Here is a 103,894-nt window from a genome sequence, read left to right as displayed (position 1 = left end):
AAACCTGCCCTGTCCCTGCCTCTCCCAGTGCTGCAACCTCTGGAGTTTAAAAAAAAAAAATCATGAGACTGATGCGATGATTTTTTTAAGGTTATATAATGTTTTTTTCCATCAATCAGCACCTCTTACCCATCCCCCCTTCATGTGTGTATGTGTGTGTGACCATTACAGTTGCTCTGAAGTGACTTTGGCCTCTGCAGCAGAAGCTCTGGCTGGGAGCCCCCAGTGAGCTCTAAGGACACAGATCTGTACAAAACGCTCCCTGCTGCTGTTGCTTCTCCCCAACTCCCCAAACCCTGATTGATTCATGCTGTGTTCCCCTCCCCAGCGAAACCCGATCCTCCCAGTTACCGAACCGGTCTGCTCCCCTTGCACTCCCCAACCAAACCCGAACGCCGACTGACTGAGCCCAATCTGCTTCCCTTCCCCATCAAATCCAATTCCTTCTCTGATCGAACTCAGTCTGCTTCCCTTCCCCTCCCCAGCCAAATCTGATCCTCCCAGACAGTGACCAAACCCTGTCTGCATTGTCTGCTCCCCTTGCACCCCTGAGCCAAACCTGAACCCCCACTGACTGAATCCGGTCTGCTTCCCTTCCCTTCCCTATCAAACCCGATGCCCTCTCTGACCGAACCCAGTCTACTTCCCTTCCCCACCAAACCCAATCCCCCAGTCTGATGGAGTATCTGCCATTCTAATTTTATAAAAACAACAAGGAGTCCGGTGGCACCTTAAAGACTAACAGATTTATTTGGGCATAAGCTTTTGTGGTAAAAAACCCACTTCTTCAGCTGCATGGAGTGAAAGTTACAGATGCAGGCATTATTCTACTGACACATGAAGAGAAGGGAGTTACCTCACAAGTGGAGAACCAGTGCTGACAGGGCCAATTCGATCAGGGTGGATGTGGTCCATTCCCAATAACAGATGAGGAGGTGTCAATTCCAGGAGAGGCAAAGCTGTTTCTGTAATGAGCCAGCCACTCCTAGTCCCTATTCAAGCCCAAATTAATGGGGTTAAATTTGCAAATGAATTTCAGTTCTGCTGTTTCTCTTGGAAGTCTGTTTCTGGAGTTTTTTTGTTCAAGAACAGTGACTTTTACATCTGTTATAGAATGTCCAGGGAGGTTGAAGTGTTCACCTACTGCCTTTTGTATCAAGTATCAGAGGGGTAGCTGTGTTAGTCTGGATCTGTAAAAGCAGCAAAGAATCCTGTGGCACCTTATAGACTAACAGACGTGGACTTGCATCCGACGAAGTGGGTATTCACCCACAAAAGCTCATGCTGCAAAACGTCTGTTAGTCTATAAGGTGCCACAGGATTCTTTGTGGCTTTTGTATGTTACCATTCCTGAGGTCCGATTTGTGTCCATTTATTCTTTTACGTAGGGACTATCCGGTTTGGCCAATGTACCTGGCAGAGGGGCATTGCTGGCACGGGATGGCATATATTACATTAGTAGATGTGCAGGTGAATGAGTCCTTGATGGTGTGGCTGATGTGGTTGGGTCCTCTGATGGTGTCGCTAGAGTAGATCTGGGGACAGAGAAAAGGCAACGAGGTTTGCTACAGGGATTGGTTCCTGGGTTAGTGTTTCTGTGGTGTTGTGTGTAGTTGCTGGCGGACTCTTGTTGGTTTTGTGGATACAAACTAACACAGCTACCCCCTGATACTTGACACCATGCAAGGCTCTAATTTTATACATTTTATTAAATAACAATAATTGGACATTCTAAAGGTAGAATAAAGTGTAGTAGACTTTGTTATGAAAGAATGAAGGACGGACATGACTGTGTAATGTATGTGATTGATTTTAAGATCCATGCTATGTTGTGCAAAGTGAAAACAGTAACAATGTCAACAGTCAGGTTATTCATTTATTTTTATTAAATATGTAGACTAAATAATGAAAGTAATAAATTTTCACGTCGAACGTGTATTAATTCTAATGAACAATGCCACATTATGCAGTATTCATTTTTGGAAGTTAATAATAAGCAATGGTCTGGGGGGAGGGGACGGGGGAAGGGGGGCGCAAGATGGAAGTTTTGCCTAGGGCACAAAATATCCTTGCACCGGCCCTGCTCAGCAGGGATCTTACACTTCCCACCGCAAGCTGCTCCAGTCTCCTTCTGGCTGCTGTGCAATCTACACAGGAAAGGAGAAAGGAGGAAAGGGAAAGCAGCTATTACTGTGTAAATGTACCTATCTGTATTGATTCACAATCAAAGGCCTTCACTGGCTTTTTAAATGGCAGAAAAGCAATTCACTGGGAGCGTGGTTCTTATCATATACATCCTCCCTCCCTACAGTCTGTGATCTGCAGCCAGCGTCTTGACTGGCGGTGGCGCCCCCAAATCTTGGCGCCCTAGGCGGCTGCCTAAGGGTATGGATACACTTACAGCTGTACAGCGCTGGGAGTTACAGCTGTCTTCGTACAGCTATGTAGGGAAAGCGCTGGTGTGTGGCCACACTCACAGCTACCAGCACTGCAGTGTGGCCACATTTGCAGCATTTGCAGCGCTGTTGGGAGTGGTGCATTATGGGCAGCTATCCCAGCGTTCAAGTGGCAACAACGTGCTTTTCAAAAGAGGGGGGTGGGGTGGAGTGTGACAGGGAGTGGGGGGGAGAGAGAGAGAGAGTGTATTTTTGGAGCCGACAGTGTGTGTCAGCTCCCTGCCTTGCAAAATCTGAACATTTCCTCGACCCCTCATTCATTCTTAACTGCAAATAGCCTGCAGACCAGATAAGCAGCTGCTCCAACGGACTCCCTTTCTCCCCCTCCCCCCTGCTGTTTCTCTCCTCAAGCAAACACTAGCTGTAGACATTCATCCCCCTGCCTGCCTCATTCACAGCAAACAAGAGCTGTGTTTGTTTTTTAGATAAGCAGCTCCCAGAGCCCCAAGTTCACAACAAAACAAAGAGAGGCATTATAACAAAACAAACAGAGTAATTTAGTTAAAAGCATTCTGGGATATCTCCTAATACTCTGGAGGCCAATAACAGCGCTGGTGTGTGGCCACACTTGACGAGCAGCGCTGCATCACCAGTGCTGCACTCGTTATACCCCAAGCAGACCAGGTGTACAGCCAGTGCTTCAGCCAGGGAGTTGCAGCGCTGGATGTACCTTGCAGGTGTGGACAGTTACTAAGTTGCAGTGCTGTAAAGCCTCCACCAGCGCTGCAACTCTCCAGTGTAGCCAAGCCCTAGTTTGCCTAGTGGTTGCACTGGACCTGCTAAGGAAGAATGGTCAGGCTTGGCAGAATTCATTGAGATATATAGAGAGAGATGGTGGTGGGGCAAGGCCAGATGGCTACAGTAAAGTAGTGAGGAACAGGTATGTTAGACCCAGGCTAAATAAATCCCTGGTAACATGGTAACCAAATGGCAGTTGCTCCAGGTTAATGAAGACACCTGGGGACAATTAAGATCCTTCTAGAAGGCAGTGGAGATAACTACATTGATTTGGACACCTGAAACTAATCAAGGGCTGGTTGGAACTAGTTAAAAGCCTCCCAGTTAGTCAGTGAGCTGTGCTGTGCGGGGAATGAAGCTGTATGAATCTCTATCAGGTGTAAGGAAGAAGGCCCTGAGGTAACTGCGAAGGAGATATTGAGTGGGGGTTGCTGTGGGGAAGTGGCCCAGGGAATTGTACATGTCCTATTTCCAAAAAGTCAGCTACCATAGCTGCTAATTGTAGGGTCCCTGTGCTGGAGCCTGGAGTAGAGGGTGGGCCTGGGATCTCCCCTCTCCTCCCTGATTAATCATTGAGACTGGGAGACAACAGAGACTGTGTGAGGGCAGGTTGTTTCTCCTCACCTCTGTTGTTGGCTTATGACAAAAATGGCTCAGTAAGCTGTAACCCTTGCCTCTAGAGAGAGGAGGGCTACGTGGAAAGTCACAGGGAGCCTCTGAGACTAGCAAAAATCTGCCAGGAAATGCAGGACCAATGGAGTCAAGGACAGAATTTTGTCACAATATATAATAACAAATTGTATTGCAGCTAGTTTTAAGCATTTTTTTCAATATTCATTGAGTTAAATTTTCACAATTGCACAAAACTCTGGGCTTTAGCATTTCTTTCCAATTGTTCTCAACTTCAGTTTTCACAGTGGTGGGAAATTATAGGGGGGATATGTCAATAGCGAGTCAGACCACAATGATTTAATGTCAGCAGACACAGATTCAAAATGTTGAAGCTTTATAACCATGAAAACACAGATGGTCGCGTCACCTGTCAAAAGATGTAGAGTTACTGTCCTTCAATTGAATGCGAATAAGTTCTCAAGCAGCCTTGTTCTTACATTATGTAAGCGGCGGAATGGTCCTGCTATTGTGGGGAACTTTCCTGGCTTCTGTGCTACCCCAGTGAAGTGGGCTAGCGAAAGGCTCAGAGTCCTCGCTCCCACTTCCTTTACCCAGAGGCCTCCCTGCCCTTGAGGACTCTCCTGTCTGGCAGAGTTCTTGTAGCCAGAATAAGGCTGGGCCCAGGATTCCTGGGGGGCTTGACCCCCAACCCTGCTGTGGTCACCTAGGACAGGGGCTAGGGTGTCCCCACTCCGGGGTACCCTCTCTGCACTGGGCACCTCCCTGACCCACTGATTATTCCATACAATTTAAAGCAAATACAATCTGTTTACTTATTAATTTAAAGAGACGAATAAGAATAAATGGGAAAGGTTACAGGAAAACACATCACCCTGCTCTGTGGCAGGGAACATCACAAACAATGTCTCTGGACATCAAAGCACTTTGCGGTCTGTTCCTTGTAGGTCCCAGGCCTCCTTCTCAGGCCCTGGCTGTGCTGCAGGGATGCTGCCGGTTAGACACTTGCAATGGCGGTGACCACACACCTCCGGGCTTTGGTGGTGGGACCCTTCTTTCCAGTGCCAGCCCCCCGGTCACGTTAGGATCCCCCTCCCAGCCTGGCCTGCATGGACTCTTGACTGGAGCGTCTTTCTGCGTTGGGCCCTTTTACCAGGGTTCCCCCCTTGGCTGGCCCTAATTGCTCACCACACCTGGCTCTCTGGCTGCAGCTCTGCTCCCAGCATAGGTGCCAAGTTATATGGGCTCCAGGTGCCCCAGCCCCAGGAATATTCAAGGCTGGGGGCTGTGCTCCACCAATATCTGGAACTGGATTTCTCCCCTGGCCCTGCCTGGAGCAGGCACCGGCCCCTGCCACTACCACCACTCCCAGCCCCGGAGCATCCCCGCCCACCCAGTAGCATAGTGGGGTGGAAGGGAGGAAGCAGCTGCTCCCCTCTGAGCACATTTTCCAAAATCAGCACCTTTCCAGGAAGCCAGCACTGGGCTCTGGACTTGGAGTCCAGACCGGGTTTTGCGTGTGGCCTCTAGCTGGCTCTGGGCTCTGCACCACTGTCCTGCAGCCCCAGCCCTGCTTGCTGGCTCGGGGGCTGCAGGCAGCGTGGGCTGGTTGCTGGGCTCCCCGGGAGAGGAGGACGAGGCGCCCACCTGCTCACAGCTGCCCAGTTCCCTGAGCCGGGGTGGGCTCTGCCGGCAGGGGACTGAGGAGCAGCAGCCCCATTGGCCCCGGCAGGGCCGGCTCTAGGTTTTTTGCTGCCCCAAGCAAAAACATTTTTGGCTGCCCCCCACTCCCCCACCCCACACACTTTTTTTGGTTTTTACACATGTTTTCACTTTTCAGTTTTGATTTGACTATTTAAAATTTTTAAAAAATGAAAACAGAGAATTTGTAGTTAGTGAAAAGAAAACAGTTTCCTACTAGTGTAATTATAACATTTAATTTTAACAAAAACACAATTACAAACAATTTGAGTTCAACTATACACTGTAATGAAAAACGTTAGTGTCTTCCAGTTTCTCATAAAAGAATTTATATGAACTGAATTTTTCTGGTTTTTTTTACTTGCATAGTCTTTTAATAAGTCAGTGAAATCTAAATTTTTTGCAATAGTACTTTCAATTGAAATTAATGCAAGTCCTGACATACGATTTTGAGACATGGTGGACCTCAAATAATTTTTTAGTAATTTCAGTTTTGAGAAACTGCGCTCACCAGAAGCCACTGATACTGGTAATGTTAAAAGAATGCGTAATGCTATAGCAGTGTTTGGAGTGAAAAAATCATTTCTGGCTATAAATTCTAATACTTTTAGAGGAGAAGTTTTAGGACTTATTAGCTCAGCTAAAGCTATTAATTCATCATACAATTCTACTGCATCAACGTCAGCAGAGTTATCAGTACTGAGCGCTAAATGTAGGTCTTGGCACTGCTTCATGAGGTCTTCTTTGGAAAACTGATTTTTAATATTTCCAATATCATATAAAAATTCAAAAGTTTCACAATGACCATGCAACTGACAAAATCTTTCTTCAATGGAAGTGTAATCGGTCGGTCGGGGCTCGACCCTCCAGCGGGCAGGAGGGGAGCTGCACCGACTCACTTCTGTTCGCCTGCTAGCCTTTAGGAGTCACTGAGAACAACGTTAGATCGCGGGGCCCTCTGGGGCCGGCGCTAGGCAAAGAGCAGTACAAATAGGCCCAGGCCCTCGGGAGTGGGGGCTGGGCAAACGGTAATTCAAATAGGCCCAGGCCCTCTGGAGCAGGGGCTGGGCAAACAGTAACTCAAATAGGCCCAGGCCCTCTGGAGCAGGGGCTGGGCAAACGGCAATTCAAATGGACCCAGGCCCTCTGGAGCAGGGGCTGGGCAAACAGTAATTCAAATAGGCCCAGGCCCTCTGGAGCAGGGCAGGGCAACAGCAGTACAAATAAGCCCTGGCCCTCTGGAGCAGGGCAAGGCAACAGCAGTACAAATAAGCCCTGGCCCTCTGGAGCAGGGGCTGGGCAAACAGTAGTTCAAGTAGGCCCAGGCCCTCTGGAGCAGGGGCTGGGCAAACAGTACAAGTTCAGAGGCTCAGGTCCTTGTGACAAGAGCTGAGCAGCAACCAAGTCAATAGGCCCAAGCCCTAGATCCGGGCGGGGCAGCAAACAATAGCTCAGGGGGGCGCAGATCCTCGCAGCAGGAGCTGAGCAGCCCCCAGCAAGTGCAGGCTTCTAGGCCTCAGCGCTGAGGTGAGGGGGGAGACTGCCACCCGTGCATGGGGTGGCAGGGGGGGACACAGGCCCACCCACTCCACTGTGTCCCAGCCCGGGGCCCTAGCAGCGGCGTGGATCCGCTGCAGTCAGTGGGGATCCTGGCCGCAACACACTGACATGGGCACATCAGTGCCTTCAGCCAGACAGGGGTCGGCTGCCCCCGGGCTACACTCCATCTCCCCCTCAGGGCCTACCTCGTCAGCCGCACCTGGTTCCGGCCAGTCCGTCTGCATCGGCTCCGGTGGAGGGCTTGGCGGCAGGTCCGGCAGCTCCTCCGGGAAGTTAGGCCAGGACTCCTCGGGCGGCTCCTCTGGGTAACAGCAAGGCCGAGGGGGCTCCTCGTCGTAGCTTGCGCTCGGCAACCCTGGGGGCTCCTTGTTGTAGCGGCTGCTAGGCACTCCTGGGGGCTCCTCCCAGTGCCGGCTCCGGGTAGGCTCCGGTGGCTCTTCCTCGTAATGGGCGCGGGGAAGCTCCGGCCAGGCAGGGCAGCTACCTTGGGCCGAGGAGGGCTCCCACCCGGGAGCTCCCGCAGGCACGTCTGCTCTCGGTGGTGGCTGGCTCCTGACTGAGCTTGGGCACGCTCCTTTTCTACTTCCTGCCCCGCCCCTTGACTTCCGGGGGGCGGGGACTGGGGGCGGAAGTTCCACCCACTGCGGTGTTGGCAGGGCAGCTCCCTCTACCGGGCAGGAGGGGAGCCACACCGACTCACTACAGGAAGTTATAGCTACATCCAAAATACAATAGAAACATTCAACTTTAAACCTTTCGTTTGGATCGAGAATAGGATCATCATGAGCCTCATAACAAAACTTTCTTGTTTTTTTCCGAGGACGAATGAATTGTTGAGGTGAAAATGTCGGTTCAAAATCAAGATCCTCTGCTATTGCTGCTGCTTCTTTGACAGTTTCTTCAAATCCTTCATCTGAACGGTATTTTTTAAATATTCCAGCGTTTTATTCAAAATCATCTTTGCCTCGGATATGTCTATGGTTATGTTCTGCATAACTTTGCTGGTCAAATTAATTTGATTTAGAATATTGTGCTAAATAACCGTGCAACAAGAAAATTGAAACTGCATCATCTTCTGAGCCAATGTTTCAGCTTCATGTCGAAATGAAGGATCATATGACAAGTCCTGGCTTATTTCGAATAGTGCATCATAAATCTCTCCTGATGAATATCGGAATGATCTACTAGCGTCTATCCTGCTTTCCCATTTAGTTTGACTTAGAGGTTTAAGTGTGAGTTTTTGTTCAAGATGCTTCTTCAAGACTGCCCAATGGTATGTGGAAGCACTAAAAAAGTTGTAAATTGCTTGCACTGTGATAAAATATGAAATGGCATCTTTAGATGATTTGGCAGCATCACTGACAACCAGATTGAGCGAATGCACATGGCAAGGAATGAAAAAAGCTCGATTGTTTAAATTCAATATTCTTTGCTGTACACCTGCATGTCGTCCTCGCATGTTTGAGCCGTTATCGTACCCTTGGCCGCGCATATTTTCTAAAGGTATTCCACAGTGTTCCAATCTCTGCAGAATTACATCTGTGAGTGCTTTCCCAGTAGTTTCGTTCACTGGTATAAATTCTAGAAAGTGTTCACAAATTTTCACTTCTGCATTTTCATCAATTTTCAGAAATCGTAAAACTATTGACATTTGCTTGGTTTTGCTCAGATCTTGAGTACAATCAACTATAATTGAGTAATATTTGGCATGTTTCAAATTCGATAAAATTTCATTACGCACTCCATTAGAAATTAATTCTATTATCTCATTTTGTGTATTTTTACCCAAATAATGGGTGTGAATCTCTCCATCTTTCACTCTTCGTACATGCTCAGCCATAACATTATCAAATTTTGCCAATAACTCAACCAATTTTAAGAAATTTCCATTGTTATTCTCGTATAAAATATCTGAGGATCCACGGAATGCGAGGCACTGTTCGGCTAGGAAATTAACGATTGCTAGTAAACGTTCCAACACCGCTTGCCAACGTAGAATTTCTGAATTTAGCTGATATTGCTGTACCGCATCGATTGTTGTACCGGAACGTAATCTGTTTGACAGCTCAATCCAATTTGTCAATGAGTGTAAATGATTTTTTGATTTTTCATGTTCATTCAAATGCTGATGCAAATTTCGCCAGTCATTAAAACCTGCAGTTGCCAGAAGAATGTCCGAGATACAGAAGAGTTTGCAGCAAAAACAAAAAACTACATCTTTGGTCTGTGAATACACTAACCACGATCTATTAATCTGTTCCCCATTTTTCATTTTTTTTCTTCATTCTGGATGGCATAAATCGATGATTCGACTCATTAAATGGATATTCAAATGTAGGATCTAGTTTTGAAGGACCTTTTTCACAATAATAATTTGGATTGTATCAGTAATTATTGTCGGCCATGTACTTGGATCTGATCCTATGTCAGTCTCTCCACCTTCCAATAATTGTTCTTCCATTTTTGTTTTGGATAACACTTGTTCATTTCTGGACTCTTCAGCTGAAGTAGTAAATCATTGGATGGACTGTGATTGTTCGCCTTTATCAGTTAGCAAAGATAACCTTTGGTCAGATTGTTGTTCATAATAATAATCACCTTCAGTGCATTGCTTAGAGCTTTCTCCCTGATTGTCAACTTTTTAAAAATACTTTTTTGAAGTATGAGATAGTTTTTCTAATTATTTTTGCCGTTTCTCTTTGTTGCCGGTAAGCAGCACCGGAAAGTCGTTTTCGTTTTTGTCCCGGCATTTTAGCCCTATAACCAGTGGCACTGACGCAAAATGGAAGTTAGCGCAAATGGCACCGATAGGGCAGCACAGTACACACACGTAATCGTGATCTGAGTGACCGTGTCACAATGTGACATTTTTCACGTCACGCTCCTGTTGCACTATTGTACTTGCCGCAGGTAAGGTGCTAGTCATTGGCGCGAGAGAGCTCCCCACGAACTCGGATACACACTGGACCCAGCCCTGCTGGTGTTTTCTCAGCGCTGAGGCTGCCCAGCTGGGAGCCCGAGGGGCATGCAATGGAGAGAGCTCTGGGGCTGGAGGAGCCAAGGAAGAAGTGCTGGGCTTGCTGGACAGATGCTGCACCTCTCTGCCAGGCCGCTCGCCCCCTGCAGAGGGGGAAGCCGAAGGAGACTCCAGGCACCAGCACCCTGAGGCCGCCCAGCTTGGAGCCCGAGGGGCATGCAATGGAGTGAGCTCTGGGGCTGGAGGAGTCAAGGAAAAGGTGCTGGGCTTGCTGGACAGATGCTGCACCTCTCTGCCAGGTCACTCGTCCCCTGCAGGAAGGGAGGCAGAAGGACACTCCAGGCACTGGAGTGCTGTGAGGGGCTAGGGAGATAAGCAGCAGCCTCTGGGGCTCCAGCAGGCGGACGCTCCCCAGGGGTCCCTGAGACCCTCCCACCCGGCCCAACTCTTACCTTGCTGTGGATTGGGTTGAGGTAGATTCATGTCCCGTCACCGCCACTCCCAGGGCCCCGGGGGTTGGGGCTGCTGCTGGATCCGTCCTTGATCTTCGCCGTGGCACGAGCTGGGCTCAGCCCGGGCTGCCGCTCTTTTCCTCTCTCCCCTCCCCTGGCAGGAGGCGGCACAGAGGGGAGGAGGAGGCGGGGACAAGTCCAAGAGGAGCGGCCCGCCGTCACGCCATGTTCTCCCCGTCCTCTGCTGTCCAGGCAGAGCCATGCTACTGGTTCCCGTCTGGAGGGTGGGGGGGTGGCCGCTGCCCGCGGGAGAGTGGCGCGAAAAAGCTGAGGAGCGGCCCCTCCTCTGCAGCCGGGGAAGGGCCGCGCTACCAGCTCCGCCTGAGGAGCGGGGGGGTGGCCGCTCAGGGCTGGGGCAGAGGATTAGGGTGCGGGGGGATGAGGGGTTCATGATGTGGGGGCGCTCTGGGCTGGGGCAGCGGATTTGGGGGCGGGGGGAGGAGGGGTTCATGATGTGGGGGCGCTCAGGGCGGGGGCAGAGGATTCGGGTGCAGGGGGGATGAGGGCTCTGGCTGGGGCTGAGGATTAGGGTGCAGGGGATGAGGGCTCTGGCTGGGGCTGAGGATTAGGGTGCAGGGGGATGAGGGGTTCATGCTGTGGAGGTGCTCAGGGCTGGGGCTGAGGATTAGGGTGCAGGGGGGATGAGGGCTCTGGCTGGGGCTGAGGATTAGGTGCAGGGGATGAGGGGTTCATGATGTGGGGTGCTCAGGGCTGGGGCTGAGGATTAGAGTGCAGGGGAATGAGGGCTCTGGCTGGGGCTGAGGGTTTGGGGTTGGAGAGGCTCAGGGTAAGGGCGGCCTGCCTTGCCAGTACGGGCGGAGGGCAGGCACTCGGAGCCGGCGGCAGCCGACAGCAAATCTGCTGGGAGCCTTCCGGGCAGCAGGCAGGGGAGAGGCGCGCTGCGTTCTGTCAGGCAGGGACGCAACACAACGCGGCGGAGGGGGGGGACGACACGTGGAGGGGGGGTGGCAGGCGGGGGCTGGGACCTGCTCCAGGCAGGGTCGAGGGGGGAGACCTGCGGTGGCCGGGGCCGATCCAGGCAGGACCGGGGGCGGGCGGGAAGAGACCCAGCTCCAACTATTGCTGGAGCAGGGCGCCCAGCCCTGAATATTGCTGGGGCCCGGGCCCCACACAAATATATAACCTGCCGCCCATGGCGGCAGGGGGAGGCCCGCAGGGGCCGGGACCCAATCTAGGCAGGGCCGGGGGAGAGACCAAGCTCCAACTATTGCTGGAGCAGGGCACCCAGCCCTGAATATTCCTGGAGCCCGGGCACCGCACACAGATATAACCTGCCGCCTATGGCCCCATCCCCAGTGAGGCTATGGTGAGGGGTGGCAGCAGGGGAGGCCACACGTGATGGCCACCTCCCCCCCCCGGTACCCACCATAGGGGAGGCGAGTGGGCTTTCTGGACCTGAGAGGGACCCTAGGAGCATGTGCAGTGACTGGGGATGGGGGAGAAGAGGGGTCCCTCCCCTGGAGCTTGCTGCTGCCAGGGAGAGTGGAGGGGAGTCCTCTCTGGCCCTTGCCCTGGGGCAGCCTGTCTGCACCCCAAGTTCCTTATCCCCAGCCCTGCCCCAGAGTCCTCACCTGACGGGAAAAACACCCAACTTAAATTTGGTGGTCAGTTTAGAGTATCATAGAATATCAGGGTTGGAAGGGGCCTCAGGAGGTCATCTAGTCCAACCCCCTGCTCAAAGCAGGACCAATTCCCAACTAAATCATCCCAGCCCGGGCTTTGTCAAGCCGGGCCTTAAAAACCTCTAAGGAAGGAGATTCCACCACCTCCCTAGGTAACCCATTCCAGTTCTTCACAACCCTCCAAGTGAAAACATTTTTCTTAATATCCAACCTAAACCTCCCACACTGCAACCTGAGACCATTACTCCTTGTTCTCTCATCTGCTACCACTGAGAACAGTCTAGATCCATCCTCTTTGGAACCCCCTTTCAGGCAGTTGAAAGCAGCTATCAAATCCTCCCTCATTCTTCTCTTCTGCAGACTAAACAATCCCAGTTCCCTCAGCCTTTCCTCAGAAGTCATATGCTCCAGCCCCCTAATCATTTTTGTTGCCCTCCGCTGGACTCTCTCTAATTTATCCACATCCTTCTTGTAGTGTGGGGCCCAAAACTGGACACAGTACTCCAAATGAGGCCTCGCCAGTGCTGAGTAGAGGGGAATGATCACATCCCTCGATCTGCTGGAAATGCCCCTACTTATACAACCCAAAATGCCATTAGCCTTCTTGGCAACAAGGGCACACTGTTGACTCATATTCAGCTTTTCGTCCACCGTAACCCCTAGGTCCTTTTCTGCAGAACTGCTGCCCAGCCATTCGGTCCCTAGTCTGTAGCAGTGCATGGGATTCTTCCGTCCTAAATGCAGGACTCTACACTTGTCCTTGTTGAACCTCATCAGGTTTCTTTTGGCCCAATCCTCTAATTTGCCTAGGTCCCTCTGTATCCTATCACTACCCTCCAGCGTATCTACCACTCCTCCCAGTTTATTGTCATCTGCAAAATTGCTGAGAGTGCAATCCATGCCATCCTCCAGATCATTAATGAAGATATTGAACAAAACCGGCCCCAGGACCGACCCTTGGGGCACTCTGCTTGAAACCGGCTGCCAACTAGACATGGAGCCGTTGATCACTACCCATTGAGCCTGACAATCTAGCCAGCTTTCTATCCACCTTACAGTCCATTCATCCAGCCCATACTTCTTTAACTTGCCATCAAGAATATTGTGGGAGACTGTATCAAAAGCTTTGCTAAAGTCAAGGAATAACACATCCACTGCTTTCCCCTCATCCACAGAGCCAGTTATTTCCTCATAGAAGGCAATTAGGTTAGTCAGGCATGACTTACCCTTGGTGAATCCATGCTGACTGTTCCTGATCACTTTCCTCTCCTCTAAGTGCTTCAGAATTGATTCCTTGAGGACCTGTTCCATGATTTTTCCAGGGACTGAGGTGAGGCTGACTGGCCTGTAGTTCCCCGGATCCTCCTCCTTCCCTTTTTTAAAGATGGGCACTACATTAGCCTTTTTCCAGTCATTCGGGTCCTCCCCCATTTGCCATGAGTTTTCAAAGATAATGGCAAATGGCTCTGCAATCACAACCGCCAACTCCTTTAGCACCCTCGGATGCAGCGCATCCAGCCTCATAGACTTGTGCTCGTCCAGTTTCTAAATAGTCCTGAAAGACTTCTTTCTCCACAGAGGGCTGGTCACCTTCTCCCCATACTGTGCTGCCTAGTGCAGCAGTCTGGGAGCTGACCTTGTTTGTGAAGACAGAGGCAAAAAAATCGAGTACATTAGCTTTTTCCACATCCTCTGTCACTAGGTTGCCTCCCTCATTCAGTAAAGGGCCCACACTTTCCTTGACTTTCTTCCTGTTGCTAACATACTTGAAGAAACCCTTCTTGTTACTCTTAACATCTCTTGCTAGCTGCAACTCCAAGTGTGATTTGGCCTTCCTGATTTCACTCCTGCATGCTTGATCAATATTTTTATAATCCTCCCTGGTCATTTGTCCAATCTTCCACTTCTTGTAAGCTTCTTTTTTGCATTTAAGATCAGCAAGGATTTCACTCTTAAGCCAAGCTGGTCGCCTGCCATATTTACTATTCTTTCTACACATCGGGATGTTTTTTTCCTGCAACCTCAATAAGGATTCTTTAAAATACAGCCAGCTCTCCTGGACTCCTTTCCCCCTCATGTTTATTCTCCCAGGGGATCCTGCCCATCAGTTCCCTGAGGGAGTCAAAGTCTGCTTTTCTGAAGTCCAGGGTCTGTATTCTGCTGCTTTCCTTTCTTCCTTGTGTCAGGATCCTGAACTCGACCATCTCATGGTCACTGCCTCCCAGGTTCCCATCCACTTTTGGCTCCCCTACTAACTAGTATCATTGTGTTTAGCACAGTACTTGATTATTTTACACCCTTTAAAGTATATAACTAGTTGTATACAGGTGTTATGAAGTGGGAATGTTCTTAATGTTTTCTCTGAATACTGTGTGGGTGCCTCAGTTTCCCCTATGCATTTCTTAACAATTTAGATGGTGGGATACGGGGGTGTGATTGTTGTAGAGCCCTAGAGGGCCAGTGTGATGCCATCTGCACAGAGAATGACCGACACCCTGTCTCCGGGCACCTGATGGCCTGGGCCGCACTCCTGCAACGTGCCAACTGAAGGTGTTGGAGAACAAAGAGTTCATGTGGCCTCCTAATGCCTGGAAAAGAGACAAAGGCCAGAGGAGGGAGTGTCGGTGCCTGTGCGGACTTCCGGAAAGTGCATGATGTGGAAGGGGATGCTGGGATGCTTTGGAGCTACTCCATACAAAGCCAGTCAGGACTCTGGGGGAGCCTCCTCTCTCTGAGCAGACTGTCTCCAGGGCAAGAAGCTTACACCTTCCTGGGTCTGACCTCAGAGCATTCAGCCCTTTCACACCGTGCGCTTTCCGCAGCGAGTGTGCCCAGGCAGTTCCTGGGGCAGCCAGAGGTCCCTGCACCCCAACTCTGCAGTCAGACGTGACTCTCAGCCAGAAGGTTTATTAGATGACAGGATCACAGTCTAGAATAGAGCTTGTAGGTATAGAAAACAGGATCCCTCAGTCAGGTCCATCTTGGGGATGGGGAGCCCAGAGCCAAGTTCTGGGCCTCTCCCCATTTCTCCAGCCAGCTCCAAACTGACACTCCCTCCTCTGGCCTTTGTGTCTCTTCCGGACAAGGAGGCCACCTGATCTCTTTGTCTCCAACACCTTCAGTTGGCACCTTGCAGGGGAAGCTGAGGCACCCACACAGTATTCAGAAAAAACATTAAGAACATTCCCACAAAATATAATACCGTATATTGAAGCAGGCAAGTGCTGCTTCTGACTTTCCACTTTTAATTGACCCTTGTAATTTTGTGGCGTTGACGCATTGTAGATTCATTTTATCCCAGCAACAAATTCTTGATTTGTAGGACCACTAATAATCAACAATAGATTTTTCTGATAGTGACATTGTGCAATAAAGAGAAACTTAAATGTTTACGGCTTCCAGTCCATGTTTACACTATTTAATGAAATATATATATCGGCTTACAGGGCAGGAGTGCGGGGGAGGCACCACCATGTTGGGCACCACCAAAAACTGTACAAACCTGCTGCCTATGCTGTCACCTCCTGTTTCCTTATCTGTGCTCTTCAAACAGAAATCTGTAACCCTAGCGCTGGGATCTGCTCTGGCTCCCAGTATATTTCTGGTGCAATTTAAAGTATCTGGTTTTTGACACATGAAGCACTAAATGGTTTAGGACCAGGCTACCACCTCTCTCCTCATGTGCTACAATGGTGGTGGGGAGCAGCTGGGATGCTCAGTCTTACAGTCCTGCTAGTTTTAGTGGGAGAAGAATGGTGGTGGGAAGCTTTCAGTGAAGGACCTTCAGCTTTGTAACATCCCATTGGGCTAGTACATCTAGAGTCCATTCTCTGTTAGGAAGGGAATGGCTGGGAGAGGATGTAATTGAGATAAGGTGTGTTGGGGAGTTATTAGTCCTGAAGGCTTAGGGAGGCAGGAAGCCGTTTTTAAAACAAACCAAACAAAACCAACCAATCAACCAAACTGCTACTGGTCCATTCACCTTTGTGTTTGCAACTAAAGAGAGAGTTATGGGCTCTTTTTATCAATATAAAACCTAATCATTTTAATGCTTTAGGTTTGTATTACTCCGCAGTAAAAGAGTGTCCATCCAATGAGCTGGGCCTTCTTGGCAATCTTTACAAAATACACGTATGAACAGACTGACTGCGAATTACCCCTAGGTCAGATCAAATAGTCCAGCACCAACAGAAACCACAGCTAAAAAACACAACAAGTAAGGCCCTGTTCCCACTCTGTGCTTACATTTACACACTGGGATTACTTCCATTGACTTCACTGGGACTGCTCACACTGCATAAAGTTCAGCCCATTTGTAAGGCACTGCAGGCCTGGGGCTTAAACAAAAACGTCTAGGAGTCAGCAGAGGCCGTGAGGATTCCTACCTGGTTCCAACTTGTGAACATAAACAGTTATAAAATAAATAATAAAGCCAGGCAGAGAGGAGCCAAATCCAGAGCTCTGGCAGAATGAGAGAACCGTCATCTTCACTGAAACGTCATCTACAACAGGAAGAGTAAAGAGAACACAACAGTATAACTTCATGAGTAGGCTGCAATGATTAGGACAAGCGAGATATTAGAGTTTGAGGACTAGAAGAGTGCAAAGGACCCATTAAATAAAAATAGGGATAAATGCATTGTTATGTGAACTCATTTGCATATTATGCAGTGACAGCAGTCATCTCATAGTCTGCACCAAAAAGACCAGATCAGTGTAAAATTATATTAATGTCCCGTGACCCCCTGCAAAAACAAGAGAGAGAGAGAGAGAGAGAGAATGAACGAACTCCCCTGAATATGAATTAAGAGAATTAAGGGCAGGATTCTGAAAATCACTGAGCACTGACCTAACTGTGCCCCACTCAGGCCCGGCTCTAACATTTCTGCCGCCCCAAGCAAAAACAAAGAGTGCCGCCTCCCCACTCCCTGGAGTGTCGCACCACCCAAGTCCCCTGCCATTCCTGAGCACCGCACTGCGCCGCCCAAGTCCCTGCCCCCCCCCGAGTTTCGCGCTGCCCAAGTCCTCCACCCCTCCGAGTGTCGAGTCGCCCCGCCCAAGTCCCCCACCTCCCCGAGCGCCGCACTGCCCCACCTAAGTCCCTGCCCCGACCCCCAGTGCCGCGTCGCGCCACCCAAGTGAGAGGGGAAGGGGTAAACTCGGGGAAGAATGGAGAACATGAGGGGGATGGTCTGTGACAGGGATCAAAGGAGAGTGGAAGAGACACAGAGAAATAAACAGGGATGGGAAATGAGGGCTAGAAAAATGGTTAGTGATAATGAACAGTATGAACGAGAAGGGAGAAGAAAAGGGAACACAAGAGGGACAGAGATTTATACAACATCACTGAAGGTGAGACTGTAACTCAAGGGTGGCCGACCTGAGCCTAAGAAGGAGCCTGAATTTACCAAAGTACCTTGCCAAGGAGCCACAGTAATACCTCAGCAGCCCTCCATAAGCTCCCCCCCTCACCCCCGGCGTTTCCCACCCATTGGTGGACCCGCCGATCGGCGCCTCAATCTCCCTTCCCTCGCCTCCTGCTCTCCATGATCAGCTGTTTTGCGGTGTGCAGGAGGCTCTGAGGGGGGAAGGTGGGAGGAGTGAGGGCATGGGACGGGCTGGGGGCCGTAGGGTGGAGTGGAATGAGGTCAGAGCCTGGGGCACAGCCGGGGTTAAAGCAGTGAGCACCCCCCCGGCACATTGGAAAGTTGGCATCTGTAGTTCCAGCCCCGGAGTCGGCGCCTATGCAAAGAGCCGAATATTAACTTCTGAAGAGCTGCATGCGCTCCGGAGCCACAGGTTGGCCACCCCTGCTGCACCTAGTTAATTTCAGAATACTCAAGAAGTGAGTATTCACCCAGGAAAGCCTCAGAAGTTTGGACTGTGCTTTGTCTGAACACCCCTCAGAACTGTTCGCCGAGGGTGGCCCTCCTAGGAGAACAAGACGCCGGACACTGTGACTTGGAGGGTCAGTAAGTTTGGCTGCCCCAAGACAGAAAGTGGCATTTGAGAGTTGGGGCTTGTGGCTTCAGCCCCATGGAAGGGGCCTGCCTGGGATCTGGGCTTCCTCCCTGTGGGGAGGGGATCTTGGGGCTTCAGCCCCACGAAAGGCACCTGTTGTGGCTCAGGGCTTCAGCCCTGTGGGGAGGGGGTCTTGGCGCTTCAGCCCTGTGGGGTGGAGGGTCTTCAACCCCATGGGAGTCCAAACTTCTGAAGACCCCAATGGCAGAACAGGTCTATTTGAGGATGTGCCAATTCTCTGCGGCAGTCAGGGGCGTCTCCAGGCCCCAGCACGCCATGCACGTGCTTGGGGTGACATGCCGCAGGGGGCGCTCTGCCGGTCGCCGGGAGGGCGGCAGGCAGGCAGGCAGCCTTCGGTGGCAGGCCTGCGGAGGGTCCGCTGGTCCCACGGCTTCAGGCGTCATGCCGCGGGGGGCGCTCTGATGGTAGCCGGTCCCACGGCTCCGGTGTACCTCCTGCAGGCGTGCCTGCGGAGGGTCCTCCGGTCCCACAGCTCCACTGAAGCTGCGGGACCAGCAGACCCTCTGCAGGCACGCCTGCGAGAGGTCCACCAGATCCGTGGGACCGGTGACCGTCAGAGCGCCCCCCGCGGCATGATGCCGTGCTTGGGGCGGCGAAATGTCTAAAGCCGCCCCTGGCGGCAGTAAAGGCAGATGAGGACTGCTGCAGGACAGAGACCTCTGGTTGTTTCGGACGTCTCTGCTACCGGATCCAGGGCTCCTTCCTCTCAAGTTTCATGAGGTTGCCACCTGCACACTGGCTCCCCCACATTAAGAGATGTAGGCTTCTGCCAAGGGTGTTAACATCTTTTCCCCGTGGCAGACATCATGTTTGTATTGAGAGATAGCTGCCACTACCCAGGGCCGGTGCTACCATTAAGGTGAACTAGGCAGTTGCCTTGGTGCCAAGATTTGGGGACACCAAAAAGCAGTGCCCCCAATTTTTTTTTACAGCGCTTCTCCCTGAGCACACGGTCACTGCTCCACTTCTCCTGCCTCCCAGGCTTGCAGCGCCAATCAGCTGTTTGGCGCCACAAGCCTAGGAGGGGAGGAGAATTAGAGCAGGGGCGGCGTGCTCAGGGAGGCGGCGGAGCAGAGGTGAGCTGGAGTGGGGAGGTGCCACACAACCACCCAGAGGGGGAACCGCCACATGGGGGGGAGGGGCGCCTCAGGGTGGAGGGAAGCGGGGAGCTGCCGCAGGGCTGGGCGGGGGGCACAAGGTGGAAGTTTCACCTAGGGTGGGAAACTTCCTTGCACCGGCCCTGCTGCTGCCGCCTTTAGATAAATAATGACAGAGTGATGGGAACACCACCTTCTCTGCCCCAGTAGACAGATGTTTGAATGGGACCCAATCTGGTTGGTAAGCTGCAGGATCAGGCACCACTCACAAGATTGGCAGCTGGCTGATTTTCTAGGTGCCTGAGCTCCTTTGTGAATCCTTCACAAGCGTGTTTGGGCCTGCAGAGCTACATCTGGCTGCCCCAGGGCTATTCACCGTAACCACTTCCTGGTCTTTCAAAGGCCCTGGCTACATGACACGGTTTTGCCAACATACGGCAGTTTACATCAACCTTACTATGCAGGTGTACACACTGCAATGCTCCTCCCGCTGCGTCGACTCGCATGTTACGCCAGCGTAATAACCCCCCCTCAAGGAGAGGCATGGAGCTTAGGGTGACGTAGTTAGAGCGACACAATGTCAGTGTGAACTCTGTGTTGTTTGCATTTCCCTACGTGGCCTCCACGAGGTGTCAATCCCAGAATCCCGCCCTGGTTGCCATTCTGAACCCTGCTGCCTGGCAGCCAGGTACCCAGGTGAACACCCCTTCCCTGTAAAAGCCCCAGGAAGGTGTGAACTTGCTCTTCCTGTGTGCTCAGTGTGGAGCTCACATAGCAACTGCCCAGCTGAGCAGGCCGGCTCCACGCAGCAAATGGCTCCTGCCTGGAGTCTGCAGGAGATGGTGGATCTCATGGGTCTGTGGGGAGAGGAGGCTGTGCCGGCCCAGCTCCGATCCAGCCACCGGAACTTGTGCAGGGATGGAGGGGAAGGGCTGTGATATGGACACACGGCAGGGCCGTGTAAAACCCAAAGAGCTGCAGCAGGCAGAGCAGGAGGTAAATAGTTGCCCCTGGTGCGGAACGACAGACCTGTCACTTCTACAAGGAGGAGGCTGGGGTCAGGGTGATGGTGAATCGCCCCCACATTGAGCTCCTCTTGCAGCCTTGTGCACATAACGCACAGCACAGTGCTCTAGAGCACTGCAGGATCCTGCTTTCTGACCCAGATGGCTGGCTCATGGATTACCAGGGCAGTTGAAACGTGACTGGAAACCTAGTAGGATGCCCATGGAATGATGGGGCTGAGAAACCTGCATCATGTGACATTGTACCTGCCCCATGAGGCATTGCAAACCCTTCCCAAAGCACCCTGCAGCCAGTTGCACAGTGGGACAGCTACCCACAATGAACTGCTCTTGGTGCCATTGCAAGAGCTCCTGCTGTGGATGTGCTCTGCTGACACACGAAGCATGGTGTGGACATGCAACAGCGGTTTAATTACAGCAGTGACTGTACAATGATGTAACTTAAATCAACTTTGAACTTTGTAGTGCCAACATAGCCTAAGATGGCTCTTCAGATGGATAAATTGTCAAGCTGCTGTTGAAAAAAACTTCCTGATATTTGAGAGTTCTATCTGAGATCATGAGTGAGGTTTAATTTAACTTAGAAATTGCTGTCAACCCCCACACGGAGCCAGCCGAGGCTACTCTGTCACGCAGAACCAGTGCACGGCCAATTCAAATGTTTTTTGTCATCCGGGAAAGCTTTTGACTGCAAAATGAAATAGTTCCCCATGCCACGTTTCTGTAATTAAAAAATGCCATTAGTGGAACTGCTTACACAAGGGCAGTGTGCCATGGCAGAGAACAAATGGAATTTTACATGATGCATCTCCATCAAATTGAAGTGATAAAACTGGAACAAAATTCCAAAGGCCAAAATATTCCATGTAGCCACTGCATTAGGGCTATGGCAGGGCCCCTCCATGCCAATCAAACAAGCTGAGTCTGAGTTGTAGGTGGTGTTGGAAAGCGTGAAGAACTCAATAGAACAAAGGACGTGTTTCTACCTATGTCAGCTATTTCGCTTATCAGTTTTGTTTGGCTCCCCAAGTATATGTTGGCTCCCCAAGTATATGCAGCTGTGTTCCCATGTAAGTCTCCAAAGTATTTAGTACAAAGGGTCAACAGATGTATCTTGTGTCCCCTTTAGAATGATAAATGTATCCTCAACAGATGTATCTTGTTTCCCCCTCAAAATGATATATGTATCCGGTGTACCCAATTATCCCCTAACAGATACATTTACAGGTTCTATAGGTCAGCAAAATGACGTAGAAGGATGTAGGCTAAGTTGTTTGTTACTGGTTATAAAAGGAGCCCTGTTCGGCCTTGTAATGTGTGTCTCTCTTCTGGCACTAGCTGATGCGAGCACCCGCTCAGCTGACTGATCAATAAAGGGTGTGGTACTCGTCTTCCTGTCTTCCGTGCCTCCTTGGTGTAATTAGGTAAGCTCCGGGGGGAAATAAGCCCTCTTGGCTAACAGTGGGATGACATGAGCTGCATCCTGCTCTTCTTGAAGATCCTGGTTCATTGCATGGGCTGACCTGGAGCATGAGAGGAGGAAGAGCAGGAAAGACCCTGTTCTTCCCTGCAACCTTTTGGGCAAGGTGCATCCCTGGGATGCCAAGGGAGGGAGTCAAGTATCAGAGGGGTAGCCATGTTAGTCTGGTTCTGTAGAAGCAGCAAAGAATCCTGTGGCACCTTATAGACTAACAGACGTTTTGCAGCATGAGCTTTCGTGGGTGAATACCCACTTCTTCGAATGCAAGAGAGTGAGTGTGATTGTGACTGGCCTTTGTGGATGGTGAGGAAAGGGAAGAGGAGGCTTGCAGCACCCTCTCTGCATATCCACACAGCTGCCAGCTACCTGATGTGCAGAAGTGAGTGACCCAAATTACACAAGCCCATTATCTGAACCGATGTTCGAACAAGATGGCCTGGGAAGTCAATAGAACACTCATGGGTCATGGCATTTTCTAAGCCTGCCGACTGTGATACAGTAGTGAGACACAGACTGACTTTTCCTCCAGATACACCTTCCTTCACCACCTTCTGGTCCCTGTCCTTCCCAGCTCTGTGCACTGCAGCGATGGATTCTCAGAGATAATTCTCCCACTGTGCAATTCCGGGAGAAAGCCCTTTGAGGGTATGTCTGCACAGCAGCTGGCAGGTACAATTCCCGGCCTGGATGTTCATACCTGTGCTAGCTCCCTCTTTCTTCTTCCCCTCCTCCTTTGCAGTGACAAAATGGACAGCGATAAGCCCCCTGTCAAGCCTCACACATGGCTGGGACTCCCCCTGACATCCCTCAGTGGCTGCTCCCCTGCCAGCCTGGGAACTGGGACTCCACTGCAGCCCCCACCCCAAGCCTGGGGAGGGTGAGGAACCTTAAGAAGAGCAGAGGTGAAGCTGAGAGGGCTAAACAGCAGCCAGGAGGCTGCCGGGGGGCTGAAGTGAGGAGGGTGGGGTGGGGGCTGATGGGCTGGGGGTTGTATTAATGGTGGGTTCTGAGCTGATGGGCCAGTGCTGGGAGGGTGAACTGAGGATGGTGGGAGTGATGGAAAGGTGGGGTGCTGAACTGATGGGGTTGTGATGATGGGGGCTGAGGGACTGAACTGAGGGGGGCTGAATTCAGGGGTTGGTGGGGACAGAACTGATGGAGCACTGAGGGAACAGGATTAATTGCTGGGCAGGGTGAGAGCTCCTGCAGCAGGGGCCTTACCCAGTATGTGTAGGAGAGAACACTAAGTGTCACACACTCTGAGGTTTTGCTGAGGGGGGGGCTGTCCATCAAAGACAAAGGGACTGATCTAAAAAAAATATTTTTTTTATATTTAATGATTTATTGGGCCAATCTCATGATTTTTAGGGGGTTCAACTCATGCATTTTTATCTCTTATAGTAACTTTCTTTAAACAGGGGACTCAGGGAATTTATAGACCAGTCAGCCTAAACTTTCATACTTGGAAAGACACTGGAGCACATAATTTCTATTGTCCTCGCTGGCCATATGGGTGAATGCATACAACACCTTCCCTGTCAGCAATGGAGACACTGTAACATGGCCTCATGTCCCACCCTATTGAATGCACAACTCATTTCAAAAGCATTTTAAAATAAAGCCGTATCTTCCCTAGCCTAAAAGAATACAGAATTTTAACTGGTAACTGATGGAGAAAGCAGCTGTGGATAATCATTAATATTAATATTATATTAATAACATTAATAATATCTATGTAAATACTTTTTAGAAACTTACTGCAGACCTGAGTAAATTTCACTTTCCCCCACTTCCACAAATATGTTGACACAATTGTAGTTTTTCCTCCTTTTTTAGCAGTGAGGGGAGGTTACTCTAACTTTAAAATATGTGGGATAAGACTAATTCAGATAAATTTCACAGCAATAGATACATTTCACCCAGCTGATAAGCAATAGTAAAAAGAGGCGTGGATAAAAATAATTTCTCAGTCTTAATATCTGTATTCTTAATACAGAGAAATAGTATCTGAGAATGGGAAGCATCTAATACTATTATATATTTATTTTGTTCTTTATTTGTTAGGCCAGTGAGATATGGATATTGGTCATTTTCATTATCCCATTTCTGAATAGAAAACTTTTGTATGAAGTTGGAGCCTATTAAAGGAGAGATTTTGTTTGATTTTGTTTTTGTTTTGAGTTTTAAATTTGAGTTTAAAAAAAGTTGCGTACAGGACTAAACCCCAGGAACTGAACACCAAAAGTTTATATGAAAAATAATATCTATGTAAATACTTTTTAGAAACTTACTGCAGACCTGAGTAAATTTCACTTTCCCCCACTTCCACAAATATGTTGACACAATTGTAGTTTTTCCTCCTTTTTTAGCAGTGAGGGGAGGTTACTCTAACTTTAAAATATGTGGGATAAGACTAATTCAGATAAATTTCACAGCAATAGATACATTTCACCCAGCTGATAAGCAATAGTAAAAAGAGGCGTGGATAAAAATAATTTCTCAGTCTTAATATCTGTATTCTTAATACAGAGAAATAGTATCTGAGAATGGGAAGCATCTAATACTATTATATATTTATTTTGTTCTTTATTTGTTAGGCCAGTGAGATATGGATATTGGTCATTTTCATTATCCCATTTCTGAATAGAAAACTTTTGTATGAAGTTGGAGCCTATTAAAGGAGAGATTTTGTTTGATTTTGTTTTTGTTTTGAGTTTTAAATTTGAGTTTAAAAAAAGTTGCGTACAGGACTAAACCCCAGGAACTGAACACCAAAAGTTTATATGAAAAATGTTCTAATAAACAAAATGTAGGATTTGTAGGGAAATGATCTCTCAAAATTTATTTTAGTGCAGACACTCTATCGTAATACAGACTGTTACATAGAAGAAAAGCCCTGTGTTCAGTGGCACGGCTACTATCTGTATGTGTGGTACATTTCTACTTTATCCCCCACTTACTAGAGGAAAAATTACTCAGGGATATTTCTTTTTAAATTCATTATTCCTCTGCATTGTATGGTTATTAGCAGAGGCAGGTCAGAGCAGTGCAGCTTGCACTTGAAGGGTAAGATAATATTCTTTCTTTATTATTAATTATTATTTTCTTGGTTTTCAGAATGGCAGAAATACAACCAATGGCCTTGGACTAACTCTTAAGAAAGCTGTCTCTTTCACAGATAACTTTATATTGCAGTGGGCAGTTTCACTGAGCCCTCAGTTATTGAAACAAACAGTCAATAGGTAACTACTAAGTAAATCTGAGAAAACTCCGAAATCCAGAGTTAAAGATACACTAAACTCACAGGGTTATTATAAGCCAGGGTTCGACTTGCAACACCAAGACACATTTGAATGCAAAGAAATGCACAATTAAATGATCCCAAACAATGAACTCTCTTCCTGTTGCTCCACCTAAGCTTTCCTGTTGCTTGGACCAAGCTTTTGGTTGCTGGGACAGGTTCCAAAAAAAAAACCCAAAAAACCTTACCCCATAAAACTCTCTTGCGACTCTGCTCCAACCAGCTGTGTGAGAAGCAGACGACTGGGCAGAAATCTCAGTTGTGGTCCATAAGAGGAATATTGAGTTGTTTTTGTCTCTTCATGCCAATAACATCATGTGATTTCTTGCTATTCCCCTCCTTTTCCTCTAGCATTGAGCCTCAGTCAGTGCACAGAGAGGGGGAAGGATTCAAACATTCATTAGAAGCCACTAGAATTACCCCGGATGCTCAGATGAAACAATCTATACTTGAGAATAAGCTACTTTATTTAAAAGGCTTCTGCTGGATTCAATGTAACTCAAAGGAAAGGGGTAGTCAGGAGCTCCCCAGAGACCCTGGAGCTGTGGTGACATTTGTTACATAGAAACAAGGTAGGGGAATAATTTTTTTTTATCCTTTGACCTGGGTGTATGCAAAGTGTGAATGAACTGTATCCTGACAGCTAGTGATGAGCTAGGGATGGGTGTGTGTGTGTGAATCTTCAGGACCAGGCTGTATTTACATGAACACACCCACTCTGCCCAGGTACCTAGCAGACCGAGGTGTGTAATGTTGCCCAAGTGATCAGTTTTGGCTGGTGTTGGGTTACAAATCACTTGAGTATTGAATGCAGGGGTCATGGGATGTTATTATCCTGGTTGTGTGAGAAAAGGGCAGTAGAACTGTGCTGAGCTGGTCCTGATTGAGGGAGGGTCACCCTTAACTCAACTGAACCCGCTAAGCAAGGGACTCAGATGCCAAATCTGTGTGGAGGTGGGGGTTGGTGTCTTTGTTTGGTAGTGTGGGTGCTGCTTAAGAATGATAGGCCTTTTTTTAAAAGACATAAAGGTTCTTAGGCTCCATAGAGAGTCTTTTGTTTTGTTAAGTGACCACAAAAGTTGAAATCACTGATAACCAGGTCTACAGGATGATGTCTCTGGTGAAAGATGCTGTGCAGCCAGCACTAGTGGTGAGGTTTCCCTGCTAACAGCTGAAATCACTGACAGCTGTGCTAAGTGGTGGGACCATAGGACATCCCAGTGGGTGCTATGGAGTGGCTGGAGGAGCAAGTGACATTTTTTTCTCCTTTGTGACATTATTGATATAAATTGGGACCATATAGAACATGGGTTGCAACCAAGGTCCTGCAGTGGCACCAAATCTTAGGTAAAGGGGGTCATATAAGGTGTCTAAGACCAGGTTATGGGTTGCTGGTTATAATTATGCTGTCTGTATGTCTGTATTATTTTTAGTTGAAGTTATGAATGTTGGCTCTATGCTGTTGAGATGAATCAATTGAGATGAGCTTCAAAAAGTTTTTTTTTTCCTCCTGCTGACGATAGCTCATCTCAATTGATTAGACTCTTCCTGTTGGTATGCATACTTCCACCTTTTCATTTTCTCTGTATGTATAAATATCTCCTGTCTGTGTGTTCCATTCTATGCATCCGAAGAAGTGAGCTGCAGCTCACGAAAGCTCATGCTAAAATAAATTTGTTAGTCTTTAAGGTGCCACAAGTACTCCTGTTCTTTTTGTCAATGCTTAGACACTGCAGAGTCTCTCTGAGGTGCTACTTTACTGTTACAGCCAGTAAACTTAATGCTGTGAAAGATTATACATACAATCCCTCCCTCAAACTCTGCCTCACATTTTGAGTATTTAAAAGAGTCTTCTATCGGTTTCTATGTCAATATAAAGTCACTGCAGTTCCTTTCTCTTATATAATGTGCTGAGGTGCTAAACTCCATCCTAGAGCCCACACATCCGCACCCCCTCCTGCACCCCAATCCCCTGCCCCAGGTCAGAGCCTGCACTCCTCACCCAAACTCCCTGCCATAGCTTGCATCCCAAACCCCTCCCACAGCAAAACTGCGTTGGACCTGTTCTGGATGCCACCAAAATATATACAAACGTGCTGCCTCTTGTGCTACTTTATTGCTACAGGAGACTTGATGCAGTGAAATAATTTACCTACATTCCCTCAAACTCTGTGTCACACATTTTGAGTATTTAAAATAGTCTCTTATCACTATATGTCTACGTGAAATCTCACAACAGTTCACAAATTTGTTTTATCTGCTGCTGTGATTCCCTGAATTGTGCTCTCTTCTCGTAATCCATTTTAATTATAGTTTTGCTCCTTTAAAATGTTATTTCTATTACTCTTATTACTCTGAACACTTTGTCATTTATCGGTATAATCACTGTGCAATGCATGTCATTGTGCTGTTTATTTTGTATTTTAATAGCTAATGCTCATCAAAAAAAATGTAAGTAAGTAATTGTTATTGGTTTTAGCAATTCCATCTGTTTCTATTATAGCACTTGCTATGGTTTTTGTACTTTGATTTGTAATTTGGAGTTTTTAATTCTACTGCTTTTACTTTTTATAGCACAAGTTTATTTTGTTGGCCCTAACCCTGATTTTTACAGTACATTCAGTAAGTAATTCATTTCCTCTGTTACTGTGTTTCACTCAACCCTGGGCCCAATCCAGTTTTTAGTGAAGTTAGAGGGAGATTTGTAACAAAGTAACTTCCTGTATTTAGAATATAGGAAGAAACATACAGCTGCAAACTCAACTGCAATCAGTGTAGTTTCCTGGCCTGCTTGTAGTCAGTAGTTTTTTACCTGACTCTGGGGTTGAGTCCTTTTGCTTCTGATGTTTTAAAGGAAAAAAAGTCCAGTTTTGTCCAGAATCAATGGAAACAAATTACAGCCTTTAATCATTTTGAGATCAGTGGGAATTAAGCATGTGCCTAAAGTGAAGCACCCTTTGAAATGTATTGCTGAATAGGGATGGACTTAATTACTGAATCTGGGCCAGAATCTTTAATGCAATTGGACAATGAGGGCATTTCACCACTTTTAGCTTCATATTGGTCTTCTGTATGGATGTCAAGTGATCCACAACAACCACTGAGTGATCAGTTTGTACACACTGCATAAATTTATCCTGTGATAAATTAATGTTGCCTCCTATCTTTGTGGCCACAGAGCTGTAGAAGGGTGGCCAGTAGGGGTGATTTTATTGTCCTAGGTTTAGGAAAGATTTGATGGCATAATGGCAAGAGAGGCCCATATTAGAAATTGTGAGACAGGTTATTCCCTGTGTGAAAAACCATCAGTGGGGAGAATTCATGAGGGTATCTCTGGACATGATTAAAAAAGGGGGAATTATTTTTCATCAAAAAAATTGCATGATTTTTGTTTGATTGATTTGAAATGTTTATGGATCTTTCCTTTTTTAAAAAAAAATAGCTTGAAATAATTTGAAAAAAAAATGAATGGACACAAGCACTTTAATTTTGGGGCAGTGGGTTTTGGGACTTTCTCATTTTCTTGCTCTCACTCTCATGTTGTTTTATTTGTTTTTGTTTTTTTAAAAAAGAAATGATGCAGGAGAAACATAATAGTAATAAATCTTTTCATTCCTTTTAGTTTGAGCTTGTCATTTGAAATCTACTCAAAATAAAATTCATTTTGAAATATTTTTTTAAAATCAAATCACAAGAAAGTGTTTGTGGTTATTTCTGCATTGTTCTGAATGGCATTTTTTCATGTATTGTTTAAAGAAATATATTGAAATATATTCAAGTGGTGTCAATTCTTTCATAATTTTATCGAGAGTCTTGAAATATTTTATATTTTCCATAAAACCCCACCTGTTCTTGTCCTGTGATTATGAGAGCATTTCAGTTTTAATTTTTAAAGAAAGTTTCTAGCCCTTGTGACTGCAGAAAAAAAGCTTGAGACAATGATCTGAGTGTGACCTAAAATCTCAGATACCAAAAGGCAACTTTAAAAAGTCCCCACATGTATTTTTTTGTCCATGTGGAAGAACAGAGCTCCATGAGTGAGGGGATCTCCTACATGGGCAGAGATCTGGATTTTGTTACATGTTTGTACAGTGCCTTGCTCAATGGGGTCCTGATCAGCGACTGGTGCCTACATGCTATGGCAATAAAAACAAAATATCATAACATGATCTGGTCCTATCTATTTCCCACCTGCTGCATTTCATATACAGCGTATTCAACTTTACCTATTACACTGGCTTATTGTTTCCCATGAGGGAAAATCTGTGTCTTAGAGGGGGGGTTATGGGATTGTTGTGAAGAAAACATTCTAAAGCTGTCGTTTTAATTACAAAACTGAAATCTCCTAACACCTACTATTTTAGGGTCAGATTATTAAAACTTCTCAGTCTTGGTCTAACCTTGCTGCCTTGTTAGTCATTTCAAGTTTTCCCATTGACTTCAGTGGGGCACCATTAGGCCAGTGCTCAGTGATTTTCAAAATCCTGCTCTTAATTCTCATTTAGAGGAATTCATTCTCTCTCACTCTCTTTCGGGTCATGGGACATTAATATTTTACACTGATCTGCTCTTTTTTGTGCAGACTATGGGATGACTGCTGTCACTGCATAATATGCAAATGAGTTCACATAATGCATTTATCCCTATTTAGAGAGAGAGAGGGTATGTCTACACTACAAGAGTAGTTCGAATCAACTTAAGTCAAATTTGTAGAATCGACCTTACAAAGTCGAATTTGTGTGTCCACAGTAAGGACACTAATTCGACTTTGTGAGTCCACACTAATGGGGCAAGCGTCAAAATTGGAAGCGGTGCACTGTGGGAAGCTATCCCACAGTTCCCGCACTCCCTGCTGCCCATTGGAATTCTGGGATTTCCCCCCAATGCCTGCTGGGGGGAGAACTGTGTCGAGGGTGGTCTTGGGTAACTGTCAGCAATCAACCGTCACTCCTGCCGGCGGGAAATCAGTTCACGCACTTTTCCTGTTAGTGACAGCGCGGACGCCAAAGCACTCCACTGCGATCATGGAGCCCGCTGCGATCATCGCTGCACTTATGGCCGTTGTCAAATCCTCACACCTTATCGTACACCTCTTCCACAGTCAGATGCTAAGAAATCGGGCGAGGAGGCTCCGGCAGCGCGGTGAGGACATGAAGTCTCAGAGTGGCACAGACCTCTCAGAAAGCACGGTACGCCGCACCGTGGAGATCATGGTGGCAATGGGTCATGTTCATGCTATGGGACGGCGATTCTGGGCCCGGGAAACAAGCACGGACTGGTGGGACCGCATAGTGCTGCAGGTCTGGGATGAATCACAGTGGCTGCGAAACTTCAGGATGTGTAAGGGCACTTTCCTTGAACTGTGTGACTTGCTGTCCCCTGCCCTGAAGCGCAAAGACACCTGCATGCGAGCAGCCCTGAGTGTGCAGAAGCGAGTGGCCATAGCCCTCTGGAAACTTGCAACGCCAGACAGCTACCGGTCAGTAGCGAACCACTTTGCCTTGGGCAAATCTACCGTGGGGCTTGCTGTGATGCAAGTAGCCAACGCAATCGTTGAGCTCCTGCTCTCAAAGGTAGTGACCCTGGGAAACGTCCAGATCGTCATAGATGGCTTAGCCGCGATGGGATTCCCAAACCTCGGTGGGGCTATAGATGGGACTCACATCCCTATCCTGGGACCAGCCCACCAGGCCAGCCAGTATATTAACCGAAAGGGCTACTTTTCAATGGTGCTGCAAGCAGTGGTGGACCATAGGGGACACTTTACCACCATCAACGTCGGGTGGTCGGGCAAGGTTCATGACGCGTGTGTTTTCAGGAACTCTGGTCTCTTTAGACGCCTGCAGGAAGGTAGTTTCTTCCCGGACCACAAAATAACTGTTGGGGATGTGGAGATGCCTATAGTGATCCTCAGGGACCCAGCCTACCTGCTAATGCCCTGGCTCATGAAGCCCTATACAGGCGCCTTGAACAGCGACAAGGAACTCTTCAACTACCGGCTGAGCGAGTGCAGAATGGTGGTGGAGTGTGCTTGCGGACATCTCAAGGGGAGATGGTGAAGCTTACTGACTCGCTCGGATCTCAGCGAAACCAATATCCCCATTGTTATTGCAGCTTGCTGTGTGCTCCACAATCTCTGTGAGAGCAAGGGGGAGACCTTTATGGCGGGATGGGAGGTTGAGGCAAATCGCCTGGCTGCTGATTACGCTCAGCCAGACACCCGTGCAATTAGAAGAGCCCAGCAGGAAGCGTTGTGCATCCGGGAGGCTTTGAAAGCTAGGTTCCTCAGGGAGCAGGGTAACCTGTGACTGTTCAGTTTCTTTACAGAGAAGCTGAACCTGCCCCTGCTTCAGTTACTGTTGACTTTCTTCTGTGGTTAGATACCCCATTCACCACGTTTTCCCCCTTCCAACACACGTTTAAAAATAAAGTTAATGGAATATTGTTAATTAGCAACGTTTTCTTTACTAATGAATTTGCGTTAAACGGTTGAAACAGGGACGCAGACTGTGCTGTGTAGGGTGCGCAGTGATGTACAGACCGCTTCTACACTCGAGGAATGACAGGCTCCTGCCCCTAGAGCGGTCTGCACTGCCGGACTGGTTGTTTCAACGAAGCCTGCCATCCCTCCTTTTCGGGACTCTGTGTGCGGGGGCTATGTGGCCTTGTGGCGGGGGAGGACTGGGGGGAGGACGTTTACAGGTGGGTGTGAAGGAAGGGGTGAGGGGTGCAGGCTCTGGGCTGTGGGTGGGGGCCTAGGAAGGGGTGAGGGGTGTGTGGGAAGGGGGAGGAGGTGTAGGGGGATGAGGGCTCTGGCTGGGGCTGAGGGTTTGGGGCATTGGAGAGGCTCAGGGCTATGGTGGAAGGGCAGGGTAAGGGCAGCCTGCCTTGTCATTTGTGTGTGGCAGGTGGTAGGACCCTGGGGCACCAGACAGCATTTCTGCGGGGAGCTGCTCTACTGTCAGGCAGGTACGCAGCGCAGCGGGGCGGGGGGAGACCCGTGGGGGCCAGGGCCCGATCCAGGCAGGGCCGGGGGAGAGACCCAGCTCCAAATATAGCTGGAGCAGGGCACCTGCCGCCTATGCACAGAACATGAAAAACACCTCCCAGACTGACCAGGGTGCCTAGTGACTGCACTGTGTGTGTGACCTGCTGTAGATCCTGCCCCCGTGTCTGTACCCAGGTAATGGTGACCGTCCTATGCAGTTACCAAACCCCTCCCCCCCTTCACACAAAGTCTTCTGTAAAGAAACATGACGGAAACAGTAATGAACAGCAAACTATTTTTAATAATCAACTACACAGTGAGGGAACGAAACTGGGATTTGGGCTTGGGTGATCCAGGAAGGGAAGGACTTCTCAAAATTTAGCGAATGAGAGCTTTTTGGTACTTGAGCACTCTGCTGGGGTGGAGTGACAGATTTCACGGCCCCTGGCGCACCTCCTTCTTGTTATTTTGGGTGAGAGGGGTATTGGACTTTGTGGCGGGGGAGGGCGGTTGCAGATACAGTGCAGGGGGGCTCTGTCGTCCTCCTGCCTGTGGTCCTGCAGAACATCCACAAGGCGCCTGAGCATGTCCGTTTGCTCCCTCATTAGTCCAAGCAGCGTTTGAGTCGCCTGCTGGTCCTCCAGACACCATCTGTCCTCCCGTTCGCTGTGTGAGCGCTGCTGCTGAGAGAGGTTCTCCCTCCACTGGCTCTGCTGGGCCGCCTCGGCTCAGGAGCAGCCCATAAGTTCTGCGAACATCTCGTCCCGTGTCTTTTTCTTGCGCCGCCTAATCTGCGCCAGCCTCTGTGAGGGGCATGCTGGAGCAGGTCGGGATACAGTTGCAGCTGTGTGATGGGAAAAAGGGATTGACTTCCTTATAAAGATACATTTCTGCAAAGAAGAAACATAGTCTAGTCAGTCTCTGTGAACAAGACCATGCACAGCACTCACTCAGGGAAAGTTCGAATTTTCGGAATTCGCTTTAATTGCCTGGGGGATTGCACTGCAGACCAGACAAGCAGAGCAGGACAGCAGAATCTGTGGAGCAGCCAGGCATGGTAAGCCAAAAACTTTTGGCTGCTTAAAAGTCAATGTATACCACTGTCCTCTTGCTACAGGCAATCCTGAAAACATAAACTCTGCACCTGTTGCACGCCACCCCCCCCCCCCGCGTCTGTTCCCTGGGAAAGATCCCTGTATGCTGCCACTCTGCAGCCTCCACCACGAGGCTATAAAGTGACGCTCATTGTTATGCAAAGGAACAGTGAAGCACTCCCAATACTAATAGTACACAAATTACTGTAATTAAATGCAGGAGTCTCCGAGCGAGATCACCCTGAGGAGGGTCACTGAGGCAGATAGAGAGCACATGCTGCGTGAAAGCCAGCACAAACCAGGGGCCTATGCGGCCATACTTGTGGAGGCAATGCTCCCGGAGTACCTAATGATAGGCTGGCGTGGAAAAGTGTGCTACCACGGAGCACCCAATAAGGCAGCTCTCCCCAGGAACCTCATGCGGAGGCTTTTCGATTACCTGCAGGAGAACTTCTCGGAAATCTCCCAAGAGGATTTCTGTTCCATCCCCATATATATTGACCTTCTTTTCAACTAGTAACTATTCCTGCTCCATTAAAACTAAATATTAACATGTTTAAAGCACTTACCGACTGATCCTTCCCCTGATTCAGGGTCCGGGGTAACGGCTGAGGAGGGTTGGTAGGGGTAACGGCTGGGGAGGGTTGGTAGGGGATCTCAGTGAGGGTGATGAAGAGATCCTGGCTGTCGGGGAAATCAGCGTTGTAAGCGCTGTTGACTGCCTCGTCCTCCTCATCTTCCCCATCCGCGAACATCGCCGAGGAACTGGCTGTCGACACTATCCCATCCTCAGAGTCCACGCACACTGGTGGGGCAGTGGTGGCAGACCCACTGAGGATGGCATGCAGTGCCTCGTAGAACCGGCATGTCTGGGGCTGGGCTCCGGAGCGTCCGTTTGCCGCTCTGATTTTTTGGTAGCCTTGTCTCAGCTCCTTGACTTTCACGCAGCACTGCATTGTATCCTGGCTGTATCCTCTGAGTGCCATGGCTTTGGAGACCTTCTCGTAGGTCTTTGCATTCCATTTGTTGGAGCGCAGCTCCGAAAGCACAGACTCATCACCCCACACAGCAATGAGATCCAAGACTTCCTGGTCAGTCCATGCTGGGGCCCTCTTTCTAGTCTGAGATTGCCTGGACTCCTCTGCTGGAGAGCTCTGCATTGTTGCCAGTGCTGCTGAGCTCGCCACGACATCCACACAGGAAATGAGATTCAAACTGGCCAGACAGGAAAAGGAATTCAAATTTCCACGGGGCTTTTCCTGTGTGGCTGGTCAGAGCATCCAACCTCGGACTGCTGTCCAGAGCGTCAACAGAGTGGTGCACTGTGGGATAGCTCCCGGAGCTACTAAGGTCGATTTGCATCCACACCTAGCCTAATTCGACATAGCCATGTCGAATTTAGTGCTACTCCCCTCGTCGGGGAGGAGTACAGAAGTCGAACTAAAGAGCCCTCTGTGTCGAATTAAATAGCTTCGTGGTGTGGACAGGTGCACGGTTAATTTGAATTAACGTTGCTAAATTCGAATTAAAGTCCTAGTGTGGACCAGGCCAGAGATACCTATCTCATAGAACTGGAAGGGACCTTGAAAGGTCATTGAGTCCAGTCTGCTGCCTTCACTAGCAGGACCAATTTTTGTCTCAGATCCCTAAGTGGCCCCCTCAAGGATTGAATTCACAACCCTGGCTTTAGCAGGCCAATGCTCAAACCACTGAGCGATCCCTCTCCCCCTATTTAATGGGTCCTTTGCAATCTTCTATTCCTTGAACTCTAATATCCCGCTTGTCCTAATCACTGCAGCCTACTTATGAAGTTATACTGTTTTTGTGTTCTCTTTACTCTTCTTGTTGTAGATGACGTTTCAGTGAAGATGATGATTCTCTCATTCTGGCAGAGCTCCAGATTCAGCTCCTCTCTGCCTGGTGCTATTATTTTTTTTATAACTGTTTATGTTCACAAGTTGGAACCAGGTAGGAATCCTCACGGCCTCTATGGCTTCCTAGAGGTTTTTGTTTATGCCCCAGGCCTGCAGTGCCTTACAAATGGGCTGAACTTTATGCACTGTGAGCAGTCCCAGTGAAGTCAATGGAAGTAATCCCAGTGTGTAAATGTAAGCACAGAGTGGGAACAGGGCCTTACTTGTTGTTTTTTAGCTGTGGTTTCTGTTGGTGCTGGACTATTTGATCTGACCTAGGGGTAATTGTCAGTCTGTTCATACATGTATTTTGTAAAGATTGCCAAGAAGGCCCAGCTTATTGGATGGACACTCTTTTACTGTGGTGTAATACAAACCTAAAGCATTAAAATGATTAGGTTTTATATTTATAAAGAGAGCCCATCACTCTCTCTTTAGTTGCAATTACAAAGGTAAATGGACCAATAGCAGTTTGGTTTGTTTTTGTTTGGTTTGTTTTAAAAATACCTTCCTACCTCCCAGGGCCGGCTCTACCATTTTTGCTGCCCCAAGCGAAAAAACAAAAACAAAAAAAAACACCCGGACTATGCCACCGCGAGAATGGATGGAATAAATCCCCTTATAGCATGTGCCACCCCAGGCACGTGCTTCCTCCACTGGTGCCTGGAGTCAGCCCTGCTGTCTCCCAAAGCCTTCAGGACTAATAACTCCCCAACACACCTTATCTCAATTACATCCTCTTCCAGCCATTCCCTTCCTAACAGAGAATGGACTCTAGATGTACCAGACCAATGGGGTGTTACAGAGCTGAAGATCCTTCACTGAAAGCTTCTCACCACCATTCTTCTCCCACTAAATCCAATGGGATTATAAGACTGAGCATCCCAGCTGCTCTCCACCACCATCAGGAAAGAGGTGGTAGTCTGGTCCTAAACCATTTAGTGCTTCATGTGTCAAAAACCAGACACCTTGAATTGCACCAGAAATATACTGGGAGCCAGAGCAGATCCCAGCGTGAGGGTCACAGATTTCTGTTTGAAGAGCACAGATAAGGAAACAGGAGGTGACAGTCTGCAGAAGCTGCCAACTAGTCCTCAGGTGATAACGGGATTCCCACACTGCAAACCTGAGCACCAAAAGCTGGCAAGGGCCTGAGATGCTGATCCAAATCCCATTGAAATCACTGGGATTCTTTCCATTGACATTAGCAGGATTGGGATCAGATCCCCAGCCACTTAAAATTTCCTCCACTTTCTTTCCCTAGTTTACCAGGCCTAATCCTACTTTCTATGCAGAACACGCTACTACCAGGGGCAGAAGAATTAAGGGGGTAGATGTAAAATATTTTTTCTCTTTGAATTACTTTTTGTTTGTGTCCTGGTCAGGGCTGGATTTAAGGACAGGTGACTGCCTGGGGTGCTGGACATGGGGGGTGCCAGGCGCCAGGTGCTGTTTTTGTTGTTAACGATAAAAGGAAAAATAGAATGTTTGAAGTAAAATGCCCCTAAATCTGGCCCTGTTACCATTCTAAGTGTCACCTGCTGTAACACTATTTAATACTGGTCCACCCAATGTTGGTGCACAGTTCAATTTCTTGATGTTAGTACATTTCAGTTATTCTTAAAATTAAAAAGTTTCTATAAGATTTACAGATCCTAGCATGCAAATTTATCATCTTATGTGACAGAGATAAATTGTGCACCAAAGTCATGAAATGAGCTACAAATGTGATTAAAAAGGTATTCAATGGTTTAATAAATGGAAGAATGTGTGTCAAAGATGTGTCATTTGGTGTAGGGCTGGCCCTGGTCCTGGTACCTCTAACACCACAGTGTACGATGATTAGCCCTGAGCACGCTGTCACTGACACTGTCAACGATCACGTTTTGTTACCCTGCTCCCCAAGATGAGCACTGAGAATGTCAGCATTTATTTATATTTATATGAATAACAATTACACAAATACATTTTTTTTAAAAAATCCATATGTAAATTCAGAACACAGAGTGTTCATTCACAGAGCACTTCTCCCTGCTGTTCTAGTGATCAGCATTTGGTGCTGTCATTGCCATCGTCTGGATTCACTTCCCAGTCAGGGAAGGTTAGTGCTTTGCCATAGGGAAATTCTATGGCCTATGTTATGCAGGTCAGATCAGGTGATCACAATTCTCCCATCTGGCCTTTAAATCTATGAAATAGATCCATGGAATATAAAATACATAAAACAGGACCTGTCTTGTGTGTACCACTAATTAAAGGTACATGATTTTCTCTCTGCATTTGTTTTCTTTATCTCCGAGTACATTCCACAGCACAGTTTAAAGTGATTAGACCAGACCACCTTGTCACTGCCATTGTGGGTGAAGAGATTGTGTTACCCTGTCACTGGTCCCCCAGGATGAGCGCTGAGAACATGGAGGTGATGTGGTTCCATTCCCAGCTCTCCCTAATGTTTTCCCCAGGAGTTGAAATTAAGGGGGGTGTTTGAATTTACTAGGGGGGGAGGTTCAGAGCTGATGAGTAATGAGAGTGTGAGGGTGAAGGTGGGCTGTATGGCACCATAGTGAAAACTGAAAAATGTTGCATGACCATTTTATTAGAATTAACGCATGTTTTAAAATCATCACACAAATGAAAGTTGGCTACTCAAGCCTTATAAGAAGCACTACATCTACATCCTTCTTGGTTTCTTGTTATAATTTAGCACAACTCTGTTAATGAACTTCTTGAATGCAATGTGTTCATCTTTGGTGGCTTCTCATGTGTCTGGTACTTCCATTCCTTCAACTGATATGCTCATTAGTTCATTCACATGATCAGGCAGAAGGCGACTTCTTTCAGAACACAAAATTCTATTCAATGAAAAAGAACGTTCAGCTGCAGCTGTTGTGACTGGGAGTAGCAAGAGATGAATTCCTACTTCTTTCATCCCAGGAAACATAGCACAAAGATCAGGTCGAGCCACTAGTGATGATAAAAAAGAAGTTGAAGTCAAATCTTCATTCATTTGTCGTATGAAATTCCACACTGTGTTCAAATTCTCTATTCTGTCCTGAGCACATGGCAGCCCCATTGCTGGTAGTGCCTCACTCCACTCAACTGTTGGTGTTTTATAGGACAGGGATCTGTAAACGCTACGTAGAGGTTGAGTAGAATCTAGAACTCACTGTTGTAGATTTTTAAGAATCAAGTCTGAGTACTTTTTCAGTTGTCTTAATAAACACTTCTTGTCCTCTTCACTTAAAGATTCAGTATAAATGCCTTCATTAGTCAACTTCTGGACTGAAGTCTTTGCTTCTTCCAGTACTTTTTCAATGGGTAGCTCTCTGATTGAGCCATATGTAAGCAGAGTCAGGATGAGCTCTACCCTGACATCTGGTGGTGAATTATGGGGAGTGTGGAAAGGAATTTCAGGTATTTTGCATTGGCACACCCACCCCAGCCCACAGCAGCCTGGGATGGTTATTTTTACAGCTGTGGGATCCCCAATTTCTTTGTTATTGGGGCAGGAGGAATAAAGTGTTGTCACCCTGATTAAGTAAATGAGGAACTGTGAGACTGCGTTATGGCAGAGATGGCTCACTATCCATTAAGTAGCACTTGCTAGACAAGGGACATGGGTGCCAAAACCAAGTGACTGGAGAGAGGTTGGGGACTGGTGTGTGTATCTGGTGGTATGGGCCCCCTTTTGAGGACCTGGAACACCCCTTGCACATCCTCCTCTCCCCCACTGTTGAAGAGCAGAGCTAATTTTGAATCCTTTGGGAGTCCATCTAGAGGCTGCTGACCTGAATTCATGTTGGGCCAATAATGCACCAGTACTGGGGCTCCCCTACTACAAGCTGAAATCACTAGAAGAGCTAAGCTTACTGAGCTGGGATCACTGAGTGCTGTGTTAACTAGTGGGGGAGCCTGAAGATCTATCACTAAGCGGCTGGCAGAGCAGAGCAGTTTGCAGTGTGTTGGAGCAGCCCATGGAACCGTGAGCAGTGTGGAGTGGTTTGCGGTGATGGCTGACGCAGTTCACGGGTTGGCTGGAGAAGCGGCACAGCTGGTGGAGTGGAGCCAGTCATGGTGAAGGCTGCAGCAGAACTCCACGGAGAGGCGAAGCAGTCGGCTCTGGCTCATGTAAGGTGCCCCTTAACACCCTGTGTGCCCCCCCATTTCCACCCAGGCTGGGGGAGTAAAACTGCAGATAAACTTTTGATCTCTGGGGTGGCACTGACCAGAGACAGAGACTTTTGGGTTGTTGGACTTTGGGGTGATTGGACTTAAGACCCTGAAGGGGAAAGGACATTGCCAAACATACTTGGAGGTGGATTTTTTGCTTATAGTTTGTGTATAGTCCTGTTTGTGGTGTCTCTCCAACGTGATGCCGCATTGTTTCCTTCTTTTATTAAAAGGATTTTGCTACACTCGGACTCTGTGCTTGCGAGTGGGGAAGTATTGCCTCCTAGAGGCGCCCAGGGGGGTGGTATGTAATTGTCCCAGGTCACTGGGTGGGGGCTCGAGCCGGTTTTGCATTGTGTTATTGAAACGGAACCCCTGGATACTGAACCTGGTCCTTGTTGCTGCCAACTCAGAGGGGCAGAAGGGTTACATTTTTGGGGGCTCCTCCGGGATCCCTGTGTCAGTACTCCTTGCCAGCACCTGTTGAGTGTTCCACTGTATTGGGAAACAATTGTGTTTATATTTTGAGGAAATTGCTCTTTGTATAATGGTTAATATGTCGGGTTTGTCGGGCCCCAGTCCTGCAGCCTCTAGCTCAGGGGCAGCAGCCGCAGCCAATGATTGGGCAAAAGCACTGGGGCATATATTGGAAAAAATTGTGCTGGCCCATGCTACATCAAATTCTTGTCATAAGTTGGGCTATTTGCTGGGGAAGAGGAGTTTGAACCCTGGTTGGAGCATACCACTGAAATGCTGCAGGAGTGGGCCGTACCCGATGTAGAAAAGCGAAGATGTCTAATAGAGAGCCTTGGTGGCCCAGCATTAGATGTAATTCACACCCTGAAGCTCATTGACCCTGGGGTCAGTGTGAAGGACTGCCTAGAGGCCCTTGATAATATCTTTGGGAGCATAGAGGGCCCTGAAGACAGTTACTGTAAATTCCTTAATTCCTGACAGCAAAGGGGTGAGAAAATTTCAGCCTATATACAGAGGCTGGAGAGACTGCTTCAGAGAGCTGTTATGAGGGGAGCCGTGACTGCTGAGCAGATGGATCAGACCAGACTGGCTCAAGTTGTAAGAGGGACTCGGTATCAGAACCCGATCCTACTTCATCTCCGACTAAGAGAACGGCAGGAACATCCCCCAAGTTACTCCCAGCTGATAAAGGAGGTAAGGGAAGAGGTAGACACAGATGCCTTAATATGCCCTGACCCTAAAGGGACCTCTGATGTGACTGTGCTGATAGGGACTAACTCCAGCCTCTTCAAGGTGCTTGCGGATTACTGCAGACGACAGGCTGGGGACCAGTACCTGAGTACTCTGATGATCCATACGCTTTGTGCTGAAGCCTATAGGAAGATTGAGAGCACTAAAAAAGAGACATCTGAGCTACCGATTGGGGCACTGAAGTACATGGGCACAACCCCCTTAGTAGTGCCTGCAAGGACGGAGCAAGAACTGCTTGTCGTGAGTACCAGGCTGAAAGTTAGTAAAGGGGCAATAGCAATGATAGAGCAGCCGGTTGAAGGAGAGCTCCCGGAAGGAGTACTGGTCCCCAATGGAGTCATAACCCTACTTGCTGCAGCCCAGGAAAAGGTGACTATACTGATTGCTAATGAAACAAGTCGAGATGTTGTTGTGAAGCAAGGACAAAAGATAGCAGACCTGTTCGAGCCTGAATCAATTGTAAAACCCCAGTGCGAGACTCAAGTTCCAACAATAGACCCAGCAAAGTTTGACTTTGGAGATTCACTATTGTCTGAGGAGTGGAAAGATCACCTGAGGAGGAAACTTTGTGAAAGATCCAAGGTGTTCTCATTGCATGAGTGGGATGTGGGATGTGCAAAAGGAATAGAGCACAATATCAGACTACATGACTCTTGACCTTTCCGAGAGAGATCTAGGAGGCGTGCTCTCTCCGAGATGAAAGATGTGCGACAACATCTTCAAGAGCTGGCTGCAAATGGCATCATTACAGAGTCCCGCAGCTCATACACCTCACCCATTGTGGTGGTCCGTAAAAAGAATGGGAAAATCCGGATGTGTATTGACTACCGCACCCCAAACCACCATACTGTGGTTGACCAGTACACAATGCCTCGAGTCCAAGATGCCTTAGACTGTTTGCTGGGAAGCCAGTGGTTCTCTGTGTTGGATCTTCGGAGTGGATACTACCAGATCCCTCTGGGTGAAGAAGATAAGGAGAAGACAGCCTTCATCTGCCCATTAGGGTTTTATCAGTTCGAACGCATGCCCCAAGGGATTTCTGGAGCACCTGCCACATTTCAACGTCTTATGGAGAAAGTTGTGGGAGACATGAATTTAATGCAAGTGTTAGTTTATTTGGATGACCTGATTGTGTTTGGAAGAACTTTGGAGGAATATGAAGAAAGACTTCTTAAAGTGCTTGATAGGTTGGAGGATTATGGTTTGAAGCTTTCAATTGACAAATGCCAGTTCTGCAGGACCTCGGTGAAGTATGTGGGTCACATCGTGTCCCAAGAGGGTGTGAGTACTGATCCTGATAAAATAGAAGCACTCACTACATGGCCCCATCCAAGCAACTACAGAGAACTCAAGACCTTCCTTGGGTTTAGTGGCTACTACTGCAGATTTGTGAAAAACTATGCTACAATTGTAAAACCCCTCAATGATCTTACCAGGGGATATCAGTCCAGCAAGAACAAATCTAAGACCAAGAATAAGGGGTCTTCCGTGCTGAGACACTATGGCCCCTTCGAACCCTTTGGGCCACGGTGGGATGAGAGATGTGAAAGGGCTTTTTGAGAAATCATTACTTGCCTAACTCATGCCCCAGTCCTAGTCTTTGCTGACCCAAGCAAGGCATTTATCCTGCATACTGATGCCAGTTTGGAGGGTCTGGGAGCAGTACTGTACCAGGAGGTGGAAGGCAAATGTAAACCTGTAGCCTTTGCCAGGCAAGGACTGTCTGACAGTGAAAGCTGCTATCGCACCCACAAGCTGGAGTTCTTGGCCTTGAAATAGGCTATCACTGAGAAATTTCGAGACTACTTGTATGGTGCTCAGTTCCAGGTGTGGACAGACAACAACCCACTGACGTGTTAACAAGTGCTAAACTGGATGCTACAGGGCAAAGATGGGTGGCCGCTTTGGCTAGCTATGACTTCAGCATTCAATACCGACCAGGGAGAAGCAATGTAGATGCAGATGCATTGTCCAGGTGTCCACAGGCACCAGGAGTTGCTGTGATACCCACGGATGGAGTGAGAGCTATTTGCAGTGTGAGTCGCCGAGAGCCGGAGGCCCATGAGAGCCTTCATGGATGTGTTGCTGAAGCTTTGGGCCTTCCCCCTGAATGCGTGCCTTCTGCTTCAGTGAACTATATTGCTTTGGACCAATCTCCCTTGCCCATGCTCAATGCGGCTGACTGGCAGGAAGCCCAGCTGCAAGATATTGACATTCATGATACACTACTTGCCAAAAGGGAGGGGCGAGGCCCAGCTGCGCTTGTCCCACCTAACCCGGAGGGCAAACTACTATTGAGAGAACGGACCAAATTAAAACTGATTCAGGGAGTGCTACACCACGTCACCACAGACCCTCTACAAAAGCAACGGAATCAACTAGTGCTGCCAAAAGAGTACAGAGCCCTGGCCATGAGGGCCCTGCATGATGACTTTGGACATTTAGGGATGGAGAGGACCCTGGAACTTATCCGCAGTAGGTTCTATTGGCCCCGGATGGCTGAAGATGTTCGCAGGAAAAGTGAGACCTGCGCTCGATGTGTTCAAAGGAAAACTCTGCCCACGAGGGCTGCATATCTGAAGAACATCACCAGCAACAAACCTCTGGAGCTGGTATGCATTGATTTCTTGTCTTTAGAAGTAGACAAGAGGAATACTGGGAACATTCTAGTAGTGACCGACCATTATACGCAATATGCACAGGCATATCCCACACGTGATCAGAGGGCCACCACTGTCGCTCGAGTACTATGGGAAAAATATTTCTCACTTTATGGATTCCCAGCCCGGATACACTCGGATCAGGGACGAGACTTTGAGAGTCACCTTCTGAAAGAGGTGCTGAGGATAGCAGGAATTAAAAAGTCGAGGACAACGCCTTATCACCCGCAAGGTGATCCTCAGCCAGAGAGGTTCAATCGAACCCTATTAGATATGTTAGGGACTTTGCGGCCAGAATAGAAGGCAACCTGGAGCCAACATGTTTCATTTTTGGTGCACGCCTACAACGCCACAAAGAACGATGCTACGGGAGTCACCCCGTATCTCTTGATGTTAGGGCGAGAACCAAAATTACCCATAGACCTGTGCTTTGGTGTATCAGAGGATGGCGATAGCTATGAAACTCCAGCAATATGTATCCTGACTATGAGAAAAGCTGTGGGATGCTTATCACTTAGCTACATCTACAGCTCAGAAGAACGCAGACTGCAACAAACATCGATATGATGCTAGGATACATCTGCAAGAGCTCCAGCCAGGCGACAGAGTCTTACTGCGAAATTTGGGTATTGCTGGCAAACACAAGATAGCTGACAGATGGAAGGCAATACCTTACTTGGTGATGGAAAAGCTAGGAGACCTGCCGGTCTACAAGATCAAACCTGAAGAGGGTCCAGGGCAGACAAAGACTGTGCATAGAAACCTTTTGCTCCCTGTGGGGGAATTGGTGGGCAGCCCTTATGAGATGGGCCACAACAGGGCAACTGGGCAGAACGAAGGTGCTGTACCAAAGCCGCCTTCCCATGTGGACAGCCGGCCCCCTGCAGCTAACCTACCCCTACTCAGCACATCTGAGAGTGAGTCTGAGGAGGAAGTCACAACCATGGTGTATCCTGGATGAGGACAAGATTTCAGTCTCGATCAGCTGAATCAAAAGAGAGCACCTCCTCTTCCCCCCTAAACCCTATGGCAGAAGTATTTAGGCCTATTCCTGACACTCCTGAGCCACTGGTGGGACCCCCATGTGATGACACACACAGGCTATTGGACAGTGGCGACATACAGGTGGAGGATGTCCTGAACACCTTCGACCCTCTACTGTTAGAACTAGAAATGCAGGGGCCTATGGCAGTATCTGAGAGGACCTCACAGGAAACCTCCCCATCCGTCACTCCAGAGGATGTCCCCCCTACCACAGCAACAGAGATTCTCAATAGGTGAGACAGGGTAATAAGACCAGTGAAACGGTTAACTTACGATGCACCTGGGGTGACTAATGAGGTGCTAATACATTTAGCACACAGGTTTGTGGAAGCTAAAGTGGGCTATCTGAGGCCCTTTGGAGGGGACCAGTGAGTTGGTATAGTAGGGAATATGATTTGTCGGGACGACAAATTGTCGGCTGGGGGGAGGATATAAGAAGAGTCAGGATGAGCTCTACCCTGACATTTGGTGGTGAATTATGGGGAGTGTGGAAAGGAATTTCAGGTATTTGCATTGGCATTTCAGTTATTTGCATTGGCACCCGCCACCCCACCTAGCATAGCCCACAGCAGCCTGGGATGGTTATTTTGACAGCTTTGGGATCCCCAATTTCTTTGTTACTGGGGCAGGAGGAATAAAGTGTTATCACCCTGATTATGTGAATGAGGAACTGTGAGTCTGTGTTATGACAGAGATGTCTCACTATCCATTAAGTAGCACTTGCTAGACAAGGGACATGGGTGCCAAAACCCAGTGAAAGGAGAGAGGTTGGAGACTGGTATGTATACCTTATGGTATGGGCCCCTTTTGAGGGTCTGGAACACCCCTTGCACATCCTCCTCTCCCCACTGTTGAAGAGCAGAGCTAATTTTGATTCCATTAGGAGTCTATCTAGAGGCTGCTGAGCTGAATTCACATTGGGCAGTGGGCACCAGCACTGAGGCTCCCCTACTACAGAGCTGAAATCACTAAAAAAGCTAAACTTACTGAGCTGAGATCACTGAGTGCTGTGTTAACTAGTGGGAGAGCCTGAAGATCTATCGCCAAGCAGCTGGCAGAGCGGTGCAGTTTGCAGCATGTTGGAGCAGCGCATGGAACAGTGAGCAGTGTGGAGCGGTCTGCGGGGATGGCTGGAGCGACTCACGGGTCGGCTGGAGGAGTGGCATAGCTGGTGTAGTGGAGCAGGTTGTGGTGAAGGCTGCAGCAAAAGTCCACGGAGAGGTGGAGCAGTTGGCCCTGGCCCACGTAAGGTGCCCCTTAACACCCTGTGTGTGCCCCCCCCATTTCCACCCATGCTGGAGGGGTAAAACGCTGCAGATAAACTTTTGAACTCTGGGGTGGCGCTGACCAGAGACTTTTGGGTTGTTGGACTTTGGGGTGATTGGACTTAAGACCCTAAAGGGGAAAGGACATTGCCAAATGTACTTGGAGGTGGGTTTTTGTTGCTTATGGTTTGTGTTATAATCCTGTTTGTGGTGTTTCTTCAACGTGATGCCGCATTGTTTCCCTCCTTTATTAAAAGGATTTTGCTACACTCAGATTCCATGCTTGCGAATGGGGAAGTATTGCCTCCTAGAGGTGCCCGGGGGGATGGTATGTAATTGTCCCAGGTCACTGGGTGGGTGCTCGAGCCAGTTTTGCATTGTGTTATTGAAACAGAACCCCTGGATACTGAACCTGGCCCTTGTTGCTGCCAACTCAGAGAGGCAGAAGGGTTACAGTTACTTACTGTAAATAAAACATTACAAACAATTCTTTGTGTTTGTTCCACTTTACTGTCCCAGCTGTACGGGGCAGAGCCATGGGATTTGCTTCCTAACTTTGTTGTGTCCCCCCAACCCCCACAGGGAATATCGTGCTTCTAGGAGGATAAGTTTTTACTGGGATGTGTTGCTCTCCAGCCTGTGCTCTGTCTCTGTCCTGTACACGCCCATGTCAATCAGGAATTGCTCAGCTGTGCTCTGAGGAGAGGTGACTGGTTACACAGGGTGCACTCCATGAAGGGACTTGGTGTTGAAATGCTGAGCGTCACAGGTCCTAGTTTGCAGGCAACCAGAAAATCACATTCTGCAAAGCTGAGTCAGGTGCCTGAACTCCCTAGACAATGCATCACAGGCACCTTACAATGTGATTCGCAAAAGCCATTCACTGGGCAGGGAGCCTAGGTTGACACTCAGAGCCTGTCTACACTGGTGCTTTTCACCACTCAAAGTGTGCGGGGGGGAGTTTTCATATCCCTGAGCCAGCAAGTTACTGTGCTGTCAATTGCCAATGTAGACAAGCCATTTAACACACACAGAGACTCTGCACACGTCCAACTCACCATTGCTCTTTTACTTAACCAGATAAAGTACAAGAGAGTTCAGATCACGTAGCACAAAATGACCAAGCTAACTGAAGTGCCCCTCACTAGCTCACCCTTCCCTTGGGAGTCCTAGGGGCCATCTGGGCTCAGGAAAAGCAGGCAGGGCCACCAACCTCATGAGGCTGCTGCATGCTGGGAGAGTTTGTTCTCTCCTTCTGAGTTAGAGACAAAGAGCAAGAGCCAGGTAGGGACTCAGGTATTACAAAGCTGAATGTCACCAGGTCTAAACTGCAGCTGCCTAGAAAGTCACTGGAATGACACCGTGAGCCACAAAGCATGAGTGCTGGGGAGATGTAAGTGCTTTAGAATGGGTGACACCAGTAGTTTCCCCAGGAATTGAAATTAGGGGGGGTGTTCGAATTTACAAGGGGGGTGTCAGGGCCAATGAAATCTATAAAAGAGCTATGAATAAAGTAAATGTTTTGTTAGGATAATGCAAATTTAACATAAGGATAATGCAAGTTACACATAACAGGTCTAGATTTCTAAAAAGTATATAATTTTTTTTAAAAATGTATTTAATTTAAATTGACTTATGAGAAGTAAACCATCATGGGATAAGAGGGAAGTCCTCTCATGGATCAGTAACTGGTTAAAATATGGGAAACAAAGGGTAGGAATAAATTATCAGTTTTCAGAATGGAGAGAGATAAATAGTGGTATCCCAGAGGGGTCGGTACTGGGACCATTCTTGTTCAACATACTCATAAATGATCTGGAAAAATGGGTAAACAGTGACGTGACAAAATTTTCAGATGATACAAAACTATTCAAGATAGTTAAGTCCCAGGCAAACTGCGAAGTGTTACAAAGGGATCTCACAAAACTAGGTGACTGGGCAATAAAATGGCAGATGAAATTCAATGTTGATAAATGCAAAGTAATGCACACTGGAAAACAATCTCAACTATACATACAAAATGAATGCTTCTGAATTAGCTGTTACCACTCAAGAAAGAGATCTTGGAGTCATCGCGGATAGTTCTCTGAAAACATCCACTCAATGTGCAGCGGCAGCCAAAAAAGCAAACAGAATGTTGGGAATCATTAAGAAAGGGATAGATAATAAGACAGAAAATAGCATATTGCCTCTATATAAATCTATGGTATGTGTATACCTTGAATACTGTGTGCAGATCTGGTCACACCATCCCAAAAGAGATATATTGGAAATGGAAAAGGTACAGAGATGGGCAACTGAAATGATTAGGGGTATGAAACAGGAGAAGAAATTAAAATGACTGGGAATTTTCAGTTTAGAAAAGAGACGACGAAGGGGGGGTACGATAGAGGTCAATCAGCACAGGCTAAGTACAGTTCTACTGACCTTTACTCATACAATAAGAACAACATTTCATTTCCCACCCCCACCCCCCGCATTCAAGTGATTTGTAACCCAACCCCAGCCAAAACCGATCACTTGGGCAACACAGCTCTGTTTGCTGGATACCTAGGTAGATGAGGTGTGAATGTAAATACAATCTGGTCCTAAAGCCTTTCCCTCCAGCCTCCAGCTCATCACTAGCTGTCAGGGAGAGCTCATTTAGACTTTGCTTACAAATCATCATTTGAAATTATTAAATTGGCCAACATCACCGAAATGAATGCACTGACATTGTCATAAAAAACAGCTGTATAAGAAAGCTAGTCTGGGTTCATACTTTTGAAATCTATTACACTTTTTCAGATATATATATGTATTTTATCATACACTGTATCTGCTTTTAAAGTGTGTATTAATGTTTCAATTTCAATTCAAATTTCCAGTCACTAAATTGGCATGTTTCAGAGTAGCAGCGGTGTTAGTCTGTATCTGCAAAAAGAACAGGAGTACTTGTGGCAAATTAGAGACTAACATTTATTTGAGCATAAGCTTTTGTGGGCTACAGCCCACTTCATCGGATGCATAGAATGGAACATATAGTGAGGAGATATATATAGACACACAGAGAACATGAAAAGGTGGGAGTTGCCCAACCAACTCTAAGAGGCTAATTAAGATGAGCTATTCTCAGCAGGAGAAAAAACAATGTTTGTAGTGATAATCAAGATGACCCATTTAAGATAGTTTGACAAGAAGGTGTGAGGATACTTAACATGGGGAAATAGATTCAATGTGTGTAATGGCTCAGCCATTCCCAGTCTCTACTTAAGCCTAAATTGATTGTATCTAGTTTGCATATTAATTCAAGTTCAGCTGTTTCTCGTTGGAGTTTGTTTTTGAAGCTTTTCTGTTGCAGAATTGCCACCTTTAAATCTGTTACTGAATGGCCAGAGAGGTTGAAGTGTTCTCCTACTGGTGTTTGAATGTTATAATTCTTGATGTCTGATTTGCGTCCCATTTATTCTTTTGCATAGAGACTGTCCGGTTTGGCCAATGTACATGGCAGAGAGGCATTGCTGGCACATGATGGCATATATCACATTGGTAGATGTGCAGGTGAATGAGCCCCTGGTGACATGGCTGATGTGATTAGGTCCTATTATGGTGTCACTTGAATAGAAATGTGGACAGAGTTGGCAACGGCTTTGTTGCAAGGATAGGTTCCTGGGTTAGTGTTTTTCTTGTGTGGTTGCTGGTGAGTATTTGCTTCAGGTTGGGGGGGCGGGGGCTGTCTGTAAGCAAGGACAGGTCTGTCTCCCAAGATCTGTGAGAGTGAGGGATCATCTTTCAGGATAGGTTGTAGATCTTTGATGATGCGCTGGAGAGGTTTTAGTTGAGGGATGAAGGTAACGGCTAGTGGCATTCTGTTATTTTCTATGTTGGGCCTGTCTTGTAGTAGGTGACTTCTGGGTACCCTTCTGGCTCTGTCAATCTGTTTTTTCACTTCAGCAGGTGGGTATTGTAGTTTTAAGAATGCTTGATAAAGATCTTGTAGGTGTTTGTCTCTGTCTGAGGGATTGGAGAAAATGTGGTTGTATCTTAGAGCTTGGCTGTAGACAATGGATCATGTGGTGTGTCCTGGATGGAAGCTGGAGGCATGTAGGTAAGTACAGTGGTCAGTAGGTTTCCAGTATAGGGTGGTGTTTATGTAACCATCGCTTATCAGCACAGTAGTGTCAATTAAATGGATCGCTTGTGTGGATTGGTCTAGGCTGAGGTTGATGGTGGGATGGAAATTGTTGAAATCATGGTGGAGTTCCTCAAGGGCTTCTTTTCCATGGGTCCAGATGATGAAGATCTCATCAGTGTAGAGTAAGGGCATTAGGAGATGAGAGTTAAGGAAGCGTTGTTCTAAGTCAGCCATAAAAAATGTTGGCATGCTATGGTCCATGAGGGTACTCATAGCAGTGCTGCTGACCTGAAGGTATATATTGTCCCCAGATGTGAAATAGTTGTGGGTGAGGACAAAATCGCAAAGTTCAAAGGTTGGCATGTAACTAGTTCACAAAACTGGGGGGGGGGCGGTGTTGGGGAAATTCAGGGGGGGTGTAGGGAAATCACTGCCCGGGCCTCTCTGGACCTCTGAGAGGGCCTGGGCATTGGGGAGGAGCTGCTCCAGGCCAAAGACTATGAAGAAGGAGGTTGTTTTGTAAAGTAAGTTACAAGCTCTTGCAAATCTAATTTTATGAGGAGTCTTTCTCTGTGCTCCATGTTACTTATAACATTGTTTATGGGACTGAATCATTTTGCCTCTGATATGTTGAAAGAAAAGAAATGGGTAAAAAAATACAAATGAGAATCTCTCTTTCTGACACGCACGCTTTCTAATTCCTTAAATCTTTTTTTCTCCATTGGTAGAATTTCTAGCAACTTTTACACCAATCTAACTTTTTTGTTTTAACATGGATTTGGTAGGGATGGGGAAAAATCGGACTTGTAAAGAAATCACATTTTCAACTTTAATTGAATGGCTGTTCTAACTTCATAATATGAAAGAGTTCACTTAACAATGTATTTATTTACTGTGCCCTCTTTAATGTTTGACTTTAATGATTTAATGTTTGTCAGTATTATACTCACAATGATAATTTTTTTCCCCTCCTTCTTCCTGTTTTCTAGATCAAGTTACAGTTAAGAAGATGAAGGTTCTCTCATTCTGCCACAGCTCCAGAGCCTGCTTCCCTCTCCCTGGGTTTATTATTTTCTTCTTTACTTGTTATGTTTACAGGATGGAATCAGGTAGGAATCTGCCCTGTGTCTGCTGTTCCTTAAAGGATTTATTTAGGCCCCTGAAGTGTCTTAACAACATGCTCCACTCAAAGTCAATGGAACTACTCACAGTGTGTGAATTTAATCAAACAGCAAGATTAGCACCTTCATTATTCAGTCTTTGACCTGATTGCGTTGCTCCTGCTGGGTTATTTTATTTGCTCCTGGGATAGTGCCCAGGTTTGTTTCTTCACATAAGTATTTTTAAAAGATTGTCAAAGATGCCCAAAGCATTGGGTGGACACTTACTAAAGAGTTTAATAATCACAATAATAAATACAATAAAATAACTTAGTGGGTTTCAGGTGTAAAATAGATCAGAGCCCTAATTTGAAACTAATGTGCACAAAAACATAAGATGAACCAGAATATATTGATGTCATGTGACTTCTTTAATTGGGCCTGTTAGCTAATACATATATTTTAGGTGTAGTATACACCATATTATTAAGCAGTATGTGCACGGTAGTCCTATAATATACATTAGAGAGAGAGAGAGAGAGAGAGAGAGTTGGGAAGTTGAGTTAACTGAATGTATGATGCTTTTCCCACAATTCTGTTCACCAATATCTAATATCCCACAACTCTTTACAAATCTGAAGTTAGTGTTCACAATAGAAAATAGGAAGCCTATCAAAGTGTCCTAGCACTGGTTGGGATGTACCTCAACATTAATCAGGTTTGGAATGTGGTATCAAAAAATGGTGGGTTGGATCTTACATGACGATTAAAGTGCTTTTTCACTTGTAAACAGCTGTGGTATAAGTTGGTTTGGGGTGTATTTTTCTAGAACACCTTTTGTGTAAAGTGAGTAGGCTGCAAGATAATACCTGCTTCCTGGGAGGAAGATGTATATGTCTCCTTTATGTAGTACATTGTTTTGTCTTTAGACAATAATGTTCACTAAGTTTGGTTATTTGGTCTCTTGAGCATGTGAAGTATTGAACCACACTTGTCCAAAAATTAGCTCTAGCAATATGACCATGTCTCAGGAACACCTTGGTGAAAGAACACCAAATATGGCCCATCAACCCTACCTTATTCCTGCCGAGGCCCAGAAAATGTCATGGCAACGTCAGTAAGCGTGTCAATTTGAGAACACTCAGGAAAATGGGCTGTTAAATAACAAGCTTGTCTCAGCTACACATCAAAAATGTCCATTACCATTTCTCTGCCTCAGGCCTGGTCTACACTAGGACTTTAATTCGAATTTATCAGCATTAATTCGAACTAACCGCTCAACCGTCCACACCAGGAAGCCATTTAATTTGAACTAGAGGGCTCTTTAGTTCGAATTTGGTACTCCACCCCGGCAGGTGGAGTAACGCTAAATTCGACATGGCTAGCTCGAATTAGGCTTGGTGTGGATGCTAATCGAACTTAGTAGCTCCGGGAGCTATCCCACACTGCACCACTCTGTTGACGCTCTGGACAGCAGTCCGAGCTTGGATTCTCTGCCCAGCCACACAGGAAATGACCCGCGAAAATTTGAATTCATTTTCCTGTCTGGGCAGTTTGAATCTGACGTCCTGGTTGCACATCGGGGCGAGCTCCGCAGCACCTGCAATGATGCAGAGCTCTCCAGCAGAGGAGTTCATGTTATCTGTGAATAGAAAGAGGGACCCAGCATAGACTGACTGGGAACTCTTCGATCTGATCGGTGTGTGGGGCGAGGAGTCTGTGCTTTCGGAGCTGCGCTCCAAAACAGGGAATGCGAAGACCTACGAGAAGGTCTCCAAAGCCATGAGAGACAGAGGATACAGCCGGGATGCAACGCAGCGCCGCGTGAAAATCAAGGACCCCAGACAAGGCTACCAAAAAATCAAAGCGGCAAATGGATGCTACGGAGCCTGCCAGCACTGCCCCACCAGTGACCGTGGACTCTGATGATGGGGCAGTGTCGACGGACAGTTCCTTGACGATGTTCACGGACGGGGAAGATGAGGAAGGGTTTGTGGAGGACGAGGCAGGCGACAGCGCTTACAATGCTGGTTTCCCGGAGAGCCAGGATCTCTTCATCACCGTCACGGAGATCCCCTACCAACCCTCCCCGGCCATGAACCCGGATCCTGAATCAGGGGAAGGAGCAGTCGGTAAGTGCTTTAACCATGTTAACTTTTATTATTAATGTAACAGGAATCTTAAGTGTGTGAAAAGGAGGTCTCTCTATATATGGGGATAGAACAGAAATCCTCCAGGGAGATCTCCACAAAGCTCTCCTGGGGTTACTCGAAAAGCATCAGCAGGAGGTTCCTGGGGAGAGCTGCCTTATTGGGTGCTCCATGGTAGCACACTTTTCCGCGCGAGGCTTTCATTAATTACTCATGGAGCACTGCCTCCCCGAGCACGGCTGCATCGGGCCCTGGTTCGTGGTAGCTTTCACGCAGCATGCGCTCTCTATCTCCTTCAGTGACCGTCCTCAGGGTGATCTCGCTCTGAGACTCCTGCATCTATTTAGGGTAATTACTGTAATTTTACACCTGGTCCAAAGTATGTTTAAAAAATCTCCAGACAGATGGCATAGCAGAGACTCAGCACGCAGCTGCATGACGAGCGTAACGGAAAGCCAAAGAATATCATGGACGCTCATGGAGGGAGGGGGGAATGAGGACGCATGGTATCCCACAGTTCCTGCTGTCTCCGCTAAGGATTTGCATTCTTGGCTGAGCTCCAAATGCTTCTAGGGTCCAACACAGTGTCCGCGGTGGCTCAGGGCATAGCTCGGCAATTTACGCACCCCACCCCCACACCCAGAAGTGAAAGGGGAAACGGTCCTGTGTTGACTCTGTTAGATGTCACCGTATCCGTAATGAATGCTGCAGATACATGCGATGCTGCAGCACTGAACAATGACATCCTCACTCCCCCGCCCCCGCCATGGGTGGCTGACGGTGCAGTATGACTGATATCCATCGTCATCATCAGCCCATTGGCATATGGGGCAGTGCAAAAGGACTGGTAACCATGCGCACTAGCATCGGTCAGGTCAATCAAGGGCGCCTGGCCCTAATTTTTGATGGCTGATGGTGCAATATGGCTGGTAACAGTCCTCATCATTGCAACAGGGGGCTGAGCTCCATCAGCCCCCACCCTTCATTGTAAATAAAAGATTCAATTGCCCCTGGACTAGCAGAGGGATGATGGGCTCCTTCACCCACAGTCCTTAATGTCCTGCCTGGACTATCATTGCAGCTGGAGGCTTCCTTCCAGTCATTTCTCACAAACAAGTCACTGTGTCTTATTCCTGCATTCTTTATTACTTCATCACACAAGTGGGGGGACAATGGTATGGTAGCCCAGGAAGGCTGGGGTAAGAATGGAATGAACAGGTGTTGTTGTTGCAGGAGCACCCCCTGTGAATAGCATACAGCTCATAATTTCTGCAGGATCTGACACAGAGCAGCTGTGCTCTCTGGTTCTATGATACAGTGGTTCTCTAGTACACTTGCCCATAATCTAGGCAGGACTGATTCTATTTTTAGATACCAAAAAGGAGGGATTGACTCAGGGAGTCATTCCCAGTTTTTGCTTTTGCGCCCCTGGCTGCTCAGCCAGGGGCACTTATGACAGCAGCAAATGTTGCAGTGCAAAAGGACAGGTAACTATGCCCATCTTATTACCATCTTATTACCAATTTATGGTATGGTTGATGGTACAATATGGCTGGTAACCATCTCTGCTGTCATGCAAAAGCAAAAGCATGCTACTGTGTAGCGCTGCTGGCCCGCCTCTGTCAGCGGCATCTAGTACACATACGGTGACATACACAAAAGGCAAAACAGTGTCCATGGTTGCCACGCTATGGCGTATGCCAGGGCAATTCTGGGAAAACGGGCTTGAAATGATTGTCTGCCGTTGCTTTCCCGGAGGAAGGAATGACTGGCGACATTTACCCAGAATCCACCGCGAAAATGATTTGTGCCCCAGCAGGCACAGGGGTCTCAACCCAGAATTCACAGAGACAGCCTAGACTCAGTTAATTGTTCGCCAAAATGTATCTTTGCAAGGAATTCACTCCCTGTTTCCCATCTCACAGCTTCCACTGTCTCCAGACCTGCCACAGCATCCCCCTCGCAGAGGCTGGCAAAGATTAGGCGGCGAAAGAAAAAGACAAGGGACAAGATGTTCGAGGAACGTATGGGCTGCTACCTAGCAGAGGCGGACCAGCAGAGCCAGTGGAGGGAGACAGTCTCTCTGTGCCAGCGCTCACACAGCGAACGGGAGGAGAGGTGGTGTGAGGAAGACAAGCAGGCGACTGAAACGCTGCTTGGACTAGTGAGGGAGCAAACGGACATGCTCAGGCGCCTTGTGGATGTTCTGCAGGACCGCAGGAGGACAGAGACACCCTGCAGTGTATCTGCAACCGCACTCCCCTGCCACAAAGTCCCATACCCCCCTCAACGAAAGTAATCAGGAGGAGGGGCGGCCGGGAACGTGAATACTGTCACTGCACCACAGCACAGTGCTCAAGTACCCAAAAGCTCTCATACCCTACCTTTGCCGAAGTCCTTCGCTTCCACACTCACAGTAGTCCCAATCCCAGTCCCATCCCCTAACTGTCTACTTAATTAATAAAAATGCTTTGCTGTTAATTACTGTTTCCGTTATGTTTTTTCAAAGAAGACTGTGTTTGAATGGGGGGCGTGGGGAAGGGGGTTGTTAATTGCATAGGACAGTCACCTTTCCCAGGGTACAGACATGGGGGCAGGATCAGCAGCGGGTCACACACACGGTGCAGTCAGTAGGCACCCTGGTCGGTTTTTGGAGGTGGTTTCCAGGATCTGTGTGGGCGGGGGAGATGTGACTTTGCAGCGGGGAGGCGGTTACAGATCTTATACAGCGGTCCTTGTCCTGGACCGCTGAGTCACGCAGCTGAGGAATCTGTATCCGTCCTCCTCCACCACAAGGTCACATATCCGCCCGCACACAGAATTCCATAAAGAGGGATGGCAGGCTCCGTTGAAAGAAGCATTCCAGCACTGCGGACCGCTCTAGGAGCAGGAGCCTGTCATTCCTTGAGTTTAGAGGCGGTCTTTACATCACCGCACACCCTACCCAGCACAGCCTGCGTCCCAGTTTCAACCCTTTCACGAAAAGTCATGAATAAAGAAACCTTTGTTAAGTAATAATGGGACATGTATTTTATTTTTACACGTGTGCTGGAAGTGGGGGTAACGGGGTGAACGGGGTATGTAACCGAAGAGGAGAGTCAACAGTAACTGGGTAAAGAAACAGGGGCAGGTTCAGCTTCTCTGTAAAGAAACTGAACAGTCACAGGTCACGCTGCTCGCTGGTATTTGAAGAGTTCCTTGTCGCTGTCCCAGGATCATGTATAGGGCTTCATGAGCAAGTGCATTAGCGGGTAGGCTGGGTCCCCAAGGATGACTATAGGCATTTGCACATCCACAACAGTTATTTCGTGGTCCGGTAAGAAACTACCTTCCTGCAGGCGTCTGAGCAGCCCACAGTTCCTGAAAACACACGCATCATGAACCTTGCCCGGCCACCCGACGTTGATGTTTGTAAAACGTCCCCTATGGTCCCCCAGTGCTTGCAGCACCATTGAAAAGTAGCCCAATTTCTCAGCAGCTGACTGTGGAAGAGGTGGACGATAAAGTGCGAGGAGGAGAAAACGGCGATGATCGCAGCGGGCTCCATGCTTGCAGTGCTGTGGCGTCCGCGCTGTCACTGACCAGAAAAGTGCACGAACAGATTGCCCGCAGGTGCTTTCAAGGAGGGAGGGAGGGAGTTTGTGATTGATGGTTCAATGACGACAGTTACCCAAAACCACCCTCGACACATTTCTCCCCCCAGCAGGCATTGGGGGCTCTACCCAGCATTCCAATGGGCAGCAGGGACTGCGGGAACTGTGGGATAGCTTCCCACAGTGCACCGCTTCCAAAGTCGACGCTGGCCCCGTGAATGTGGACTCAGAAATTCGAATTTGTGTATTTAGTATGGATACACAAATTCGACTTCATAAGGTCGAATCCACAAATTCGAACTAAGTTGATTCGAAATAGTCTTGTAGTGTAGACAAGGCCTCAGTTTCTCTGATGTGTGACTGTGACATGGACTGAATACACCTGTCTTCAGCTTCCCACCCCAGGTCAGCACTGTGTGCCTCTGCCAGGCACTGAGCCTACCAATTCTTAGCTCCCCACTGTGTCCAGTGCTCTGTGCCTGGGCCATGTGCTAAACTTGTCTGTTACCAGCTCCACGCCCCATCTCAGTGCTGTGTGCCTGTGCCATACACTGAGGCTGAGTGTTCTTATAACAGAGCCCCAGTCCCGCTGCCCATGAGCGCTGCTCTCTTTTAAACATTCAGGCTGAAATGTTCCATGCTGGTGTCTGTCCCTGGCTGAAATTTTTGGAAAGTTTGTCTGAAATGGAACCTCTTGGCTGTGTCCTTCATATCAAATTGCCATTTGCCTCTGACCTGCTTTTTTTTGTTGTTACTTTCATGGTACATTTTTCCAGCAAAGTTCACAGTGATTGGACCCTCTGACCCTGTCACTGCCATCCTGGGTCAGGAAACTGTGTTACCCTGTCACCTGTCCCCCAGCATGAGTGCTGCAAACATGGAGGTGAGATGGTTCCGATCTGAGTTTGCATCCTTTGTGCACCTGTATCGTGATGGGAAGGATCAGTATGAGCGGCAGATGCCAGACTATTTGGGAAGGACAGAGCTTTTGAAAGCCGGACTCACAGATGGGATTGTTCCCCTGAGGATTCTCAATATCAGACGTGCTGATGAAGGACGATACCTCTGTTATGTTCAAGATGGTACTTTTTATGAAGAAACTGTATTGGAACTGCAGGTAGCAGGTCAGTAGCTCCTATCAGTTTTAGCTGTGTGTGGTCTGCAGGCTTTATTCTTTCCTATTACAACCGTGACTCCCTGCATGTGAAATATTTCACAACAACACAGTGTATCTAACTTTCAGCAAACAGCCACTTTCATACCAGGAAAATATGCTGGAAACTTTCCCAACATGTTATTAAAAACATTTTCAGGATGGCCAAGGCACTTTCTCACCCAATCTTGACTGGCCCCAAAGAGGTCTTTAGTCAAGAGAGGAAAGACTTCATAACACATATGGCCTTCCAGTTGCTCTGCGTCATTTCTAGGATGTGTGGCTAAGATGGGACTGACAGACTTTTATGACCATCTTATTGGTTCACTGTTGGTTGTTCCTCACAGGTGTAGTTAAAATCAAATGCAGTATTCTTATTTGCTAAGACTGTATAATGGTGATGGTGGTGGTGGGTGTGATGGGTTCCCCTGGGGTACCATTTGGAACTGGGGTAAAGCTGAGCCCCCTGTCTCACCAGTCTGGGTTCCCTCTTGCACCGTGATGTTGTGACAAGCTGCAAAACCCTCCACACTTGCACTCACATCAACATCCACAGGCAGGGACCACACCCATCTTTGTGCATGAATGCATCTGGCCAGGCACTCATGAACCAACAATAGCGAAGCTTCAGCCAAAAAACCCCCCAGCTCCCCAACTTAGGACCCTGGATCTGTACCATCCTGCCCTGGTCAAAAACCTGACCAGTAAAGATTATTACAATTACCCACTTCGCCCCTCCCTCGATGTGGAGAGGAATATACACAAAAACTTTTGTTAACTGAGCTGACTCCACTCAAATCACACTATTTTAGGTAAAAAAATATATATAAAATAGATTTTAAGTGATTATAAGTGATAGCAAAGAGATCAAAGTTGATTATTAAGCAAATAAACAAAAACCCAATCTAAGCCTAATATACCACACAGGATTTGAATCAAAAAGTGTCTCACCCTATTTGATATACAAGCAATTTATAGATGTTTCATACAAAGGCAGGGTTTCCATCTTTCCCACCTGGGACCAGCACTTCCCCAATTCAAAGTCTGTGCTCTTCCAGAGGTACATCCAGGTGTTGAGTTGTGGGGCAAGTGAGGCCAATTGGTGATGTCACTTCCCCCTTTTACAGTTTCTTTTATATGGCGGGAACCCCTTTGTTCCAAGCCAAGTTCCCAGCCCAGTTTGTGGAAAAATACAGGTACCAAACTGGAGTTCAGTATCATGGGTCTAGTCACATGCCCCTGCAGGCTTGATGAGTCATGGCAGCCATTATCCATAGTCTGTCTGAAGTGTCCCCCAGTGAGAACAAGTCTTTTCCATGGCCCATTGTTTTTGCTGATGGGCCATTAGCACTGTCTAGCGTCTTCACTGTTGTACCCGAAAGGCTAGTTGTGGGTGTTATCCAGAACAAGCACATTTGAAATACAGATGCATAGTCAATATTCATAACTCCAGACACAAAAATGATACATGCATACAAATAGGATAATCATTCAGCCAATCATAACTTTTCCACTGACACCTTACTTGACCCATCTTGTACAAGATGCAACATAATTATATCATACTTATACCATAATCATATTACTATGGTGGATATGGAGTGCAGCGTGTCCTAGTGGGGAGGGGAAATTATGCATTTATCACTCTTAGACAAGACTGAGCATTTTTCCCCTGCTGATTTAACACTTTCACCATGAACCAATAAGATTTTTTTGTTTAAATAAGTATATCTATCTAACGCACTAATGATCAGATTTTCTAAAGTTCAGATCCTATTCAGTTATCTACATGGTAATATCTCCAAAGGTGTCAGCACTCAGTTGCTCCTGTGTTGAGATGACAATATCTCCACTGCCTCAGTGAAACTATTTTAAATATTTGTTCAAATTTTTGTGTGTCCATGAGTATTGGGATCTCCGACATTGCAGTCAGTATTCATTTATCCCTTCTACTGACTACCTGCATGAATTAGTGCTTTGTAGTGTGAGTAAGGGATCCACAAACTGTCCCTTCTGCTTTATTAACATATGGAATTGACACCTTTATGTATTTCCCCTTAGGTCTGGGCTCTGCTCCTCTTACCTCTGTGGAGGGTCACCAAGGTGGAGGGATTCGGGTGATTTGTCAATCAGCTGGTTGGTACCCGGAGCCTGAAGTGCTGTGGAAAGATCGCAGTGGGCAACATTTACCATCACTCTCTGAAACAACATCCCAAAGAGATAACGGCCTGTTTGAAACAGAAACTGCTCTCATTGTAATAGAACATTCAAACCAAAACTTGTTGTGTTGCATCAGGAACACCGTTCTCAATCAAGAAAAGGAATCAGCAGTTTATATAGCAGGTCAGTTACCATCCAAATCCCACACTGAACTCACCACCACTAGAAACGAAACAAAACATAGGAAGAAAAGAACTGAAAGATCTGTGGTGGATATTTCATAATCCATGCACAAACACAGAAGATAGTGTCTTTACAGGGTTACATTTTAAGCTATTTGATTCCCTTAATTGTGAGTATTCAGACTATGAACATTTTGAATTTCATGTAAATTTAATTTTAAATTTGACTTTCCTGATATTCTAGCATGCATGCGTGTGCACACACTCACACACCTTCCAACCTTTTTGAGAAGGAACTTTCACTCAATTCACTGATGCACTAGGCTCCTGTAACCTTAAATTCACCTTAATGATTTTTTTGAATGTGGTAAATCTTGTACTCTGGCTTGATTGTGCTCTGTAGAGCCCTGTAAACCCACATATATCTGCTTTATATTCACAGATAGCCTCATCATTTTGGGGGATTGCAGATTGGATGCGGATACCAATTTTGTATCCATGCAGGGCTCTAGTGATCTTTTCACTTCACCAACTTCATTACCTTTGTGAAATGTCACCTAAGTCATGTGATGTTGTTTTTACTGACATTCAATGGGACTTGCATTCTTTAAATTACTTTGATCCGGATCCACAAAAGGACTCATTTTACCCCTTCTCTACACACCGAAGATATACTGATTAGTTAATGGATGACACCTGCTTGTGTGAACACTTCTTGTATAAGTTTCAGAGTGCCCTAAATAGATTTAGCTTCAATCAGTTCCTTATCGACTTCAGCTAAATGGAGATAGAGCACTATGAAGCTGACTTATGATTTAAGGTTTTGTGCATCAATTTATTTAAATTGGTGCAACCCTCTTATGCTGTCAACTCTTGAACCAATTTAAGAATGACCCCGTAAGAGGGTTTTCCCAGGTTCACTAAATCAGAGCACAAGCCATGTGTGGAAAAGACCTTAGGCATATTTGAAAATCCCATCCTGTTTAGATGACCGAATCACTGTGAACACAAGAATTGCAAATGGAAATTAGTTAATTTGCTGCACAAGTGTTTGGACAAATTGTGATTATGGTTTTTTCCCAATATTAGGAGGTAACTGGATTTTTCAAAAATATGCTAATTAATCTGGCAGTTTCTGAATATTATTTACTGCTAAGGGCCAAATTCTTTTCTGGTATAACTCTGTTAGAGTCAATGGGGTTTTACGAGCAGAGAATTTGCCTCTGATCTCTGTGGCCCTCTGAATAGCAATGAAACAAATCAGGGCTGTATTTTCAAGGATAAATCAATGGTAAAGCTGTGTTGATTGGAGCCATATTTAAAAACAGTTTCTGGTCTTTTGTGTAGCGTAGACATGGCCGTTCTTTCACTCTTAGCTCACACAAGTCCTGCTGGGCACTATTTGTGTATTTGTATGAAAAAAAATTTTTAATCACCACTTCCATACTAAGGCAAGCCCTGGGTGTTTTGTTTTTCAGATTCCTTTTTCCCGAGGGTGAATCCCTGGATGGTGGCTCTGAGTGTGATCCTGGTGGTTTTGTTTGGTTTCATTGGCCTCACTGTTTATCTGTTTAAAATGAAAGGTAAATATCACAGGGAGAAATATACTGTAAATAAAGGGTTTTTTTTCTAATAAATAAATAAGGGCAATTTAGGGATTTAACACGAAAAGAACATGTGATCTGCTGATCTGGTCCTAAATAAAGAAGAAGAATGCATGTGAATTTACTGATAGAGGGTGGGGGCAGAGGTGCGAGGGAGAGAATAGAAGGGAGAAGATTGTCAGACAATAGAACTGAATCCGATCATAGCAGAAACATCTCTGTGCTGCTTGGTCCTCCATCTCCCTCTCTTCCCAGTTCTCAGGCAGCTATTGCTTTCTGTCTCTGATCCCACTTGATAGAAGGTTCTGCAAAGCCTAGCCTCTCCTATTTCACCTCATCCCTCTCTCTCTCTTTTTTTTTTCCATTGCTAATAAAGTGTAATGCACCTCGACATTACAGTGATAAGCCGTATAGACATGCCCTTGTAGTAAATCAGTAAATAAACTCTTTTGTTACTCAGTTAGAAAAAAAACAACAAACCCACGGTCACATAACTCAGACACAGCTGTCCATGCCCTGCTGAACTTCATCCATAAAGAACACCAGCCCAATTTCCAAATAAATTGGACTTTTCCCTCCATGTTCCTAATGAATTTTGTACAGATAGGACGTAGCCTTTTAACTCTGTTTCCTGAAGCAAGGCAATGAGAATAATTTATATTTATTTCTGTACTTTTCAGGGAAACTTACTGAAGACGTTGGTAAGTTTCAGTATCCCTTTTTCCACAAATACAATTTTTGACCATGGCTACAGCATTGTCTATGGGCTTCTTGGAGAGATAGAAGGGAGGAGAGTCTCAGACAATAGAACTGAACCAGATAATTGGATCAGAGCAGACACATCTGTGTTCCACTTGGTCCTTCATTTCCCTCTCTTTCCAGTTCTCAGGCAGTTATCACTGTCTGTCTCTGGTTCCACTTGAGAGAAGGTTCTCAGATTTGTACTCCATCTCTTTTTTCCTGTCACATAACTCAGACACAGCTGTCCATGCTCCGGGTTCATTTCATCCATAAAAAATATCTGTCCAATTTCCAAATAAATTGGGCTTGTCCCTCCATGCTCCTAATTAATTTTGTACCGATACAATGTTGTCTGTTTCATGAAGCAAGAAAGGAAAATAATTTATATTTATTTCTATATTTTTAAGGGAAACTTACTGAAGAAGTTGGTAAGTTTCAATTTCCCTTTTCCCACAATTACAATTGTTGACCAGTCACACAACTGTGTATCGATTTGTTGTTTTCTCTGATCTATTTTTACTTCGCTGTGCTGATGTGTGTGTAATAGGTTGGACCATTTTAGGGCCTGTTTGGATGTTTCCAGAGACCCATTCCTTTTAAAAGTCCTTCCAAATAGGGGGTTGGGTCGACATAGCTATATGTCTGAGGGGTGTAAGTTTTCAGCGCAGATGAGCCCTCAGCCTCAGAGTCTTTCAAAAAACTATACAGGTCTGGCTGGTTCAGGAAGGTGTGATGAAGTGGGAATTTTCTGCAATATTTTTATGAAACCCGTGTGTACCTCAGTTTCTGCTATATGGGTATTGTTACCCAGTGGAGGGGAAAGGACTGTTTGCTCTCTGGGCAGGCTAAGCGACCTAAGTATGGGTGTTGCTTAGGTGTCTGGCCCTTAGTCCCCATATCAGTGGAGACAGAGGTGAAAGTAGGCTGGTGAGGACCAGTGCGCCGCTCTGGTAAGAGCCATCTACTGGCAAGGCCCACACACAGCTGACTTTTTGTCCCCCCCCATCAGCTGACGGAGGTGGGGGGGAGCTAAGGGGCAACTGCCCTGGGCTCCAGCTTTGGGGGCCCCCATGAGGCTCAGGGCGCCCCAGGAGATTAGCAGGGGAGAGGACCTGGCACCTGCTTCTTTGTGGAAGGGACAGGGCAGCCCACTAGGGCTTGGAATTTTTCCAGCAAAGGTCATAGCTTCCCCTCCCCAGCCCCACGGAATAGCCTAGGTAAGTTGTCTTCCTCCGAATGGCTCTGTTGCAAGACTCAGCTCCCCTGAGTTCCAGCAGCCTCCCTCCTGGTCACTGCCCCCTCCTGTGACAACCTCTCCCTTTGAAGATCATTTCTTCCAAGTGGAGCAGGCCCTGTAGGAATGAGGTCACTTGAGCCCAGAGGAGTTTTTGTCTCTTCCTGAATGGGAAGGGGCTGGGCCCCAGGACAGGGTGTGTTACCCCAAAGTGTATAAACCTAGATTAAGTCTAAACTACATAAACTTCACACTAAAATGTTATTGGGGGGGGGTGTTTGTGGGGAAGCAATAGAAAAAAGGAAGTTGAATAGAAATAATCATCCAGCCTTAACTTTGTATTGATGATCAAGAGAAATAACATATAAGGGAAGGAAAGCTCATAACAATTTTGATATCTATTTCTGTTTATGTTATAGTGAAACGAGATCTAGAAATTGATCAGTGTCTTTTTCTTCCCTCAGAAGAAATGTTTGTACACAATTGTATCCCCCTGTAGGAGTGTAATAGAGTCATTGGTGGGTTAGGTGGCCTAGTGGTTAACACACTTAGTGCTCCCTCCCAATGGGCAAGTCTTTGAGTTCTGGCCCTCTTTTAATCAGAGGGGCAGGGAGGTGGGTTTGTTTAGTCTGGAGAAGAGAAGGGTGATGGGGGGACATGATACCAGTTTTCAAGTATATGAAAAATGGTTACAAGAAGGTGGGAGATAAATTGTTCTCATTAACCTCTGAGGACAGGACAGGACAAGAAGCAAGGGGCTTAAATTGCAGTGAGGGAGGTATAGGCTGGTCATTAGGAAAAATTTCCTAACAGGCAGAGTAGGGAATAAATAGAATAAAGGAGGATGTAGAATCTCCTTCATTGGAGCTTTTTAAGAGCAGGTTAGACAAACACCTGTCAGGGTAGTCTAGAATAGCTAATACTTAGTCCTGCCACAAGTGCGGAGGATTAGACTTTCATTCTAATGATTCTATGAGTGTAATAGAATCACAGAGTTTAAGACCAGAAGAGACAACCAGATCATCTCATCTGACCTCCTGAAGAGGAAAATGAATAGAAATAGTTTCTAAACCTTAATTATCATACTGATGATAATGAGAAATAAAACAAAAGAAAGGGGAAACTCCTAACATACAATATGGGTCTTTCTGTTTAATTTTTAGGCAAACGAGATATAGAAGTTGGTAAGTGTCATTAATCTTCTTCTGACATGTGGGAGTTTGTTTAATTGTTGTGGAATTGTTCACTTTTCAATTTAACTTTTACACTTCTGTTGCAACATTTAGCCTGATTTTGTTTTGTTTGCATGTTTGCTTTTTTAATTATTGTTTCTTTTTGGTTGGGGGAGGTTACAGTATTTAAGACCAAAGCAGACTGTGAAGAATTTTAAAAAGATCTCACAAAACTAAGTGATTGGGCAACAAAATGGCAAATGAAATTTAATGTGGATATATGTAAAGTAATGCACATTGGAAAAATAACCCCAATTATACATACAATATGATGGGGGCTAATTTAGCTACAGCTAATCAGGAAAAAGTTCTTGCAGTCATTGTGGATTGTTCTCTGGAGACGTCCCCGCAGTGTGCAGAGACGGTCAAAAAAGCAAACAGGATGTTAGGAATCATTAAAAAGGGGATAGAGAATAAGACAGAGAATATATTCTTGCCCTTATGTACGCTCACATCTTGAATACTGTGTACAGATGTGGTCTCCTCATCTCAAAAAAGATATACTGGCACTAGAAAAGGTTCAGAAAAGGGCACGTAAAATGATTAGGGGTTTGGAGAGGGTCCCATATGAGGAAAGATTAAAGAGGCTAAAACTCTTCAGCTTGGAAAAGAGGAGACTAAGGGGGGGATATGATAGAGATATATAAAATTATGAGTGATATGGAGAAAGTAGCTAAGGCAAAGTTATTTACTTATTCCCATAACACAAGAACTAGGGGTTATCAAATGAAATTAATAGGCAGCAGGTTTAAAAGAAATAAAAGGAAGTTCTTCTTCACACAGAGCACAGTCAACTTGTGGAACTCCTTGCCTGAGGAGGTTGTGAAGGCTAGGACTATAACAGCGTTTAAAAGAGAACTGGATAAATTCATGGTGGTTAAGTCCATAAATGGCTCTTAGCCAGGATGGGTAAGGGATGGTGCCCTAACCTCTGTTTGTCAGAAGATGGAAATGGATGGCAGGAGAGAGATCACTTGATCATTGCCTGCTAGGTTCACTCCCTCTGGGGCACCTGGCATTGGCCACTGTCAGTAGACAGGATACTGGGCTGGATGGACCTTCGGTCTGACCCGGTACGGCCATTCTTATGTTCTTATGTTCAGTAACATGATAAAATGTGGGCAAGCACTAAATTGGATAGATTACAGACCAAAATTTAATTTGAAAAACTGATAAGCAATAGAGTCGCAGAGTTTAAGACCAGAAGGGCCCACTGATCCTCTTGTCTGATGTCCGGAAAAGGAGGTTGATTTCTCTCGGCCTTTACTGTCATATTGATGATAAAGAGAAATAAAATAAAAAAATGTAAATGCCTAACAAAAGTATCTACTTATTTCTTACATTTTTTTAGAGAAACGAGATAAAGAAATAAGTAAGTGTCATTGTCCTTCCTCTAAGAAATTTTTGTACCAATTTGGATCCTCATGTGGGAGTTTAATTGTGGTGGATGGTTGTTTTCAAATGTAACTTTCAAAATTGTTGCAATATGAAATCTTTTACATTTGTTTGCTTCTTTTTTATTATTACTATAATTCTTGTTAGAGTTTGTAGGGGTTTGTTTTGTAATGTAACTTTATAAAACATGGGGAAAGATTAAACGGATGCATTTCACAGCAAAAGCTAATGTAAAAAATTGATAGCAATAGAGTCACAGAGTTTAAGACCAGAAGGGATGACTGGATTGTCTAGTGTGATGTCCTTAAGAAGAAGTTGAATAGAAATAATAATCTCTCAGCTGTAATTGTACTGAAGATAAAAGGAAATGAAACATAAGACAAGGGAAATTCCTAACAAACGATATGTGTATTTCTGTTTAATTTTTAGGCAAAAGAGATACAGAAATTGGTAAGTGTCATTATCCTTCCTCCAACAAGAAAACTTTAATACCAGATTGAATCCTCATGTGGGAGCTTGTTTAATTGTGGTGGAGGTGTTTGCTTTTAAATTTGTTTTAAAATTATTGCAATAGAGAACCTTTTTCATTTGTTTGCTTCATGCTTTTTATTATAGTTATTATCATTCTTTTCATGGTGTGTGGGGTTTTTTAAATGAAACTTCATGAATTGGGGAGAAAGACTAAACTGGATGAATTTCACACTAAAAGTTAATTTGAAGAATTGATAAGCAATATAATAATAGAATCACAGAATTTAAGATCAGAGAGAATGACTGGATCCTCTTGTCCAGTATTCTAAAAAACTGTGGGGTGTGCCCTGCTAGGAGTGCACGAAGGACTGTTTGGGGGACGGGGTCCATGGCAGGGCCCTAGCCAGCCCCCATGGGGCATGGAGAGGTAGTGCCACCCAGCCCCTCTCTGCCCCAACTCCAGCTCCGACCCCACCCAAGCTTTGCTCGGTCCCCTGCTCTACCCCCAGCCCAGGTCTGGCCCCAGCTGCATCTCCACTCCACTTCCTGCTCTGCCCCAGCCACAGCTCCACTTTCCCCCCAACCCAGCTCCCACCCCAATTGCAGCTCCACTTCCCCGCCTGCCCTGCCTCCAGCCCAACTCTGCCCTCAATCCCTCGCCACCCCCAGCACAGTTCCACTTCTATTTCCAGCTCCTCTCTTATCCACGGCTCTGCTTTCAGCCCAAGCTCCTGGACTCAGCCAACTGTGGTGTAATGGAGGGGGCAGGGGGGCCTGAGACAGACAGACTCCATTACTGGTAAGTGCGGGGCATGACAGGAAAAGTTTTGGCACCACTGATCTAGTCTGATCTCCTTAAGAGGAGTTTGAATAGAAATAATCTCTCAGTCTTAACTGTCATATTGATGATAAAGAGAAATAAAACAAGAAAAGGGAAACACCTAACAAACAATATGTGTATTTCTGTTTAATTTTTAGGCAAAAGAGATACAGAAATTGGTAAATGTCATTATCCTTCCTCTGACAAGGATTTTTTTTTAAGTGGATCTTCATGTCGGAGTTTGTTTAAATGGTTTGGAGTTGTTTAATATTACATTTAACTTTTACAATATTGTTGCAATATGAAACCCCTTGTTTGTTTACTTGCTTTTTATTATTATTCTTTTGTAGAAGGGGTATAATTGTATAAAATGTGGGGCAACGCTAAATTTAATAGATTTCACACCAAAATCTAATTTGAAAAACTGATAAGCAATAGCATCTCAGAATTTAAGACCAGAAGAGAGCCCTGGATCCTCTTGTCTGATGTCCTGAAAAGGAGGTTGATTTCTCTGAGCCTTTACTGTTGTATTGATGATAAAGAGAAATAAAACATAAGGAAAGGGAACTACGTAACAAAAATATCTATTTATTTCTCTTTAATTTTTAGACAAACGAGATAAAGAGATAAGTAAGTGTCATTGTCCTTCCTATGGCAAGGAACTTTTTGTACCAGTTTGGATTCTAATGTGGGAGTTTGTGGAGCAGTGGTGGTGGAGGTGTTTGATTTTAAATTTAACTTAAAATTGCTACAGTAAGAAATCTTTTTTGTTTGCTTACTTTGTTATTATTATCAGTCTTTTGGTAACGTGTGTGTGGGTCAACTTTAATATGGCTTTATAAAATGTGGGGAAAGACTAAACTGGATCAATTTCACACAAAGTTCATTTGAAAAATTGCTAAGCAATACAGTTATAGAGTCATGGTGTTTAAGACCAGAAGGGATGACTGGATCCTCTAGTGCAGAGGTCTGCAGACTGTGGGGCAGGCCCCTAGGGGCATGTGGAGGACTGTTCAAGCAGGCGCATGGCCAGATTAACTCTTCTGGGGGCCCGGGACTATTAGCGTTTGTAGGCGCCCTAGGCTCCAGGGTAGGGCCAAAAATGTGGGATTCAGAGTGCAGGAGGGGCCTGTGGCTTGGGGCAATGGGTGCGTGTGGAAGAGGGTGAGGGCCCCAACTGGGGGTGAGGGCTTGGGGGTGCAGCTGGGGATTAGGGCTTTCAGATGCAGGAGGGGGCTCCAGGCTAGTGCCAAGGGGATTGGAGGGTGGGAGAGGGCTCAGGGCAGGAGGTTGGGGGTGTGGAGTCTTGAAGGGAGTTAGGGTGTGGGAGGGGGCTCAGGGCTATAGTGTGGGGCAGGACAGGGGGCTGTGGTGCGGGGCACTTACCTAGGACAGCTCCCTTTTGGTGGCTCAGGCCCCAGGAAGGGGAGAGCAGGCAGCTCCGCACACTGTCCTGGTGCTTGCATGCAGGCACCGCCCCCCACAGCTACCATTGGCTGTAATTCCTGGCCAATGGGAGCTGCAGGGGCGGCGCCTGCAAGTGAAGGAAGCTCTCGGACAGAGTTTTCCAGCACTTGCAGCTCCAGCCCAGCAGTGGGGGGGAGGGGCACAGAATGCAGAGCCTCCTCCCAGCCAATGCCAGGCTAGGCTGGAATGCAGGGGCTTCAGTGGCTGCAGCCCATGGCCCCGGGCTAAGGTGGCCCTGCAAAAAGTTCTTCACTTTTGGCCGTCTGGAGATCATATTGCGGGGCCTCCCTTTCCCTGGGGCCCTGGGCTGCAGCCCCTAAAGCCCCTTTCTTAATCCGGCCCTGAACAGGTGAAAGGCAGGGTCCCTGCCAGCCCCCTTGGGGAGAGGGGAGGGAGCCCCACCCAGCCCCCAGCCCAGATCCAATCCTATCTGCGGCTGCGCTCTGTCGCCTACCCCCCTGCCAAACTCCAGCTCCTGCCACAGTTCCAGTCCTCCCCCTGCTCTGTCCCCAGACCAGTTCCTACCAAAGTCCCTCTCCTCCCCCTCACCAGCTCTGCCTGTAGCCCCAGCTCCTCCCCTATCCCCAGTTCTGCACCCAGCTCCGCCTTCAGCCCAAGCTCCTCTGCTGAGCCAACTGGGCAGCAATGGAAGGGGGGAGCAGACAGATTCCATTACTGCCAGGGGTGTGTGATCGGAAAAGCTTGGGCACCACTGGTCTTGTCTGAGTTCCTGAAGAAGAGATTGAATGGAAGTAACCTGTCTTAACTATCATAGTGATGATAAAGAGAAATAAAACTTAAGAAAAGCAAAACATCTAAAAACATTTTGTGTCTGTTTAATTTTTAGGCAAACGAGATATAGAAATTGGTAAGTGTCATTATCCTTCCTCTGACAAGGATTATTTTTTTTTTGTAATTGGATCTTCATGTGGTAGTTTGTTTAAATGTTGTGGAGTTCACTGTAAAATGTAACTTCTACAATTTGTTGTAATATGAAACCTCTCTTTTTGTTTACTTGCTTTTTATTATGATTATGATTATGATTATTATTATTATTTTGTGGAAGGGTCAGTGTAATTGTGTAAAATGTGGGGAACCACTAAAGTGGAAAGATTTCACACCAAAAGCTAATTTGAAAAACTGATATGCAATAGAGTCACAGAGTTTAAGACCAGAAGGTACCACTGGATCCTCTTGTCTGATGTCCTGAAGAAGATGTTGATTTCTCTCAGCCTTTTCTGTTGTACTGATGATAAAGAGAAATAAAACATAAGAAAAGGGAAATGCCTAAAAAAATACTATTTTTTTCTCTTTCATTTTCAGAGAAACGAGATAACGAGATAAGTAAGTGTCATTGTCCTTCCTCTGAAAAGAAACTTTTTGTACCAGTTTGGAGTCTCATGTGGCTGTTTGTTTAATTGTGGTGGGGCTGTTTGCTTTTAAATTTAAATTTTAAAATTATTGCAATAGGAAACATTTTTAGTTTGCTTGCCTTTTTATTATTAATTATTATTATTATTATTATTATCATCATCATCATTCTTTGGGGGTTTGTTTGTTAATGTAACTTTATAAAATGTGGGGAAAGACTAAACTGGATGATTTTCACACCAAAAGCTAATTTGAAAAATTGATAAGTAATACTGTAGTAAAGTAGGTAATGGCCAAAAAAATATTGCCCAGGAGGAATTATGCGAACGCACTGGTGGACTATCAGCACCTGAGATGATTATCTTCCCTCCACACTGCAAAGTAGGCATCTAACCAACCTGAATTAAAGTGGTACCTGGGCTATAGCCTCTACCCAAAGTCTTGCCAGCACCACCAAACTCGAGTCAGAGTTTTTGTGCTTGCGCATTAAACAGGTTGGGGCAACAGCCAGATAAGATAAGAGCTAACCCTGCAGTGAAGATCAACCCTGGGAGAGAAACACTCAGGCAACCCAGTGCAGGTTCTGATGAACTTAGAACTTTCTCTTTCCCTCAGTGTATTAGTTTGTACAATATTGAATCATGCAATACATATTCAGATCTGCTCTCCTCTGTAATTATGTGGCTGGTTTTAGGGTGGAGAAGATCCCTGGCACCTATAGAAGAAGGTAATTAAAGATCATATTTTATCAATGTCCAAATCTCTGTTCCCATGAGGTAATGTGCCTCTTTTTCCTTGTATATGGGAGTGAACGTGATAGTTCAGGGCAGACCTCCCCTGCACCCTTCATTTAACGGTGCATCACAAGGTGAGGTGGGGTTTGTGCCTATGTCCTACCACACCATTATGAATCTATAGAATATTGCATCTACTCCTCCTTCCCCTCCACCGCTGGCATGTACACTGCACCCTGCAGAGATCTGTGATAGCAGCTGCCACTCAATGTACAGAACCAGTAGGACATGCACCTCCACAGCCACTTCTCCAGGGGGAGTTTGTTTTATGTTCCTGTGCTGATGTCCAATCTCCAGCGTTCCTTTGTTTCTTCCTTCATCTTTTCCCCTGTGAAGAAAGCCAGGAGCTCTGCAGTTACCCTACACTGACGGGGTGATCAGGGACTGTGTCTGTGTGAGACCCTTGCTCCTGTCTCAAGCAGAGGAACAGAGCCTTGATCACAGACAAGGGCTCCACTAGCTCCATTATACAGATCTGGGAAGCTCCTGTGATCAGCGCTGTGAGCTTGTCTCTTTTCTCCTGTCTCCATCCACCATGACCCCAGCATGGTCCCATCTCTAGTAAATAGGACGTCAAGTCAGCCTCCCCATCCCTAGCATGACCCTCTCTCTTTTTCCACCAGCCACCTATTCTGTACCTCCTCCCTAGTGGCGGATTTGCCACTGGGACAATGGGGCCTGTGCCCAGGGGCTCCAGAAAAATGGGTGTCTCTGTGCCCCAACCCGCTCTGCCTGCCCACTGCTCCTGCCAGAGAGTGGGGTCAGGGCTTGGGGGCTTGCCCCACTCCCCCATCCGCCCAGCACTCCAGCCAGGGAATGGTGTCAGGGTGCGGGGTCTTGCCCTGCTCTGCAGCTGGAGCACCAGGTGGGCAGAGCAGGGCACACACCCCCATGCCCCAGCCCTGATTCCCCAGCAGGAGTGTGTGTGTGGGGGGGTGCTACAGGCAGAAGGGGTGGGGAGGGGCCCTTACTTGCTATGGCCCACGGACCCACAAAACCTTCATTTGTCCTGGCTCCCCCCACACTCATAGCTTCTACCATGAACCTGCTTCCCTTGTTTAGCCCCTCAGTCTCCCAGGATAACGTACTTTTGTGCTGGGACTACTGCTCAGCAGTGACATTCTCGGCGGGTTCAATCCTGGTACCATTTGGCCTGTTGCTGTCCCAGCTGTGACATTTCAGAGCAGGCCGGGTGCAGTGGGGAGGCCCCATAGCAAAGTCCAGCACAGCAGGGGCAGCTGGGACACAGAGAGATTTAAGGGGGGAGGGGGAGGGGAGTTCTGTCAAAGTTCACTGAGTTTTACCATCTGCTGGGGGCTCCCAGAGTCTCTATCCCCTCCCTGGGGAGATGTGGGGGAAGGAGGGGAGAGATTCTGAGTCTCAGGCCTGGCCCAGCTGTTCCTGTCACTGACACATCTCTGCCGGGGGAGTGAATCTCCTCAGCACTGTGCTGAGATCTCAGAGCAGATGGGTAAATCCTGGAGGAAGGAGATTCAGAGTCACTCCCCAGCTGGGGCAGATTCTGTCACTGACACCATGAAACCCTCCCCCAGGGCTGAGCTCTGCCCCTAATGCTCTGATTCTCTCCCCCCCCCCCCCAGCGAATGTGACTCTGGATCCAGACACGGCTCATCCCCAACTCGTCCTGTCTGAGGATCGGAAACATGTGAGATACGGAGACATATGGCAGCGACTGCCTAACAACCCTGAGAGATTTGACACTGCGCTGTGTGTGCTGGGCTGTGAGGGATTCACCTCGGGGAGACATTGCTGGGAGGTGGAGGTGGGGGATGGGGAACTCTGGGCTGTGGGGGTGGCCAAAGAGTCTGTGAGGAGGAAGAGAGGGATCAGCCGTAGCCCTGAGGGGGGGATCTGGGCTGTGAGGCGGTTGGGGGATCGGTTCCGGGCTCTCACCTCCCCTGTGACACCCCCCGTGCCCCTGAGCCGGGCCCCCAGCAGGATCCGGGTTTGTCTGGACTGTGACCGGGGGCAGGTGACATTTATTGATGCTGGTGACGAGGCCCCGATCTTCACTTTCCCGCCGGGCTCCATCCCTGGGGAGAGAATCCGACCCTGGTTCTGGGTGTGGGACAGAGACACCTGGCTCCGACTGTGTCCCTGAGACACACAGCAGAGGGGGGAACCAGAAATCAGCCTCTCTAGCATCATGGACCCCAGTCTCTATGACCTTGGAGGACTCCCATCTACCCAGAACCTGGCGCCTCATCTCTATGACCTGTGGAATCCCCTCCCCTCCCCTGCAGCCCTGAGGGGCAGAGGTGGGGGCTGGGCAGGGGGCAGAACTAACAGCTGGGCTGGGCATTGGCAGAGGTGGGGGTGGCAGGGACACAGAATGAATCAATCAGGGTTGGGCGGGGGAGAAACAGCAGCAGCAGGGAGCGGTTTGTACAGATCTGTGTCCTTAGATCTCACTGGGGGCTCCCAGTGGTGTTGCAGTACTGAGCATCACTGGGCTTAATTTGTAGGAAACTAAAAAATCATAGTCTGCAACTCTGCAAAGCTGAATTAGGGGCCTAAACGCCCTATACAATGCATGGGCATCACTGGCACCTTACAGTGCGATTCACAAAATCACTAGGCGGGGAGCCACCAAGCTAGCCAATGGGAGAAGGAACAAGAGGGGAGGGGTGTCCTAAGCCCTGCCCCCTCTCACAGACACATGCCTAAATCGGGGCTGCAGAGGGGCGTCTGTGTCTGCTTAGCAACCCACAGATGGGAACCCTGCATCTGAAGTGAGGTGGCTCAGGCGCCTAAGGTGTTTCTTGCTGGAATGAGGTAGGCACCTGCCTCGCTCCACAGAATGGCGGCGAGAAGGAGGTGGTTTTGGTGCTATCACCTGCCTTATAACACTTAGCCCTATGGTGAGAGCACTCAGCTGGTATGTGGGAGGCCCATGTTCAGTTCTCCCACCAAGCTGTGTGCAGCAGCTCACGAACGTGAGTACCAACCTCAGGGCAAACAGTTATAAACCAGGGCACAGACCTCCCACTGGGTGTGTGTCCTGTATTTAGACTTCACCTCCCAGGTATCAAGTGAGAACACTCAAGCACTAGAACATCCTGAACATGAAGTCACAGACAGTCCCCTTGGGTTCTCCCGTCTCGCTGCTTTTCTGCCTCCTCCCCTGCTGCATCTCCCTGCTCCCCCGGCCAGGGCGGCCACATTCCCAGCAGCAGAATCGGGGCAGCTACTGACCACAGGTATCTATGGTTAAAGCCACCAGCTGCTCTATCCTAGAGATAGACCTCTAGGGACCTAAGGCTAATGCGAGGGACGGGCCTAAGTATGAGTTACACATTGCAAAAAAATTATGTCATCAAACATTTCTCTACATACATATTTACATATTATTTATTTATATAATATTAACAAGTTTATTCTACTCTGACTACGCTCAGTTCTTCAAACAGACACTTCCAAGTAAGAGGAAGCACGAGGGATGCTCCGCTCTCCTTCTCTTAGGCCTCCTTCCTCCTAGTTCAGAGGTGGGCAAAGCTTTTGGCCCGAAGGCCACATGAGGGTTTGGAAATGGTGTGGAGGCTGGGTGTGGCCAGGTTCCTGCCCGCTATCCGATCCCCACTGCTTCCTGCCCCCCCCAGACTCCTGCCCCATCCAACCCCCACTGCTCCCTGTCCCCTGACCCCCAGACCCCTCACCCCTGTCCCCTAACTGCCCCCCAGCCCACTGCCCCCATGCAACCCCCTATTCCCAGCCCACTGACCGCCCCGACCCATATCCACACCCCCACCCGCTGACCGCCCCTCCAGAGGCCCCTGCCCCCTATCCAACCCCCCTGCTCCACTTCCCATTAGTGTGCTGTCCAGCCAAAGCCGGCCATGCCACGCAGCCCAGAGCACCAGGACAGGCTGGCAGCTCTGCACCACACCACCTGGCAGGCGCTCGCAGCCCTGCCACCCAGGGCATCGCACTGGCCAGAGCCGTAACAAGGAATTTTTGCACCCGAGGCAAGGGCCGGCTCCAGGCTCTTCGGCGGCAATTCGGTGGTGGGTCCTTCGGTCCCTCTCGGAGGAAAAGACCTGCTGCCGAACTGCCGCCGATCGCGGCTTTTTTTTTCTCCTCTGCCCTGCTTGGGCAGTAGAGCTGCACCCCTCCGCTTTGCGCGCCCAAGGCAAGTGCCTCACTCGCCTTGCCCTTGTTACGGCGCGGGGGCTGGCAGCGCGGCGAGCTGAGGCTGTGGGGGAGGGGGAAACACCTCTGCAACATTCCTCATCCTGCTCACCTCTTTCAATCTTGCGCTTCTACCCTCAGCTCTCCACATGGCCCAGTGCAAAGCCCAGCCCTGGGCAGGTGTTTTCCCCAAGCTATGGACTTCACACCACATACCCTACCTCACTCGGACTGCAGCCTGGGAGGCAGCCAGCTTCTATTCTGTAAGAAAAAGGTCACAGCTAGAAGTGACACAGATCTTTAGATGGTTGCCCACTGCCCAGTCATGCCATCAAGTATGTATCAGGGGGTAGCCGTGTTAGTCTGTATCCACAAAAACAACAAAGAGTCCGGTGGCACCTTAAAGACTAACAGATTTCTTTGGGCATAAGCTTTCGTGGGTAAAAAACCTCACTTCTTCAGATACATGGCATCCCAAACTGTTAGTCTTTGAGGTGCCACTGGACTCCTTGTTGCAGTCATGCTATGTTATCGCTTCAAAATCACTGTTGAAACATTAAACAAATTGAATCTAAAGCCTTTCAGCTTTTGAATGTCTAGGAGCTGACAAAACAGAGCTAGTCCCTGTTGTGTTCTCTGCCCCCCAGAACAAAAAGACTTCAGTGAAAATCAGCATCTTAATGATATTTCAAAAGAACAGTCCACCAAAGCTGCTGTAGTGACACCCATCAGGTCTGGCGGTTGCTTCCTAGGCTGGTATAGAATGAAGGATCAAGCAGATTGCAGACCTGGCTTCCTTTTTCCCTTAAAGTGCTCAGTGTTTAGGGGAGGAGATTTTGCTTATACCAGGTGTGAAAAAGCAGAAGAGACCAAAATCTATTCGTGTGCAAAATCTGTTCTCTGGGAAGTCAATAAGGCTACACAGGTGTAACCATGAGCAGGAATTGGCCTTTGTTCTCATTCCCATCTCAAATCACACTCATCCCAGGCTTACCCAGCATGTTCCACTTGGGAAAGAAAGTAGTTTGTTTTGAGGCAGAAAAATGAGGACCAACTCCAGGGTTATTTAGCTTTAAGTTTTTGGAATGAAACTCCAAAGCAATCAAATGTGAGGTACTTTTCTGATGGATTGAACTGCTAGAGACCCAGCAAATGGACAGAGCCCTGTCTTAGCCTGTTCAGCCAGTCTTTCTATTGTAGCCTCCTAAGACATAGATTTAAAATCCTTGAGGGAAAGAGGAGGGAGAAACCTAGAACATTCTGTGTTGAGCTTCCTCCAGTGCTTTTGCAACCCCTTCGAAGTACAAAGATGCATTGACCTGTGGAACTAGACTGAGCAAAAGGAAAGAGATTGGTTGCCTGAGCATCCCAGTACAGAAAAATACATCAAAGAAAAACATTGGATTTCTTTGATGTTCAGTACAGTTCGGTACAGTACTGAACACAGGGCATCATAAATCTGAAGCCCCTCGATGGAAGGTCCTGTAAAAGTGAAAGTGCTGGTGTCAAGAATTGGCTGTTTTGTTTTAGCAGCAAAGAGTCCTGTGGCACCTTACAGACTAACAGACGTATTGGAGCATGAGCTTTCCTGGGTGAACACCCACTTCATCATCTGTTAATCTATAAGGTTCCACAGGACTCTGCTGCTTTTACAGATCCAGACTAACATGGCTCCCCCTCTGATACTGTTTTGTTTTGTTTTTCCTACAACTGTGTGGGAATTCGTTCCTTATACATGGGAGGGGCACTGGTTCTGGCCTGAGCTGGATAGAGTGTGTGCAGGTTCTGTGCAAGCTTCCCACCCTACCACTCTGGCATTGCCTCTTCCCTCTGTCACCCCCTTGCCCTGTGTCCTCCTCCCCTAGGCACTCGCCAGTTGTCCAGAAACAGGACCCAGCACACATAGAAGATGAGGTTGAAGGGCACTAGGACCCAGGAGGCAGCATCCTGGAGCTAAGCAGTGCTCTGGAGAAGTCAGGGGTGGAGGGAGCTGAGGAGGCTGGACAATGGACTAGAGGGTAACGTCAGAAAAACCTCCCTCTCCCAATTCCCTACTGTGGGTGCACTGAGCACGCTCACCCGAACTGCGCATGCCCAGTAACTTTCGCTGTTGCCACTGCCCTCTCTGCCCTCACTTCTCCTTGCCATTTGCTGCCTCCTCTTTGGGGGAGTTTAAAAGGCTCAAGGGTCAAATCGCAGTGGGGGGGCATCAGGGTCTGAGCAGGGGGCAGAAATTTACTGGCTGGGGGGCGGGGGATCAAGCTACTCTAGGTAGTGGCAGAAGAGGGGCTAAGGGGGAAAATCGGGGGTGGGGGGTGGTAGCCGGGGTTAAGCCCAGGGGGGGAAACGCTGCCAGACCCTGTGCGGGGACAAAACCCCCGTTTAGGGAGGGGGGGGAACAGTGGTCCCTCGGGATGAGCCACCTACTGTGCTCGCAAATGTGGGGGTGTCGGGAGTCTGGGGGGTGCAGAGGCTGTTTTCGTTCTGCTCCCAGGACGCTGCATGTCAGCCCCGGAGCAGGGGGTGGGTTGCTGGGCCTGGGTCTTAAAGGCACAGGCAGCCCAATTCCTAGACCAGGGATTGGCAACCTTTCAGAAGTGGTGTGCCCAGGAGCGGTGCCAGGGTTTTTGGCGCCCTAGGGGCAGGGCCGGCTCTACCCATTTCGCCGCCGGTCCCGCGGCTCCGGTGGACCTCCCGCAGGCGTCTCTGCGGAGAGTCCGCTGGTCCCGCAGCTCTGGTGGACCTACCACAGGTGTGCCTGCGGATGCTCCACCGGAGCCGCGGGACCAGTGGACCCTCCACAGGCATGCCTGTGGGAGGTCCACCGGAGCCACCTGCCGCCTCCACCCCCCAAATCCTGGCACCCTAGTCGACTGCCTAGGTCACCTAAATGGAAGCCCTGGCCATGGGTGTGCCGAATCTTCATTTATTCACTCTAATTTAAGGTTTTGCGTGCCAGCAATACATGTTAACATTTTTAGAAGGTCTCTTTCTATATGTCTATAATATCTAACTAAACTATTGTTGTATGTAAAGTAAATAAGGCTTTTAAAATGTTTAAGAAGCTTCATTTAAAATTAAATTAAAATGCAGAGCCCCCAGGACTGGTGGCCAGGACCTGGCAGTGTGAGTGCCACTGAAAATCAGCTCATGTGCCGCCTTCGGCACATGTGCCATAGGTTGCCTACCCCTGTCCTAGACTGTCAAAGCTTAGACACCGCAGCTCCTCTCTGTCTTACACAAGTGCTGCAGGGCGGTTACTGCTCCAGCCAGGAGACTGAATGCAGTGAAATATTGTACAGATGCCCCCTCCCTCCCTCACACTCTGCCTCTCACGTTTTGACTATGGAAAAGTGTCTTCTATCAGTTTCTATGTCTATATGAAATCACTGCAGCTCCTTTCTCTTATATAACGTTCTGAGTTGCTAACTCCCTCCCAGGGCCCACACGTCCACATCCACTCCTGTATGTACCCCAATCCCCTGCCCCAGGTCAGAGCCCGCACCCCTCACCCAAACTCCCCATAGCCTGCACCCCTCCTGCACCCCAACTCCCACCCAGAGCCTGCGCCCCAAATAGGGCCAGGTTAACCTTTTGTGGGCCCAGTGCTAAACATTTCTGTGGGTCCCCATGGGGGCAATGGGGATATGGAGCAGAGTCCTCAAAGCGAGGGGCTGGCTGGGGGCAATGGGAGATGGGTCATGGCACGGCAGGGACAGCCCCGCTCCACCCAGCCCAGTACAAGGGCACTGTTTACAAACTGGCAACTGCCAGATGCACACTGGCCCACCTGGCCCTGTGCTGCTGCCATTGTGCTTCTGCGCTTGGGAGCAGGCCCATGCCACACTATGCTACCCCCCACCCCTGCCCAGCACCCCTTTGATCCCCTACACCCAGTGCCACACCACCCAGAGACCCCCACAAATCCCTATGCCCAGTGCCCTCCCACAGACCACTATGCCCAGCACACCCCCACCCAGAGCCCCCAGATCCCTTCACTGCCCAGTGCCCCCCACAGACCTCCCATGCTTCCCAGCGCCCCAATACACACTGATCTCCCCCACTGCACAGCCCCCAACACACACAGATCTCCCCACCTCGAACTGCCAAGTGTTCCCCCCAAAAAACCCATTCCCCAGCACCCCAAAACATACAAACCTTCCCCACTGCTGAGCACCTTCTACCCCCTCACTGCCCAGCACACCCCACCAGGCGCTCTAGAGACCTACTCACCCACATCCGAACCCTTCATCCACAATAGCCGGCCTTGATAGGAGGCGAGGGGCCAGATCCAGCTTTGTGGATGGGTTAGAGGGGTCCATAATGGGCCCCTTCTCAGTGTGGGCCTGGCGCCACAGTGTCATTGTAAACCTGGTACTGATGCCAAACCCCCTCGCTGCTGTCCCCAGCACTACTTTACTGCTTTAGGTGACTTGGTGCAGTGAAATAATTTACCTACATTCCCTCAAACTCTGTGTCACATTTTGAGTATTTAAAAGAGTCTCTTATCACTATATGTGTACGTGAAGTCTCACAACAGTTCACATCAGAGCATGGGAAGTGGGAGGGGGCAGATAGGGGGCAGGGCCCAGGCTGTTTGGGGAAGCACGGCCTTCCCAATCCATCCATCCATCCAGTTTCAGATCCCCGATGTGGCTCTCAGGCCAAAAAGTTTGCCCACCACTGTGATAGGTATATCTTAGGTAATGCTGACAGGTGGAAGGAATAGCATGAGTGAATGGAAAGTATGTGCAATATTATAACTTCTGTGATTTCATTTTCTCAATTGTTACTTATCAAAGGTCCAGTGTGATTCTTGCAAGAGGTGGGCACATATGCCCTGCATTCCAGAAGTAACCAACCACAAAATCCTCACTGATAAGAAGCAGGAATACAAGTGCAAAAAATGTGCATCGTTCAGTTATTTATCAGAAAAATGACATTATCTGTAAATAGTTGTTGTTAAAAACATCTTTGAACAAAAAGCTAGCTTTTTATTTACATACCAGGCTATAATAAAGTTTTTAAAATTTGAAAAATACTTCTCTGTATTTGTGTCCATGTGTATAATGCAAATTATACCAGCAGCTAGGAGGGAGGGAATTGTGAGTGTTTTCGACCACAAACCCCCATCCCTCCTAATTTGCAACCCCTTGACCAGGTGGTAGCAAGTCCTGAGCAGTAGCCAAGAAGGTCACGTTTGCCTGGCAGCAATATGCCGACCAGCTGCCTGAACATGCAGGAGACAGCGACCGAGTACCTGCAGCGCAACTTCAACCTGCCCTACCAGGACACCTGCAAGTGCCTGGGGCCAGGGCCGGTGCAAGGATATCACTGCTCTACAGCCAAAATGCTTCTGAAATAAATGTCATCAAACTCTACTAATTCTGGGTCACTGAGAATGAAAATGATGCTTGAAATTGTTGATTGGTTCTAGTTTTCAAGATATGCTATTGGGTCAGTATATACGACTCTTGACTTGGGAATGGCAGAGGATAAGTGAGTTATAAAGGGAAGGGATCTCAATTTAAACCAGAAATGACTAAAATACATCTTTGACTGGATCTATGAATAAATCTATGACTGGGTTTGGACAGTACTTGCTTTTTAGGCAAAACAATGAATGATCCAATCTGAAGCTGGTATTGCGTCATACATTATATGAATTGCATCATGCTATTCCTAGAAGTCATGGATGATGCAATCATAACGAAGCTTACATCACTGTGCTGAACAAATTGCCCTATATCAGCTCTAGAAATCATACAGTGTCGTGCTCTCTTATTTGTCAGTGTTTGATTTTGCAAAGGGACACATTTCTGTTTAGCCAAAGTGAGCAGAGATGCCTCGTACTTGTGTGAACAGTGCAGATAACTTCTGCTATGTTTGTGGTGAAGTGACTTTTGCATCACAAAAGCGCAGGATAACCACTATGGTTAAGAAAGCCTATCACCTTTATTTTGGCTGCAAAATTGGAGATCAGGACAAGAGGTGGGCCCCACACATATGCAACAAATCTTCGCCAGTGGTTGAACAGGAAAAGGAAATCTATGCCTTTTGCAGTGCCAATGATTTGGAGAGAGCCAACAGATCATACCAGCAATTGTTACTTCTGCATGGTGCCTCCAGTTGGGAAAGGTGTGTCAAAGAAGAAAAAGTGGACTGTGCATTATCCAAACATTCCATCAGCTATACGCCCAGTATCCCACGGAGAAAGACTGCTGGTTCCTGATGCACCAGAATCATTCTCACTTGAGTCAGACGAGGAAGAGGAAAAGGATGAAACTTCTGGTCCTGAACCATCAATGTCACAGGACCCACATTTTCTCCCATCCTCCTCCTCTGAACCACACCTCATAACACAAGGTAAACTGAATGACCTTGTCAGGGATTTGGAACTACCCAAGAGTAAGGCAGAGCTGTTGGGCTCCAGACTACAGCAGTGGAATCTCCTGGCAGGTGATGTCAGTGTTTCCATGTTCCGTGACCGTCAAAAGGATCTTGTCCCATTCTTCTTCATATAAGGTGATCTTGTAGCCTGCAACAACATCCATGGTGTGATGGCAGCCCTCAACATCGTTCACGATCCAGATGAGTGGAGACTGTTCATTGATTCATCGAAGACGAGTCTTAAATCTGTTTTGCTGCATAATGGCAATGTTTTGCCATCAATTCCAGTTGGTCATGCAGTCCATATGAAGGAAACCTATGGCAACATGAAACAACTTTTGAGATGCATAAACTATGACCAACATCAGTGGCAGCTTTGTGGCGATTTGAAGGTTGTTGCTCTCTTGCTTGGTCTGCAGACTGGATACACAAAGTACTGCTGTTTTCTCTGCGAATGGGATAGTCGTGCAAGAGATTCCCACTACATCAAGAAAGATTGGCCACTCCGACAGTCATTGGAGCCTGGGAGGAAAAGTGTTCAGCATCCATCACTTGTTGAATCAAGGAAGATTTTGTTACCACCCTTACACATCAAGCTGGGTCTGATGAAGGACTTTGTAAGGGCCATTAACAAAACACAAGCAGCTTTCAAGTACCTCAGTGGAAAATTTCCAAGGTTAAGTGAAGCTAAGATAAAGGAAGGTGTCTTTGCTGGTCTTCAGATTCGTGAACTTCTTCGAGATGATGCATTTGACCATGCACTGCGTGGCAAGGAAAAGACGGCATGGAAAGCCTTCCAGTTAGCGGCAATAAATTTTCTCGGAAACAACAAGGCAGACAACTACAGGTTGTTGGTGGAAAACCTCCTCAAGGCATACAAAAGCCTTAGTTGCAATATGTCACTAAAGATACATTTTTTGCACTCTCATCTAGATTTTTTCCCACCGAACTGCGGAGCAGTGAGCGACGAGCACGGCGAGTGATTTCACCAGGACATTGCAACAATGGAGAAACGCTATCAGGGCAAATGGAGCCCATCAATGCTTGCAGACTATTGCTGGACAGTGACAAGAGATGCTCCATTTAATGAATACAAGAGACAAGCCAAGAAGCACCGAGTAGACACTGAATAGGACTAAACTATGTACATAATAGTTTTTTGCCTTTTGTTTCATAATAAATTTTAGTTAGATAACCCTTTTGCTGATTTTTAAAGTGTTACATAAACAGGACAGCTGAAATATTATCATGTAAAGCAACCATAAACACATGAAAAGATCTAGGTTTACAATTTATGATTAAAACTCTACTATCTACACAATATACATAGACATAAAATGTAAAAACTTAAATATCTTAGAAACAGTGGCCAATCAGTTGTTTTAATTGTCATATTTGAATTCAGCACATCAAAATACATAATAAATAGCACATTTTATCTCTGAAGCAGACGACTTCTCAAAAATTGTAGACCAGTGTATTTTGTGCCCTAGGCAAAACTTCCACCTTGCCCTCCCCCGCAAGTAAATCACATACATTATACATGTATACATTTAAATCAACCCAGGGCTCTCAGCTGTACAGGTGGCTGGGAGCCCCTGGGGCTCATGGACAAATTAAAGGGCCCGGGACAGCGGCCGCTGCGGAGCTCCGGGCCCTTTAAGTCCCTACTGCAGTTCCAGCTGGGATTTAAAAGGCTCGAGCTGGGATTTAAAGGGCCTGCCCCAGCCCAGCCGCCAAAGCTGCGGGTAGTATTTAAAGGGCTCTGGGCTCCCCGCAGTGGCGGGGAGCTCCGAGCCCTTTAAATCCCGGCCCCAGCCCAGCCACTGAAGCTGCAGGCAGTATTTAAAGGGCTGGGATTTCACTGCAGCAAGTGGAGGCGGTCTCTGGGTCCCTCTTTGACCCACCCTGCTCAGGCCGTCTCTGTCCATTTGGCTGAGGGTGGGCCCGGGGTCCCAGAAGCCACCGGGGAAGGCTGCCAGACAGTAGCCAATTCCACTCCAGTTGCCAATTTTTCTCCCTTGAGTCTCTTTAAGAACCCTCACAAGGAATGTGGGGGGAGGGGGAGGCTAGCCCAGCCCCCTCATTTTGTACTCCCTTGGGCCTAGTTTCTGACACACTGTAATGGGGTATTGGAGCTCTGGCTTGATGCTGTTTCTAACCTGGCCTGAGCTTAGCCCAGGCCTCCTACTGGAATTCCAGGCCTGTGTGTTTGGGCTAAGCCAGGGGAGTTCTCACCCTTTCAGACCTTTTCCAGTCCACAGGGTTGGTATGGTGTCAGCTAATGAACTTGTTACTCACAGGGGGCTCTGTCATAACTATAAAGGGAAGGGTAACAACCTTCCTGTATACAGTACAATAAAATCTCTCCTGGCTAGAGGCACAAAATCCTTTTACCTGTAAAGGGTTAAGAAGCTCAGGTAACCTGGCTGGCACCTGACCAAAAGGACCAATAACGGGACAAGATACTTTCAAATCAGGGTGCAGGGGAGGCTTTTTTTTTTTTTGGTCTGTTCTCTCTGTGTTCTGTTTGCTTGCTGGAGACTGATCAAGAAAGCAAGCAATCCGACTGCATTATAATTAGTAAGTACTAGCAAGGGAATGTGTTAGCTTACTTTTATTTTGGCTTGTGATTCTCTCTGTGCTGAGAGGGAGGTATATTCCTGGTTTTCTTTTTGTAACTTTAAAGTTTTGCCCAGAGAGAAATCCTCTGTGTTTTGAATCTGATTGCCCTGTGAGATTATCTTCCATTCAAATTTCACAGAGGTGCTTCTTTCACCTTTTTTCTTTCTAATAAAGTTCTGGGTATTTTTTAAGTGTCCTAAAAAACCCCAAGGTTGGTCTGCGCTCATCTTGTTTATTCTCAAGCCTCCCCAGGAAAGGGGGTGTAGGGCTTGGGGGGATATTAGAGAGGTGTAGGAACTCCAAGTGGTCCTTTCCCTGAGTTTTGTCTAATCACTTGGTGGTGGCAGCATTACCTAATCCAAGGTACAAGGGAGAATTTGTGCCTTGGGGAGTTTTTAATCAAAGCTGGTAGAAATAAGCTTAGGGGATCTTTCATGCAGGTCCCCACATCTGTACCCTAGGGGGAGGGAACCCTGAGGGGCTTCAATTAGGGTAAAGTCATAGGCCCAATTCTCACAACTGGCTGGAGCAGAGCCCAGTCCCCCAGTGTGGAAAGGCCCCTGTGTCTTGCTCCCTAAATCAGTGGCTCTCTCCCTTTCCAGGCTCCTGTACCCCTTGCAGGAGGCTGATTTGTTTTGTGTACTCCTAAGTTTCATCTCACTTAAAAATGACTTGCTCACAAAATCAGATGTCTCACAGCCCTAGTACTGAAAAATTGCTCTCTCGTTTTTACCATATAATTATAAACTGACTGGAATATAACTATTGTTCTTACATGTCAGTGTATAAAGCAGTATAAACAAGTCATTGTATGAAATGTTAGTTTGTACTGACTTGGCTGGTGCATTTCGATGTAGCCTGTTGTAAAACGAGGCCAACGTCTCAATAAGTTGACGTACCCCCTGGAAGACGTGTGTGTACTCACAGGGGTGTGTCCCCCCTTGGTTGAGAACCGCTGCCTTAAGTGAACCAGTCCCTAGGAGCTGAACCCAGGCTGGGCAAGTGTAGACACCCCCTTGTCCCCTATCTGCTTCCACCTGTCAGCACATTAGCCTGGTGCCTTCGGAGCTGTAGCCCCCATGTTCAGCTCTGCCAGGCCGATTCAGCCCTCCCTTGTTGCATCCTGCATCTGTTGGGAGCGTGTCTGTTCCTTCAGCCTCTCTCCTTTAGCACAGGCTGGGCTGTGGCCCTTGGCGGCTGTGGTGGGTACTTGATTCTAATACACCCCATTGAGCTGATGCTGCATGGGGTGGGGCTCAGCATAGCTGTTAAATGCTTCATGGATCAACAACGGCAGCAGGGGTGGGGAAAAAACTGAGCTGAAGGTGACTGCAACAGGCCCTCTAGGTGTTAGATAAGGCAAGGGTGAGTCAAGGCTGGAAGTGACCTTATATTTGGGTCTGTTTCCCCCCTGACACCATCCAGGCTGTGTCAATGAACATGATTAGTATGAGGTGGTTAATGATGGCCAAGTCATTGTTGGTCAGTTTCAGACTCACCCCCCCACCCACCATGATGTAAACAAGGTGAGGAGATTGAGCTGTTCATCTTACCGCCCCCTGCAGCCCAAGTCCTATTTACCAGTTGCACTGTCAACAGTAGGTTTCAGAGTTAATGGCTGGAAAGTTGACTGGCCAGTAGAGTAGATTGGCTCATTGAGCACTGTGCAGCTGTCCTCCTTGGACCACCTGTGAATGCCAAACAGCCATCAGTAGGTTTCAGAGTTAACATATCACAGAGGTGATTGGAGAGGGGGACACCACAGCATCAGGCTGTTGGCCATTGTACAAATTGTTGTGGGCCAAGGCACCTGGGGAAGCTTCTCTTCAGCCATAAAAGGGCTGGCAGGGGACAATCAGGGGCACTATTCCACCAGCATGGTGTGGTGCTGGTTCTGGTCACTTCATGTCAGCCTCTCTATCCTGGCCTCTAGGTTGGTGCAGGGAAGCAGCCACACAGAATCCTGCTGCCCAGGCAGGAGGGGATTAAACCTCAGACTCTGACACCTCCCTTCCCCATTTCTTAGAGCAACCAGTGCAGCAGGAGGTGCTCACCACCCGTCCCCTCAGAGCAATTGCTGCACAGGGCCCCTTTTTAAAAAGCAAACTGAAAAAACAAATTCAATGCTGTGGCATCATACTAACACCCAGGAAGGTTGGAGCCTTTAGCTCCACCACCCAGCCCTCTGCCACTTGAACTTACCAGAGTAACTAATAGCAGTAGCTAGCAGGGCCAGGAGATGCTTTACAGGTGGGTTTCAGAGATAGTTGCTGATAGTATAGCAGGACTCAGGATCTTGGCTCCATTCCAGGCCTGGAGGGGAGTGTCTTAGCAGGCACAGCCTCCTCTGCATATTCTCACCCTCTCCCCCCTACAAACCCTCAGCATGAAAAAACATGCAGTGTATATTGTAAAAAAGGAAAGTAAATACACAGTGCTACTTAATTAAACTCCTATTAGGCTCTAAGGGAATACAAGAGGTGGTGTTTTCCCTTTCAGATCACTGTGCGTTTTGAAAGCGGAAGTTAAAAGTAAAAGGCGATCAGAACTCTGGTAAAGGTTGTGTCCCTTTAAGTAAGAGTTTTAAGTTGTGAATGGCTTTGGATCCAAAAGCAAACCAGAAACATTTGTGTTAATGCAAATTACTGAACTGATAAAGGTAAAAGCCACTAAAATCTGACCTGCCTATAAAACAAACAGAGAATATGAGGGTAATTCTTCTGTTGTGACTGCAATCAGCAAGAGTATTTGTATACAAAAAAAAAAGTTAAGCAATGACTGGTCGCCCCCAAAGGGGTAGACGTATGTTCTTTTTGTCTTTCGGAAAAAAAAAATTAGAGAAAGCTGATGCCAGAGCAATCTAACATACCATGAATTTACTGGCACAACAGAAATTATGTCTTGTGTTCTTTGTCTTGTGGCTAAAACTGTTGTGTTTAATTTTTCTACAGGACAGCCTAGTTCAAAATCAAATGAAAGGGTTAAACCAAAATGCAAATACTTGTTTTATCCAACTTGGAACAGTGTTTTCGATAGTATCAGGGAACATGACACACTAAAGTTCTAATATACTTGCTAAAGTAAAAAAAAGAAATTTAGCTGGCCAGACCTTTCAATTGAAAAAAATTGTTGTTAAAATTGCACCCCAACAGACTTTGGAAGCAATGACATAAAAAGTTAGCCCACTCTCCGTATTACACTTGGGATCCTTCTGGCTACCCCGGATCAAGCCAGAAGGTTGGGAAGAAAGAAAAGCTATTAAAAACACCAGAGGTTGTACCGAGTGGACTCCTCAAAAGTGAGTGTGCTTGTCCTGGCTTGTTGCTCCAAAGTTCTGTAATAAAGAAGGGTGTATGTGGCATAAATTAAATAAGACTAAAGCACTGTATAATGGGCAATGTGTATGTGTTAATTCTTAAATTAAAAAAAATGTGTAAGTGAAAAGTGAAAGTTTCCTTTGTAGGTTACAAGAAGCCAAAAAAATCAGAATGCGTTAACTCAACACTGAAGCTAGCAAGCTCAGTCTGAAGATAAGACACCCAAGGACACTGCTCACAGCCAAGGAAGAGGGGGGCTTGAATGTGCCCGAACAGCCATAAAAAAAGAGAAATCCAGCTGCACAAGTCTGCAAAACAGCAAGGCCAGCAGAAAAAAACAAAACAAAAAGTTTAGGGGCTGCAAAAATACAAAACAGATAAAATAGTGAAAGGGGGAGCTGAGCTTCGTGTCCCTGAAACCGCATTGTTTTGGAAACCTTAAAAACACCACAGAAAGCTGGTTTAGACTGTCACAGAGGGGCCCCAGCAAAATACCTGGACAGGCAGTAATGGCGAGAGCCCAGGGACACCCTGAACAGGAGCGGTGGGGCTGCTCTTGCTGCTTTAAGCCTGCAAAATCCTTCACTGTGATATAATAATTACTGCCAGCCATTAATACAATGGGTTAGGCCTCTTTAGTCACAGGTGAAAGAAGCACTATCCAAGGATCCAAAGCAACCCTGCCATTCGTTAAAATCAGGAGACTGGGTCTACATAAAGGTCCATCAGCGAAAGACTGCTCTGGCCCCAGGCTGGAAAGACCCTTACCAAATCCTGCTGACTACCAACACTACTGTGAAGTGCCAGGGACTGACTGCCTGGACCCATGCTTCTCACTGCAAAAAGGCCCCTCCACCTCGAGATAATACCACTCTGACTACGGATCAGTCTCTCTTCTGCTGGTACTTTTCCTTCTTCTGGACAGCAGGAGACAAGAACAAGGTAAAGTGCTAGTAACCTCTCCCTTGTCCATTGACAAAACCACCATACATCCAACATCTGCTAAAAAAAACCCAAATACCACAGGACGAGGTGCTGGTAACCTCTCTCCTGCATGGTACTAAACCACAACTGCTCCAGGAAAGGAGGAATGCTCATGCCACTGAAACCACCAAAATCCAGGGACTCCTGACTACAAAAGCAGCAAAGAGTCTAGTGGCACCTTATAGACTAACAGACGTTTGGGAGCATGAGCTTTCATGGGTGAATACCCACTTCATCGGATGATGCATGTAGTTGAAATTTCCACTACATGCATCCGACGAAGTGGGTATTCACCCACAAAAGCTCATGCTCCCAAACGTCTGTTAGTCTATAAGGTGCCACTAGACTCTTAGTCTGAATCTGTAAAAGCAGCAAACACGGCTACCCCTCTGATATCTGACTACAAAAGACATTAAAGACTGGCCCTGATGAAAAAACCAAAAAAATTATACACTAGCAGAGAGTAACTTGTGGGACCCATGCTTAGAAATGTGGTATTAATTGAACTTTGGGGTTTATTCCACAAGCTGCACCCTGTGTTTTTGGCCAAGTACGTTCAGCATGTATTGCTCTCCCTAATTGGCTTTCAGATAACAAATACCAAAGGCGCCTTGCTGCCACTACCTCCACATTTTCTCCACTACCACCCCTGTAACATACCCAAATACAGACAATACCATATATTCTAATGAAACCCAATGGCCAAGGCCTTCACACCTTAGTAATCTATATTGTTTGAAAAACAGATGAGTCAGTAAAGTATATAATATCATTACAAATGAGCCTTAAGAATCCAAAATTGAGATTAGTGGGTTTCACAGCAGGGTTAATTATTCCCGATAAAAGGGGTCCTTATTGTTATTTGGTTACCCAGTTACAAGATAAAAACCTCGAGCAGCTGAAAAAAGCCACAGGTCTTATTACTGGAGCCTAGTTAACATGTAATTTACCAATTTCAGCCTTCACCTGGGTTTATCTCCGCCCTTAGTTCGATGACCCAGGAACTGCTAACATAGATGGTACTGAATATGACTGAGGCAGAAAAGAAACTGAAGTGGGATCAGGCCTGTTCAGAGATTCGGAATTTCCTAAATGACCAGTTCATGGCCATTCAGAGTAATCTTAAGCATCAGACTTGGCCCACTGCCCTTGCTAATGCTTCAGGAGTGCCATCTAATTTGTGGCCATGAAGACATACTTGGAGGTTTTCAGGGTAAAAGTGCAGACACTCACAGTGCTCCTTCCAAGCATACGGGCCACATGAAGGGGTGTGGGCTCCCACATACCAAATCCTGCCGGGTCCGGGAAAAAATGCATGTGAAATTAAATAATTCATCGTAATATTTAAAAAATTAAACCACCTGGTATGCCTAGCCAATTTATAGTCAGCGCTCCTAAAATAACACCCAATGTTTAAATAAAAATAAAAACCCAATAAACACTTCAGCCTTTAAAACCCCCACAGCTTCAGTGAGTACAAAAGCTAAAGCATGAAAAAGTTGTCACGGTCCATAACAATATTTGTCGGAAGGGTATGGAACAAAAAACTACCCTAACAAAATACCTGCTCTTTCAAGCTAATAACAGCTGTGTAAATGTTCAGGCCACCACTTTGCAAGACATACATTTTAATCTCAACACTGCTGCAGAAAAATCATATTGTCTATTGGCCTGTGGATAGAGTCCTACAATTAGCCCTTAGGTTTCAAATACCTTTTAATTGAACCATCTTAATACCCGACCAATTCCAAAACCTACTTTCACTCCTACCAAAGGTTAAAAAATAATCTCTAAATTACAAGGTCAAATCCATGTGCTTCAAAATATATATCAAATTAAAAAACACGCTTTTCAAACAGCCTATAAAGTATCTACCTTATGTACTAATTATAATGTACTGTGTTATGTAACTAAGGCTCCAAAACAACCCCATCATATTATTACAATAAAAATGTTAATACTTATTGCTTTTGGTTAGTTTAGAAATGTTGTTATTGTTGTAAAAAATGTAACAACAAAAATACCTTGTTGCTTACAAATGCAGAGCGAGGGCTTGTTTTCTTCCACAGATCTGATACAAAGTTCCTATATCAAAGGACTTGAGACAAAGAGGTTATATGTGGATAGGCTTAATACAAAGTCATATGAAGATACTGAATGCAGAGCTTTATCTACAACGACCCCATGAAGGGGGTGGAGTTAACAAGCACCCCCTTTGCTCAGTGGGTGGGGGGCAGTGGTTAAGGGACCCCTCTCCTCCCCTACTGAAGGATTGGGTATCCTGCTGCGGCCAGATGGAGGGAGAAGTCTCCTGACCACATGCCTAGGGAGGGCAGTATTTCTGGGGGAGCCAGAGGTGAAAGTAAGCCGGTACGGAGGACTGGTACGAAAAGGAGACTGGCTGAGGGTGGGAGAAGCCCGCCCCCTGCATAAGAATAGTTTAAACTCAGCTGTTCTCTGAGTGGTTCAGCCCTGGGGGTTAGGAGTGGCTTCTGGCATCCTTGTTAATTTCACTCACAGTAGCTGGGGGGAGTAGGGAGGGTGTGTTTGACCATGGCAGGGGCAGTCCTTGTCTGCCCCCGGGATGTGGGGATCTTGTCTCCAATACTAATATACACAACAAATACAAGCATTTGGCTCCACTGCTTAAATCCAGAGCTAATCAAAGCAGGTGGAAGGGGAAAACTCACTGTCACATTGGTTTCTCATCTCCTCCCTCCCCTTCCTCCAGCGAGGCTGCAGACAAGGCTCTGCATTCCTCCTGCCCCACCCCCAGCAGGGGTTCTCCTTTAGGCTCTAGCTTGCAGTAGGGAGACTGGCTGAGATGCCTGCTGCTGCTACCTGCATAAGAACAGTGTGTGACCATGGCAGGGGCAGTTCTTTTCTGCCCTTGGGATGAGGGGATCTCCTATACACAAAAAACACAATCAAAATCAGGAACCATCTCCAAGTTCAAATCTATCCCATTTCCTCCCCAGCAGAGGATCATGGTTGTGATGTCCAAACTGCTTGCAGATCCTCTTTGAAATGTTACTGAAGCGCGCAGGGAACAGCTGAGTTTAAACTGTTCTTATGCAGGAGGCAGGCTTCTCCCTCCCTCAGCCAGTCTGCCTGCTGCAAGCTAGAGGGAAGCCCCTGCAGCTGCTACTCAGTGCCAGGCAGGGAGAAAGCACAGAGCCTAGTGTCAGCAGCCTGGCTGGAGGAAAGACACGGAGAAAAATGTGACAGTGAGTTATCACTTTTTCAGGCTTATTCCAATAGTAAAGTTTTATTACAGACAGTACTGGTAGTAGTATAGATAGAGAAAATAAAGCCACTATGTCATGCAATGGGAGGGATCCATGAAGTACATAGGAGAGGTGGGTTGCTTGTGATTGGACCATATGGTTCAGAAATGTAAATTACTTTCACCCCTGCCCAAACCCCAGGGCTCCCAGCCGCCTCTGCAGCTGGTAGCTCCGAGGGCGATTTAAAGGGCCCAGCTCCTAGCTTTAGCTGAATCACTAAGCCCTTTAAATCCTGATTTAAAAGCCCTGGGATTTAAAGGCCCCACCTCTTCTGATAGAGGCCACGCCTCTTCTGGTTGAGGCCCCTCCCCCTCCGCAGGACTCTGGCGTACCGGCAAGTCCTTTAAGTTACTTTCACCCCTGGGGGGAGCCAAGCAGTGTGGCCAGCTGCTCCTCAGGGTCAAGTCTCCCCAGGCAAAATGTCTTCAGATTAGGTCTGCAGCAGGCGAACCTGTGGCCAGATCACAGCCCGGAGCCGGGTAGGGCAGCCATGCAACACCCCGTTTTACACCTTTGCTAGTTCCACAGAGATGTACACATGGTAACAACCCACAGGCGGCAGCTCTAGGACTTACAAAAAGTCACTGGGGGGGTGGTGCAAAGTCATGTCTCATCAGCGCCACCATCATGTTAAAATACACGAGGGAGTGGAGTTGTGGGGGGAATTCCCCCCGCAGTGGTTCCTCAGTAGCAGCAGCCATCAGGGGGGGTTGCTGCTTCTTCTTCTTCCTCTTCCGGGCATTACAAGGCCTCACAGAAGCCGTAAGTGGTGGATGCAGCCGAAGTCCGACAGCGGGCACCCCAGAGTCCATGAAGCGGGGGCGGCTGTGTTGGGCGGTTTCACAGGGCGTCGGCAGACTGGGGGGAGGACCCTGGGCGCTGCACTGGGGCGGCCCATTCACTCCGGGATGGTAGAAGGCACAGTTGTTCTCGTACCTGCAGCTGCCTTTCAACTTGAAGTGGCGACACACAGGGCGGTGCGACATGTCTGCGTGAGAGAAAACGGGGTGCAGGTCAGCCATGGCGGCAGGGCATGGCCAGAGGGTGGTGGCAGAGCAGGGCGGGGGCTGGGGAAAAAGACTACAGCTCCCAGGATGCAATGCTGCAGCTGAAACTGTCTCCCTTGTTCTCACAGGCCTATAGGGGGCTCTCTGTCACTCAAGGCCCCGCCCCCAAAGGAACAGGGCCTGTAGGATCGAATGGGTGAAATGCATGCTGGGTCTCCCCCATCGGCCCTTGCCACCTGCTGGATAAAAATGGGGGAGGGGAGACTCACAGGCCCCTTCCACAAAGGGGCAAGGCCATTCCAAAGCCATGGCCCTCTGATCCCCCTAGAGGGTAAGCCAAGCCCCCTGCAATTACCTCTTCCATGGCCTCCACCATGATCCCAGAAGGGGGGCTCCCCGCCTCGCCCTCGGTGGAAAGGGCTTGGTCCGGGCACTGGGCCGGGGCCACCCCCTTGCATACCCCCCTGGGGGTTTCCTCGCATTTCACTGTCAGGGGGATCCCAGAACTTGCCTTGCTGGGGAGGGCGAGGGCCCATTATCCTGGGCCCACCAAGCATGCTGGTACCTGGGAGCATGTTAGGACCCCCAGGGCCACCATGGGGACCTAGGAGCAGGGAAGAGAGGCACAAAGGTTAGAGACCCCCCTGTCTGAGCACCAAGGGCAAAAAGACACCTGCTGCCAAACCCCTACTCTACTCCATGCCACACAGCACCTCTTACTGAGCCCCCCATTAGCACCGCACTGGGGCATTGGTGCCAGCACTGACTGCCAGGGCAGTGTCCCCTACTGAGCCTCTACCCTGCTCCTTGCAGCACAACCCCCCTTAGCACCACACTGCGGTCAGCAGGCCCTACTGACTCTGGCACATCCCAGCTGAAGGTTGACGTCCCCCCCGTCCCCCCCGTCCCCCCCGCGTTTCCTCCCTCCCACAGAAGATAGTAGCTCCCTGCTTACCAGGCATGGGTCCTGGTCCCCCGGGAGGGAAATGCTGCATGTTCTTTGGTCCAGGTGGGAATCCATTGGCGAGAGGCCCTTGGCCCAGCAGCCCGTGGGGCACTGGAAGACGAGAGCAGAGGGGTCAAATACAGCCAATGGGGTTACACTTCCCATCCCTTCACAGCAACCTCCCATTCTATCCAAGGACATGTTTACATGGCCACCTCTCCTGGAACCCCCAAAGCAGGAAATCACACAGACATGCACTCGCACACCCATGATGTCATCAGGATGCTGGGTGCACCAGCTCTCCCCTGGCCCCAGCCACTCGAACGAACAAGGTCACGTCCTTCGGATTACCCACCTGCCAGAGCCCCTAGAACTGTAGGAGCTGATGGGTTATAAGTCCCAGGCGCCCCATTGAGACAGACAGAAGGCAAAGAAACAGAAGCCAGAAGGCGACCGGCAGGACAGGATTTTCTCCTAGCAGTGGGAGGAGAGAACAGGGTCAGTGCCCCCTCCCTACAGGTCTCTTACCTCCTGAGGGCCCCAGGGGCTGTGTCTGGAGGTTGCCAAGCAAGTGTTTGATCTTGTCCGAGTAATCCGGCTGTTTCATTAGCTCCGCCGTCTTGTGGCTGTTGGGCCCGCCCTGTGCAGGGAAGGGAGACAGGAGGGGCAGGGTTAGACAGAGAGTCCCTCCTCCCCCCCCGCCCACACCACCCTCTGAGCTCTCTCTGACCTTTAACTCCAGGGCACTGTGCTAGTCCATTAACCCCTCTAGCTGGGGCCAGGGACTGGCTTGACTCAACCGCTTTGGGAGAAGGGAGTGATAGGAAAGAGTCCCACCGCCCCACGCATCCCCCGACCCCAACGATTGCTCAGCTGGTGCATTGCCCGAGTTTCCCCTTCCCCCTAAGTGCTGGACCTTCACCCAGGCTGGAGGCAGGGAGACCAGGCCAATGGTCCGCTCCAGCAGTGGTGGGGTAGCAGGGGGAAGCAATGGTCCGCTCTGGGGGAAGATGGGCCAGGGAGGCCCCACCCATAGAGCAGCGCAGAGGTTACCCTTTTGGTGCCGGACCCTCCCACTATGGGGAGCCTATAGGGTCAGTCAGGCTACGCAGCAGCTCCAATTACCGTGATGGAGGTGAGGATCTCCTGCACGTTCATGGAGGAGCTGGGGTTGGGGCCCTGAGGGCTCTTGGGGAACACGGGGCCCGGCATCAGGTTGGCCAGCACTGGAGGCAGCTTGGAGGCCCGGGATCCGCCAAGAGACTGTGAGGCGGCGGCTGAGTCCAGTCCTTCCTGGTAGGGGGCCTCGTCCATGGTGCATTCCTGAGAGAGGGGACAGAGGAGACACTGGAGTCAGGATGGGCTGAGGGTGGGGAGGACGCCCCAGCCTCAGGGGCTGCGGGTCATGGCTGGGCACTCGGGTTCCTGGGCCTTTGCCCTTCTCTAGCCCGTCCCTGTTTATACAGGGGAGACAGAGACACAGAGTGAGGAAGGGCCCCCAGGGAGCTGGGAAATGAACCCCCTGCTCTAACCCCTAGACCCCTTCCACAGTGAGGAGCGAATCCAGGAGTCCTGACTACCAATCCCCCTGCTCTACCCCACAGGCCCCCTCCTTCTGGCCCCCAAAGCAGGGCAGAGAACCTGGGGCCCTGGGCCAGAAGTACCTCGTCGAGTGGGATGAGTTTGGGTGGCAGGGGTTCGTACGACTCCGGGTCGGGTTCGTGGAGATTGTCTGGAACGCTGTGGAGAGGAGAAATTCTGGTCAGATCTCAGCACCAAGAGATGTGGTCATAGCCCCCCCACTGTGGGGCTCTCGGCACAGGCTGATGCCCCCCCACCCCCATGCTACCAGCACAGCCTCACAGGCCAGGTCCACCCACCCACCCAGCATCCACCCGCCATGGGAAGCAAAGACAGCAGGGTCAGAGCTGGATCCTGGTGCCCAGCAACCTAGAGAGGCCCCTGGTGGGCTCATCTGCTGGGACGTCTGGAGCTGAAATCAGGGTCTGTGGTCCCTGAGTCAAACCACCAAGTCGACAGGCTCAGAGGCAGCAGCCGGCTCATATGCCACTAGAGAGGGACAGAGGCACGCTGGATTCAGGTGGGTGGCCCTAAATTTGACATACTGGCCGTTAAAGAGCCTACATTGTGCAACTGGGAAATGGTGCCTCGGCGTCACTTCCAGTATCCTTCCAACCCCGCGCCCTGCCCGTCAGGGCCACACCCACCTCTCCTTGAAGAGGAAGATCTCCTGCAGGATGCCCTTCTCCCTCTCGGCCTGGGTGAACTTCTCGCGGCTGCCGCTGCCCGGCTGCACCAAGGGGCTAGGCAGGTCGATGAGCTTGGGGTAAACCCAGGGCACCTTCTTCCCCATGGCGTCGTGGCTGAGCCGGCGCGCCGTCTTGAAGGCGTGCTGGTCCTTCAGCATCTCCCGCTTGGCTGCCTCGCCAAAGTCCTTGATCTTGTTCACGTTGACTGCCGGGGAGGAGAAGAAACGGGGAGAGGTTTAGTCAGGGGACAGAAAGGCCTCTGCCGTCCAGCTGAAGGGAAGAGTGACACCTTCCCTCCCCCCACTCCACAACAGGAGTTCAAAGGCCTTGTATCCCTTTGCCCACCTGCAGAAGCCAGGTAGTCCCCTCGTGCTGGAGCAGAGCTGGCACCACCTAGAGGGAAAGGCCCCCCCATGTCCCATAACCCAAGTGCTGGATGGGAGCTAGTGCCCCCTAGAGGGAAAGGCCCATGCCCCACTACTCACCTAGCTCAGTCTCATCCAGCTCGAAGTAGAAGTACTCCCGCAGTTTGCTCTCCTCAGGCCAAGTCACTGTTTTCTTCTTCTTGCCCTTCTTGGTAAGCCGCGTGGAGTCGGCGGCGCTCTCCGAGGGCTTGGCGTCCGAGTTCTGCTCAGACGAGGCTGCGGGGATGGGACACAGAGCAGCTCAGCGACCAGACACAAACACACAACCTCACGGAGCCTGGATCTAACAACCGGCGCCAATGCCTCCTGAGCCCAACCCAGGACCCCCAGGTGAAGACAGCCCTGCCAGCCCCACAGTTACGCTAACACAGGGGCTGCCCCCCCGCCAAGGCAGCTGTATCCCAGCTAGCATGGCCCACCCAGCCACATGCAATATGGGTTTTATGGCCTCCTGGGTGGCAACATCAGGTCTGATCCAACACCAGTTCTAGGAGATAAGTAATAATTGGAGATATACCAATTACCTATTACCCGCCAAGGATTAGCACAACAGAACCCATTGGCTCCAACGCCTTCCCCATCCTTACCGGTCTCCATCAGCTCTGGGACCTCTACTGCCAGCACAGGAGTGCTGGGCCGATCCACCTCCACGGGCTTGGATGCAGTACCAGGTTCTGGAGAGGATGGTTTAACAGCGCTCGCTTCTGGGACTAGCTTCCCTTCAAACGGGCTCGCCTGGGACACAGAAGTGTGGGATCAGTGTAATGGAAAGTGAACCAGTGACTCTCAGTCCCTGCACCAGACCCCACTCCCCTCTCATTGCTGAAGTCAGAACCCAGGGGTCCTCCCTCCCAGCCCCCTGCTCTAACCCACCAGATCCCTCCACTCCCCAAGCTGGGGACAGAACCAAGGGGTCCTGCCTCTCAGCCCTCCCTGCCCTATTCTAACCCACCAGCCCCCACCCAGAGGTGTTTGTACCTTGACTGCAGTAGGAGACAAGACTTTCTTTTTCTTTTTTATCTTGATCCCCGGGATGGGGGCAGAGTTCTGGGCATCCAGGAAGCCCAAGCCCTCCATTGCTGCAGAGAGGGGGGGAACGAAAGTGGTTATACAAACTGAAGCTCCACGCACTTGCAACTTCATGTGTTATCCCGCTCCTCCCCCATGCTACGCCCCAGTCACCTCCCAGAACCAGAGAGAGAACCCAGGAGTCCTGACTCTCAACCCCACCCCTGCAACTCCGTTACTCTCACCAACTAGATCCCACTCCCTGCCCAGTGCTGAGGACTGAACCCAGGCATCCTGACTACCGGGGCCTCAATGTACTCACGTTGCGCGGGGATGATCTTAACTTTGATTTCCTTGGTGCTGTTGGGGGTGGTGTTCAGAGGCTTGCATTTCTTCTCTACTGGTGGGTTGTCTCCAGAGGGGGCGGACGTGCTGTGAGAGGGAAAAGCAGACATGGTACTGAGACGCTGAGGTCATGGCCCAGGAAAGGGATCAGACACTGCCCTGAGCAAGGAGCAGGCAAGCCCAGATCACGTGATGATCTAGCATGCAGAGCACAGGAAGCACACACAACCCTAGAGCTGCTTTGCAGGGGGCTGAAGGGGCAAGCAGGGGCGGCTTGGGGAAGGTTACCAATGCTGGGCCTGTACCACACACAGGGCCTCGGGCAAATCCCCTCAGCACTCAGTCCAGCCTCCCAGCCCCCACCGCTCTAACCACTAGACCCCATTCCCCTCCCAAGAGCCAGGGATAGAACCCAGGAGTCCTGCCTCCCAGTTCCACACAGAGTGATTCTCAGGACTGAGGGACAGAGTGTAAAGGTGAGGCAGACAAAGGAAGCCACAGGTGCAAGGTCGGGACGCTTTCCCCAGAGCAGGGCAGGATGCTCAGACCAACCTCTGTCTCTTCATCGGCATCAGGTTGTATTTTTCAGACACCACTACAACGTTGGGGTTCTTCTTTAGAGGAACCAGTGAGGGAGTCTCCAATTCCAACCCTACAGCAAAGCAGAGCTCAGGTTAGCAGAATACAGCAAGGGGATAAGCCCAACACATTTCCATAGTACCTCATCAGCAAGAATCCCAAAGGATTTTTATGTTGGGATTGGTCACCCAGTGGAGAAATGCAGCCACCAATTGGCTATGTGTTCTGTCCAGGTGGCAAGCCTCATGGGAAATAACTCATAGATTATCAGGGTTGGAAGGGACCTCAGGAAATCATCTAGTCCAACCCCCTGCTCAAAGCAGGACCAATCCCCAGACAGATTTTTGCCCCAGATCCGTAAATGGCCCCCTCAAGGATTGAACTCACAACGCTGGGTTTAGCAGGCCAATGCTCAAACCACTGAGCTCTCTCTCCCCCCAAGGTAACCCTTGTAAGCAAAAATGTTTAAAAAAAACAGAAGAGGTGGGGCCTAGTTAAATAGCCCACCCTCCTTGCTGAATTGGTAGTGGAACAAGGCTTGTGCCCATAAAAAGGAACAGTTCAGCAAAAAAACCCAAAACCCACACACAGAATTGGGTCCAGGCAAAAAGTCAGGCAGCCATAATAAAAAAAAACGGTTCAGCAAAAAGAAAAAAAACAAAATCGGGCCCAGGTAAGCAATCAAGCAACAAATAAAAAAAAATATGGCAAAAATTAAAAAAAAGCAGCAGTTACAGCATGGGACATTTACATCCCTAAAACAATAATGAAAATGGTAACATCTACGTTAATTAAAATATTGTTCTAAAAAATAAGCACTTTTAAAAAAAAAAAGTTAAAAATTAACTCTACAAAGGCTAAAAAAATTTAGCAATTAAAATTTATAAAAATATTTTTTAAAAAAATCTTGGTTTCTTTGCAGCAATTCTATCAAAAAAAAACAAACCACCACTTATGGGGTCTCTCTCCTGTGTGGATGCCCTGATGTTTAACAAGATCTGACCTCCACATGAAAAACTTTTCCCAAAGACGAAACACTTATGGGGTCTCTTGTGTGTGGAATCTCTGATGTGTAATTAGTTCTGACTTCCAAATGAAATGTTTCCCGCACTCAAGGCACTGAGAGGGTTTCTCTTCTGTGTGGCATCTCCCGTGGTTATCAAGGTCTAAGCTGTTATTGAAGCTTTCCCCATGGTTCAAGCATTGGGAGGATTTCTCTCCAGTATGGATTGTCTGATGTGTTACAAGCTGTGAGCTCAGAATGAATCTTTTCCCACATGCAGGCAGTGCCAGGGTGTGTCTTCCTTGTCTGCTGAGCTCTGAGATCCTGGTCTCCTCTCCCACCGTTAATAGATTCAATCCACTTTCTGCCCTGGGTGGTTTCCCAGCAGCCTCTCTGACCTGTGCCAATTTCCCCAGGCTTCTCCCTCTTCCAAGCAGTGGGAAAAATTCCATGCAGCACTTCCCATAAAGGTCTCCTGTGATTCCACTTTACCAGGAACTTCTGCATCATGATTCTCCTCTTCATTCTCACTCACTCTCTCATGATGTGCTGGGAGAGAGACAATCCAGACACGAGTCATTGTGCTGGGGAGAAAGAGGACTAGCACAGAGGGAAAACCCAACACAAAGACTGAGCAATTGGATTCTGCCTCCACTTCTCACCCAAAACACACTCACAGGGAAGGAAGCCTGGAAAGGAAACTCCTGCAACTTTTTCCTTCATTCCCCAGATGGTTTCTGTGTCAGTCCTCACCTGTGTGGGTGCCTCTCAGGATCTCTCTTTCCTCGCAGGCCTGGAGATCGGGCACCCACGGCTCTTCCCCTCGTTCCAGCCGTGCGATCAGCTCAGGTTTGGGAATGGGAAATCCTGCGCAGGAGTGAAATCAGACCAGATCAGGGTGTTACGGGGTGCTCCATACACTGAAAATATGCTTAATCAATATGAATATGACACAATTGGAACATTCTTTATGCAAAAGGTCCCATTTAAGGTATCATTAGAAAAGCTGTAAGCTACTGAATATGGTTTTCCTATTTGCATGTATGTATCATTCTTAGATTTAAAATTAGGTGAGGAGACCCCTGTTTATCACCCAAGAGGTCTGCTGCAACTAACAGATACTGAACAGGGGAAAGGTTTGGGCCCAGATTAGAAAGAAGTCTAGTCTGTGAAAGAAGCTTATGTGAAGGTGAGAAACTATTATTTGTAACCAGTTTCTTAGTGTATTTAGCTTAGCCTTGCGTGTTTGTTTTATTTTGCTTAGTGACTTTCTTTGTTCTGTCTGTTATTACTTAAAACCACCACTTTTTATACTTAATACATTTTGCTTATTAATAAACCCAGTGCAAGTGTTACTGGTGGGGAGAGAGCAAACAGTTTGTGCATCTCTCTCTTGTAGTGATGAAGAGGGTGAACACTTAGGAAGTTACCCTGTATAATGTGTATACAGAGTAAGACGGATTTATCTGGGGTTTAGATCCTATGGGGGATGGGTATCTCAGTGCTGGAGACAGGTATCTTGCTGTGCTGTTTTCAGTTAAGATGTGCAGCTTGGGGGCATGGGCCGGACCCTGAATCTTTGCTGCAGCAGGTTAGCGTGTCTGGTTCAACAAGAGAGGGTACTGGGGGCCCAAGCTGGCAGGGAAAAGAGGCTCAGTGACTATTTCAGCACATCAGGTTACAATCCCAAGGGGGTCTCTGTGACTGAACTCTTCGCACAGGGCGCATGGACCACTGGGGGAGTGTCTGTCACAAAGGGCGCTGTGTGAACGGAACCTGTCCCCGTGCTGTGCTGGTGGGAATATGGAACCTAAGAGGACAGGAACATGGTCACTGAGCCACCTTGGGGGAGGCAGGCGTCTGGGGAGGTGACGGGAATTTTTATACCCTCACTAGGAGTTCCCAGGATCTGTGCTCTCTGGGGGACTGGCTGACGCACACCCAGCTCTGGCGTTAAACCTCTGCCTATTTCTAAACCTGCAGAGCCCAGAGCCCTCCCCATGGCTGGAGCTATTTCCAAGAAGGGAGGTGAACAGGGATTCTGTATGTGACTAGGAATCAACACAGACAGGACAATGAACGAATTCTGTCCCTTTGTAACCTGGAGGGATGAGGATTTGCTAGCATGTCCATTAGCTTTTGACACCTGTATCCCACTCGAGAAGGCATGGAGATGCAAGTCTCTCTCACGGCAGCTGTGCATTATGGAACCCATTCACCTCAAATCTAACTGACCAGGGAAGACCCTGACGAGAGTCAGACATGCAGACCCCATGGCTTCTAATAGCTGAGGGCACAGGAATCCCTTACCCAGCGAGGTCACCGTCTCATAATTCTCCTGCATGACGTCCCTGTAGAGGGCTCTCTGAGCGGGGTCCAGCAGAGAGCCCTGCTCCTGGGTGAAATACACAGCCACCTCCTCGAAGGTCACCGGCATCTGAAACAACAAGAGTCCCCCACTCAGCACCTACTGCCCCAGCCACAAACCCGCCCGGGGACCCTCCCACCCTCTGCTTTCAGTTCCCCGGCCCCCTGATCTTTATCTCCCTCGGGCCCCTGAGAGCCACACTCCTGGCACTCCTGCCCAGAGGGTCCTTTGGTGCCACCTTGAGGTGCTCGGCTTCTTTTCTAGGAGTTTTCTTTCCCTTCTCCCCCCCCCCCTTCCCCAAGCACCACATGAGGGGGTCCTTCACTGTTGGGGTTCAACCCTCTCTTCACCTCCCCTCTGCTGCCTCTATTGGGTGCCCCCTGCCTCCCTCCCCCAGTCCACCCACAAAAGTCCGCCAGCCCACACTCCATTTGGGGACATTCCTGTTTCTTATGGCCCAGGCGTCCGCACTGCCAACAAGTCAGTTCTCGACTGCGGGTGGGCCCTGGGTCTGACCCTTCTTGGGAGCAGTGTCCGGCAGGCTTCTTCCTGGTCCTGCCCCCTTACTGGGCTTCACCACCCGCCTGGACCCCTCTGCTTCTAAATATTCTTCTGTTACTGGACAGCATCCGCCACCTGGGCCGGCTGATGTCTTCCAATCGACAACCGCACCAGGTCTGGGACCCCCAGGAGGAATTGTTCCAAGATTATTTTATCCATTACCTCCTCCCTGGTTTGGGCTGTGGGCCTCAGCGAGCGGGTGGCCCAATCGGTCAATCTCTGGGCAAATGCCCTGGGTTGCAGGCCCTCCGTCCAGCGGGGCTCCCGGAACCACTGGCGATATGTCTCAGTTGAGAGTCCTACCCGATCCAGCATTGTGGCCTTTACCGCATCATAGTCGCTAGCCTGGGTTTCGCCCAAGGCCATGAATGCAGTGTGGGCCTCTCCCCGCAGGTATGGCGCTAGCCACAGGGACCAGGTTTCCCATTCCCAACCGGCTGCCGTAGCCACCCATTTGAATGTCCCCAGGAAGGCATCGGGGTCATCCATGGGGCCCATCTTGCAAAGCCTCTACCCTGGCAGCCTGGATCCATCCCCGGGTGCTGGACTCACCACCCTCTGTAGCATCTGCTGCTGGGCTGCCGACTGCTCCCTGATGAACTCCTGAAGGGCCCGTTGTTGGTCTGCCTGCCACGTCATCAGCGCCTGTCTGTCCGCCTGCTGGGCCTGCTGCATCTCCCGCACGGTGTGCACCAACCACTTCAAGGTCTCTCCCATGGCAGCCACAAATAGCCGTGACTAGGAAGATCCCAGACATGCCCCCAGTGTCACAGGGTCCACACAGGTTTCCACCCTCTGGTGCCTGCACCCTGTGTTTGGCCTGGTGTAATGAAGAGTTCTCCACGCCTTCTTTTGCTGGTTCACCCAAGTATCTTTATTTACAGTGCTCGGGCAGTTCCCAGATCCCCCGACAGATAATGACCCCCAGATCCTCCTGGCCTTTGAGGCGTCCTTACTTGGTAAGGAGACAGCGAAACTGCCCTCCTGTTGCCTCTCAGGCTAACCTCCTGATTGAGGTTTGCCCAGGGCATTAATAGCCCTCCTGGTGCCTCCGCCCAGCTGTCAGCACTCAGCTCAACATGTTCCTCTGAGTCAGCCCTCGTTAGGGCTTGAAGCTGGGCTCCCTGCTGAATACCTGCGACTCTGCCCCTGGTCTCCTGGCCAGAAAGCAGGCCACAGCCAGCATTTTGGCAGAGTTCAAAAGGGGTTTACCCCTGCCCTGCCACATGGGTGAATGTCCCTCTCCCCCACTGCCAATGGTCCTACTCAGAAAATCAGCAGGTTTATCACACCCTGTCTCCTCCCTGCTTCTCTCCCCCCCTTCCCAGCAGCTCGCTGAAAATCCCTAACCTGAGCTGGATCCATCATAGTCATTTCCCTTCCCTTTCTCCTGGCAGACGGGACGATCTGGAGTGAAATGTGGACGTGATTCCTCAGCCTGTTGGGGCAAGAGGGGTGATGGGGGAGGTTACAGAAGGGACTTCAGTCCATGTCACACCCCGATTCCCCCCAGGCTCTTCAGACCC

At 48.2% G+C, this 103,894-nt stretch overlaps 2 protein-coding genes across 4 annotated transcripts; one reads left to right on the top strand and one right to left on the bottom strand.

Moving 5' to 3' along the window:
• Positions 1-25,474: 25,474 nt before the first annotated feature.
• On the top strand, positions 25,475-77,182 carry LOC120383512 (butyrophilin subfamily 3 member A2-like). The gene is made up of 17 exons (XM_039501682.1): positions 25,475-25,734; positions 50,627-50,746; positions 57,257-57,604; positions 59,695-59,976; positions 61,454-61,558; positions 62,260-62,280; positions 62,728-62,748; positions 64,718-64,738; positions 66,138-66,158; positions 66,611-66,631; positions 67,631-67,651; positions 68,082-68,102; positions 69,787-69,807; positions 70,263-70,283; positions 71,005-71,037; positions 72,706-72,727; positions 77,119-77,182. The coding sequence occupies exons 2-17, from the start codon at positions 50,647-50,649 to the stop codon at positions 77,180-77,182; spliced, it is 1,143 nt and encodes a 380-aa protein (XP_039357616.1). The 5' UTR covers positions 25,475-25,734; positions 50,627-50,646.
• Positions 77,183-91,984: 14,802 nt separating this feature from the next.
• LOC120383888 (serine/threonine-protein phosphatase 1 regulatory subunit 10-like) lies at positions 91,985-100,144 on the bottom strand. 3 transcript variants are annotated; one of them, XM_039502198.1, is made up of 13 exons: positions 99,932-100,144; positions 98,410-98,509; positions 97,835-97,944; positions 97,483-97,583; positions 97,092-97,239; positions 96,565-96,720; positions 96,038-96,284; positions 95,474-95,549; positions 94,935-95,132; positions 94,338-94,449; positions 93,819-93,920; positions 93,375-93,467; positions 91,985-92,844 (listed from the first exon to the last, which is right to left on the bottom strand). In XM_039502198.1, the coding sequence occupies exons 1-13, from the start codon at positions 100,017-100,019 to the stop codon at positions 92,438-92,440; spliced, it is 1,938 nt and encodes a 645-aa protein (XP_039358132.1). In that variant the 5' UTR covers positions 100,020-100,144; the 3' UTR covers positions 91,985-92,437. The 3 variants fall into 3 exon arrangements, with proteins under 3 accessions (XP_039358132.1, XP_039358133.1, XP_039358134.1); XM_039502199.1 differs by lacking the exon at positions 93,375-93,467; XM_039502200.1 differs by lacking the exon at positions 94,935-95,132.
• Positions 100,145-103,894: the final 3,750 nt, after the last annotated feature.

The sequence above is a fragment of the Mauremys reevesii genome, linkage group 15 (assembly GCF_016161935.1).
Source record: "Mauremys reevesii isolate NIE-2019 linkage group 15, ASM1616193v1, whole genome shotgun sequence".
NCBI classification, from domain to species: Eukaryota; Metazoa; Chordata; order Testudines; family Geoemydidae; genus Mauremys; species Mauremys reevesii.
This window is presented reverse-complemented; position numbering and strand designations above follow the sequence as displayed.

Excerpts from the sequence above, each read along its gene's own strand:
- LOC120383512 (XM_039501682.1), top strand. The coding sequence starts at position 50,647 with ATGAAGGTTCTCTCATTCTGCCACAGCTCCAGAGCCTGCTTCCCTCTC. Across the intron at positions 50,747-57,256 it reads TGTTTACAGGATGGAATCAG|CAAAGTTCACAGTGATTGGA; the intron begins GTAGGAATCTGC and ends ACATTTTTCCAG. Across the intron at positions 67,652-68,081 it reads CAAAAGAGATACAGAAATTG|ACAAACGAGATAAAGAGATA; the intron begins GTAAATGTCATT and ends TTTAATTTTTAG.
- LOC120383888 (XM_039502198.1), bottom strand. The coding sequence starts at position 100,019 with ATGACTCGTGTCTGGATTGTCTCTCTCCCAGCACATCATGAGAGAGTG. Across the intron at positions 97,240-97,482 it reads TGTCTCCTACTGCAGTCAAG|GCGAGCCCGTTTGAAGGGAA; the intron begins GTACAAACACCT and ends TCTGTGTCCCAG. Across the intron at positions 96,721-97,091 it reads CCCAGAGCTGATGGAGACCG|CCTCGTCTGAGCAGAACTCG; the intron begins GTAAGGATGGGG and ends CCATCCCCGCAG.